We start from the raw sequence: 143,415 nt of genomic DNA on the forward strand, positions 1-143,415 counted from the left end.
CTTACCATGCAGCACCTGCTGGACTTCCCCCACAGCAACCAGTATGTACCCCCCTCCCCCACAGCAACCAGTATGTACCGCCCCTCCTCCCACAGCAACCAGTATGTACCCCCCTCCCCCACAGCAACCAGTATGTACCCCCCTCCCCCCACAGCAACCAGTATGTACCCCCCTCCTCCCATAGCAACCAGTATGTACCGCCCTCCCCCACAGCAACCAGTATGTACTGCCCCTCCTCCCACAGCAACCAGTATGTACCCCCCTCCTCCCATAGCAACCAGTAATGTACCCCCCTCCCCCCACAGCAACCAGTATGTACCCCCCTCCTCCCATAGCAACCAGTAATGTACCCCCCTCCCCCCCACAGCAACCAGTATGTACCCCCCTCCCCCACAGAAACCAGTATGTACCCCCCTCCCCCACAGAAACCAGTATGTACCCCCCTCCCCCACAGCAACCAGTATGTACCCCCCTCCCCCACAGAAACCAGTATGTACCCCCCTCCCCCACAGAAACCAGTATGTACCCCCCTCCCCCACAGCAACCAGTATGTACCGCCCTCCCCCACAGCAACCAGTATGTACCCCCCTCCCCCACAGCAACCAGTAATGTACCCCCCTCCCCCACAGCAACCAGTATGTACCCCCCTCCTCCCATAGCAACCAGTATGTACCACCCTTCCTCCCATAGCAACCAGTATGTACCGCCCTCCTCCCACAGCAACCAGTATGTACCGCCCTCCTCCCATAGCAACCAGTATGTACCCCCCTCCTCCCACAGCAACCAGTATGTACCCCCCTCCTCCCACAGCAACCAGTATGTACCGCCCTCCTCCCACAGCAACCAGTATGTACCGCCCTCCTCCCATAGCAACCAGTATGTACCGCCCTCCTCCCATAGCAACCAGTATGTACCGCCCTCCCCCACAGCAACCAGTATGTACCGCCCCTCCTCCCACAGCAACCAGTATGTACCCCCCTCCTCCCGTACCAACCAGTATGTACCCCCCTCCCCCACAGCAACCAGTATGTACCCCCCTCCCCCACAGCAACCAGTATGTACCCCCCTCCCCCACAGCAACCAGTATGTACCCCCCTCCCCCACAGCAACCAGTATGTACCCCCCTCCTCCCACAGCAACCAGTATGTACCGCCCCTCCTCCCACAGCAACCAGTATGTACCCCCCTCCCCCACAGCAACCAGTATGTACCCCCCTCCACCACAGGAACCAGTATGTACCGCCCTCCCCCACAGCAACCAGTATGTACTCCCCTCCTCCCACAGCAACCAGTATGTACCCCCCTCCTCCCACAGCAACCAGTATGTACCACCCCATCTCCCACAGCAACCAGTATGTACCCCCCTCCTCCCACAGCAACCAGTATGTACCCCCCTCCTTCCACAGCAGCCAGTACATTCTCCCGCCCCACCCTGCATGCAGTGCGCATTCCCTGCGACGCAGCACTGCAACCCTGCAGTGGGCTCCTGCCACTTTTCCCACCCTTCTTCCCAGCCCGTGGGAAACGTCGTCCCACGCATTCAAATGTGGGAACCGTTAGAGACGTTCACACGCTGATCCCTGTCAGACGAACGTAGCCGAGCTCAAAGCCATAGCCATAGCGCGTGGGTATGAAGCGCATAAATCAGCCTGTCCCCAGCGCTGGCTTGAGACCTCCAGCAGGTGGCGCCCTGCTGGGCCTGTCCTCAGCGCTGGCTGGGGACAGGCCCAGGAGGGCGCCACCTGCTGGAGGCTGAAAGCTGTCGGGAAAGTTAAGCAGCGGTCGCTTTCTTGGCCGCGATGAGAAACGCGGGACAGCTCAGCGCGGCGGCGATGCCTGTGACGAGTCGGACGAGCGGTCGGCCTTCGCGAGAACGAAACGGAAGATTGACGACCTCCTCCTTTCTCTCTTCCTCACCCTTTCCTCTGTTTGTGTTTGTCGCCCCCCTCCCTTTCCCTTTTCCGCTCACAGTGTCAAATCATGTTTCCACATCATGGACGTGTGCAGATCGCACTCCAGCACCTACGACACCATGAACCGCAATAAGACCCCCTTCATGAGACCGGTCACCTCAACCAACGCTGCAAACCTGACCGTGGCTTTCAATAAGATGGGCCCCGTGCACACTCAGGTAAGCGCTGTTCGCTCGCGCTGTTCGGTTCCAACCGTTTTGTTACCCTTCTCCGTTCCGTTCGGCTTTTTCGTTACGTTGTTCTGTTTCGTTCTACTGTTCTGCTATGGTGTTTTGTTATGCTGTTCTGTTCCTTTCGGCTGTTCCGTTACGTTGTTTTGTTAAGCTGTTCTGTTCCTTTCGGCTGTTCCGTTACACTGTTTTGTTGAGCTGTTCTGTTCCGTTCGGCTGTTCCGTTACACTATTTTGTTGAGCTGTTCCGTTCCTTTCGGCTGTTCCGTTAAGCTGTTCTGTTCCGTTCGGCTGTTCCGTTACATTATTTTGTTGAGCTGTTCTGTTCCGTTCGGCTGTTCCGTTAAGCTGTTCTGTTCCGTTCGGCTGTTCCGTTACATTATTTTGTTGAGCTGTTCTGTTCCGTTCGGCTGGTCCGTTACACTATTTTGTTGAGCTGTTCTGTTCCGTTCGGCTGTTCCGTTGAGCTGTTCTGTTCCGTTCGGCTGTTTCGTTACATTATTTTGTTGAGCTGTTCGGTTCCGTTCGGCTGTTCCGTTGAGCTGTTCTGCACCGTTCGGCTGTTCCGTTACACTGTTCTGTTAAGCTGTTGCGTTTCATTATGCTTGTTCCGTTGAAAATGATGGCAGTCTAAATTACCAGAGGGCATTATGCTGAGTGGACGATGGAAAGGAGGCCTGCTGTGTGCCTCATATAGAGGGTACGGGGGAAACACTCATTTTATCAACACCCTCTGTAACCTGGCGAGTAATCACAGAAGATGGCCGCAGTGCAGACGCCGCTCGTCTGTATGTGCAGGAAGCAGGAAGCGCGCGTATGAAAAGATGACGCGGCTCGCGGACCGGGCCGGCGTGGCATTTGGGCCGAGGTTCTGAAGTCCTGGTGCCGCCTTACCGCTTGGCCAGACGGTGCTTCGACCAAGGGCACCGCTAGACCTAAAGACAGAGATCCACACCTTCCTGAAAATCCAGTTGAAGTCTGTGTCCAGTATAACAGTGACAGCATTTTTATTACACGCCTGTCTTAACTACTGCTTGTATTTTTTCCATAGATTGCGTTGTTGCCGTTCTCGTTGTGTTAGTGTTAATCAGTTTAACCTTCAGGGTCCAAGTTGAACTATGCGGTTGTTCCCTGCACTTGGACCGGTACTTCTCTCTAGGGGTTTCGTCATACTTGTTCCTGGTTATGGTTATACACTTTGTTGTACGTCGCTCTGGATAAGAGCGTCTGCCAAATGCCTGTAATGTAATGTAATGGTTGACCGTCGCTATTTTGATACTGTTATGTTGTTATATTATACTGTTATATTCGCTACTGGTTGATACTGGTCGCTATCTGGGGGGTGGCTGACGTAACTACATTCTGTAATCACCGCCTAAATTTGCCACACTTGCTTGATACGTTTTTAGACGTGATGCAGCGAGTTTTGACCGGGGCATTCGAAAAATATTTTCGGTAAGCGTGGTCTGGCGACGCCCGTGGGTCTGACGGCGGACCCGTTTGCCCGCCGGTGACTCGCACGCCTTCGCTAGGTACCGACGCGGCCCGGCTCCCGCCCCGCGTTTCTGACGCACGCCGCGGTCACGTGACCGCGTCACGGCCCGCTTCGCGAAAGCCGTCGAGCGGGCGAGCAGCGCTAGGACGCGCCGGCTCGGTGCCGCCCCTCCCCCATAGCAACGACAGACTCATTAATTCCCTCCGCAGACTCGTTAATTCACAGTATTTTTCGACTTGACGATCGGACGGAATCTTAGTCCGATCGGTAATTTACGCGTCTTCGGGTTCTCGCGTCGATTCGGGAATTTTTTGCGAGCCGGGCTTTTAACACCGTTTTCCGGTGCCCTGAAAAGAGCGTCTAACGGTTCGGTCGTCAGCGTTACTGTTTATTGTTTCTGTCGTTTTTCGAATCGCGGTGAAGCTCTTTCATTCGCACGTGCTGTTTGAACTGAGAACCCCAGCCGTGCGTGGTTTACATAATTACTTTTTTCACAGCGTTTTCAAAGGCAGAGCGGATTTCCTTTAGTCGACTCTGCTTGTGTCATTTCTTAATGGGGAACCTTCAGGCAGCCGAAAGCCAATGGCTGCTGTTCGATAATTAGATTAGCCTGTATTGGGACAAGCGAACCCTGACCCCCCCCCCATCGCACGTGCCTTTCAGTTTGCTGATAATGTATGCCCCCGCGCCTCCCCAGAGTCTGCACTGTGTTTACAATGTCGCCACCTGCAGGGGGTTCGGGGTAGAGCAGCTGTTTTTTTTTTGTTTGTTTGTTTTCTTTTTTTTTTTGGTCAGGATACTTTAAGACTTTCCTTCCTGTTTCCCAGTGTGTTATGACACAAACGCCTCGCTGCTTCTGTTCGGCTTTCTCAGACACGCTCTCTCTCTCTGTCTCCATCGACAGGCTTTAGCCCCACCCCCTCCCTCCGTGATGCATCCTGGGATGCCGCTGCAGACAGGAAGTGCTCAGTTCGGGTGCAACGATTCCTTTCAGCAAGCGCTAATCCTCTGTCCCCCTCCCCTCCAAGGTACGGCCTCTCTGTTTTAACCATCAGGGTAACAATAGTAATAATAATGGATTGCATTCGTGTGCTGCTTTTTATGATCTCAAAGCACTTTCCGCACCGCTAACGTGTTAGCCCTCGCCAGGCCGTGCAAGGCGGCCATTTTGTGCCAGAACTGCACCGCCCGTCGCGGAGCTCAGTCAAGCAGACATGAAAAGGTCCGGTCCGTGGTTCCGTTTGTGGCTCCGTTTTCCACGGCGCCTCCTTCTGTTCCCCCCGACAGGAATCCCGCCCAACCCGAACAAGCCCGCGGGCTACCCGGTCCGGATGGACAACACTGTGCCGCTGGTGACCCAGGCTCCCGCCATACAGCCCTTACAGATCCGGACAGGGGTCATTACACAGGTGGGGCGTCAGACGCACGGACAGACCGTTAACCCTTTGAAGAGTAGGCTTTTTTTTTTTTTTTTTAGAATGTTTTTTCAAAATTTTAAAGTCAGTGTTCTAGAACTCCTTTGCTTTCAATTACCAGTAGTGATTGTGACATCATCATTGGAATGTTTAGTTAAGGACATTCTAATCACATACAGTACTTGTGGTAAGACCACAAGTACTGTATGTGATTAGAATACTCTTAACCTTAAATGGTTAAACAGGTGAAAGACAGACAGACAGACAGACAGACAGAGAGAACCCCACAGCTCATTAAACAGGTTAGTCACAGGAGAAGCTATGAGGGATGTGAGGTATGAAATTGAGCATGAGAGGTCAGCAGACAGGTAATAATTGATGGAAACAAAAAACAAGGTAGAGGTTGGTCAGTGACCATAGAGATGCAAAGCAGGTTAGAGATGAACAGTGTCCTAGCAACCCAAACTGGCATGAGATCAACATTGCCAATCGAGACGTTTCTAACAGAGATTATAGAGATTTATACATACAGTCTCTTTGTCTCAAATGTTTTTGAATTCTAAGTTCCAAATTTCTTGTTTGAGGAAAGGATTTTAGTTTGAGACAAATAATTAACATAGAGGCTTTAGACATGTCTGAGACAAATCATCATCATTGAGACTTCAGACGTGTTTGAGCCAGCCAGTAACCATAGAGACTTTAGACGTGTTTGAGCCAGCCAGTGACCATAGAGACTTTAGACAACTTTGAGCCTGTGACCATGGAGACTTTAGATGTGTTAGAGCCAAACAGTGACCATAGATGCTTTTGACATGTTTGAGGCAGTGACCATAGAGACTTTTTTGAGCCAAGCGGTGATCATGGAGACTTAATATGGATTCATAACGGAGGCTGTTAGAGATGGGCAGGCAGCCAGTGAGCATGTGCGCTAACCGCTAATGGGCCCGGGCCCTCTCCCCCCGCCGCAGACGTGGTCCAATCGGGCGCAGCAGATCCTGGTCCCGACCTGGCAGCAGGTGCAGGCGGTGCCGCCCCCGGCGACCACGCTGGCCTCCGAAACTGTGGCGGGCCCACAGAGACTGGGGGACTGGGGGTGAGTGCCAACGCCGCCGTCCGCACTCACAGCGCGCCGGACTCCCGCCCGCCCGCCCGGCCGCGTGAGCCCCGCCCCCCCGGTGACATCGTGAGCTTTGCTGGGGTGTAGCGACTGCGCGGTTCCTCTACCAATGGGAAGGCTTTGTCAGGCGCTAACCCAGTCTCAGCTGAAACATGCCTATTTAATGGTGTTCATGTACTTTTTGCCCTCTTACTGTTCTTATTATTTGCTCTTTTAATATTTTATTGCTGTTTACTTGATTTTATACAAAGTATGCCCTTGTTCTTAATTGTAGTCTTTTGAATCCACTGTTAGGCACCGTGAGCCACTTGGTTCTTAGTATGAAATGTACTCTGTGAGGTTTATTATTATTATTATTATTATTATTATTATAAAAATTAAATCAATGCATGTGGACAACAAAACGTGCTACAAAATGAGGCATGTGTCTGTGTCACTCTTTCAGTAGCGAGTGCGTGCCAGTAAGCGATAGCAATGTGTGCGTTTTCAGGAAAGTGCGGCCCCACGGCAACCATTACGGCTCCATGATGCCCCAGCCTCTCCTGACCAACCAAATGGCCGTGTCCGCCCACCAGCCAATAAGCATAGGCATCGCACACATGGTGTGGCCCCAGTCTGCCGCGGCTAACAAGAGAAACAAGCCCTGTGCGAACAGGTGAGACACCGCCTCCTCCTGCCCGTGCAGGCCACACCCCGCCTCGGGGACTTAAACGCCTGTCCCGTCCTCTTAGCCGTTAAAACTGGAGGGGGGCGGGGCTCCCGGGTGACTCATCCTGCTGGAGCTGTGACCGTGGGTTTGGCTCCGCCTTCGCTCAGGATTGGCCGGTTTCATACCGGCTGGCCTGACAGCATGGTATTGTGTTTTAGTGTTTCTTTCAGTTCTGTGTAATTTATGTGTGGGATTTCTTCCGAGAATTTCCTCGATAGAATTTCTCATTTCAAATTTGTAATAATTAGTTAAGTAATTTAGAAATCTGTAAATGCACTTTCGGTAATTTTATTTCATTTCTAAATGTCATTTTATGTAGTTAATGTAGTTATGTTTATTGAATTTTTTTGTTTGACGCCTACTTCACCTGAAGTTCCCCCTGGGAAAAATAAAGTTCTTCTATTCTATTCTGTCCTGTTCTGTCCTGTTCTGTTCTGTTTCACTCTGTGCTGTGCTGTTCTTTTCTATTCTAGTCTATTCTTTTCTGCTCTCTTCTGTTATGTTCAATTTTGTTCTATTCTATTCTGTTCTGTTTCATTCTGTGCTGTTCTGTTCTATTCTTTTCTGTTCTATTCTATTTTATTCTGTTCTAACCGGTTCTTTCGTTTCTGTCCTGCTCTATTCTTTTCTATATTATATTCTGTTCTATTTTATTCAGTTCTGTTCTATTATGTTCTATTCTATTTTATTCTATTCCGTCTTATCGTGCACAGCTGGGCTGTTTTTCTTCTAACTACCGCAAATCAAGCTCGCGCTGCGGCACCCGTGGCGTGTTCGCTGGAGCCCGACTCTCGGCCTGCGGCGGCCTGCGCGGCGCCCTTCAGAGGGGGCAGCGGGGGCCGCGAGGGTTCGGGTTGGGGCCGCGCCGTGAGCTCGGTTGGCCGCGGTTAGGAGACAAAGGGGGAAAGACCCTCCCCCTTTTTTAACTTTTTTATAACCAGATTGCTCCTGACTTGGCAGCTTTTATTTGTGGCCTGGCTGGGTTTGAACAAATTTGGGTTTCGCCGGGCGCTCGAAGCAGGCGCCCTGCCGTCGGCCGCGCCGATCGATCCGCTTTAACCCGCCCGGAGACGACTCCCGACGCGTCCGTCGTCGAGGGGCGCGTCCCCTCGTCGCCGTGGACTCCGCTCGCTAAGCCGACGCCTCTTTCTCCGTGTTCTCCCGGCAGGAGCAGCGGGTACGCGCACAACGCGAACGGCGCCCGGACCTCCGCGCGCCCGTCCCCGACGCGCCGCGGCGCCAGGAAGAGCTCCGAGGAGGAGGAGGAGGAGGTGGAGGGGGAGGACTGCCCGGGGGCGGAGCCGGCGCCGGGCGTTGGGGCGGAGCCCGAGGCGTCGAGCTGCTGCCGGGCGGGGCGGGACCCCGACCAGCCGGCCCTCTCCCACAAGCAGCAGCGGCGGCGGCGACGGCGGCGTGGGGGGAGGGGGGGGCGGCAGCAGCAGCAGCAGCAGCAGCAGCGGCCGGTGGGGCGGCAGGCGGGGGAGGCGGCGATGGCGGACTCGCCCAGCCCCATCGTGAGCGTCATCACCATCAGCAGCGACACGGACGAGGACGAGGCGGCCCAGAGGCACTCGCTGGGGGAGTGAGTATCAGAGTCGCGCGCAACACTCGCTTCCATTGGCCAGGGCCCGCCCCGTCTCTGCTCCCATTGGCCAGGGCCCACCCTGTCACCACTCCCATTGGCCAGTTCCCACCCAGTCACCACTCCCATTGGCCAGTTCCCACCCAGTCACCACTCCCATTGGCCAGTTCCCACCCAGTCACCACTCCCATTGGACAGAGCCCACCCAGCACCCGTTCCCATTGGCCAGGGCCCACCCTGTCAACTCTCCCATTGGCCAGGGCCCACCCTGTCATCGGTCCCATTGGCCAGGGCCCACCCTGTCAATGCTCCCATTGGCCAGAGCCCACCCAGCACCCGCTCCCATTGGCCAGGGCCTGTCATGCCACCACACCATAGAACACAACCCCCCCCCACCCCCCTAGTCCTCTTAAATAAGCCTCTCATTGTGCTGGCCGGGGTTTGGAACGCACAAGGCCACAATGGCTGCCTTTCCTGTCATCTCCACCATAGCCCTGTTTACAGGAAGTTCTATTTGTGTTCGAGTATTTTAATCACCGGGGGCCACATCCTGATGGTGTTTGTGGTGTTTTCTCAGGATTCATAAGTGATTTATTGCATGCAGCTTTTTGTAACCGTGCGACATACCAGTGGGATTGACCTTGTGCAGTTATAACGCAACTGAACAGGATTGGGTTTTACTGCAAATACAAAACCAGCTGAAGGGGGAGAGATGGACTTGTTCAGTACAGTAAGGTAGTGTTGCTTATTGCATATTAAATATTATAGTTCATTGTTATAGTTCTGCTCACTTTGTGTCTCTACATACCTATGACCTTTGACCATTTGACCACATGTGCAGCCCCCTGAACCCATGCAGACACACTCATGTGCATACAAACATTTCACTATTTCAGACACATTTTCCAGCCTTGCTCTAGATGCCACTAGAGCAGTGGTAACCAACCCTGTTCCTGGAGATCTACCGTCCTGTAGGTTCTCATTTTAATCCCAAGTTTGGCACACCTGATTCTACTAATTAGCAGTTCATCCAGATCTCTAGCTGTTGAATGAGGTGTGCTTTGTTAGGGTTGGAGTGGAAACCTACAGGACGATAGATCTCCAGGGACAGTGTTGGGCAGCCCTGCTCTAGCAGTTAAATGAGGTGTGACTGTATTAGGGTTGGAGTGAAAACCTACAGGACGGTAGATCTCCAGAAACAGGGTCGGGCAGCCCTGCTCTAGCTGTTGAATGAGGTGTGACTGTATTAGGGTTGGAGTGAAAACCTACAGGACGATAGATCTCCAGGAACAGGGTTGGGCAGCCCTGCTCTAGCTGTTGAATGAGGTGTGCTTTGTTAGGGTTGGAGTGATAACCTACAGGACGATAGATCTCCAGAAACAGGGTTGGGCAGCCCTGCTCTACCTCTTGAATGAAGTGTGGCTGTATTAGGGTTGGAGTGATAACCTACAGGACGATAGATCTCCAGAAACAGGGTTTGTTTCCACTGCACTAGCTGTTAAATGAGGTGTGCTTTGTTAGGGTTGGAGTGAAAACCTACAGGACGATAGATCTCCAGGAACAGGGTTGGGCAGCCCTGCTCTAGCTGTTGAATGAGGTGTGCTTTGTTAGGGTTGGAGTGATAACCTACAGGACGATAGATCTCCAGAAACAGGGTTGGGCAGCCCTGCTCTTGCTGTTGAATGAGGTGTGCTTTGTTAGGGTTGGAGTGATAACCTACAGGACGATAGATCTCCAGAAACAGGGTTTGTTTCCACTGCACTAGATGGAGGTAACAGAAAATCAGTAACGATGGCGACTGCAAATGTTTGAATGGATAGAAGTCGCCTGAACACCCCGAAAGCAGGGGTGAGGATACTTGGTCGCCCGTGGCGCCCCGGTCGAGGGTTTTGGGACGGCGTTTGACCGCGCCCCCTCTCTCTCTCTCTCTCCGGCAGGTGCAAGGGCGGCCCGGACTGCGAGGCGTGCCGGGGGGCGCTGAACATGGGGCGCGTGTGCTCCCTCAGCAGCCCCGACAGCACCCTGAGCACCAGCTCCTCCACCTCCGCCCGCTCCAGCCCCTCCCCCTGCAAGCGGCCCAACAGGTGACCGACCCGCCCCCGCGCCCGCGCCTCATCACATCACATCACGTTACAGCCATTTAGCAGACGCTCTTGTCCAGAGCGACTTACATTGCATCCAATGACACGGCTGGATATATACCGGAGCGATGCAGGTTAAGTACCTTCGCTCAAAGGTACAACGGCAGTGTCCTCCCCAGGAATCGAACCTGCGACCTTTAGGTAACAAGACCAACTCCTCAGCCATTATACTACACTGCCACCTCCTTTACTCCAGCGGAGTTTCACTTCAAATCTTCCTCGGTCAGTTCCAGTCTAGTTCCTAGTCAATTTTCACTCGGTCCTCCCAACGCTTTGGGCTTGGACAGCATCAGACCTGGGGCAAATACGTATTTGTTTTGGATTCAAATCCTTTTCTACCCTTTGCTGATCTTGTCTGTTGTATTGCAACCAATGAAATACTCTCAGAAAGTGCAATGCCCGCCTTCTGGTCATATTGACAGGCTCAGTTACGCCAGGCAAGATCAACAGAGCACAGAAAAGTATTTGAATCCGAAACAAGTGCGTAATTTGACCCAGGTGTGGACAGCGTGATGAAATCGGTCGAATCGGTGTGAATCTCTGGCCTTTTTTCCCGGAACCTTCCAGCATGACGGACGGCGAGCAGGAGAGCGGCTGCGACACGGTGGACGGCTCGCCGGCCTCGGACTCCTCCGGCCGAAGCGGCAGCCCCTTCGCGCAGAGGCGCTACATCGGCGGCGGCGGTGGCGGCTGCGGCGGCGGCGGGGGGGCGAACCAGAACCGCAAGCCCCGGGACGGGGGCCGCGGGGGTGGGGCCCCGGAGAGGCGGCCCGCCAAGCCCGCCCCGCGCGCCGCGGCAGTTCCGCCCATGCGGACGCGGAACAACAACTCCGTCTCCGTCGGCGACGAACACATGACCAACGCAGGTGACTGACGCCCGGGGAGGTCTTACAATCTAGACTGAAAACTGAACTGATTTGTTTAATATCTATAATGTAAATCCATAACACGTTGCATTGCATTACAGGCATTTAGCAGTCGCTCTTATCCAGAGCGACTTACACAACTCTTACACAGCATTTACAGGCTTTTTTATTGCTTTATGACACACGTTTCGAACAAAGCAGTAATGGACATAGGTGTCTGAGCTCCTGTTCCCTGAGCTCCTGTTCCCTGAGCTCCTGTTCCCTGTGCTCCTGTTCTCTGTGTTCTGTTCCCTGTGCTCCTGTTCTCTGAGCTCCTGTTCCCTGTGCTCCTGTTCTCTGTGTTCTGTTCCCTGTGCTCCTGTTCTCTGAGCTCCTGTTCCCTGAGCTCCTGTTCTCTGAGCTCCTGTTCCCTGAGCTCCTGTTTGCTGAGATCCTGTTCCCTGTTCTCCTGTTTGCTGAGCTCCTGTTCCCTGAGCTCCTGTTTGCTGAGCTCCTGTTCCCTAAACACCAGTTCCCTGAGCTCCTGTTCCCTGAGCTCCTGTTCCCTGAGCTCCTGTTCCCTGAGCTCCTGTTCCCTGTGCTGTCTAATGGTCTGAGTGGCGGGCGATACGTGGAGCGCTTTTTGACTGCAGACTCTGTAACGGATACGCCCCCTCGTATCTCCTTCCCCGTTCCGGCATCCACACACCCACAGTGCGCTGCTTCAGCCCCACGGCGGCTATTTTTTACGGAACCGCGGAACTTGCGCCTATAAACAAGTCCGCTTTCACTTGGCTTCAGTCGCCGTGATATTCCTGTTTCTTTGTGCTGCCGGGCTGCTCGTTTGTTGTCGGTCAGTGGAAGTTAACGCAGTGGAAGTCAGCCGATGCACTCTTGGCCGCTGGCGGTTTCCACCCGCTGGCGGTAAGCTTCTCTGCTCGAGAGGCGGCTGGGGGCCACGCCCCTAGCGGAGTGGCAGGTCGGGTCTGACCGCGCGGAGGGGGAACCTTCCGGATTCACCCCGTCCGCACGTGTGCACGGTTGACTTTAGAGCAGTGGGCTTTTATGTGAGCGTAGCTGAGCTCTGACTGTCCATCTCTCTCTCTCTCTCTCTCTCTCTCTGTCTGTCTCCCTCCCCCTCCCCTCTCTCTCTCCCCCTCTCTCTCTGTCTCCCTCCCCCTCCCCTCTCTCTCTCTGTCTCCCTCCCCCTCCCCTCTCTCTCACTCCCCCCTCTCTCTCTGTCTCCCTCCCCCTCCCCTCTCCCTCTCTCTCTCTCTCTGTCTCCCTCTCTCTCTCCCTCTCTCTCTGTCTCCCTCCCCCTCCCCTCTCTCTCTCCCCCCTCTCTCTCTGTCTCCCTCCCCCTCCCCTCCCCTCTCTCTCTGTCTCCCTCCTCCTCCCCTCTCTCTCCCCCTCTCTTTCTCTCTCTCAGACGCGACGTGTCAGTCAAAGGGACGTGGTGCGTCCGGCCGGCCCAACCGTAACTCCGCCCCCCTCCTCAACCGCCAGCAGAAGATGACGCCTGCATTCCAGCAGCAGCACCTGGGATTTGCACAGGTCGGTGGCCCCGCCCCTCCACATCCTGCCCCTACCCCTCCACGCCCCGCCCCCCACCCCATCCACACTGCACCTCTGGTGCATTTGTATTTTAATTGTGCGTGGTCCCTGCTAAACAAACAACGAACTAAACTAAGCATCCGAGTTGCGTAAGGTTTTCATTCTTGTACCGCTTTTCATCTAGTTGCGTTCTGTCCTCAGGACCCTGAAAAGTCTTACAGATTTGTCTGAATGTTGTCCAGTGTAACTGTGCACTCTGTAAATCAGGGGTCCTCAATCTTATCCAGAAAGGGCTGGCGTGGGTCCAGGCTTTCGTTCCAACCAATCGGTAGCACACCTGACTCGGCTAATCAACCACTAGAGTCTTTGCTAAGGACCTTGGGAGAAGCGCAATGTGTTACTGCTTGGTTGTAAACTGGTGTGTGTGTGGGTGCGGTTTCTGTTGTCTTTGCGTGTGTTGACTCCGCCCCTTCTCGTTGGCCCCGCCCCAGGTCCAGCACTACGGGTCCTGCCACCAGGAGTGGAACGGAAACTACGGTCACCGGCGGCAACAGGCCTTCATCCCGCCCTCCGTCCACGGGCACCCCTTCCCCCTGCCCCACGGCAGCCCCAACCACACCGCGGCGCACCCCCACCCCGCCCTGCTCCCCTACCCGCCCTCCGGGCCCCTGGTGACGGCCGCGCCCGTGGCCCAGATCCTGGCCCCGCCCTGCAGCACGCGCCCGGTCCTGCAGCCGGCCTACGGCATCTCGCACCCGGGCGGCATCATGCGCCAGGTGGCCGTGGGCATCAGCCACCGGCTGCTGCCCTCCCCGACCGTCCAGAGCCAGTTCAAGCCCCTCTTCCCGCCCCACTCCTACATCGCCTCGCCCGCCTACCCTGGCTTCCCCCTCAGCTCCGCCAAACCCAACCAGTACGCCTACATCTGAGCGCCGGGAGGGGCGGGGCCTCAGTGGTAGCTCCGCCCCCTCCACCGGGCCCAACCGCTAAGAACAACGGCAACGAGAACAAGACGGCGGTTTTGCGCGTTGGAAGCCATGGCACAAGAGAAAAGGAGGGGAGGAAAAAAGAGACTATTTTTTTGAATCATGTAGACTTCGGGTGCAATTGAAACTTTGAGCTTTAAAGAGAAGAGAGAGAGAAAGTGGAGAATGAATTAAAGAAACTCACTTTTAATGTGTTTTGCACATTTGATATACCTTCTCATTGGATCTTCTATGGTTAACTCTTCAAAACAGGTTGAAAACCGGGGGCAGAATTCTGGTTTTGTCCCCCCCTTATTTTTCTATAATGCCTTTAACTTGTGCAAGACACATCTACATTTGTAAAGCCATCCCAGTATCTAGTCGTAGGGCAACAGATGCACCTGTGTCCCCAGTGTGGCGTGTACTCGTTTCAGCTGTTTGTTTTTTTTTTCGGTGTCTTAGTTGTTTCGAGTGTCGAGTCACTTATCGGAAAAAGGTCGTTCTTCACGCTGCATGTCTTCTTGCATGGGCAAAGAAAAAAAAACATTTAGCGGAGAGATGCGTAGACGTTGCTCTTTTATCGTTCGTGTCCCGAAACTTCGCTGCGTTGTATCTCGTTCCCCACACATAGTGCCTTAAATATTTGAGGTTGTTAATGTTACTACTTGTATGTTAATGTACCGGACTGCAGCACTTGAAATGAAAAAATCTGTCGATGCATTTTGTGTATGTGTATATATTCGCGCGTATATATGCATAGATGCGATGTATCGCGTAGAGCAATGCTTATTCTTGAGTTCAGCCTATGTTCGAGAGGTAGCAGATTTCGTGCTCCTTATTAAGGACAGCATGGTTTGCTGAAGCAAATGGTTGCTGTTTGTTTTCTTGTTTTTGTTTTTCCTCCGAATGAACTAGTGTACAAAGAGCAAGAGTTGAATATTGCTTAATATTTGATAATCAATTTCTATTTAGTATACTTTTATTACTAACAGTATTTATACTGTTTAATGAAACCGCAATACAATCGAAATAGTTGTCGTTTTTGTACTTTTAATTTCCAGTTTGATTTTTATTATTTTAATTTTCCTGAGATATTTAGAAATGTGGTTGGCATGGCTTTGACTAGATAAAGACAAAAATGCAAGTAGCTTTTTGATTCCTTATGGGTTCATATTAGCCTGAGCAGACCATGCAGTATTTGATATTTAAATATGAGTATATATATATATCATAGAGTTAGACTATTTAGTGCTGAAGCTTCACACGGTGTGAGTAATTTGTGTGCAATTTTCTCATTTTATGCATGTGACAGAATTTTACTCCCCTCCCCACCCCCACTCTTACGAAAACCTTTTGTTTTGAGGCTTGTTGGCGTCGACTGCTTACGTTACACATTCCGTCAGGGAGAAAAATACGTATGCTGTGTGCGTTTTTTTCTGTGTGTTTGCTAGTGTGTGTGTAAAGTTTTTTTTTTTTTTTTTTTTTTTTGTCTACTTTCAAATGAAGTTGCTTTTGCAGCACCAAAGACTGTAATTCATTTCCTAAGCAAGGTAGCTACTCCTCTTGCATAGACCTCAAGTGTACTGTAGTCGTAGAAATGGGGAAAATTTAAATACAAAAAAAAAAAATGGTTGAGGCTATGTTTAGCTTGTGGGCGAGTAATAAGTTGTATCATTTATCTTGAATGTATCATAGATAAGCTGCTATATTCTGATTGCCACTTCAAATTGCTGTGAAATTAGGTGATTAACTTAGTTCATACTTGGCCTTCTTATTTTGGTATAGGTCTGATTGCCTGAAATAGAAGTGGGTTTTATTGGTTTTAATCATTTGCTTTCATGTTTGGAGTGTCATTGTAACTACTGTATTGCAGAATGATGTAAGTTAGTTGCATTTATCATGTTTTGGGGGTGTGTGTTTTTTTTCTTGCATCAGTATTTTATCTTCATTAACCTTTGGCTCATCGCTGCATAGCCTATACATGGATGTATTGATGTAACTTGAGTTAAGTATGTTTCATATGACATGTTAAGCTGTAGCTTGCAGGATTGATTTAACTTTTTCAGTATGACAGTTATATATTAACGGTGTTCCACGGCGACGTTATACGCTGACTGTTCGCGGGAGGAAATAATGTGCTTTTTCCCTCTTGGAAATGAAATTGCAGTGTTCAGTGGAGAAGGTCGGTGGACGACATGAATTTTGTGCTTGCAGTTTGTTTTAGATCATTTTACAAATAATGTAAACCCTTTATAAACGAAGTAGCATAGAATGTTTGTATTATCCCAGTTGTTTTCTGCTGATCCCTTTCGAGCGGGAGTCGATGTTAAAGACGGGGAAAGCGAACTCTTATGTTTTGTTTCCCTGGCCCTTTCATATCAGAGTGGGCGTTTTCATTGTGATTACCTAACCGTTCCAGCTCTTTGCGGACGACAGTGTACGCAGCACTGTTTGTGCCTTGTTTTGAGTAGCTTCACCCGAAAAAAGGCGTACACTCGTGTTGTTAAACGTCATTCCGGTGATTGGCGTACGATACTTTAACAGCCTGTTGTCAAATCAGCTTAGGAGCGTTCGTATTGGCTAGCGGTTGCTAAGGATTTATAGATGCAATATCAGGCCCTGACGCCTGTTAACAAAGCCGCTGCGTCAGAGCACGCTTTGGTCGGCATAACATTTACTCTTTCTCATCCGAATTGCACACACGGTATTTTAGTTCATCACATGGCGTCGTTCCGTTGCCAAAATATTATTGGTCATAGCTGTCGCATAGACTAGTTCTCTAAACCGGAGCACATGCCACTGTTCATATGAACGCTCTTAATGCAGTGAGTCCCCCTGTAGTCAAACAAATCAAAATCTTGGACACTAGGCTAATGCAATTGTTTTCTGCTAAGTCACCATTGTCAGAGAGATGTGTGCACAGTGCTTAACACGGCCAAGTGGGGTGTTTTGAAAGCTTTACTTTAAACACTGAATGTACACAAGTGGAAGGAACTGGTTTACGGCATATAAATTCCCTCTCGCATTTTGATCACTATGGAAACCGATTTATTTATTTATTTTATTGCCTTTGTCGCATATTCTTGAATGCTCCGAGAATGCAAGATTCAGTCGATACGTTCTGGTGGTTTCTGTATCAAACAGGATATGCAGGTATATTCGTAGACAAGACCCCGTACGCACGGGAGGGCCACGGCTACATAAATAGTATCCTGGTCCACCCATTTACCTTAGCTGAACCACCACACCCAATTGTGAACGCCCACCTAGGTACCTCTGTTCTAGTGAGATCTATGCAGACCCAACTATATGAATAGTTCTGGCTAAACTGCTGATATATATATGGTCCAAAGTTGTTGCACATTCGAAGCGCTTAATTTACTGTTTGCTAAAAAAAATACCTTCATTTGTTTCTTCATCTGAAATTTGGATTGTAAGCATTTTCTGTCATTAATATGCATGAACTTGACAATTCACGTGCTTTGTTTTCGGAGGTATATGAAATGTATTTTGGTTCGTGTGTAACTGTATTTACAAGCAAATATGCCTGCACAAAATCACCATGTTAGCCAAAACGGAATGACTGTAGATGCAATGGAATGGATGCATTTCAGGTTACACGGGCAGTTTATTCAAGTCCGTTTGAAAACTGTCTGTAAAGATTTCGCAAATCCCTTAAAACAACTTTTGGAAACTTTAATTTTTAAAGTTATTAAGTCAACCAAACACTGCAATTTTTATTTTCCCATTATTATTATTAAGGTCGCAGACGTTATTTATCTGACTGGTGTTCTTTTCGAAATGCTTATGAAGTTAATTCAGGGTCTTTGTATTATCAAATGTGCTACTGTATTAGTCCTAAGTCCTTACTTCATATGGTTACTTTTTATCTGTTTTCGCATTCTCGCCGTTTATTAATTTTCAAATCGGCTGTGTTCGTAAAAGTTAATTCACGCTGCAAGTAATGGGATCTGTTTTAGGTTACACGGCAAATAGACTTGATTGCTAAAAACTGTTACCGTTTTAATATCTGTAGATTTTGTGGCTTTTTTCTTTTAATTAATTTGCTTTTGATTTTATGCTACACTAGTTTGCCATGTAGCAATTGCACTGTGCAATATTTACAATATGAGGACTGGGAAATACATTTCTGGATGTAATGTCTCTTACCGTTTGCGATAGTATTTCTCTCTAGTTCTCAGTGATTTAAATGTGACCAAGACTCCTCTACTTTGTCACAAAAAGCGGGTTTTCTAGGTGATTATTTTGGTGAGTGTCAAAATACGAATTTATGGTGTATTATTGTCAACATTCACTTTGAATTAAAAATATCTATTGCTGCAGCAAACTAATTTTGACGGCCTTTTAATTTGGCTGTGAGTAACTACATGGACGTGAATGTGCACACTAATTTGTTTTATAACTTGAGATTATTTTGTTCATCTTTACACCACGGGCTTGTTCTTGGATCTTTGAGTTTGAAATGCACACATTTGATTTTTTCCTGAAGGGCAGAGTGAGTACTTCGCAATATTGATGCAATACTACCACCCCGTGGATGCAACTGTTCAGGGATTCAGTCATCAGTTAAGGAAAAAAAAAGTTTGCTTCTTTGACTGGGAATTGATCTCCATTCACTGAGCCAGAGCCTCTCGCAGTTGCAACATTCTACCACCAGAGGGCGAGAATTCAGCATAAGCAGTGCCTGCGCAGTTGGTGTTTGCAATAGGCTTGATTAATCATCAACACCTTAAAGGCAAGGAGGGTTCTTGGACTTCATTCCAACGTTTGCTCTTAATTATTTAATTAGCCCAATCATTTATGTGACCTGACATTTTAACTGTGTTTATTGATTAGCTGATGAATGATAGTTGAAGACTGTTTTTGTGTGCTTATATGAAACATTTAACTGGGCTAATCTAGAAGTGAACTGGCTGTGGTGTATACAATTAGCTAAATGAGCCAGGAATATATAAATGCATTATAAAGTCAAGCATTATAAAATCAATCAATTAATTAAATTGTCCACATACCATTACGAACCAAGATTGAATGTTTACAGGCTTTTTTTTTTTATTTCAAGCGGCTATCTCAATGGCATTTTAACTACGTGAAAAATGCAATTTCTGTGGGTGCCAATTGAATTCAAATTTGCAGAATGCTGCTGACTTAGAACCAAGACCAACTGACTGCAACTGTAGTCATGTTAACCGCTTTTCCCGAAAGCCACCGGCTTTTACATAACAGATTTAAGTGTTTATTCATTTACATAACAAATTTTGTTTTTTAAAAAAAAAAACAAAGCTTTATTGAACAGGACAGTGTAGCATCGGGAGCCAAAATTCTTTTTGTTTTCACTACAAAATCAAGAAGAAATCCAGATTCAAGAAATCAGGCGCGGTGAGTGTAATCAATGGCTTTAATTGAGCAGTTATTGCTGCTTAATATCAAAAGCCAGCAGGCCTTGCAGCACTCCAGGACCAGGGATGGGGACCCCAACAGGGGAGCTTAAGCTTCAGATTGCACCCTGGGGTGTCAACCATGCACTCGGTAAGCACTTCAAAGCCAGTCCAACGAGGTGTACTGGGATTGTTAATATATTATCTTATATTATATTATCTAGACCAGTGGTCTCCAACCCTGGTCCTGGAGAGCTATAGGTCTGCTGGTTTTTGTTTTCACCTTAAAATCAGCACCCAATTGAGACCCGAGACACCAGGTGAGTTGAGTTAACTGTGTAATCAACTGCTCTAATTTATTCATGAAGTGCAGAGTCACTATGAAAACCAGCAGACACTGTAGCTCTCCAGGACCAGGGTTGGAGACCACTGATCTAGACAGAAGGACCATTTATCATTCATAGACTTAATGATTAGAGATCAAAATGGAACCAAACTGCATGCTAAACGAACACGTTTAGATTTAACTTCCCCAACATGTTCAATTTCGCTACTAATAAGTACCTTTTACGAGCAAAAAGTACAAATTAATCTGGCTAGCAATACATAGGTTCCTAAAAGGTACTGCAGTGGCAAACGTTTGTACCTTTTCAAGCACTTTTTCGTACATTTTCCTTGAGAGTTTACAATCTATTTGAACCACTGATTATTGACTGAAGCAGTTCAGGATATGTACCTTACTTAAGAGTACAACGGTGGTGCACAACCTGAGAATCTACAATCTTGCGATTATATGCTCAATTGTCTATCTCTTGTGCTATACCGCCCGATTTAGTAAAGGGTGTCTGATCTTTTGGTGTTGTTAAATAAAACACGGTCTCCTATTTTGACAGTGATTTTCGTTAAACTGTGTCCTCACTAAATTGCGAACGGAACTTTTTGACAGAGATACTTGTCCACCAGGGGTCGTCGAATTCTACATTGGAAGCTGCGTCGAGTCGAGAGCTTGTTTCACTCATTTCGCAGTGAACCCGAGAGTTAGCTACGTGATTTATTTCCTAATGAAATGACGTCTCTTAATTGCAATAACACCAGAATCCCTCGGAAAGACGGAGAAGCCATCTACCACACTACCCATTTTGGTTAGCGGGCAGTTAAAAAGGAAATGAAATAACCAAGAGTCGGGCGTCATTCCCCAGAAACGGACAGTCTTTGTGCCGCAGAAATGCAGCGATGAGCGTGCGGCGCGAACCCCGTCGCAGATGTGTCCCTTAAATGTTCAATACCGCCGTTTCTGAGATACATGCAGGACAGACTGGTGGAAGGCTTCGCTCTCGGTCCAGTCACGGATTGATCAAATGTCTTTTTCACGAACGAGACTGCAGTATATCTTTTGGATACGCAAATGGCTTCTAGTTTGAGGGGTGCGCATAACAATCTCTATATTTTGGACAACAGCGAAGGGGACGGTGCTCGCGCGCTTGGCTCGCCGGAATGGATAGGTGTGGGTATCACAGGATGTTATCGGAAAAACTGGAAGACACCTGGCTTGGATGGATTCTTCACTAAGTGTCTAATATCGCTAGGAATGCTGTTCTTTCTTCTCCAGCCAGCGCTCGCGACCGAGGGTAAGAACAAAAGCGGTAGGGTATATTGCAGCTAATTTATTTGCTGAGAACGTATGACCGTTTTCATAACACCAAAAGTAATTTCTTGTTTATGCCGAAGCTATTTAGGTAAAACATTAGGCTACACCAGTGTGTTTTAGATGCCTACTTCCCGCTGCCTCACATTGTCCCCATTCTCCAGATGTGCGTAAATATCTAGCCTATCCAGGTTCCCCTTAAAGGAACTGAAAATCGATTGGTATACAGATGAACACACATATGCGCTGCAGATGGCGCGTGTGTATACATATGATAAACCAACACAGTGTTTCAGTAAGTTTTATGGGAATGATATCTAGCTTGTAGTGCTAAAATGGCTCTAGCAAACATACACCGGCGGACGTCGGACAGAAGAAAACGCTTGTGAATGTAATTGAATATCTCCAACAGAAGTTAACCGTACTGGCAGGTTTTCTTGTAAAGGTCCCTTTGTTCCAAACTGGGCCCTGAGATGTTGACACGTTAAATTCGCCTTATATTGCTTTTACTCGGTCTGGGTTTACCGCATAATGCTGACAATTAAACGCGTCCTATTGACATTTTCACCAGAATTTAAAGAACAAACGAGTAACCTGTGACATTGACCGGCCTCGACCTAAATCGGTGTTAAAGTCTATTTCTCGTGCACAGGATCGCGGTGATTTAGGTCGCGTGGGAGTCGGGAGGGTAAAGGAATAATTGAGATTCAGCACTGAGAAATGTTTGTTCCACCGGAGGCTGCTAAACGCAGAATAACCATCAGATATTGAGGTTCAGTCGGTCGCTCCGAGGAGGTGCTGAAATTATGCGTTTTAATACATCAACAAAGTTAAAAAGACAGTGCTCATGGTAGAGGTTATGATATGAGATTATTCCTCCGTTAAACAAGAGCGATGCTAACAGGTGTTGAATGGAAGTCAGCTAATGAAAACACTTCAGCGTTGAGATTATGCAACCTAATGAATACTAAACGAAGATATGTAGCGGTTGGAAATAATTTCCTTAATAATGGGGGAAATGTATTTTATCAGGCCAATAGAGACGCAGCATATGCAGGATTAATAATGCTAGCCTGTAGCACATTACACACTCCATACATACAGGCTATGGGGAACTCTTGTTGTCATGGTTGCAGCTGAAGTATTAGGCTACTCGGTTGAATCACATAGGCTAGTGTTTCTACTTCCTCATTAATTGTATGACAATGACTAGTGAACCTGCAGAGGCTATTTAATGTACTTAGTATTTATTGCAACCAAAATCCGAATGCGTTTGTTTATGCTACCTGGTGCGGGTCCATTTATAGATTGTTTCTGGAACTGTTTGGGGAAAGGTGCTTATTAAACGGGCGATGTCAGGGGTGGGGTCCGCAGGGATAAAAACAGCCCCGTGCATGTTTTAAACGTAGAGAGGCTATTGGAAGGCCACAGTGCAATAAGGTCATGAATGATACCGTGGCACGGTCTCTATGAGTTTCATAAAACCGGTGAAATGTTTAGTGACAATTACCGCGCAATCTCTTCCCCCCGCACACTTTTTTTTGTTAGATATTACCATTTTTGTCCTCAAAAGACACTGCGGAGTTTGCCCGTGGTTTTAACTATGATGTTAGCCCAGTACAGACAATATACTCCTAGCGACAGACTTTGCTTGAAGGTGCATTTTCCCGTCTGGATCTCGATGTCCTCGTTAAAGGGAACGGTACGTTCGCATTTAAATTGAGTCGGTTTGAAGATCTCTTATCCAGAGCGATGTCCAAAGCTTCCAGGTATCTATAAACCTGGGATATTTATTGTAGCACTTCAGATTAAATACCTTGCTTAAAGCTATGATATTGCCCCACTGAGAATAAACGCCACAACAATATTATGCAAAACAAACCTGTTCTCGGTTCATGACAGGGAGCGCCAGGTTAATCTTTATCACATCCGGTCTTATATGCTCGTGGCTCGTGACGACTGGCCTTTCTGTTACCTACCAATTAATTTACCAACGACGCCCCCCCCCCCCCCAACACCATCCCCCACCGCTCTCCTCTTCTCTTTCACAATTTCTTCAGCTGTAATTCGTGGAGACTGCGCTTCCTGTCCAGCCCTGCTCTGAGCGTCTCCTCCCCAGATCTCGGTGGGCAGACGCGGCTCTGACACGACAACAACGATACCCTCTCTGTGACTTCCTCCAGTCCCTGGAGCCCACGGGGCCCTGTTGCTATGGGAACACGCTGCACTTAAATATGTGTGTTTTTTCGGCAGAGAAAATGACTAGGAGCCGACGGCGTTTTGTTGTGCGGGAACGTAGCGAAAAATAAAACGGCCTACCAGCGGTTTGAACCATCATGGTTTTCCACACAATATTTCTTGAGCCACGTCTGAGCACGTCACCTGTTCGTTCGCAGTGTTGAGAACTTGAGATACATTAGCTGTACATCTGAAGGCTAGAATTCAAAGTTATTTTTTTGTAATTCCAGTCTGTGCTGCCATTACCTCACACCATGTATCTCAGCTCACGCTATTTTATTCTTATTCATGCCGGGAAAGACACTTCCTGGTCCCCATTCCCTGGTGCAATTAGTCATTTTATTTGTGGCTGCTCACCAGAGTGTAACTAAAATTCTGGATAATGTTTTGTCCTTGGATGATTGATGCTATAGTCCTCAGATGTCTGGTGTGAAGAGGCTGTTAATTTGGAACATTTGGTAATTATGATTATGCATTGCGATTTAGCCTACTGCTGGTACGCCAGATATAAACCTGCAGTATAGTGTAGATGTTGGTGGGGATGAGTCCCCAGCAATAATTTCCTTGAATCTGAAATGTTTTCTCAGTTGTTTTATCTGCACCACAAAGGGTTAAATGTGTTTCCACACCCCCTCATTGCCCCACCCACCATTGTCTATACTTGTCTATACAAAAAATAAATAATTAAGCAAATTTGATTGGTTTAGGCTTGGAACTGGCTCCCTTGGAACGTGTATTCAAAGAATACAACAGTGTGATTTCTGCAATGTGTGTGTATGTGAATGAATAGGCTGAGAGGTATGGAGGCAGCAGAAATCCCCTGAACCACACAGCACGTCCCCAGTGTAGAGAATGTGATTTGCCTGAATCCCTGCATGTGCGATTACAGCCTCCCAGGACCAAACTACACACACACAAACGGATTAATGTTCATTTCATCAGGACACCAGTCCAGTGGAGCACAGCTGAAATTAATGGGGGTGGAGGAAACTGCACAGGCCAGGGTGAGCTGACAGAGCTAACACAATGGGTGTGGGTGTGTGTGTGTGCGTGTGTGTGTGTGTGTGTGTGTGTGTTCATACACTTATGCCTGGGGGAGTGGAGGTATTGGTAGCTTGTAGAACAAAGGTTAAATGTCACCCCACTGATGTTAAAATCAAAAGTACTCCCTTGGTGCGTACACATGTAACTGGAAAAACGCTCACCATCTGTCAGGAGCCATGATATGCTGCTTGATCTTAATTGCCGCTGTTCGTTGCAGCGACTTTCTGTGTCTTTCCTGCAATTTCAGTGTGGTAAGGGAGAGTTTCAGTGTGGTAAGTGCAATTTTCAGTCTGGTAAGTGTGATTTCCAGTGTGGTAAGTGATTTTTCAGTTTGGTAAGTGTGATTTTCAGTGCGGCAAGTGTGATTTTTCAGTGTGGTAAGTGTGATTTTCAGTGCGGCAAGTGTGATTTTTCAGTGTGGTAAGTGTGATGATTTTTCTGCCTTAAGTGTGATTTTCAGTGCAATAAGCGCAGTTTTCAGTGTGTTAATTTTACACCATGGAAGAGCTGTACTAAGTGAGGAGCTACACCATAGCCCCTGGGTCCAAATGATGCCTCTGTATCAGTCCTGTCCGGAGATCCTCTCCGAAGATGAATTATGCATTCAGAACATTCGGTTGGCGGGAGCCAGCGAACTCGCACAGTTCCTCGCTCCAATCAGAGATCTTTCCCTTTCCGCCTGAGCGATTAAGCACTTGGTAGGGCTGACTGAACGGCCTTCGCGTGTCTGTCCTAGCAGAGCCACTCAACACCGCGTGTCTGTCCTAGCAGAGCCACTCAACACCGCGTGTCCGTCCTAGCAGAGCCACGCAACACCGCGTGTCCGTCCTAGCAGAGCCACTCAACACCGCGTGTCCGTCCTAGCAGAGCCACTCAACACCGCGTGTCCGTCCTAGCAGAGCCACTCAACACCGCGTGTCCGTCCTAGCAGAGCCACTCAACACCGCGTGTCTGTCCTAGCAGAGCCACTCAACACCGCGTGTCTGTCCTAGCAGAGCCACTCAATACCGCGTGTCTGTCCTAGCAGAGCCACTCAACACCGCGTGTCTGTCCTAGCAGAGCCACTCAACACCGCGTGTCCGTCCTAGCAGAGCCACTCAACACCGCGTGTCTGTCCTAGCAGAGCCACTCAACACCGCGTGTCTGTCCTAGCAGAGCCACTCAACACCGCGTGTCCGTCCTAGCAGAGCCACTCAACACCGCGTGTCCGTCCTAGCAGAGCCACTCAACACCGCGTGTCCGTCCTAGCAGAGCCACTCAACACCGCGTGTCCGTCCTAGCAGAGCCACTCAACACCGCGTGTCCGTCCTAGCAGAGCCACTCAACACCGCGTGTCCGTCCTAGCAGAGCCACTCAACACCGCGTGTCCGTCCTAGCAGAGCCACTCAACACCGCGTGTCCGTCCTAGCAGAGCCACTCAACACCGCGTGTCCGTCCTAGCAGAGCCACTCAACACCGCGTGTCCGTCCTAGCAGAGCCACTCAACACCGCGTGTCTGTCCTAGCAGAGCCACTCAACACCGCGTGTCCGTCCTAGCAGAGCCACTCAACACCGCGTGTCTGTCCTAGCAGAGCCACTCAACACCGCGTGTCTGTCCTAGCAGAGCCACTCAACACCGCGTGTCTGTCCTAGCAGAGCCACTCAACTCCGCGTGTCCGTCCTAGCAGAGCCACTCAACTCCGCGTGGGGCTCTCAGAATATATACAATATGCGTTTCCATTCAGGCACATTACGGAAAGAAAACAGAAAAGATCGTGACTTCACAGAAGATAACCTCAGCTGCGCTGTTGGTTCGAGATCGTCGGACCTGCCGCGTTTTATCCTTTTTCGTGAAATACCCCGTGACGCTGTGATGGTGAAACGGTGAATTGCAATAGATCAGTATGTGCGTTATTGATATTCCGTTTAAGATTCTTGGCGCTCCCAGGGGCGGTGGAGTCAGGTCAGCCTTCCCATCAGTCCATCCACCCCCACCCCCCCACAGAGCGGCGGTCTTCCTCCTTCTGCCTCGATCGCGGTCACGCGTCTTGCGTCCGACCGAGGCGAGCCGGCTTCCTAATTAGCCTCACGAAACCATCTGTCCTGATTACGGCGGCACGTATAGGCCCGATACAGATTGCTGGCGGTTCGTCGGGCGAGAGGGCGCGCAATCTGTGAGACGCGAGCGGGGGGGGGCGATCCCGTTCCCAGCAGCCCACGCGTCACGGTTTTCGGCGATGGACGCGTAGCGTTAGGCGTTAAGTGCTAATTAAAATCCAGTTCATGGGAGTCCATTAGTGTCAGTCGTGCTCTACCGGAGTGAAATGGTAGAATACCAACCAGTATAGATCTAACATTGAGAAGTTTATGGTCTCGTGACTACAGGGGTCCCAGGAGACGTAGTACATGCATGTATGGAGAGACTGTGCCCTTGATTCGAACATCATTTGTCCTTTATTTTCGCTCACAATGAACACCAGTCTTGAGTGTTTTGTTCTCGCCAACACAGTTCAGCAAGCTTGCCAATGTGCGCTACTGAAGATTAGCTGTCACTACTGCTGGGGTTTATTTTAAATCAGACTCGAGTGTTTTGAGGAAACTTCATTGTGATGAATAAGGAATAATAATTCAGCGCAAGTCGACTGAGGTAAACTCACACGCTCTTTTTTTGGAAAGTGGAAAACAAATCTCTGCTTCAGCCGAAATGGCAAAATGATTGACATTCTTCGGTTGTGCCTGGAATAACCGTTACACGGTTGTGTCAGTTAGTGGCTTGAGATTAACGTTGGAAACTAGGCCCAGTAACGTATCCTCTACAGGGATTACATTCGCTCCTGTTCCTTGCTGTAATTGTAAATTGTAAATGAAGATTTTGATTTTTTTGAAGAGTTGCCGAGGAAGCCTGCGGTCCTGTGACGATCCCCAGTGCATTCTGGGATAGACAAGCGTTAAGGCAATGATGAAGGCGAGACCCGTAGGCTTCCTTGTCTGCTGGTGCAGATGGTCTGTGGACCTTCCTCCCACACCCCTACAATTATTAGCATGCAAATGAGATGAAGTGTCACATGACAACATTCTTTTACATTGGTGGATGAACCGTTATAATGATTGGCTCTCTGACATACTGGTAGTGTGCAGGTATATGTCTCCGGTACATACTACTAGTGTGCAGGTATATGTTTCTGGTACATACTGCTAGTGTGCAGGCATATGTCTGTGGTACATACTCCTAGTGTGCTGGTATATGTCTCTGGTACATACTACTATTGTGCAGGTATATGTCTGTGGTACATACTGCTAGTGTGCAGGTATATGTCTGTGGTACATACTGCTAGTGTGCAGCTATATGTCTCTGGTACATACTGTTAGTCGCAGGTATATGTCTGTGGTACATACTGCTATTGTGCAGGTATATGTCTGTGGTACATACTGCTATTGCGCAGGTATATGTCTGTGGTACATACTGCTAGTGTGCAGGTGTATGTCTGTGGTACATACTGCTATTGTGCAGGTATATGTCTGTGGTACATACTGCTATTGCGCAGGTATATGTCTGTGGTACATACTGCTAGTGTGCAGGTATATGTCTGTGGTACATACTGCTAGTGTGCTGGTATCGGTCTGTGGTACATACTGCTAGTGTGCTGGTATATGTCTCTGGTACATACTACTATTGTGCAGGTGTATGTCTGTGGTACATACTGCTATTGCGCAGGTATATGTCTGTGGTACATACTGCTATTGCGCAGGTATATGTCTGTGGTACATACTGCTAGTGTGCAGGTATATGTCTGTGGTACATACTGCTAGTGTGCTGGTATCGGTCTGTGGTACATACTGCTAGTGTGCAGGTGTATGTCTGTGGTACATACTGCTATTGTGCAGGTGTATGTCTGTGGTACATACTGCTATTGCGCAGGTATATGTCTGTGGTACATACTGCTATTGCGCAGGTATATGTCTGTGGTACATACTGCTAGTGTGCAGGTATATGTCTGTGGTACATACTGCTAGTGTGCTGGTATATGTCTCTGGTACATACTACTATTGTGCAGGTATATGTCTGTGGTACATACTGCTAGTGTGCAGGTATATGTCTGTGGTGCATACTGCTAGTGTGCAGGTATCTGTCTGTGGTACATACTGCTAGTGTGCAGGTATATGTCTGTGGTACATACTGCTAGTGTGCTGGTATATGTCTCTGGTACATACTACTATTGTGCAGGTATATGTCTGTGGTACATACTGCTAGTGTGCAGGTATCTGTCTGTGGTACCTACTGCTAGTGTGCAGGTATCTGTCTCTGACTCCATACTGCTAGTGTGTAACAATGGTAGTTCTAGTCGATCAATAATTTATTTCTCATACCTTTTTAATGTGAAACTGCTACACAGTGCTCTCTCATCTTGTGTGTTACTCTCGTGTCCCGACGTCACCTTTCTTTGCAAAAAAAAAAAGAGGGAGATTAAAACGGGAAAACACAATTAGCGCCGTCTCGAATCTCTTCCTCGCCCCATCTCCGGCTGAGGGGTTGGCTGGCAAGTCGTCGGCCCGCTATTTCGCGGTGGAATTTTTTTGGTCCCGACGGCAGCGCTTCCGCTGAAAAGCGACTCCGGCGCCGTTTGTCGCTTTTTGCGAAACCCGTTTAAAAAAAAAAAAAAAAAACGGCGGGTCGGCTCACGCGCCGAACGCCTTCTCGCAGGCCCTCCCCCTTTTAAGATTCGCCGCGGCGGCAGAGTCGGTGCGAACCGTTTTTCCGAAAAGTGCGTTTGCCTGACGTCGAGGTCGGGGGGGTCGGTCGGGGCAGCGTCGAACCCGGGCCCGCTCGCCGACGCGACCGCCAACCCAAAGCCAATGGCATCACACCTTTTTTTTTTTTTTTTTACTGCAGGTGTGACTGCAGCTGCACAGAACACTAATCTAACAAAGCCCCCCCCCCCTTCAGTAACCCCCCCCCCTCCCATTACGGCTTAGCGCCAGGAGTCGGGTGGCGGTTACGCGCAGTGGTTTTGGCTCATCGGATTGTGTTAATCGCATAATAAACCCTCAGACCGAAGGCCCGGCTCGTCTGGGGCGATTAAGCCCGACTCGATTGGACGATAAACCGAATTCATTTCCTGATTGGCTCTCGTTAAGGACCGAAGTGGTGCCTGAGATTGCGCCGCTTTTCGGGGGTCCTTTCACGGCGAGCGAGAGTCCATTTTTACATTTCGCGTTACCCGGAACACCTCGCGCGGCTTGCCTCCCTCGCGCGCGCTCTGTGTATTCACCGAGACTTTTTTTTCTGGAGAAAGGAGGTGGTGATATGTTCTGCGCTGCTCAAGGCTCCGGCGGAAGTGCCTCCTCCTTGTTGTGTTGAACTTGCAACCTCCGGGTCACAATCCCGTTTCCCTAATGGCGGTTCCGCGCCGTCACCCGGTCTCGAAACGAAGACGTCAGCCGCTTCGGTCGGTCACGGCACATCAGGTCACGATGCCCTCCCCCCCCCCCCCCCCCCCCCCCCCCGTTGGTCCTAAATCCCCATTTGTCGAGGGGATAGCGGGCGACGGGGGGGGCGGAGTCCATCGCGAGCGATCGCCGTTTGTCCGATCCAATCGTTTCGGAACGCGGGACGGGCAGACGGGGGCCTGTCATCCTGGCGCTTTTCGCGATGAAACCGAGGGGCGGTGTCGACGGTGACCGGGGGGAGGGGGGAGGACCGTGTCACGAACGCGTTTCCCGAGCGGGGGACCGGAAGGGAGAGGGCGACGGCCGACGCCCGTCGGTTTCCGCGGTTTCGATCGATGGTCGTAGAGTGGCGCTGCCTCCCCGATCGCTCGCGGATTTACGGAACGTGGCTTCGCCGCCCCCCCCCCCCCCCCCAGGAAACGGGTGACGGAATGGAGAGAGATGGATCTTCGGCTCCGGGACGGGGGGGGGGAGTGACTTTGAGCGATGGTGACATTTACGCTTCTCGGAAAATTGCGGCGGGGTGGGGGGGAAAGGGGAGCGCCGATCGGCGGGGTTACGTGAGGAGCCCGCGGCGAATGTCGTCACCGCGCTGCTGGGATCGATAAAGTTTTCGCGGCCCAATACCACCGGAGCTCGGTCTGTTACACCGAGAGAGATGACCAGGCCTTTCTCTGGGGGGGGGGGGCGGCGACATAGCTCAGGAGGTAAGAGCGGTTGTCCGGCAGTCGGAGGGTTGCCGGTTCGATCCCCCGCCCTGGGGCGTGTCGAAGTGTCCCTGAGCAAGACGCCTAACCCCTAACTGCTCTGGTGAATGAGAGGCATCAGTTGTAAAGCGCTTTTGGATAAAAGCGCTATATAAATGCAGTCCATATATAAATGCAGTCCATTTACCATCTTTGTGATCGCAGTCTTCACATTTCGCACCCAACCTGTCTGAGATGGAGTCAGGAGTGACTGACATCCAGACGGCCTGCATTTGTGTCTCTGTTTTAGCTACACAGCGGACAGTTTTTATCCAAAGAAACTCACTAAAGGTGCGTTTAACATGGTTTCAAAACCAACACAGTTGGAAAATACAGGTTCGGAATGTAAGTCCTGCCCCGTATTTTGTCTACCAATCGCCTGGATTTGCTAAATTTGCACAATTCTTCAGCCAGGAGGCAGAACTAATTAGTGAAATCGGCTGGCTGAGTTCATGGTTGGAAGAAAAACATGGCAGGACTTTTACTTTCTGACCCCCTGGACTGTCCACCTCTGAAAACCACCTTTAGGGCTGAGTAAAACTTCCACTGTATTTTTCCAAATACGAGACATTTGACATTGAACATTCATGCTGCCGTATCCCCAATATCAGGAAGTCGGAGAGTAAATGTCATAAATGTCCCAAGTAATTTAAGACTTCAGTAGTCATGTGACAGGACCTGCAGTTTTACGGGAGAGCACACATTCAGCTGTTAGCTCTGTCAGCTCACCCTGGCCTGTGCAGTTTCCTCCACCCCCATTAATTTCAGCTGTGCTCCACTGGACTGGTGTCCTGATGAAATGAACATTAATCCGTTTGTGTGTGTAGTTTGGTCCTGGGAGGCTGTAATCTCACATGCAGGGATTCAGGCAAATCACATTCTCTACACTGGGGATGTGCTGTGTGGTTCAGGGGATTTCTGCTGCCTCCATACCTCTTAACCAAATCATTTACACGCACTCACATATACACAAACACACAGACTCACATACACACACATACACATACACACACGCACTCACAGGCGCACACGCACACACACACATACACAGACACACACGCACAGACACACTCGCAAATGCTCACACAGACACACACACACACAGACACACTCACACGCACACACACACACACATACACACACACACACGCGCGCACACACGTACTCATACACACACGCACACACGTACACACACACACACATGCTCATACACACACACACATACAGGCACATACATGCTCACACACACACACACTTACACACTGACACACACACACACACACACACACACAATCACACACATACACACACACCTCAGGCATGGGGGGCAGGATCAGATGGGGGCTGAGGGGGTGGTTTAGGGTGTTCGGTGACAATAAGATCCTGCACATACAGTGCACAGAATGTCCCCTTCTCACAGAGACGTTTTAATGCCTTGATAAATTACTCTTTTTGTATTCATACTCTCTTCCCTGTTAAAATAAGATTTACTATAGTTCAGGTTTTCCATCGAATTAATATTACTTCCCTAACAAAGTGGGCAGAGTAACTAATTGGATTTTTTAAATTTGGGTCATCGTAGCACTGGAGCGGTTTTTTTTTGTGTGGTGTGGACCTAACGCTCCTCTTTAAAACCACTTTCACACCACGGATAATTCCCCTCCTATTTCACTCAGTTTCCTTCGACCGCATGTACTTTCCCTGAAGGACAAGATACAGGAAAAATCGGTTCCCTCTGTGCAGAAATATCTCCCCCTTTCGTGTAACAGTCTGTGTAGCATGCCCCCCGTGTTCCCGGGGGTATTTTATTGGTCGCCCGCACCCCCCCCCTTACCCTCCACCCCCCCACCCGGGGTGAAAATCTGTGTGAAATTTCTCGCGTGAGCCCAGTTGCTGCTAAATTAACTGCGGTCTGATTGTGTCGCGAAAATGTGGAGAGGACTCCTGCGGAGGTGCTTGTTAAAGGATGGCGGCGTCCGTAAGCGCAGTTTACGTTCACTGATCTGGAGAACGGCGGGTCGGTATGTGGTGTAACGTTGGCCTTGAGCTGCGTGTGCGTTACGCCCCTTATGTCAGCACAGCGGCTTGTGAGATTCGCGGGCTGGGTGCTGCTTGTGTAGCGTCCTGTTTCAAGGACACTGCAAAGGTCAATGAAGAGAATGCAATACAGTGATCTCACACAGGCACACACACGCACACAGACACACGCATGGTCACACACAAACACACACATACACACACACACGCACATACACACACAATAAATGTCTCTTACTGGTAAATATGAATACATAATCCATTAATGGATGTGTATCTTATAATGGCAACCAAACTAAAAAGGATAAAATTAATTGTGTTAAATTACCGTAAGCCAGCACAACAAAAACCAACCCGTGTAAGCAATATTCGTCTTATGTCGGCAAAATCTTACAAATGAGAAACGCTGTAAGCTTTGTGCCACCATGTCACACGATTAGACGTCGTACAAATGAAGAGAACAGGTTAACATTGGCAGGAAGGGGCTGTGTGAACACAGGACTGCATGCTCAGCAGTCAGGTTTTACTGTACGGCAACACTCTTTTCTCATTATATATATAAAAATTATATATTTTTTTATTAATTTTTTTTCTATAAATTTAGTTCCCAACATGGCACTGCATATGTCCAATTCTCCACCTGATTTGTAATGTCCACTTATCTGCGAGGAGCCTCACTGGCGATTCCGGAGTTTGGAGTTTGGATTTCTCCTTTCTCCGCTACCACTTCACCCTGTAGGCTACAGCTCAGCTCACACAGAGTAGGGTCAGAGGAAGACCTGTTGTATGATATGCTGTCTGCGGATTCCAGAGAGCAATGAAACGCGGACCCCGACTCAATTGAACCCTCTCGTACAGGGGGTAACGCTATTGCCAATTGCACGTCACCCTACGGAGCTAACAGCAGAAGCTACTGGCACGGTCCAGATTCAATGCAAAGCATTCATGCAGCACAGCGTGAGCTAGGCTGCTTATTGAGGTTACACTCAGCAGAATGCTTGTCACAAAATGCCGCGAGACAGAGCTACACTTGCTATTGCAAATGTGCCGTCAGCCTCATCCGAGCTGATCGGAGATGAATCTAATTGGATCAAAATATGTAATGTAAAAATACACTCATGTCCAAGAGCTTCAGTATCCAAGCAACAGCTGATTCATGTATCACAGGAACATTAATTAGGATAGAAATGATAAAAGCAAAGTGTTTAATTTCAAATCAAACTGCATTTTAAATGATGTTTTGTGTTTGTCCTTTTGATACACGCGGTTAGGAAACACTGACGTATTCGGGGTGTCAAAGTAATTGTTTCCCTAAATGAAGGTTGTTTACGTGGTCGAACCTCTGGCTGATGGCTGGGTTTTTGTCCTGTCGTATGTTTGGCAAGTGATTAATGCAGTGTGGTGTACGTGGTCAGACAGAAAGCTGAACTTTCTCGAAGGTGTCTTCCTTTCAACGGTAAACTTGATGATGATGATGATGATGTCATTAGCATGTGGTTGGAACCTCAGGGTCTAGTGAAGGCTTCAGACTTCGACCATTTCGGTCCCCGTGTTCCGATCAGCGGGCGATGGGCTCCCCCTTTCTTGAATTTGGTACCTCCCATGGTTTCTTCCTATATAGCATTACATGTGACGCCCGGTGATTTTTGTTTGATGTTTGCATTAGAACATTCCATATGTATTTATAAGAGGAGACCAGATACCATTCACATGTCTTAAGTTTGTAATTCTACAAAACTGTGTTTGTCAGGATTACTCGTTCCTGATACTATGTGGTGGATAATGTTGCATATGAGAAATGCGTCGACTTATTACTAATAATATTTATTTTGAAAGATTTTGTAATATTTTAAAATATTTATTTTGAATTGTCTAATTTACTTGGGACTAAGGAAAGGGTGTCCGGTCTTATCCGTAAAGGACCGGTGTGTGTGTGGTTTTTTGTTTTAACCCAGGACTATAACGCCTAAATAGAAGACTTTAGTGGTCTGTCTTTATCAGTTAAATCGTGCTATTCTGTCTGCAACATTTTCGTAGCTAACTGTAAAACAGGGCCGAACTTGTAAAAATCAATTTAGATAAGAGGCCCTCTCCCAATTAAGACATAACAATGGCACACAGTGTCATTGATGCAAAGCACCACTCTTATGTAGCACCCCCCCCAATTTCAGCCACTTGCCTGCTAATAGCTCCCTCCTGTGTAGAGTCTTCAGCCTGTGTGTGTGTGTGAGAGTGTGAGTGAGTGAGTGTGTGCGTGTGTGTGTGTGTGTGTGTGAGTGCGTGAGTGAGAGTGTGAGTGTGTGAGTGAGTGAGAGTGTGTGTGTGTGAGTGCATGCGTGAGTGAGTGTGTGTGAGTGAGTGTGTGTGTGTGTGTGTGCGTGCATGAGTGTGTGCGTGTGAGTGAGTGTGTGCATGTGTGAGTATGTGAGTGAGTGCATGAGTGTGTGTGTGTGTGTGCGTGTGTGCGTGTGTGAGTGAGTGAGTGAGTGTGTCAGTGAATGAGTGAGTGAGTGTATGCTTGTGTGTGACAGCATGTGCATGTGTGAGTGCGTGTGTGAGTGCGTGTGTGAGTGTGAGTGTGAGTGTGAGTGTGAGTGTGAGTGTGAGTGTGAGTGTGAGTGTGAGTGTGAGTGTGAGTGTGAGTGTGAGTGTGAGTGTGAGTGTGAGTGTGAGTGTGTGTGTGTGTGTGTGTGTGTGTGTGCGTATGTATGAGTTACAAGCCAGGTCCATGAAGTGCTTCGCATCTAAAAAGGTTCATAATTTCAATGTGTAAAAGAACTGTGGCTTTTAAATAGTCACAGATTGAGCTTTCATGCAGTCTTAACATAATTATGCCATTTCAGTGATCTGGACAGTGTGCCGAAATAATTTCTGAACGTGTCTTTCTAAAGCACATCTGAATGCTGTTTTTGACAGTGTGCCTCTGTTTTAATCTGTGAGCGCGTTGAAAAACGCCTGTGCGAAATCCGAGATGTCACCGCGGTCCCTGAAATGGCAGTTTGAAACAACCTTTTTATTATGCCTCGGAAGATTAAGGGTCGGGCCCAAGACCACTTTCAGGGCTGATGTAAATGTAGAAAGACTTGTTCCTGAGATTGTGACACCCCCCCCCCCCCCCCCCGCAGAGCAGAGCTCTGGCTGTGGCCTTCATGGCTTCCTGCCAAAAAAACAGTGTGAGAATTTGCAGAACCACGGAGCGACTCCTCCCCTAACTAAACACCCCCCCCCACCCCCCCACCCCCCCAGCCCCCCTGGAACCCCCAAAAACTGTGATCAAGGCCTATAAAGAGACTTCTGCGCGTCCATCAACTGTCAGAAACAGTACACTTTCCCATGATCCTCTCCTCATCGCGCCTGTGGATTTTTAGAGCTTTACTCTGCAGGTCTGGAGACTTCCTTCGTAGATTAGTGGCTTTCCTTTGATCGTCACGGTCACCCGTTCGCCGCTAGCGATTCCGAACGGCGTGCGGAGATTGAGGAGTAGCCCCTCCCCCCATCGTCCGCCATTTTGTTTCACATTCAGAAGCCTTTTCAACATACGCCCCTCGTCGCAGTGCCTTTTCAAAGGTGGGCATCAAAGGGGTCCCCGTTTCATCTGCTTACTGCCTGTACTAATCTTACTTCAGAAGGCGCTCAAGGTTTAAGGAGTCCTAGTTCTCGTTCGATAAACATGGTCTTGAGATTCTTGCAGGCAATTCAGAAAGTCATTTAGTGCTCAGTGTTCATCAGACAGTCGTTGTATGTGTTTATGTTCAGATGTATAACGGAAGATTCTGGACGTGGATGGAGTGGACGATGGACATGGACGTTTTAATGGAATCCTCGATCCTGTGGAATCTCTCAGCAAATGGCCATGTATTAGCTCTCTCTGTCTAATGTCCTGCTTTGAGTTTGGAAATTAATGAGTCGTCTCTGGGTAGGCCGGACAAAGTTCAGAGATGACTCGCTTCTTTTTGAGGAGAGAATCAAAGAAATCTCCTTTGATATGGAGCCAGTCAAATCAAATCGACACAATTTTATTTGTATGGAAGAAAAAGAGCAAAAATCAGGGCTGGACCCCCAAACAGCAAGCACTATGAGGTAAAAATAAAAAAATAATAACTCCTCATTGGGGAGATAAAACCTCAACCGGTGGAGAGGATTAACTCCCCAATGGGAAGAAATCTCACGAGGAACCCAGCTATAGAGGGGGAGCCCATCCTCCACTGGCTGAGCTAGTGTGAAGTAGCACCAGTGTACTGATGCAGACTGTGGAATGTTTTTCAAATCACAAAATGATTAATTAATATGTTCATAAAATATCTCTCTTTGCAAAATATCATCTTCAACATCATCAGAGGAGCAAAAAAAAAAAAAAGGATTCTCCAGAGCAGAATTGCATGTACTCCTCTTCATAAAGTTTGCATGGATTAAAAAAAAAAAACATCTGCGAAACATGACTTGAGCGCATATCTTTGCTCAAATTGAGAGAGAGCGAGCCTCTTGAGGTTTTCCTCCTAGTTGTTAGTTCAGGCTCGGAGACACCGTCTGCGTTTGGGACCAGAAGTCAGCCCTTTGAACGCTCTCTTTGGAGAGTAGGTTTTTTTAGAATGTTCTTTTTTCAAAATTCCAAGTCAGCATTCTAGAACCCCGTTGCATTCAGTAACCAGTAGCGATTGTTACATCAGCGGTAGAATGTTCAGTTAAGGGCATTCTAATCGAATATTTGTGACCTCACACCTTAACGGGTTAATGGGGCTGTGATTGGCTGCGGCACTACGGGTGGCAAAGTCAAGGGCATCAAAGGTTTTCTCAGGACCTGCCTGCTGAAGAATTCTCTCTGTTTAACTAACACGCAGCGCACAGCGAGTGAAAATGAACTGCCCGTCCTGCTTTGTGGTACAAGCACAAGAGAATGTAGTTCCCTTCCTCAATAATGCCAGTAATGCTGTTAATAGTTAATGACTACTGTAGGATATATGATGCAAATCCGGGAGAGCTTGTGCACTTATCTATTGCCAAATCATTATTATTATTATTATTATTAGTAGTAGCAGTAGTGTTTTTGTTGTTGTTATTATTATTATTATTATTGATTTTATCTTAACAAATAAACATATTTTTTGTCCCTGTTTTACTCCCCCCCCCCCGTATTTGGAGTTGCATTTGCAACCCCATCCTGTCAGGAAACCTGAGATCTGAGTTCAGCTGCGCAGTCACGCAGACCTGAGACAGTGATCTGAGTGCAGCTGCGCAGTCACGCAGACCTGAGACAGCGATCTGAGTTCAGCTGCGCAGTCACGCGGACCTGAGACAGTGATCTGAGTGCAGCTGCGCAGTCACGCGGACCTGAGACAGCGATCTGAGTTCAGCAGCGCAGTCAGACTGCGCCTGATGCTGCACGTGACTGTGCTGAGAAGGCCGAACGTCACGCTGTCCTCTGATTGGGCGCTTTAAATGGTGCTGCTTGATTACACAGCTGTCATATAGACCAGCTGCTGGCTACAAGACATCGGGCAGAGATGCTAATGTGTGGCATTAAGCAGATTTTACGGCGATTTCTTGTGTTGATGCTGGCGAGAATCCCGCTTTTATGTAAATTTGCAGACGGGACTTTACCCAAAGGGTCAAAGGGCAACGATTGCAGCTATTTATTCACTCCCCGTTTTTGAGAACATTGGCTGAGCAGCTATCACAGTTCTCATTTTAATTCGTCTTTGTGTCCTAAGTGGCATAGGGAATGTTTAGCCATTAGCTGCTTGTAGTTTCCAGAGTGTGATGGAATTGGTTTGTTTTCATGACTTTTGGCGAGGGGACAAAATCCCAGGGACAAAAAGGGTCGGAATTTACAACTAAGAATCATGATGCATATCTGTGAATGATGATATTTTGCACAATCAGATAAAGTTATTACTACATTAATAAAATAAAATGGTTATCTGAAAACATGTATTTGGTTTTGAAACTTTTATGGTTGGATGCACTTTCCCCTAGGCTTTTCTCCTTCCTCTTGTTTGTTGTCACCGTTCATTTTCAATTTCAAAGTTTAACTTAAATCTCACTATATAATATGCTGTGCTGTTGTGAATATTCAAAGCATGTCAAACTGATGCCTCTGTTGCATCCACTGAACTATTTGAAAGAACTTAAATTGTTCAAAAATAGATCTTCTCGTTTTTTCATGTCAAGGATGCCATAAAATGATCTTTATCACTCAGAAGCATTTCGTTTTCTCTTAAAATCAAAGCTCTCATTGGAGAGTAGACTTGAGAAAGTCTGCCATGCCAGTTAGCCATGAATGACTGTGTTCTGGAGCCGCCTCCCATGACCCTACATGTAGAACCTTGATTGGCCAATTAGCGAGCAGCTGATTACCAGTGAGCCAATCATGGTGGGAGAGAGCTGCATGCAGAATGTTCGAGTTTCCTTGTAGAGTCAGCAAAACGGCGGAAAATGTACAGACAGCACTGAATGCATTCACCCTCTAGAACAGGGGTGCCAAACTCCAGTCTCGGGGGGCTGCAGTGTCTGCTAGTTTTCGGCGTGTTTCAGCATCGGTGATTAATGCAAGTCATCGACTGGATAGAGTCCACACACCTTGTTCTCAAGGCCTTAATTGGCTTCTGATTGAAAGGAAAGCACAAGTACCTGCCCACACTATGGGCCTCCAGGACTTTCCATCAACCCTGCTCTAGAACAAAATGGGAGCTGTCCTAGAAGGCAAATTTGCGGAGCTTACACATAAAGGCTTAAGTATAAACAGGGATATGTGGCTAGGCTCATGCGTCTGAATAGTAATATTGAATATTCCGTCTACTCCAGCTATTTTCAGCATTTATAAAGATCTCCACTAGTACTTCCCTGTTGCACCCATTAAATTATAATTACATATGTCTTTTATGGAGGGCAAAGTGTGGACAGAGCTTGACCTAAACATGTCTTTTTACCCTGGACTGTCCGATCGAAGCTTCTCTGCCTTCCGGACAGTTCCGTCTATGCACATTCGGAGCGAAAGATGGCTAGGCTCGTGTGTCTTAGGCTGGTAGCAATTCGCATACCACAAACACCGGCAATAACTGGCAAGTGGAGTAGTTGCTAGCTCTGGTTAGCTGGGGGTCATTTGGGTTGCCATCTGCAGAGTGTACAGTTTAGCCTACTTCCCTGCTTGGCAAGCTGTTTTTGCTCTTGGGTGCCAACTACTATGAGGAAAACATTTGTTCTGACAAAAGCTTTTCAGCTCTGAACATTTTCTGGACAGCTGCTCCTAGTCCAGTAAGATCTTTAATTAGAAAAGAATTTGTCAGGAGTTAAGAGACTCGCTAAAAGGAATGCTGTATGGAAACATAGTACATTTTGGCATTGGTGCTGATAGGCATGCAAACAGTGTGTCTTCCTTCGCAAAGGTTTCGCTTATCGTGGAACGCTGAATGCACAGTGTTCTAACCACTTATGCCAGCAACTGGTATCCATCTGTGAGAAGGAACAATGGACCCCCATTGGTTCGTGACAGCGGCCTGTGACGCGGTTGTGTTTTTAGCCGAGCCGTTCCTGCTAATTTTCCCCCGCGAAGCCGCGCGCCTCCTGCGACGCGCTGTCCGCCGGCCCGTGATTAGCCTGCGCGCTGTCGCGCTGCCCTCGCGTCTGACTGCGCGTTGCCTGGCAACCTTGTCGTTTGAGAGCACGTGACGGCTTTGGGAGCAGGAAGCGGGCATTGTGGTGCCAAGCAGCTTAAATGTTTTAGTATTTCAAAATTTTTTTTTTTATAAACGGTGAAAATGGCTGAAAGAATCCTCAAAACTTGGATTTGTAAAAAACAAAACAGGACAAAAATCCCCCCCCCCCCCCCTTCCCGGCACCATGTGATGGACTTTAAGGTAACATCTCCCATCTGTTCTGGCCCCCCATTGGAGGAATGAGCTTCCCACTGCAGTCAGAACAGCAGAAACCCTGCCCATCTTCCGACTGCAGTCAGAACAGCAGAAACCCTGCCCATCTTCCCACTGCAGTCAGAACAGCAGAAACCCTGCTCATCTTCCACTGCAGTCAGAACAGCAGAAACCCTGCCCATCTTCCCACTGCAGTCAGAACAGCAGAAACCCTGCCCATCTTCCCACTGCAGTCAGAACAGCAGAAACCCTGCCCATCTTCTCACTGCACTCAGAACAGCAGAAACCCTGCCCATCTTCCACTGCAGTCAGAACAGCAGAAACCCTGCCCATCTTCTCACTGCAGTCAGAACAGCAGAAACCCTGCCCATCTTCTCACTGCAGTCAGAACAGCAGAAACCCTGCCCATCTTCTCACTGCAGACAGAGCAGCAGAAACCCTGCCCATCTTCCACTGCAGACAGAGCAGCAGAAACCCTGCCCATCTTCCACTGCAGACAGAACAGCAGAAACCCTGCCCATCTTCCACTGCAGTCAGAACAGAAGAAACCCTGCCCATCCTCCATTGCAGTCAGAACAGCAGAAACCCTGCCAATCTTCCACTGCAGTCAGAACAGCAGAAACCCTGCCAATCTTCCACTGCAGTCAGAACAGCAGAAACCTTGCTCATCTTCCACTGCAGTCAGAACAGCAGAAACCCTTCCCATCTTCCCACTGTAGTCAGAACAGCAGAAACCCTGCCCATCTTCTCACTGCAGTCAGAACAGCAGAAACCCTGCCCATCTTCTCACTGCAGTCAGAACAGCAGAAACCCTGCCCATCTTCCACTGCAGTCAGAACAGCAGAAACCCTGCCCATCTTCCCACTGCAGTCAGAACAGCAGAAACCCTGCCCATCTTCCCACTGCAGTCAGAACAGCAGAAACCCTGCCCATCTTCCCACTGCAGTCAGAACAGCAGAAACTCTGCCCATCTTCCCACTGCAGTCAGAACAGCAGAAACCCTGCCCATCTTCCAGCACAGACTGAAGACTCTGCGCTTCAGATTGCACCATGGCTCCCCTGACCCCCTTCAGACGTCCTTTCTTTCTGTGGCTTTCCTTTTGGTTAATGTTACAGGCATAGCTGTGCCTGTCTGGTTGTACCTTCTTTTGTTACAACACAAATGGTTGTTTTTGATGGTTTAGATTACACTTATTGATTATAAAAGGCCCCTGTGCTTTCTTGGTGCTGCTATATTTTTGGATTCCTGAGATTAACACAGTCGTTCTACGCTACTCCATGTCGCTCTGCTATATGATTGATTGTAATGTAATACCCTTCCAGTCAGAGTGAAAATGAGCTATTTAAATTGGCACAAGAAAATGCACTTTTTGTTATGACATAATAACCAAAGTGGATCATTGTTGCATTGTTTTAATAACATAAACATGGATAGTGTGTCATGTAAAATATAATACAAAAAAATGGGTGAATAGTGAAAACAGAAGATAGTCACACACAACAGTCTGTGTTTACAGTAATATTTATTAATGTACTATACGTTGTAAAATTGTAAATTTTTGTATCAGAGGATGTGACTTAACTTATTTTTAATTGTGCTCACAAGTTGGGGGATTTAATAATAAAAGTTTTCATTCAAACATGAAACATAACTCAGACATATTGTGAGCCTTCACATTTCCTCGCATACAGTGCATGTTGTTATAGTCTTTGCTTTGTCCTACACCCCCTACAGGCCTGGAGAAACATTGCAGTGACTTTCTCTTTTGAGCAGTGACAGCGGTTGGCTGTGTCTGTTCAGTGTTTTTCTGGCTCAAGATCAGGCAAAGGTGGTATCTGAAGCAAAATGGTGCCAGGGTTATACACCAATGCATTGTCTGAATCTTCTCTGATTCCTATATGAGACATTTGGTGGAACCCAGTTAACTTTAACTTTGCCTTCGCAGGAGAGCGACATTTGTGATCCCCTATATGCAAATTAGGGTGGATGTGCAGGGGTTAAACCCCAGTCACAAATCCAAGGGTGCATGTGTAGTCTGAAACTCATTCAACTCATTTCATTCATTTAACTCATTTAACCCATTTAACTCTAGTTTTTCTTAGTTAGAATCCTTTGCCTTCTCAGAAGAGCAGAATTTGGGATGGTATTTAAACCCCAGCCACAATTGCTAGGCTGCATACAGGTTCCTTCTGGAAGGTAAACATTGTGCTATGTGCTAGATCAGCAACCAACCAGAAAACCTTGCCACAACTGAAACACAGTCAGAAGGATGGAATACAAGAATATTAAGTTTTCACCTCCATTTTGCATTTCGAAAATACACAGGGGCGACATAGCTCAGGAGGTAAGACCGATTGTCTGGCAGTCGGAGGGTTGCCGGTTCAAACCCCGCCCTGGGCATGTCGAAGTGTCCTTGAGCAAGACACCTAACCCCTAACTGCTCTGGCGAATGAGAGGCATCAATTGTAAAGCGCTTTGGATAAAAGCGCTATATAAATACAGTCCATTTACCATTTACATATTTGAACTCAGCTGAAATGTAAACGGCCATTTTGGCTCACTTTTGGGAAGGCACCTCTTGTTTCAGGTCTGATGTCTGAGCTGCAAGTCACTGGCAGGGAAAAGGAAATGGAATGAATTTGTTTTCTTCCTCCCGGGCCGAAATCGTTTTCTGGCCGCTGCTCACCTTGGCGCTGACGCGCTGGCACCACCTTTGGAGCCTCTGCCCGCCGCGCCACGCCGCCAACCTTTAGAATTTTTGAACTTTGATTAACCGCAAAGCGTCACGTCCCTCCTGCCTACACTGCCGATGCCCTTTCTAGAATGTTCCGAACGGAACTTTCTTCCTTCCTTCCCACCCCTGTGAATGTGTTGCGCCATCACCTCAGTCAGCCCTGTCACCTTCTGCTTCCTGTTCCAGGAAGAGACGTGATCTCCACGAAGGTGATAAATTGACGTTGAGCCACCTCGACAGCGTGGGAATAGCTCAGTGTTTCACGACTTGCTTTTCAGGCGGCCTTGCACTGAGCGCGCTCAGTCAGCACGCTTTGGTTCTGCTCCTGAGAGCAGAGATCCAGGCTTGTTTACTCTTATGGTAGTCCTTGTTGTATCTTGCACTTCTGTGTTATGTTCGTGGTGGAGGGACAGGAGGAAAGACGCTACTGGGGAATGTCAGCTGCACATGATGCTTCCCTCAGGTGTTCCTAGGTAGGGTTTTGTGTAATGGTCCAATTGCTGTAAATGATTGATGATGAAGAAATGTAATGTTTCCCCTGGTCTTGAATGTCCAGTCATGCTGAAGCTGCAAGGCTCATCGTCATCTCCATTGTCCGTCCAGGAGAACACACGTTGTCCTCCAAAGCATGTGATGTCACCGCCGGTCATTTTCGCACCGCGGCTGACGAGTCGGACTTGCGGAGACAGAGGGCGCTTCATGTGGGGGTGGGCACAGGGGGCCACCGGTGTGCAGTGGGACAGGCATGAGCCTGATTTGAGTTATGCTTCAGTTTTTCAGTTGGAAGAAAGGAAACCTTTAAAAGATACCAGTCTGGGGGGCCCATCCATGCACTAGAACAGTGCCTTAACAGATAGCAGACTGGGGGCCCATCCATGCACTAGAACAGTGCCATAACAGATACCAGACTGTAAGGCCTATCCACACGCTAGGACAGTGCCTCAGCCCAGCAGATGTGAAAATGAGGCCTTTGATAGGTAGACTAGAAGCTCAAAGACATAATGAAGGTCTTGGATAGAAATGATGTGTTGTCCTGAGCAAAAGTACGGTAACCTTTGACCTTGTGAGTACTCTTTCATTTCCATGGAAACAGCGTCCCTGATTTAAGTGGGAAACTCGTCTCACCCGGGCCCGAGCTTTCGAATATTAAAACCTGGCAGAGCGAAAGTCTTTATCTTAGATTTACGTGAGATTTAATGTGCATTCAGTAATTGAAAAGCAGCTTTAGTCGCCTTTGATGAAAGGATATCAGAAATCGGAGCGCGGGATGCAGGATCCCGCCGTGCTAATCCGCCAGGTTCCTCCAGGTAACGGCGTGCTAAATGTCCCCCCGAAACCGGGGGGGAAACCGCGAACGAGGCCCTCAGGAGGCCCGCGGGAATCAATCGGGGATTCTTCCCGGGCGGCGTAAATTGTATTAAAATGCTCGTATGTGAGGAAAGAGGTGTGTGGGGTGGGGGGGTGGGCGGCTCGGCGTTAAGCACACGGTGTTCCGCTCCCCGCCGTCCGCGCCGCCGCTCACCGCTCAGTCGTCCGCAGCTTCGCGCGCGCTCTCCATGGCGACGGCCCTCAGTCAGGTTTCCGGCAGCTGGCGCTGAATTAATGCGCCCGTGACTGTAGCCCTGAGCTGAGCCCTTTTTTTCTCTCGCTGATTAAAAGAAGGCTCGGAGAGAGATGCATTGTGGGTGCGCGTGTGCAGATCAGCGGGTCTCGCGGGCGGGCAGATGGAGACACAGGAAGAGAAAAACGCCGCCATGGCGTGAAACCATGGAAACGATTCCGCCGACCCTCGAATGTTTCGCACGCGCTGGGGGGGGCTGGGGGGGTGGGGGGAGTTGGTTGATACTCATTCCCCCCATCCCGGCCACCTGGACCTCTGATGGCAGCGGTCCCATCATGCTCCATTCCCGTCAATCCGTTTTATGAGCATTCAGTAAACCCCCCCCCACCCACCCACCCACCCACCCACCTCCTCCGGAACTTGACCCGCTCGCCTTTTCCGTTGGGGGTGTCCCATATGCTCACCCCCCCCTCCCCCCCTCCCCCACCTCCAGGTGGATAGCTGCAGGAAGGCTGGCCGCCGTCCGTGGGGCACAACTCCGGGCTTCTGGTCCGGCGCAGAAGGCCGCGTGCGGCGCGGAGAAGGCAGACAGGGGCGTCCCGCTTTGGGGGATTTCGGGGGCGATATATATTTTTTTTCCCGCCGGCGCACGCTGCGGAGAAAAGAACGACGGGAAACTGTCGCCAACGCCGTTCTTTGGAAGCCGGGGCGGCGAACGTGTCGCTTGGCTCGTTTCTGAGCGGGGACCGATCCGGCGCCGCTCGCCAGTTTGGCGTTCCGCAGCGGGCCTTCCGAGGAGAGCGTCTTTTTCGCGGGAAAAATAACAAAAAAAAAAAAAACCGTTCGGTGCCTCGGTAACGTCTTGCGCGTCTAAAAAAAGGAACTGCGGATACTGTTATCGCTGAGCTAACACCAGAGACTGTAAAAAAAAATGGCTAATACGCAGTCGTGCTAATCTGAGACGGTCCGGGGGTGGGGGGTGGGGGTGTGGGTGGGGGGGGGGGGGAGGGAGCAAATACCTGGCAGCCGAACGGCAGAGATATTTTTCCTCGGGCGGACTTCGCAGGAAGCCTTCCCTTGCTGTGTTCCTGTAATTGAAAAAGAGTCGCTGGGGTTTCGTTATGTAAAACAGGGGTTTTTTTGTGCCGTCGCGGGAAGCGAGCTTCGCGCTCCGCAGGAACGGAAACACGCGACGGGCTCGCGAACCGTTTTGTAGCCGATGATATAATTCCCTGACGGACGCGTCGGGAACGTCGGGAACGTCGGCCGGTACGAGCCGGGAATGGCGAAGCGCGTTCCTGTTTTGGGGCGCGGCGGCCAGCGCGTCGTCAGCTCTTTCTGCGAAACCCGTTAGACGTTCGACCCAGAAACGCGAGACGCGAAACGTTTCCCCCTTTTTCCCGTGCTGAAAGGTGACTTTGCTGCTTTCTGCAGGAGAAGAGGATTGCTGCCATGGCCGTTCCTTCTTAACTGCGGCCATTTGCTTTTTTACGGCCGCCGTGTTTTTAAGATCTGTGTGTCTTGCACTGCAAAAATAATAAATAAGTCATTTGTGATAAATAATTTGCAGTGTTTGCGTTTTAAAAAAAATGTATCTGCTTGTGTTCAGCTCTGTCTGCCATGTTTTTTTTTTTTTTGTATTAGCCAAGTATCCAAGGCCCTCTCATGGGCTTGCATGGCTTCCTGTTTGAAGCCTGCGGTGCGGGACTCTTTAAAAATGTTTTCAGCGGTTCTACACTTCATGTTTGTGTTTGCAAGTCTGTGATGCTCATGCGGAGTGACTGGAAAACACTTTCATTACTAGGCGCTACGAAACACCGTGTTTAACACTGAGGGGATTTCATGGATCAGAGTCGATTAAGAAAAGATCGGAAGGAGGATTTCTGTAATTCATTCAGAGTGGTTAAAGTAGCATTTCTCATTGTTGTTCTCTAGATATTGACTAATATCAACTCAGGTTTGAATTCTCTTGGCTTTTTTCTTCACAGCTTTTATCGGAGCAAACTGCATTTGCTAGCGGTCACGCAGGTTGGTCTGAGACAAACAGCCCTTCAGCTGATAGGGCCCAATTACACAATCTCTTAATTCAGTTTATGAAGCGCTAATCCCGTTAAGCCGCGCCTCGTTTTGGAGTGAGACGGACGGCTGTGGACGCGGCGGAGCCGCGGCTAACGCCGGTGCGGAGCCGCGGCTAGCGCCGGTGCGGAGCCGCGGCTAACGCCGGTGCGTAGCCGCGGCTAACGCCGGTGCGTAGCCGCGGCTAACGCCGGTGCGGAGCCGCGGCTAACGCCGGTGCGTAGCCGCCGCTAACGCCGGTGCGGAGCCGAGGCTAACGCCGGTGCGGAGCCCTGGATAACGCCGGTACGGAGCCGCGGCTAACGCCGGTGCGGAGCCGAGGCTAACGCCGGTGCGTAGCCGCGGCTAACACCGGTGCGTAGCCGCCGCTAACGCCGGTGCGGAGCCGAGGCTAACGCCGGTGCGGAGCTGTGGCTAACGCCGGTGCGGAGCTGTGGCTAACGCCGGTGCGGAGCCGAGGCTAACGCCGGTGCGGAGCTGTGGCTAACGCCGGTGCGGAGCTGTGGCTAACGCCGGTGCGGAGCCGAGGCTAACGCCAGTGCGGAGCTGTGGCTAACGCCGGTGCGGAGCCGAGGCTAACGCCAGTGCGGAGCTGTGGCTAACGCCGGTGCGGAGCCGTGGCTAACGCCGGTGCGGAGCTGTGGCTAACGCCGGTGCGGAGCCGAGGCTAACGCCAGTGCGGAGCTGTGGCTAACGCCGGTGCGGAGCCGAGGCTAACGCCGGTGCGGAGCTGCAGCTAACGCCGGTGCAGAGCCGAGGCTAACGCCGGTTTGGAGCTGTGGCTAACGCCGGTGCGGAACTGCGGCTAACGCCGGTGCGGAGCTGCCGCTAACGCCGGTGCGGCTCACTGCCCCGTTAACTCGACTCTCTCTCCGCTCGTTTCCAGATGACGGGAGCTACGAGTCGTCCGGGTTTTCGACTCCTCCCCAGGACCCGGCGGCCTCGGCGGCCCCCGCCCGCCCCCCTGCCGGAGCGCTGCCGGAGGGGGAGCCCTTCCCCGCCCACCGCGCGGAGCCACCGGGGGCAGCGGAGAGCACCAGGCGGCAGCCCGCCTTCTCCTCCATACTGACTATCCTGGCCAGCACTGCCAGAAGCCCTGAGACGTTAGTCCAGTCCCGCGTTTCCCCGGCGACGTCCGGCAGCGGCAACCAAACGAACCAATGGCCTTCGGAGGACGCGGGGAGAGGAGAGGACCCTTCGTCTTCAGCCCCGGACACCACCCTCACCCTCTCTTCCAGCACAGGTTTGACTCCCAGCATGCATCAGAGCCCATTTCCACCCCTGGTCCAAAGGTCCAAACCCTCAGCACCATTACTGTCTGCATTCTTCGATACTTCCTCGTCTCCAAGAGACTTTGCTTCCCAAATATTTTCACCATCATCATCATCATCATCATCATCATCATCATTGCCGTCACATTCGTCACCAGAAGCTCCACCGCCATATTCGTTGGTGGCAGCGACACCATTCCACAATCGTCTGAACTCATCCAGCTCCATCCAAAGCTCAAAACGTACAGCTCCGCCAGTTTTCGCCAAAAACAAACACTTCCAAAAGAACACTCTTTCATCACCCGTGGAGCCTCCGGTACAATCACATTTTTTTGGACCCTCTCATTTTACAAATAAATTGGCAAGTGCTGTTTCACCCACATCTGGATTTGCCCAAGATATTGTTGTCATTTCAAAACGTGCAACTCAAGGTTTTGATTCCAGATCCAAGGCCTCCCAAGACTATTTTAGCCCTTCCAAAGGCAACAAAGGATACGCTTCAATGGTGTGGTCAACAGCAAAGCAACATAGTTATTTAAAATCTGATGAAACTGCTACTTCTAATGTTACTGACAATATTATTGCAACTACCCCTCCTGCTACTGCTAATACTACACCTGCTACTACTATTGCCAATACTGCTACCCCTACTACTATTGCTACTACTAGTCCTGCTACTACTACTATTGATAATACTGCTACCCCTACTACTACAAGTACTGTTACTACTGCTATTGCTATTAATACTACTACTGCTAATGTTATGACGCCTGCTACTACTACCCCTACTACTACTGCTAATAAAGCTACTGCTAGTACCGCCACTACTACTATTGCTGATACTGCTACCCCTGATACTACTGCTGCCCCTGATACTACTGCTGCTAATACTATTACTACCCCTGCTACTACTGCTAATACTACTACTACCCCTGCTACTACTGCTGCTACTACTACTACCCCTGCTACTACTGCTGCTACTACTACTACCCCTGCTACTACTGCTGCTACTACTACTACTGCTGCTACTACTGCTACCCCTGCTAATACTACTACTACCCCTGCTACTACTACTGCTAATACTATTACTACCCCTGCTACTCCTGCTACTACTGCTGCTACTACTACTACTACTTCTGCTAATACTACTACTACTACTGCTACTGCTAATACTACTACTACCCCTGTTACTACTGCTACTACTAGTCCTGCTACTACTACTAATACTACTACTACCCCTGCTAATACTGGTGCTACTGCTATTACTGCTAATACTACTACTACCCCTGCTACTACTGCTATTGCTAGTCCTGCTACTACTACTACAATTGATAATACTTCTACCCCTAATACAAGTACTGCTACTACTACTATTGATATTACTACTGCCACTTCTACTTCCACTGCTAATACTGCGCCTGCTAATGTTATGACTACACCTGCTACTACTACCACTGCTACTGCTAGTACTGCCACTACTACTATTGCTAATACTGCTACCCCTGATACTGCTGCTGCTAATACTATTACTACCCCTGGTACTACTGCTGCTACTACTGCTACTACTACTGCTGCTACTACTGCTACTGCTGCTAATACTACTACTACCCCTGCTACTACTACTACTACTGCTAATATGACTACTACCCCTGCTACTACTGCTACTACTAGTCCTGCTACTACTACCCCTGCTACTACTGCTGCTGCTAATACTACTACTACTACCCCTGCTACTACTGCTGCTGCTAATACTACTACCCCTGCTACTAATACTACTACTACCCCTGCTACTACTGCTAATACTACTACTACTACAACTACTATTGCTAATACTGCCACCCCTGCTTCTACTGGTACTACTACTACTATTGCTAATACTGCTACTGCTAATCCTACTACATCTGCTGCTACTACTACAGCCCTTGATACTACTACTGCTACTACCACTGCTGATACTACTACTACTATTCCTGCTACTACTGCTGCTAATACTACTGCTTATGCTACCCCTGCTACTACTCAGATTCCCTTCCCAGCGTACCTTTTCACGTTATCTAGAGATTCGGCGTCGACGAGGCGGCTTTCTGCTGAGTCGCTGCCGGTACCTGAGAGCCCCGGCAGCGAGACCTTGATCGTTAAACTGACCGCGAGCAGCGATACGTCCTCCTCCCCTTTGGTGTCTGCCAGTCAGGCGCGTTCGAGAGCAGTTCCAGGGATAGTCCGGCACAGCACCAAATCAGCGCAACTCATAAACCCAACATCAGGGGATTCTTTGACTCAGGCTGCACACACTCGCGTTCTGGGATATCAGGAAGCACTGGCTGTGCTTGCCAGTTCTATACGACCTACACGGTTGCCAACAAACGTGTCTGCCAAATTACTACAAACAGCAAATAAGGCAGCAACCGGGGACTCGGCCCTCATTACACAAGCCTCTGATGAGGCCTCCGGGTGCTCCTCTGCCAGGCCAAAGGAGCTGAATGCCACCCTGTCCCGTGGTTACACGGGGGTTTCGAGTGGAGAGTATGCCTCAGTAACAGTAAGCCAGCCAGCCAGTAGGGCGAGTGGGCGGGAAGCGGCGCCGTCTATCGCTGTTCGCGCCCGCCTCGCTTCCGTCTTCCCGTCTGAGGGTTATCACACCGCGGCCGCCAATCGGGCGATTACATCACCGGCGACGCCGCCCGGGAGCGCGAAAGACGTGCGGCTGTCGAGACATCCGAGAAATATCGTCCGCTCGGTCTCCCCCGGGGACGCGGCGCGGGCGCTTGGCTCGGCGGCTGACCCTCTCGGCGCGGCGATAGCGTCGTCTGCTAAAGAGACGCCTGCGGTCGCATCGTCGGTTACCGCCGGCGGTGTGCGTGTGTCCTCTGTATTAAACACTCCCTCTTCCCAAACGGGGTTACGTTCGCCAGGCGTGGCATCGAAAGAACCGTACGCTAAATCTGCGTATGGGTTGGCGGAACATTCCGGCACCGCTTCGACAGAGGCAGCTGTCTTAGGAATGCCGAGCAGTGTTGTTACAGCTATGCCAGCAACGGAGCCCAGGCCCGCTGTTGAGGAGTCAGTGTTTCAGCCACGCCCAGATGAGAGAGAGACCTCTCTGCCTAATGTTCACAGTGTTTATCCGTCAGCAGCGGCAGGGCTGGCCTCTTCTGAGACGAGCACGGGAGGCGGTAGCGAAACCGACGTAACCTCAGTAGCAGATCTCAAAGCACAAGACAATGTCCATTCGGCCACACGGCGTCCGCCGGACAGAAGAGCAGGGTCCACACCAGGGAATGAGAACGGACACCTCCCTGCGGACGCAAACCCATACCGTTCCACCGTCGCCAGCGACATTGGCGTCACCCCTCCTTCGCAAGTGCCGGTGTCTGTTTCCAGAGCAACAGAGCCCGGCGCATACACATCTCTGTCTTCTGTGCATCAGCAGCTCGGGCATCTCGGCTTAGGAACACCTCCCCACACATCTCCTGCTCTAGAACCCAATTTTGCTTTGACCCTGCCGTCTACCTCATCGTCCGTCCAGACGCAGACCAGCTGGCCAACATCCAACCCCGTTGTGTCTTCCCAAACTATGTCTTCCCCCCCAGCACCCTCTGGTGTGACATCATATGCTTCCATATCACCTTTGCGTGTGATGGCTGCCTCCATACCTTCTGCTGTGACATCATCCACAACCTCCGTACCTTCTGCTTTGACATCATTCACAACCTCCATACCTTCTGCTGTGACATCATTCACGACCTCCATACCTTCTGCTGTGACATCATCCACAACCTCCATAGCTTCTGCTGTGACATCATTCACAACCTCCATACCTTCTGCTGTGACATCATCCACAACCTCCATAGCTTCTGCTGTGACATCATTCACAACCTCCATACCTTCTGATGTGACATCACTCACTACCTCCATACCTTCTGTTGTGACATCAACATCTGCTTCCTCGATGTCGTCTGTTCCAACTGCAACCAGTTTTGATTCTGTTGTCACAGAGGAAATAATGACAAACGACTCGTCAACAGACCCACCCTCTCTCCTGTCGGCGTCCAGAGAAGCAGGCGCTTACTCCACAAAGAATGCCACTAGTTTACCCGCCACCCGCGTGGGAAACGCTACCGTACTCGTACAGGCCGACAACTCGTCCGCACCTGTGGTATCCACGACCGTAACAAGCACCACTCAGGAGACTCTGACAAACGCCACCCTTCAGCTCACAACGGTAACCACGTCGACTGTGGCTTCAACGACGGAGGCTGCCAGGACCACCACCACCACCGCCGCCGCCGCCACCACCACGACCGCGCGGCCGACCACCGCCGCGCAGACGACGGTGACCGCGGCCGCGACGGAGGCGGCGACCGCAGGCAGGACCACCGCGGCCGCTCCCGGAACTTCGGCGAGGCCGCCGACCTCCGCCGCCAGCGCCTCCGCCCCGAGCCCCAGGGTCACTGCGCCCACGTCTGGCCTCCACGCCGCCTCCGCCACCGAGGGCGCCCCTCTGCAGTGCAACATCACCGAGAAGCTCTGGGTGAAAACAGGTAAGAACGGAGACGGCGACCTTTCGGAGTCCGGGGCGTTAATGCCATCGGCCATTAAAACTAGTCTGCTGCAGACGTGATTAATACCACGCTGTGCACAGTCCTGCATTTGAGGCCTCGAAGGCACGCGGTAGAGCATCCTGTGTTAAATCAGCTCTTGAGTGCATTTTACTCGCGAAAGAATTAATCTGATTCTCCTTCGAGCCGAATTGAACCCGGAGGATTTCTGTTGTGCGGGCGGGGGTGGGGGGGGGGGGGGGGGGCGGCTGTCTGCGTGCGCTCAGGCGCTCTCTGCCTTGTCTCCTCCCGCAGTTCTGTCCGTGCCTGCGAGGAGGAGCCGGCTCGACGGAGACGCGCTGAAACTGAACCTCCCGAGGGGCCTCACGCGGGCGCTGCAGCGGGCCTTCAACGACAGCGACGTTCACGCCAAGGTCAGCGAGCTCCCCATCGGCTGCCCGGACCGCGCTGCGCCGCGGGGGCGTAACCGGGGCGGGGAAAAAAAAAAATTCGTTTTTAGCCGCTCCCGCCCCTCCCTCTGTGGCGGCACCGCCGCCGTCCTCAGCTGGAGTTTAAACCTCGGGTTCAGATCCCTCTGACCGCAGAGCTGCGCTGCGGCTGGAGTGGCTATCCCGACCTGCGAAATGGGGGGTTAGCCGTTCCAGGTGTGATACAGTTCTGTGGTCTTCTAGAGATTTAAACACGAGGTTCAAACTCCAGCTGAGGAAACTGCGCTCGACCCTCCCGTGTCCACAGCTCATTTTGGGTGCGACGATTCTGTTGTTTTATTCTTATAACTGCTGTTGTTTCAAATGCCAGATATTGTGTGCAGACAGAAAAATGCATTGGGATGCTTTTAGTTTGAAAGCCTTCAGAATTCCTATTTAAATTTAAGCCTTGCTTTTTTTGTCCCCATAGCAATGCGCTCCTTGCTTTTGCTCAGCCCTTCCCAGGCGTTGCCGATTGTAAGGCGCGCCTTTGGCGTAGTAGTTTCGAGGGAAAGGTCAGTTCCACTCGACTGATGATTTATGAAAATTGGAGCCTTTTGAATCGAAAATGAGGGCCGCATGAAGGGGGGCGGGCGATTTCCGAACGGAACGAGAGGCGGCTCGATCTCGGCGTCGGAGACGACGCGCTGAGAGCCGCCGGCGGCTCGGCCGAGGATCGCGGCGGTCAGCGCAAGCGGGAGCCCCCCCCCGTCTCGTTTCTTACTCCGCGAAGCTGGACCTATTGATCTGAAGGTCAAACGGACCGTAAAGCCGTCGGCTGCTGTTTGAAGACCTGTGCATTCAAGATGGAGGGTGCTCCATTTCAGGTTTGGGCTGTGGAAAGGCAGTAGATCACGCAGAAAAATGGGGTGTGTTTTATTCGTTGGACAGAGGCAGTTTTCAGTGGAAATATACATATTTGTTGTATATTAAGTTATGACAATTGTCCAATCTAGGACCCCATTGAAAATGAGCCAGTTATTGCTGGCTTAATGGGTAATCCTTGCACTCAGTACTTTACAAGGAGGACTATTGTAAAAAGTGAGATGTTAAAATGAGAAACAATTTGTATTGTTTTAAGTTAGGGTATTTGTTCTATTTTTTATTTTTATATGATGAGTGCAAATAAATCAAATCAAATCAAATACAGGAATCCTTCGATTACGGTTGAGCATTTCAGTAGCTTGTCTAAAAGTGTGGGGGTTTTTTTTTCGTGAAGGAGCAGGCTGGAACGCTACATTTTAACACGCAGTAACCTTTCTAGTAGCATTATTTTTCAGGGGTGCTATTTTCACTCCCAAGAGCGAATGAAACACCATCTCTGAATGGCGCATTCATGTGGAAGGGGCGATAGCCGTCACAATAAAAGCCCCGTTGACTCCTCTCGCAACAGGACCCCTTTGTGAATCACTGCTGCTGAATCACGCTGAGTTCCTGGTCCGGCCTCTTGCTGAGATAAAAGACAGAATGAAGAAGATTTCATCAGAAATGCCGCCATTCTTCATGTAGGCCATTGTGTCGGTTTGTGCCAAATGCCAGGTGCATTAATTGGCCTTTTAACTTATTTTTAACTAGATAATATATTTTGTAATATCAGAATGGAGTTTGCTTTTGAAGCTTTATTTTTTTAAAGAAGTATTTCAATTGTATTTTGAGTGTGCATCCTACCTGTGGTTTACCTGATGATTTTCTGTCCGTTCAGTCCCATTGCTTCAGGTGAGATAAGCGAGCATAAGCCCTGATTAGATACAGTGGTTTATCGAGGGAAAGTCAGTCACCCCTCAGTAAGAGGTTGATAGAGGCTTCATCAGTCAGTCAGTCACCCCTCAGTAAGAGGTTGATAGGCTTCATCAGTCAGGCAGTCACCCCTCAGTAAGAGGTTGAGAGGCTTCATCAGTCAGTCAGTCACCCCTCAGTAAGAGGTTGAGAGGCTTCATCAGTCAGTCAGTCACCCCTCAGTAAGAGGTTGATAGGCTTCATCAGTCAGGCAGTCACCCCTCAGTAAGAGGTTGATAGGCTTCATCAGTCAGTCACCCCTCAGTAAGAGGTTGATAGGCTTCATCAGTCAGTCACCCCTCAGTAAGAGGTTGATAGGCTTCATCAGTCAGTCAGTCACCCCTCAGTAAGAGGTTGATAGAGGCTTCATCAGTCAGGCAGTCACCCCTCAGTAAGAGGTTGATAGGCTTCATCAGTCAGGCAGTCACCCCTCAGTAAGAGGTTGATAGGCTTCATCAGTCAGTCACCCCTCAGTAAGAGGTTCATAGGCTTCATCAGTCAGTCACCCCTCAGTAAGAGGTTGATAGGCTTCATCAGTCAGTCACCCCTCAGTAAGAGGTTGATAGGCTTCATCAGTCAGTCAGTCACCCCTCAGTAAGAGGTTGATAGGCTTCATCAGTCAGTCACCCCTCAGTAAGAGGTTCATAGGCTTCATCAGTCAGTCACCCCTCAGTAAGAGGTTGATAGGCTTCATCAGTCAGTCACCCCTCAGTAAGAGGTTGATAGGCTTCATCAGTCAGTCACCCCTCAGTAAGAGGTTGATAGGCTTCATCAGTCAGTCACCCCTCAGTAAGAGGTTGATAGGCTTCATCAGTCAGTCACCCCTCAGTAAGAGGTTCATAGGCTTCATCAGTCAGTCACCCCTCAGTAAGAGGTTCATAGGCTTCATCAGTCAGTCACCCCTCAGTAAGAGGTTGATAGGCTTCATCAGTCAGTCAGTCACCCCTCAGTAAGAGGTTGAGAGGCTTCATCAGTCAGGCAGTCATCGCATCCCGCCGTAACCTTTATTATCGGCCCTGTTTAAGCGCAGCACAGCCGATGACTGACACCAGCGTTCCCACAATGCAGCATTTTAGTGTGCAGAACCACAAACAGAGGCGGAACGGTTTACACATAAATTATTTACACAATAAATTATATTCTTTTGGAGGACGTGCCGTCAATGTCTCAGCAACTTCTCTGCATGTTTTGGTACGATGGGTATTCATAAATATGACTGCATCGCCTGCTGTGTGTGTGCTGAACCAGTGTTTTATGTTCATTTTTCAGTCGTTGGCCCTTATTGCATGCTTGATGTATTGTGATCTGCTTGTTCACAGACCAGTGGATTTTTTCAACCAGGCTTGCCATGTTCCACAAAATAACTTGAGTGGTGCCCTTGAGCCCTTGTTGTGCAACAGCTCTGGTCGTACTATTCTGTATGACGTCCATTTCCAAGTCCTCAAATCTGGAGTGGAAAAGGAAGTACTGGGAACGGTACGTTCCAGTGGAATACCAACTGCCCCGACTCACTTTGAATGGTTTTACAATCAAGTCTGCCTTGCTCTCATTGCACTCCTCAGAAGCGCTGTGTAGCACATCTTGGACAACACTTGAAAATCTTTTACAACCGCACCGACTAATTTGTCAACCTTCGGGAAATCGCTACCTTAAATACCGCTCGTGAGTGCCACGATGTGAGCATTACAAATTAAACGAACTGCATTTGGCCTCAAGCCTTTGAGGGTTTCATTTTTGTCAAATGCGGACTTGTTCAAAGGGCATTATTTGACGCTCTTCGTAGCCGAGCTGTAATTTACGGCATCTTGTTTGCTGCCGAAGTGGTTTTGGCACCTCAGTGTCGTTACTATTCCGGTCTGCGCTTGTTCTGAAGTGCGTAATACCGGGTCCCGAATCCATCTTTTGCGGGTGCCGTATATATATAATAAAAATGGAAAAGCTCTTACAGCTAGTCCAGGCGTGGTAAACAATGTTTGTGTAACAGCCCTGAGTGACCCCGGCGAAGAGATTAATGTGCGCGTGGGAGTAGCACATCAGACAGGGAGAGAGCAGGAGCGCACCTAAGGGATTCGGACACGCGGCTCTAGCTGCGAGACAGAGAGGTAAGATTAGAGTCAACCCTCATCTTGTCTTCATATTATGCATGCGCCCGGTGTCCACTGGGCCAACAATGACCCCTTGAGATACAGCCTCTTCATTGAATCGTAAACCCTAAATCGGTATTTTTCATGTTGAAACAACCTGTCACTTATCAGTAAATCGGCGAATAATCGTTTTCCAACTTCACAGACCAGTGAGACAATTTCTTCAGTATGCACCACTCGTTTTTGCTACAAAACACACATCAAAATTGATTTTTTGCTGTAATAGGTATGTGGCCTCCTGAGCCAGTCTCTTTTTTCACTTCGTTCAACAGATGTGGCACTTAACTTTGATTATGATTTCTGATTTCATAACTGCATGGTTAAAAAGAGACTCATAAGACAATTTTTAAACCCTGACAGTGCACCACTTTTAATAACAATATAAAAAGGGGCAATTCTTAACTTTTTCTAACGGTAGGGTAACTCCTGGAAAAGTAATTAAATTTCATTCTGAAAAAAAAATTACATTTTGGGGGTTGTCACTGCTTGTTAAACTCAGAACAGGGTCATTTTTGACCGCGAGGAGAACGGCGGGGGGTTAAAGGTCTCCTGCTAGCAGAACTAATCACACTAATTGCCTCATCAGGGATTATCTCACAGTCTGTAGCGGATGTTCACGCGCTGGCTCGCGTCTCTGCTACACACGAAACGGTACAGAACAGCTCGAGGACAGGCGAGTAGAATACGAAATCGTTTGGGCATGAATGTGAGCGTATGTCTCTCTTAGTAGATTTAGCTCTCTGCGTGCTTTCTAAATCCACTTCTATTCAGTTCTTTAAAAAATAAATAATCCCCTGGCTGTTATCCGCAGATAGAGTTTATTTTCCACAAAGCCTCTGTATAAGATTTGACACTGTTATCCCGTTTCGGCGGCGCGGATAAGAAAGCATCTTGAGAAAAACGGACCCCAGCTGCTGACAGCTGACCGGGTACAAAGGCGCTGATTCCACGCTGAGCGACCGGGACTCGGCGACCTGTTAGGCAGTCAGTGGCAGCGCGCGAGTTCTGCCCCCGAGGCAAACCCGCCGAGAACATCTCGCGGACGACGCGGCGCGAGCGTCCGGGAGAGCAGAACGTTTTGACAGGAGCAGAAAAGAGCCCTGTCATCTCGGCTGGGTTATGCGCAACAAGCAGCTGCGCGAAATCTGGGCTGAGGGTGTCGGCTTTGGTTGTGCTGCTGGCTGTTAAGCGCCAAAAAATCCAGCCGCGTGAAGGAACAATATGTACTAATGCATTCTAACTGACTGGTATAGGAGGGTGTTTTGTTTATTTTTTACGGATATCGTTTTGGATTTTAATGGATGGGAATGCTACCATAATATGACAAATTGCTGCAGAATGAGTTTCATTATTATTATTATTTATTTATTTATTTTTGCAAATGAGATTGATATTGATTGTCTGTCGGCTGCTTTTCATCGTTGTGAGCGTGACCTCGTGAAACGCCGCCGCGCTGGTCTTACCGCCATGGTAAATGGTAAATGGACTGCATTTATATAGCGCTTTTATCCAAAGCGCTTTACAATTGATGCCTCTCATTCGCCAGAGCAGTTAGGGGTTAGGTGTCTTGCTCAAGGACACTTCGACACGCCCAGGGCGGGGTTTGAACCGGCAACCCTCCGACTGCCAGACAATCGGTCTTACCTCCTGAGCTATGCCGCCCCCGCCATCGTAACCCCCCTGCCCTCTCCTCCCCTCACCTTCCCTTCCAGGTGCAGAGCCTGACCAGCGACTCCAACGTGACCGTGGGCTACTACGTGGTGAGCAGCAGTGCCGTTTACGTGCCCTCTGCGGTAGTGGAGGCCCTCGGAGCCTACGGCGTGGACAATCTCTCGGCCGACATCCGACAGTTCGCGCCGACGGTTCAGTCCGTCTCCGTGGCCGTGGCCCCCTGGGTGTCCAGCCCTGCCGCCTCCCTGCAGCTCAAAACCGGTGAGGCCCCCCCTGCCCCCTGTGTGCCGCCACCTCCGCCATATGCCAACCTGGCAATGCAAAGGACAAAGAGCAGGGTTGTAAAAAAAAAAAGACAAAAAAACCCTTTGAAGAGTAGGGTTTTTGGAATGTTTCTTCAAAATTCTTAGCCAGTGTTCTAGAACTCCGTTGCTTTCAGTTGTTACATCTGCATTAGAATGTTAAGTACATTATAATAACGTATTTGCAATCTTACACCTTAAAGGGTTAATACAGCTAGCTGCCAAAGTGATGATTTTGTCGGAACACTGACCTTTGCAAGTCCAATGTCCTTAAATTTTCCTCTTTTATTAGTTTCGTTGTTTTTTGTTTTTTTGGGGGGGGGGGGGGTGCAGTATGTGTGAGAAAGCTACCTGCCCTTTGCTTTGACAGGTTGATGTCTGGCCGTAGTGATGTAATTAAAAGGTTATTGGAATTGAATTCAGTATAATGGCCGACGCCGCGTAACAAATGGAATATTAATAGAAAATACATTACAGCCCGGAGAGTCCAGTAAAGGATTTTTTTTTGAATGCGTTTCCACAGCAACCACAGTCTGATGTAAAGATTTTCTGATTTGCAGTCACAATGTCTGTTTAAACATTTACAATTTATCATTCCGGGCTGACAGGTTCGGAAATATAATGTAATTAAGTTTCCAATGTGTGCACTGAAAGTCCCTCAGTTCTAGCGACTGTGCCGGTCTGTTGTGTTGCTTTTCTGGGCTTGGACCTCATTTGTGCGAGTCCAGGAGAGGGCGTAATCTATTGCGTGATTTAGTACGCAATTAGAATCTCTCTTTAAGTTGATGCTTCTTGTTTATTGACTAATTTCCCGGTGACAGATTAGAGCAGTAAGAAGAAGAATTACGACCGCGTTTAAAATACCAATAAGAAGTCGAGCGTGCGTTGTGCGAGTAAACTTGGCTCAGCAGGGACGTCCACGCTAAAAATTTCTCATGCATTACTGTTCAAATCTTTTTCTTCTTTTTTTTTGGCGCGGTTTGAACAATGAATTTTTTAAAAACGTTTTTTTTTTTTTAATGGGTAGGTGACTTGTTATGTGACTGGTTAGGAGTTAATGCACGTGTCTTAACTACTGCTTGTATTTTAGCATAGACTGCTGTTCTCGTTTGTGTTAGTGTCAACCAGTCCAAGTTGCACTATGCGGTTGTTCCCTGCACTTGGAACGGTACTTCTCTCTAGGGTTTTCGACATACTTGTTCCTGGTTATGGTTATACACTTTTGTTGTACGTCGCTCTGGATAAGAGCGTCTGCCAAATGCCTGCAATGTCATGTAATGTTAATGGGGAGCTAGCCAGCTGTGTCACCTGGAAGTGGAGTTAAGTTAAGAAGGAGGGATAAAATGTGTGACGAATGGAATCCAAAACAGAGGTTCTAAAGCTGGGGTCTACAAAAGACGATCCGGGGGTTGAAAAATATTTTCCCTTCCCTTCCCTGAATATTTTGCTTCTTTTTCCATATTTCTTATAAGACGTATTCGTATTTGAGACTCTCGGGGGGAAATAAACAGTCTTTTACACATCTTCAGTATTATTAATGGCATTTGCTTTCATTGTGTATTCATATTCTGATAAATCCATGTTTGATATATTTCCATAATGCGCAAACACATTTTAGAGATACACACGTTTACAGTTATTGCAGTTATGCTCTCCCTTATACCACCGCTCTCTCCTACCACAAGCAAGTCCTCCTGTACAAACATCCTCCCATAGGAAGCCATTGTGTTTCTACCAGACTGTATTGGCTCCTCGCTACCCAGCATCCACCAGCTGTCTGAACAGATCAAATGTTTGCAAATGGCTTATTTAAGCCTCAATATATTGCCAGTGCCAAACAAAATAAATAAGGGAAAATGGCAACCAGCCCACGCATACATCTATCACGGACGGAAAAGAAATAAACGTGCATTACCGAAACTTCTCAAAGGGAGTTCTGATATGTGAGAGATAAGTTGCTTAACTTGAACCAAAAGAATAAGCATCTTCAAAGGCATTCCAATACGGGGAAAGGCTTGTTTATGTGCCTCTCTACAGTTATCGACAAAGTTTTTAAAGAAGAGGTTATAAATTTCCCAATTGACTTGTGAGTAGACAAGAAGTTGAGATGTTTTACTCTGTATAGTTTACTGGCCACACAGGTGTGTTTTTTTTTTTTTGGGGGGGGGGGGGGGATGCTGGCACAACAATACGAGTATATTTATGTAATGTTAACATATCATGAACTACACCGTCAAAAAGTAATGAAGCTTTTGTTGTTAAATTGTGAATCATCATTATTTACGCATGTAAGTGGTTTTTCTCCCACCCTCATTAAATTTCCAGCTTTAGCTTTAACCGGGCTTTAGCCGGTGTGTGTTAATGCTAACGTTAATGCTAACGTGCTGCAGCCTGTCGGTCGGTGTTTGTCAGTCGCTAAACGTTTCTTTGGAAGTGGTCGTTCTCACACAGATTTCCCTTTCAGGGGGTTTTAAATGGGACAGTTTGGAAACCCTTGAAACAAAGTATTACGTAGTGCACTGGTTCTAAAATTATTTAAATATTGAGAACCATTTTAGAAATTTAGTGCCTTTTGGGGACTCGTCAAATACACATATTAGCATAGCCTAGTGCACTACGTACCCATTCCAGGACTCGCCTCATAGTACACTAAAATGGTTTAAGAACAAACACTGTCGTGGTCTTTGAATGAGGGATTGGGGCAGCTGTGAGGCAGTGTACTGTAGCGTAGCAGCTGTGTTTAGTCTAACCTGGTTCTTGGGGGCGGGATGGGGTGGGGGTGTTGTGCTCAGTCCTCAGGTTTGTGTCCCCGGGGGACAACGTTAAAACCTGCAGCTTCGTGCAGAGGATGGAGAAGAGGCTGGAGGACGCGTTCGCTGAGGCCGAGGCCAAGGCCCTCAGCTCCGACAGCGGGCTCTCCGTTCAGGTGCGTCCGTCAAAGCCGCCGCGGTCGACGGGCCGGGGGACCGCAACGCGGACTTCCTTAATTACGCCGAGACATCGTTCTCGCGTAGACCTCCAGGAAGGAAAGGCTTGCGCAACCAGCAAAGAACAAGAGACTTTCGTCCTCGCCACCAATTTCGATCAACAGCATTTCATTTATGTAGCGCATTTCACTAAGAATTTATAACAACAGCGCTTCTCAGTTTACCCACGGCTGAAGTCCACACAAAGAAAGCCAGAGGCAGAACTCCCAGGGTTGCGTGTGAGGAAGAAACCTTGGGAGGGAATCAGCAGTGCTGGCCGCTGGCATAAAGACTCTGTGGAGATGTTTAGGGTCACAACCATCCCTAGGCCACACAATTCCAGTCATTTTTCTTTATGTTGGAGCACTCTGGGGCCATGATAATATTCTGGTTCAAGGCCTCCAGAACCCTAGGGCTGGCTCTGGGATCCAGACACCTCCCCCCGTCCTCCTTTGGTTGGCTCAGGGTGTGGGTTTATAGAGACGGGACGTGGCCAGGAGACACGGTCAGGTCAGTTATTGGTCCCTCTGATTGGTTCAGGACTGGACGCATGAAGCATCCAGAGGTGGTGGTCCTGGGGTGGGGTGGGGCGAGTTGGTGGCATGGAGTGGAGAACGAGAGGAGTAAATTGGGAAACGGAAAGTTTAACCTTCACCGCTCTTGTTCTTTTGGGTTGTGTAAAGTCCTTTTCTTTTTGGAAGTCTCGTTGACCGTCATCTGGCACTTTTCTGCCTTGCATTGTTCAAATGTGCGGTAGTTGTGGCTGTTTTTCGATCACATTGAGCTGTCCCCTCCATTTTGTTCACCAAACAGCATTACCTTCTGCGGCTAACGTTGTCGGCCTCAGCTCACCGCAGTCCTGTCCGGTTGAGGTTTGCTGTGGAAGCTGATGCGTCTCCACGCTTGCTGATGTCACTGCCTCTCTCTCTCTCTGTCAGATTCTGAGCTCTTTCAAGTCGCCGGGTTCCCCGTCGGTGTCCCTGACCTACGTGGTGCGTAACGGGAGTGCCGCCTTGAACGGCACCGTCTCCAGCAACCTCCTGAACCGACTCACCACCGAGCTGGTGGGCTACTTCCTCTTTTTCCCCCCTCTCGTCATCGCTGAGCGTAAGTGCAGCAATGCATCGTGGGAACTGTAGTTTTCACCCTTCCCCGGGTTATAATGGGGTTCAAGATCTGTCACTTCGTGCACAGGTACGAGTACTAATGGCCGAGCTTTGGCGTCTAAATCCCCAAAATATGTGGTGACACAGTATAGAATGGATTTCATGTATTATTCACTTTTACAGGTTTACACAATGAGTGTAGCGCCCCTTCTTGATCAAAAAGCAGCGTCTCCTCACAATGAAAAAAATAAGAAATGACAGGATGAAGTCAACCACTGCACAGCTGTAGTCTTGTATTTCATTTAAGAGGGAGAGTGGTCCTACTTTGGGATCCAGAGGCTACATGCAGAACTTAGTAGGCCTTAGTAGGCCTGTCACGGGACATGAGTGCTACCCGCCCCCCTACTGCGGCCTACACCCGGGCCACCGCTGATCCAAACCGCCCAATCGGGAGATAAACATTTCCCACCGCCATGCGAGGGACACGGCAGTTTTAGTCCATGTGTCCAGGCTGCAGGAAGGAGAGCCCTGCTTTCTCTCTCGCTTGTTTATGAGGAAACTAAACTGTGTTTCTTTGTGCCAGTTTCACTTTTCCCCGTCGGGCTATTTTGAAAGGAACCGGGCTGTAAAAATAGCTACCTGCTTGTCCTCCTGTTGCTCGCCGGATGCCAGCGTTCACAGAACAACGCTTCTTGGTTTTGTTGGCGGCGGATGGTTTGCGTATCAAAGCCAATTAACGGAGTAAATAATTAACAGTGACGGAAGCGGGTGGGGGATGTAGGGGGATGTGGGGGGGTGGTGAGGTGGGGTGAGGCTGTTCCAGAAGCGGAGTCCAAGAATTTCATGGCACAGTTCAAACAGTTGGAGATGTTCACCGGGTGAAACTCTTAAATATATCCATTATTTAATTAATAAAAAAAAAAAAAACATTTGTAAAGTTGGAAGACTGCTGTTTATCCTGTTCTTTGTCTTGCCCCTGGGTGTGTTCGGTTTTGTTTTTTCGGATTCATATTTACAGATATTCATTTGCACCAAGCCGTTTTTATCTTCTCTTCAAAACTAATTTTCCTCATAGGATCCGTGTGAAATAATCATTCCGGAAGCATTGTTCGGAAACGGCTCGCACGCGGGCTGTGTTTCTAGCAAAGAAGTTCTTGAGCTGGGGGGGGGGGGAGGAAGTTGAGGGTTTTGTTTCTTGCTAATGAGACCGAAAGGAAGTGCTTTCTGTTTGACGCAATGTTGTTGTTTTTTCGTTCGAGCGGTAGAACTGTGAAACGGCAAGCACTTAAAAGTTCACTGCCAGCGAGTCGCAATGAGTCTCCTATCTGTCTAGGCCTCCTCTCACACAGTGCATACTTAACAGTGCACTTCATTCTGCAGCCTGCTCTTACTCCCTCAGTTGCTCTTCTTTAGGTGCCAGCGGTGTCCTATGAGAGGTGGGGAGTGGGGGGGGATTAGGACGATTTTATGGGCCCCCATGGCCCCCCATGGACCACCCCAAAAATATTAAAATATTAAGAATGTAGGATTAATGACATTCTACTCATCGCTTACTGAAATTGAAGTTGTGAGAATATTTGATTTTTGATGTACCCACAAAGCTAACGGTTTCTTTTTCGTTTTCTTGGGCTGGCTAGGGGTGGCGGGGCCCAGCGCGAGATGCTTTCATTGGGCCCGAAATCCATGGCGGCTCCCCTTGCTTGGGGGCAGAAAATGTGTAGCCAGACTTCATAGCGAGTGCCTGGTTTGCGCACAGTAAAATGTTCAGCGTTTAGTCGACCTTCATCGTGTGGCTAGACTCATATGTACCGTTAGCGCGGAATTAACACTGGACCATAATACTGCGCAGGGGAAACAATCGCCTCTGTGACACGCCTTTCCTACTCCTTTCATTCCAGCCTTGGAATACCACAACCTCAACACCTCAGCCGCGACCAGAGGGTACTGGGTGATCACAGGTAGGCGACGGATCGATTGTTTAATTAGCCCGTTAGCTAGCTGGGAGCGAGTGCTCGAGCGCGCGGGGCAGCCACGCCCCAGCTCAGGGCAGAGTCCCTGGGAGCCGGTGTGCGAGGTGGCGTGCTTCTCCGGCTCCTTCAAAGGCCGAATTCTCTGGTACGGTAGCTCCTCCGGAGCGATGGAGTCGGGTTCCGGCTCTGGGGTCCTCTGTACAGGGAGTGCTTATCTCCAGGATCGCAGTCCTCCCCGCCTTTTCCCCCGAACGGATGGAAGACCAAGGTCACCCCAGATGTGAGGGAATGCATTAATGCAGTGAAAGATGCATAATCTTACCTCTTGTGCCTGTTCCTCTCTCCCTCTCTTTTCTCCTCTCTCTTGCTATCTCTTCTTTCATCTCTCCTTTCTTTCTCCCTTTCTTCCCCCTCTCTTAATCCCCCTTTCTCTATCTTTCCCTCTTAATCTCTTTCCCTTTCTCTCTCTCTCTCTCTTAATCTCTTTTGGTGTCCTCTCTTTCACTCCCTCTTTTTCTCTTCTCTCCCCTGCCTCTCTTTTTCGCCTCCCTCTCTCTCTCTTTCCTCTCCGCTTCCCCCTCTTTCTCTTCTTCCTCTCTTTTTCTCCCTCTCCCTCTTTCTCTCTCTCGGTCCTCCTCTCCCTTCTTCTCGCTCTTTCTCTCTCTTGCTCCTCCTCTCCCTCTCTCTTGTTATCCCTCTCCTTCTCTTCCTCTCTTTGCTCCTCTCCCCCTCTTTCTCTCCTTCCCTCCTTCTCACCTCCTCTCTCTCTCCCCCTCCCTCCCTCCCTCCCTCCCCCTCTCTGCTCTGTGCCCTGGCCACTCGGTCTCTCTGCAGTGATACAGGACGTGGATAACTCCTCTCTGGAGGGGAGCTATCAGAGCTTTTCCAGTTTAATGGAGCAGCGTCTGGCTGAGCTCTTCATGGTCGCCCACCAGGAGGGGCGGCGGTTCAGGAGGGCCGCCACGGTCGGGAGCTACACCGTCCAGGTAAGAGGGGTCGTGCCGCCCGCCCCCACGCACCCGCCACGCCAGTACACAGCCTCAGGTGAGCCCTGGTAATACTGGGGGCACCCCCCTAAAACCACTGGGGTGCCTTTATCCAGGGTCTCTCTCCAAGGGAGCGCCCGGTTACCAGTGCCAGTCCTCACTGCTTTCACTGAACCAGTTCTGACCGCAGGGTCTGCTGGTTTTTCTTTTTACTTGGGACTGAATTGATCAATTAAAGCAGGTGATTACACAGTTAACTCACCTCACCTGGTTTCTTTGGTCTAAGGCAGTGGTCTCCAACCCTGGTCCTGGAGAGCTACAGGGTCTGCTGGTTTTCATAGTGACTCTGCACTTCATGGATCAATTAGAGCAGTTGATTACCCAGTTAACTCAACTCACCTGGTGTCTTGGGTCTCAATTGGGTGCTGATTTTATGGTGAAAACAAAAAACCAGCAGACCCTGTAGCTCTCCAGGACCAGGGTTGGAGACCACTGGTCTAAGGGGTTGTTGTATTTAAGCTGAAAATAAAAACCAGCAGACCCTGTGGCTCCACAGGACCAGAGCTGGCCAGCCCTGATCTACAGAGTGATGGGTGACCTTCGATGAACCATCGAAAGGCCAGGATTAGGCAATCCATTGTTAAGCGTTTGGTACACATTTTCAGTCATCTAAATTGAGCGTATGCACACCTTTCAATCCCTAAATGTTTGTAAAAACCTTGAAATGACCTTGGGGTGCTGCTACTGAACTCTATATTGGTAAATCGTTAAATGGGTAGCTCCATCCATCATAATATTTCAATCTCATTTGACATTTCCACAATACTGGCCTCTAAAAATGCTTATCTGCAGTATCGACCACTTAGAATGAATAGAAATGAGAAGTAAAGTACTGTGTTGCTCTTGTTGTTGTGTTTGGGTAATTTTAAGCTAGCTAATGAGCTGGATTCTGTCTGTGTAGATGGTCAGCATCAGACGTGTCCCTGGTCCCAAGAGCCCAGCCGAAATGACCTACTACGTCCAGCTGAACGGCGTCCCCTTCTCCGGGACGTCCGCCGCCAAGACCCTCACCACGGTGGACTCCCAGACCATGGCCCTCACCCTAGGATATTTCGTCCAGGTTCAAGCCGAACGTAGGTCCTTTGTCTCCTCAACCGCCTCGTGCAGTTCGCATTCATTTTGTCTAAACTAGGTTATGGGATCTCTTTCTGGATTTGGCGCCTAGTCCTGCTCTTAATGATTTAATTAACCCAATCTTTTTTGTAATTGATATTTCGGTCGCATTTCTTGATAGGTTCATGAATGACGTGTGTCCCAGAATAAAACATCTTATTGTGGTCTAATCTGTAGTTAAAGCAGTCTAAGTGTATTCAGCTAATTAGCTCATCAGGCCAGTGTAATTGCTGAGAGCGAAAACCTGCATACACACAGAGCCCGCAAGAGTGGAATTTAACTACCTTGGTCATAAGTTTGGATGGGAAAGTTAAATAGTTTTGCCACAAACAGCTGCCAGGGGAGACGTGTTACAACCTGGTCTCATGCCTGAGTGGATTTAAGGGTTGTAGGTAATGTCTCCTAATGTTTTCCTAACACTTATAAGATCTACGTAATTCCTCCGTAAGAACTATGGAATGCATTCATATATATATATATATATATATATATATATCGTTTGCATAAACTTATGTAAACTAATGGATAATTTCAGTGGGTGTGTGATGTCACCATCTACATTGTATATATAAAATATCAAGGTGCTCTGATTTGATATGATATAGGATTGTAAAGATGTCATGTATTTGAGATGCATGGTGATGTAGTGCACCCTCTTTGCCTTGTGTTTCTGAATGTTTATGTAGCATGTGAATGTAGTTTATGTGAATGTGCTCTGCAGGTATTTTGTTGCATTTTGTCTATGTCAATTGGTATGACTGTTTATGTAGTTCCTATGAATATGTTTTTGCATTGTTACCAATTTCCCATTGTGGATCCTTCAAAACAAAGCTGCAGTATTATCTCGAATTGTAATTGCATCCTAATCGAAACACTACTGATTCCAGTTGTGGTTTCATATGTATTGTTCAGTGGTTTGATCTTGAGTGTTTCACGAGTTCAGACATGGTTGTACCAGCACCGCCTCTGTGGTAGAGGAGCGGCAGGTTGATCAAGCCTGGGGCCCGCAAACAAAGTGTGGTCCCCAGTCAGGCCCTCATTTGCAGGACCCCCAACCTGCTTTCGACTCCCGGCCCCAACATCTTGCTCCCCTGACCACTTTCATCCATACAGCAGGGGGCGGGGGCCACCTGGCCCAATCCAAAACACGGCCCCTTTTACGACTCCCCAGTGGACGCTGGCGACCCACTGGGCTAAGGGCAAAACGCCTCGCATATGGGGTCAAGCCCAAATGCTCGCAGTCTTGGCAAAACTGGATAACCCTGACCCTAACCCTAACACAAAAGCAGTATGCCTAACCAAAATACAGAAGGGCTAACCCAAAAGTAGATTGCTTAACCGAAATGCACACAATCTATCCCAGAAGCACGTAGTCTACCCCAGATGCACATAGTCTGACCCAAACGCAGATCGTCTTGCCCAAATGCAGGTAGCCTACTACGAAAGTGGATAGCCTTGGGAAAAACTCAAAAGGTCTACCCCGAAAAAGAGAGCCTAGCTAAAAAGCCCGAAGGTCTAGCCCAAAATAAGATAGCCAAGCTAAAGAGCAGAAGGTCTATCCCAAAATAAGATAGCCAAGCTAAAGAGCAGAAGGTCTATCCCAAAATAAGATAGCCAAGCTAAAGAGCAGAAGGTACCTGAGCAGAAACAAAAGGGATGTAGAGTCTCTGCTGCCATGGAGACACGGTGCTGTTTCAGCTGCAGTCTTCCTCTCCTGTTGAGTTGAAATCGCCCAGTGCACGCAAATGGTAAATGGACTGCATTTATATAGCGCTTTTATCCAAAGCGCTTTACAATTGATGCCTCTCATTCGCCAGAGCAGTTAGGGGTTAGGTGTCTTGCTCAAGGACACTTCGACATGCCCAGGGTGGAGTTTGAACCGGCAACCCTCCGACTGCCAGACAATCGGTCTTACCTCCTGAGCTATGTCGCCCCCTATGTCGCCCCATAGCGCATTTGGTGTAAGTGTCTTGGAGCGTTAGCGCGTAGACCACTGTAGAGCGTTTTAAACGTTGGCGGATAGTCAGCATGAGCCGTGTCTCCTCCCCCCCGACAGCGGTGGTGAAGGACCCGCCCAGCAACCTGTGGATCATCGCCGCCGTGCTGGTGCCCATCGGCGTGGTAACGGTCGCCATCATCATCATCGCCGCCGTTCTGTGCAGGAGGAACAAGGGCGACTTCAAGACCGACGCCTTGGGGAACATCAACTCCCGCGCCAAGGTAAGACAAAATCTCCGCCCAAGAACAGCCACCCCCAACCCCACCCCACCCCACCCAGTCTGTGGACATTGGCTAACAGTCCCTGCCAGAGCACACTGTCTGTCTCTGTCGCTTTTACAGGCACCTTAACATTCGAGCCTCTAAGGCTCTGCTCCAGTCTATTTATGTCATGGAAAGACAGTCCATTGTCACTCTGAACAGTGTTAGTTTGTTCGTATGTATTTGCGTCATGTGACTTTAATTGTTTCCCCATTTAGACCGCGTATCGGAGGGAGGCCAGTTATTACCACCAGGTACTGACTGATTGAATTGCTTATGAATGATGGATTGATGTGGTTCTGGTTAGGGTGGCGCACGTGCACCGTGCTAACGGTATCCGGGAACCGTCAACGGATTTATTTCGGGTCCTAATTATCAACAGGGCTCTAAGCTCAGGTGAGAAAAGATCAAAGCTGAAGGTGCTAACGTCTGTTTCTCTCTGAGAAGTTTTATCGGAAAATTTGCGTTCGTGGAAGCACGATTTACCAGTGGAGCAGCAGTGTCAGAAATACTTCTTGTTGTTGGGCCTGCACAGAACTCGATTGGCCAGAACTACCGAGGTGGGCATTCATAATTTGGTGTGGTGGTTCAGCCAAGGTAAATGGGTGTACCAGGATGCTATTTAGTTGGCCATGGCCCAGCCAGTCCAACCCATGCCTAGGCTATTGAGGGATAACTATTATTTGAGAGCACTTTCATCACTGAGTGTAGAGGATCAGTATACTCTTAAGAATATTTTGGTTTTGCTAGGTTATAAGGAACATCATGAAAGATACGTGAAATAAAAAAACAAACGCAATTGAATGCTCCTATAATATTAATGTCTGATGCAGTGATTGTAATGTGCAGCGATGCTCTAAGAACACATTAGGGGTTATTCATACAAGTTAGCAGCGGTGGCAAATTTTTTTCATTGTCTTTGTCTTGCTTTACAGTCAGGCCAGTTAATGCGTCCTCGATGCATCGTAGGAGAATAAGAAACCAATAATGCTCTAATACCTTTATGAGTAGCTGAAAACTATTGTCGCGTGGATTTGCGAGACTCTAAAAATCCTGCCGGTGACTTGTATGCATAACCAAGATTTCATATTAGCGTTGAACTTGACACCAAGCTGCTGTTTTATCCCATTGAGCCCATCAACCATTGAGCACTGCACATTTGTTTTTGTTGTAGTGAAAGGGGCATGTCATGCTTAGTAGGCACAAGGTCAGACATGTTCTGAAGCACAGAGGAAAATAGGTTAGCGGGACTGCGCCTGACGGGGAAATTGGGCGGTATTAGGACAGTGTAATCATTTCCTTCTGTGTGTTGTAGACGTCAGTGTACTGAGCACTGGGTGTACATAGAGTACATGTAACTGCCAAAATGACGGAAACAGCAACGATAGTATCTCACTCTGTAAAGTTCTTGACGGGGTGTTTTTTATTAAATTGCCCACTCATGCCCTAGATTCATATTCAGTCAGGAGAACTCACATATTCAGATTAAATATTGAAATGAATACATTAATATGTAAGTACATTTTTTTGGTATGGCACTGAATGGATCTGCTTCAGGTACTACAGTGCATGCACCAGTGTGCACTATGCTATCTAACAGGAAGCCTGATCTGCCCTATTAAGCAGGTGGAATACCAGAACCCCCCCCCCCCCCAGGACCTAGATGCAAACAACAGTTGGTAGCTGGGGTGGAGGAGGGTGATGCGGACTCACTTGCCTGTTTCACCCTGCGTCTCCAACCAACGCGTGGACATCATGGTCGAGGTGTATGTGCTTTCGACCGTGGTTGCCTCTGGTTTATGAGGTCTTTCCTTCACGCTTCCATGGCGACATCACCTTAGTCATTGAGCCTTGTGAAACATCGGCAGGTTCAGCAGTCTTAGTCACTGAAGCTCCTGCTGGACATGTCCCAACAACCACCCACTTTTTCAAAGACACTGGGATGTCTCTTTCTAGCTGTGGTAGCCAAAATAATGTCCAACTGGGGGCCTGCCCATACCCTGAGCATGCTGGAATGTTAATTACTTACTTCATCAGCTCAGGGACCACAACTGTGTGTGGAAGCACCTGCTTTCAGTGTACTTTCTGCTTCTCTGTTACGCTCCTTTGCTTTCCTGTCCATTGTGTCCTGGGTTATGACAGCTCGGGTTGACCTTTGGGATGTAACACCCTAGTTTACCACAGTATTCCCTGGTGGAACTTCCAGGTAGCAGACTAAGATGGAATCTAGATGGCAACAGCTTCTCCTCCAGCTGGATAGCATCTGGAATTTGGTGATGGTCTGTTGCACAGTGGTCTTGGAAGCATGGTTGCTGTCTCAAGTTGCCAGCTTGACCAACTCCAAACCAGCTGCACCAGTGTAAAATCAGGCTGGCACCAAGCTGGAATTTCCTTTATTTTGGCAGTTACATCTATGTCCGTGTGTAACCAAAGGATTTTGCAGACCACATTCTTTTGGGTTCAGTATATCAGTAAGGGGGAAAACATAGCTTATATCTCAGTTCCACGTTCTCCCAGTTGAAGGTGCACTCGTGGGCATAGACCGACTCCTAGTTTGCGGCGCTTTGGTAATAAAATTTTTTTTTTTTTTTAAATCATCTTGCTTGACATTTTGTGCCTGCATGCTTTTTTTATGTCTTGCAGCTGTTTGTCTGTGAATGTGGTGTGAAATGTTTTTTTGTTTTTTTATGTTAGAGCCGCGTTTAATGTGTCACGCTTTTCGGTGCATGTGCGCAGATTGCGGTGCGAGTGTGTCTGTGGGCCTGCGGAGCGTGCACGTGTGTCGTTTTTCCGTGACTGGCATGCGGATTTCAGCATTTAAACTGATTATTTCATTCAAATGCACAGATGCCGTATGAATTTATACGAGCCCTCGTCTCACGTGACTTCCAAGGCGACATGTAGGATTTCTTTGATCTAAACCGATACTGATTGCATTCAGACCACCTTCGATACAGTGTATATCCTACCCATCTCTTCAGCGTTCTGCTGAATTTATGAATTCTCTCAGTAAGTTAATTATCCTGCAAAAATTCAATTTTCGGAGATTCGGTTATTCTTGTGTAGTTTATATAACGTGCTAGAATTTTCCTAGAGGATGCACCCCAGGGTCCAGATGCACGCTGGGTAATGGATTGGTCTCCTTAACATGTTCAATATGAATAACAAGCAGACCAAAGGCCATTAGGGAGAGAGGACTACAGTAACTACCAGTGTGTTGCATATGATTATCGAACTGAGGTAGAGTCCTACATCAGTGGATTCTGTCTGCAAGTGTATCAGCAGATCGCCTGTCAGTGTCTGTCTTCCCTCCACTCCCTCTGTCTGTCTGTCTGTCTATCGTCCCTCCCCTCCCTCTGTCTGCCTCTGTCTATCTTCCATCCAGTCCCCCTGTCTGTCTGTCTATCTTCCCGCCCCTCCCCCTGTCTGTCTGTCTGTCTATCATCCCACCCCTCCCTCTGTCTGTCTGTCTATCTTCCCTCCACTCCCCCTGTCTGTCTGTCTGTCTCTGTCTATCTTCCCTCCAGTGCTCCTGTCTGTCTGTCTGTCTGTCTATCTTCCCTCCACTCCCCCGTCTGTCTGTCTGTCTCTGTCTGTCTATCTTCCCTCCACTGCTCCTGTCTGTCTGTCTGTCTATCTTCACTCCCCTCCCCCTGTCTGTGTCTCTTTGCCTGTCTGTCTGTCTTCTCTCCTCTCCCCCTGTCTGTCTGTCTTCTCTCCTCTCCCCCGTCTGTCTGTCTTCTCTCCACTCACCCTGTCTGTCTGTCTTCCCTCCTCTCCCCCTTGTCTGTCTGTCTGTCTGTCTATCTTTGCTCTATTCGCCCTGTCTCTGTCTATCTTGCTAAGCATCAGTGCATCAGTTTGTTTGGACTGGGATTAGGCTGAGCAAACACAGAGAACATGCGGGATCTCCAGCCAAAGTGAATAAGAAATTCCCATGGGGTTATACTCAGGAGATATACACAGGGGTCATACTCAGGAGATATACTCAGGGGTCATACTGAGGAGATTTACACTGGGCTCATACTCAGGGGTCATATTCAGGAGATATACACAGGGGTCATACTCAGGCGTCACACTCAGGAGATATAAACAGGGGTCATACTCAGGAGATATACTCAGGGGTCATACTCAGGAGAGATATTCAGGGGTCGTACTCAGGAGATATACTCAGGGGTCATATTCAGGAGATATACTCAAGGGTCATACTCAGGAGATATATTCAGGGGTCACACTCAGGAGATATACTCAGGGGTCATACTCAGGAGAGATATTCAGGGGTCGTACTCAGGAGATATACTCAGGGGTCACACTCAGGAGATATACTCAGGGGTCATACTCAGGAGATATACTCAGGGGTCACACTCAGGAGAGATATTCAGGGGTCATACTCAGGAGAGATACTCAGGGGTCACACTCAGGAGAGATATTCAGGGGTTGTACTCAGGAGATATACTCAGGGGTCATACTCAGGAGAGATATTCAGGGGTCATACTCAGGAGATATACTCAGGGGTCATACTCAGGAGAGATATTCAGGGGTCGTACTCAGGAGATATACTGAGGGGTCATACTCAGGGGAGATATTCAGGGGTCATACTCAGGAGAGATATTCAGGGCTCATACTCAGGAGAGATATTCAGGGGTCATATGCAGGAGATACACAGCGGGAGGAGATACTCCACACTCAGGCGGCATCCGGGCACACAGGCATCATTTTTATTTCGGTGACCGGCCCGGATCACGGCATCAACCTCACCGAACGGAATACCGAGCAGCCCGCCGCCGGGAGGGGAGGGGCGGGAGGGGCGAGACGCATCCGGATACGCAGCGGAATTCTAACCGCCACCCCGCAACCGCGCTGCCTTCGCCCTGAGAATTCTAAGCGCGGCGGGAAAAGGTGGCGCCCCATTTGGAGGTCGGTCTATCCTTTTGCCGGACTAAATTTCAGAGCGGGAATGAACATTTTTGCGGTCGCGGCCGAACACTACATGAGTCCTAATCCAGGACTACATCACTGCAATGACGAGGGGATGTAGCAGGAAAGTCTATGTATTGATTTCCCATCCCCCCCCCCCCACCAACTTTCCCGCCAACCAACTCTGCTCCGAAGCAGCGCCCGCGTGTGACTGACGGTTAACGGCGCCGGACAGAGCTCTTGAATCATTTAGACGGTGTGCTTTCAGCCTCCTGGGGCCCACGTGTTAGAAATACAAGCTCACAGGCGGCTGCTTTGCGGGGAAAAGAAAACTGAAGGACTGCTTTGAAGCCCTTCTAGAAGGGTCTTTCTGTTGCTATGAAGCCCTGCTAGAAGGGTCTTTCTGTTGCTATGAAGCCCTGCTAGAAGGGCATTTCTGTTGCTATGAAGCCCTGCTAGAAGGGTCTTTCTGTTGCTATGAAGCCCTGCTATAAGGGTCTTTCTGTTGCTATGAAGCCCTTCTAGAAGGGTCTTTCTGTTGCTATGAAGCCCTGCTAGAAGGGTCTTTCTGTTGCTATGAAGCCCTGCTAGAAGGGTCTTTCTGTTGCTATGAAGCCCTGCTAGAAGGGTCCATTCAGAATCTTTTTGTTTACAACACGCGCTGCAGTGCATCACATTTACTCCACACCTCCCAGGAATTATCGATTAAGCGCAAACTTTGCAACAGTGACCCACTGCTGCTTCAGAGAGCCCAGAATGGCGTTTTATTTGCTAATAGCCCGGCGGCAACCATTCATTTGGCAGAAGTCCTCCTCCATTACTTGTCGGTTCTTAGAAAGCTGGTGGTGAAGGATAACGATCTGTGGTTCTTGTGGCGATCCACAGCCTGTGCAAGGGTTTGACTACGCCAAACAGCACCTTGGCCAGCAGGGCGGCGACGAGGAGGCCCTCCCCGTCACCCAGGAGACGATGATACTGCCCCTCCCCATCCGGGACGCCCCCCTGACGCAGGACAGGGGGATATACCAGGACGGGAGCACATCCAAAAAGATACTGTCCGGCGAGATCCGCAAGAGGTGAGAGTTTCTACGGGGAACCGACCCGATCATGCGTATGACTGAAGGGGGGGACTTGGGTCAGGGAATTTACTGATTCTGCTAGCAGCCCAGCTGAGACGTGTCATTTCTCAGCGCTAGGTCAGTGGCCCACAGGCACAATCCTGATTACTTCAGTCAAGCACAGACATAAAAAACGCTTCTCATTCCAACGGGTTACTTAACAGCCAGGTACCCTTCCAGCAAGCCGGGACTGCTGACGTCAGCGGCGAAGGCCAGGCACTCTGGAAAATTCCAACCACTTTCTCATTAAGATTCTGTGTGTTAGAGTGATGGCAAAGGGGAGGGGCCGACACCTGAGATTTGGCTGAGGTGGCGGGTGGGCGGGGCATAGAATCGAGACCCCGGACTGAGACGGAACTCGAAAAGCCGTTCCTACTTAGTGTGGCGTCACAGACAATCTGTGCTTTCTGAGGGGGGTACGAAGGCTCAATCTCAGGAAGTGACGCACTTGCGTGTTTTACCTACAGATGATTCAAGAATCCTGGTTGTATTAACAAATGCTGGACATTTTATAGTTTATTTCTCATGGTCCTGGGTCAGATGTCTCACAGTAGATATTTATCCATTATTCATGTGTTATTTTTCTACCTGGCACTGGTTTATGTTGTAGTGAAGAAGAGGGTCCCTTTTCATTTCATGTCTACAGCATCTTAACAAATTCCTCAGATTAACTGACACCTTTTGCTTATTTTTAACTTTTACTTATTGTTATACTTTTTCCCTCATTCTTATTTCGACCAGCATCATTTGGCAGTGCCAAGGCTGATTTGAATATTGCACCATGTTGATGTCTACATTTTATTCTGCTGTTTACATATTTTAGTCTAGTTCATTGTGCTGCTACTGTACTGTTGAATCCCACACTGAAGAATTTCACTCACCTTTATGATTGTGTTAGTTGTGAAGTGACAATTAACTTGACCTTGAACTAACGTAAAATGGTAAGCATATAACTGGCTTGTAATAAGCCAGAACTGTCCATCTGGACTAATGGTGTGACATTATGGGTAAAGTAAAGCAGAAAGCTAAAAGGCGCTGAAATTGGCCAAAGTGTAGTGGGAAGAGAGATGAAATGTTTGAGCATAATGGATTAGGCCAGGAGTTGCTGGTGTGTGAAGACTGATTGTGTTTAAGCAATTGGGGCCTTTGCTTTGCTTTGAAAAACTTCTCCAGTGACCATGAAGCCAAGGATTTATTTTCTCCCACCTTGAGAACTTCCTCAATACAGCCTCACCTCTGCACCCTTCTTATTTTGTCTGCCTTGTCTTATTTTGACTAGTTTGTGTTGACTTTCCCAGTAACATTATCCATCACACTTCCTTATTCCAGAGTTCTTTATCACTCTATCACTTTGCACTGTAGTCTATTCCAGTGTGGGTAAGAACCTTGTACGTCAATACAAATATAGGATTCCACCCTGTGAACCCCAGGCCTAGAATTCAGTCTTTTAATCTGCAACATCACAACATCAGCATAGGATTGTAGGCCAACTGAGTAAACTTTCTCCGAGTGCGGTATGTCTTCGTTTTTTCTTGTTGTTTGAAACTCTTGTGCGGCTGTACACAAAATGAATTATTTATGGGGGAAAAAAGATCTCCTCATCAGTTTGGAAGAATGAAGTTTGAGGACTGAAAGGTAATTAGTCTTTGTCAACAGCAGCAGGATAGGAAAACATCCCAGAATAGTTTACATCCGTAGACGTGGCAACAGATTTGTCCCATTGTTTTGCTACACAAGAACACAATTTTGCCACAAGAGTTTTGCCTTAAAAACTTTTTTACAACCACAAACAATAAATGATCTTGTCCTATTATTATTGATCAAGGTAAAAAAAAAGATTAGAGACATGTAAATACATTTAGCTGCACAAAAACTACACGTCCCAGAGGAAAATAGCCTTCTAAGAAACAACTCTATTGCTCATTATTATTGTGGGTAAGGATGGGAATTTGTCCGAACTAATGGAGTGAAACTGATCTCCTTGGTTACTAAACAAATAGCTTATCGGTATTTCTGCCGGCTCAAAGATCACCCTTTCCTCGGAGACAAGAGCCCATAAACGTGCTAATTGAACAATCGAGAAATAAATTAACGTGCCTCAAAATGCTCGATTTTTAATTGCCTGCCACGAAACTGCCTCCACGCCAGTTCCTGGAGGATCGCCGTCGAATGCCAGTCAGCGCCTTATAGACCGCGATAATGAACGTGTCAGTTTTCCCGGCCTTCGTTAGCCTTCCGTTGGCGCTGTCGCGATTGTCTGTTAAATCCTCCCTGAGACGCGGCCAAAATTTTTTGAAATTACTTTTATTTCTTTAGACGATATACAAGTGCAGGGCCGCCGCCATGGGGGGGGGGGCAATTGCCAGGTACTGGTTTGTGTGTGGGGGGGGGGGGGGGGGGGGGCAGTGGTCTGTGAATGGTACCATTGCCCTGGATGGGGGGAATATTTTCAAAAATATTCTTTATTTTTTATTGAATGTCCATTGTAGTGTAGGTTTCAGCGTAGTAGAATTTATGTATATGGGGCTTTTAATTTAAGACCAGAGACTTGTGTCCCCTACAGGGGACAAACATGAGTAACCGGGTCTCAGGAGGATATAGGCATACTGTAATAGCACTGAATAAAGATTCACCTCAAATTTACTCTGGAGTTGCCGGTTCGACTCTATTATTATGACAGGTGAGCAAGCCTTCGATAGTGCACTTTGCAGTGTTGTATTCAAGACTGCCTAAAGCAAGACCAACTGAAGTCCAGAGCTAACTGAGTCTGAGGAAAGTCTGAGATCAGGGCAAAATCAAGACCAAGACCAAAGAAGTGCGAGTCCATGCAAGACCATGACTGGAAATCTAAGATAATGCAACGATTAAGAGAACTAAAAATATACTGTGTTCAGATATTTCAAAAGAAAATATGGATTCTTAAGAATTCAAAATTCAAAATGATTTAGGGAATTACTATAAAACAGATGGCAACTGGAAATCAATCCAGCTTTGGCCTGGCAGCTGGTGTTGCACTTTTTTCCCCATTTTAAATTAATTGGTTAATATGTTTTATGATACAAGTTTGTATTCATTGGTTGATGTTGTATGGGCACTACCTAGTATGACAGAGCATATTATCCCAGAGATTTTTGGGACTGATTATTTTTATACATTTTTTTTTGCCATTTTCTCCCCAATTTAGTCGTTATATGTGTATCACGTGTGTATCACGATCCTGGTCGATGCACAATCCTGTTGGACTGGGGAGGGTGTAGACTGACACGTCTCCTCCTCCGCTATATGTGGAGTCGCCAGCCGCTTCTTTTCACCTGACAGCGAGGAGAGCGTAACGTGCGCGGAGGTTCACGCTATCTCTCCCTGCTGAACAGGCGAACCAACCAACCAGTAGGAGTCGCTAATGCAACGATCAGGACTCACCGGCTTCCCACCCGCGAACACTGCCAATTGTGTTCGTAGGAACGTCTGACCAAGCCGGAGGTACCGCTGCCGGGGATTGAACCCGGGTCTCTGCGGTGGTAGGCGAGCGCTTATACCTCTACACTACCCAGACGGCCCGGGACTGATTTTTTAAAGATCTTCGAGGTCTCGGGAAAAAAAAACGAGTCTGATGTCCAAGTCCGAGTCTAGACCCAATAAAAACACACAGAAGACCGAGACAAGACGTTCTGCCTCGAGACCGATCTTGGATGGCACAGATGTTGCTCTTTGTTTACAGAAGCCGCGTGTGCCAAGGTCGCTCGTTCCTCACTATTACGTTGATGCAGTCCCTTCAAGCTCGCGAGTTTGATCATTTAAAAAAAAAAAAAAAACCTAAGAGGTGAGGATTACAATTGTGAAAACAATCGGCAAAAAACGTACGGTAGCGGCAGGCCGGTGTTTGCCTCGATTGTTGGCCGGGGACGTGTTTAGCACCTGTGGCTGGTTCGCGCTGTGGATGTGGATGGCGGTTGCGCGCGAGCTGGTTGCAGCTGGGGGATACAGCGGCGGGGGACGGCGGTCCCGCAGTCTCGCTAAAGATGCCCTCGTCTCGCCGTCAGGTCCTCGCATTTCGAACAAACCGTAAAAAGCTGAGGATGGGGCTACAGACGTCGTTTGGATCCGTCGGTTGAGGGGATGCAGCGCGTCCTTCTGCTCGACTGACCAATTTACGTTCGCTTTTCTCGAACCCCTTACCGGTAATCGCTCTTGTACGTACGCTTATGAAGATTTTATTTGCGTGCCGTCCGTCCAGCGTGCTCATAATAAAACACGTCCGTTGAAGCAGATTTGCTGTCGAACTTACTGCGTGATGTCGGAGAGAAGTATGCGTGTCCATGTGACTTCTATAAGGAACTTAACTACTTAACTACTACTTGTATTTTTTTCCATAGACTGCGTTGTTGCCGTTCTCGTTGTGTTAGTGTTAATCAGTTTAACCTTCAGGGTCCAAGTTGAACTATGCGGTTGTTCCCTGCACTTGGACTGGTACTTCTCTCTAGGGGTTTTCGTCATACTTGTTCCTGGTTATGGTTATACATTTTTGTTGTAAGTCGCTCTGGATAAGAGCGTCTGCCAAATGCCTGTAGTGTGATAATGTAATGTAACTGTATGTGCGAACGCGTGCTAATTTAGCCGTTCCCATTAGAGAGTCTTTGTGATAAGCCAGTGCAGCGCTATGCTGAATGCTGCGAGCGACCGCCTTGTTAGCTGTGCGCGTGGAAGCGCTTTCCGCGCAGGCGCCGCTGTCGGCGCGGGTGAGGAAACCGCGGCAACAAGGGCCCCGGTGACGTCACCGGGCCTGCCGGGGGTGGGGGCGCGTATCCGCGGAACTCACCGCCGCTCTTGTTGCTATGGTTACTCGCAGCAGGTTGCCTAGCGAGGACGGCTCCGTCATCAGCAACGAATCAGGGAAGCTCAACTCCGGCAGGGGATCGCTGGTGCAGAAGGTCCCGCCGCCGCTGAAGATGACAAAGGAGGAGGCGCGCAAGAGGACCGGTGAGAATTTCGGCGACCGGTGGACCCCTCCCCTCCCCTCGCCTCATAAAACCCCTCCCCTCCCCTCCCCTACCCCCGCAAGAGGCTGTGGGCTGCACAGCTTGGGTCATCGTGACCTATCCCTGCTTGTGAGCAGCAGTTTGCCCCTCCCACTTCCCCAAACGTATGTATGGCAAGTGCTGCAGTTCACCCCAAATGACACATTCAAATTGAAGGTCGCCATGGAAGCAGACCAGCTGTGTGCTGACTTAGTTCCCTTGTGAAGTAGAAAGATCCAGTATATTAGCTTTAGATTTGTCATTCTTTGTGACTTTTGAAGGTTGTTCTAATAATAAGTTCAGTGTAACCTCGTGAAGGGTACTGATGATATCAATACTGCGATATTCTGTGCTGTTTCACATTTATGAAATGTGGAAACTTAATTGAAATGTATTGGAATTCAAACTTAAAAACATGTTGAATAATAATAACATTGAAATATTTAGAAAAATATTCTGGCCAGTACTTTGGTCTCAGTAGTATGTATCCGAGTATAACCAAGGGAAATAAAAGTCAAAATGGCATGCACTGGAAATATATTTGGGGTGCTTCCATGCATTCCAATGTTTCATTAAATTTATCGCTGTATAAATTTCAGTATCTGTGAATATATTTGTGTGGCTTAAGGTTTGGCTCTCTGTGCCTTTTCATAGCCGGGAAGCTGCCCATTCAGCAGGGAAGGGAGACAGGGCCTCATGAATATGCATGAGGCAGACTCTGCACTAATGTGGTGGAGCGTGTCCCCGGGGGCCTCCAGTCTGGGGCGCGAGGTGCTTTTAGGTGGCAGGCCCGCACTGCCCCCCCCACACCCTGCCCCGGCTCCCCCCTCACCCCGAGACAGACAGCCTCCTCGCGCTTCTCTCTCACGCAGAACTTTGTGGGGTGTTTTTTTGGTTTCACCACACATGACATGTTTTCGCATTTATTTTTCATGTATTCAGTTTAGAAAGGAAAGACGGGAGCCCGCACTCTTAATGAATAGATATAGATTATGAATGTCTTTCCTTTCTATGATTATCTATGAGAAGCCAACGCACCATTCATTTGTTATATAGCCTAGTTTGTTAAAAAACTTCTTTGAGCGCATGGGTTGGTAATTCTTTTAATTTTTTTTATTTTTTCATGTATTCAGTTTAGAAATAGAAATTAAATCGGTAAGATTTTTAGTCCATATACTTGTCCAAACTTAATCCAGACCCTCTTTAGACAGTGTTCCTCTTATATTGTTTTCAGACTTCTTGATTGTGCTGTTTTTACATTACATTTATTTATCAGACGCTTTTATCCAAAGCGACGTACAAAGAGTTTTTAACACTAAACACTGTAAATGAAGCTTCAGTTTGGTCTTTATTTACCTTTTGATGCACGTACTGTAGTGTTTCAATTAGCTTTCTTAAGTAGAGGCGTAGTAGTGTTCCAATAAATCACCTTTAGTCATTTGACTGCTTCTCCATTACATCTTTCATTCAGGATCGTTATATTTCTCTGAGATACAGTTACTGAGACCAGGGCTGTGTTGTCACACAGAAATGAGGAGAAAAGGCTTTGTCCTTCCCCACCAGTGTCATCTACGCTCCGCAATGCTTTTAGCGTACGATTAGCTGTGATAGAGTGCTTCCAGCTCCACACAAGGTACATGGTCTCAACTTCCATACGAACTGAGCTGAATTAACTTTGACATTTTTGTGTGCGCGGCTGGACCCTGGTAGAATGAGCCAGGCCTGCTGCGTCGCTTGTAGTTTCTCTGTGGTGCAGGCAGAGGGCGCCAGTCTTAACCTTTGACGGAAGGTCTCGGTTTTTTTTTCGGCAGACCCCTACGACACGTCGTCCGGCTCCCTGCAGCTCATCTCCATCAAGCCCATGGCGGCCCCGCCCAGCTACTCGCACCCCGCCTCCTCCGACCGCAGCCAGGACTCCGCCATCCTCAACGGAGAGGTGCGCTCTGGGAAATCGGCCCCGTCCTCAACCTCGCGTTTCGTTCCGTCGAACTCAAACCTTTGAAACGAACTCTTGACTCGCGAGTGAACGCGAGCGTTAAAGTTTGTCTTTGCGAACTCGGTTCGTCGAGTTCGTTTTAGGGATCGTTGGACTCGCCAAATTACAGGAATAAAAATAACAGTTCTCGCTTTTAATTGTTGGTCCAATTTAAGGCCGATGTTGATCGAATCCCAGCCAGTGTGCATGGTGTGTCTGGTGACAAAGTGACTGTATTGTTTCTATCAGCAATCTGTATCACTGCCTGTTGTTGTAAGGAGCATGTTAAAGGAAAGATTCAGAGGAGTTGAATCTGTATATTATTCTTACTGTGATAGTCATCTATGCCCAAAATAGCTTTATTTAAGGTTAGAGATTGAACCTTTTCAGAATTCTGTTATGCTTGGCAAAACCAGTCTTGACATTCAAATAGCTACAATTCCCAATAAATGTTTCAGCACCATCTCAAAGGTGTCATAGGTAATGACTTTGCAGTGAAGTATGGGAGCTTGAGGCAAGAGAAACATGGAACTGGTTGCCTACATTGTCCTTCTAGATAAAGTGATAGAAGATGAAAGAACCAACTGCTTATATTAATCATACAAACTTAGCTAACCCCTATATAAAACAATCTACTCATATGGGTCAGTCGCTTTTAACCCTTTGAGGTGTAGGAACACAAGTGCGTATGTGATTAGAATGTTCGCGACCGAACATTCTAATGCTGATGTAACAATCACTACTAGGTAATCGAAAGCGATGGAGTTCTAGAACACTTAGAGTTAAAAATATTTTTTGAAAAGCCCACTCTTCAAAGGGATAAGGAATCAGGGGTCATAATGGGCATGCCCTGAGGTGTCGCAGATGGGGATTTGGAGCCGACGTGCGGGGTGCGGGGTGCGGTTCGGTTCCGGGCGTCTGAAACTCTGCTCCCGGCTCCCCGCAGGTGAGCATGGCCCTGAAGCAGAAGTCCGACATCGAGCACTACAGGAACAAGCTGCGGCTGAAAGCCAAGCGCAAGGGCTACTACGACTTCCCCGCCGTGGACGGCGGGGGCGGCGGCGGCGGCGGCGGCGGCGGCGGCAAGTCCTACGCCCTGCGGCAGATGCACGGGCACCACAGCGTCCAGCTGGACATCGGCAGGACCCCGGATCCCGAGGAGGAGCGCGCGTCCACCTACGTCAAGTCCAGGAGGAGGTGAGGAGCGCGGCGTGGCGGAGGTGCCTCCGACGTGACGCCCCTGTGCCGAGCGCGCGATGTAACAGCCTCAGAAACGCGCGCGCGCTCTCTGAGTGATGTAAGCGTAGTTCTGATGTGATGCACACACGGCCTTTGCGGCGTCGGTGTCATTTTGGCGTAACGTGCGTACATCCTCAGCGTCGCCGGTGTGAATTTCGGTTCTGGGGAAAGTCCACAGTTGCTGACGTGAACGGTTTGACAGCGGTGAGGAACCCCAGGAAGTGGGTGAATTTCTCTAAATTTTGTCTAAACTGGCTGGGCGTTTTATATTCGCTGCCTGGCTGTTTGCAGTAAGCCGCTGCCCTCTGCCAACTGCAGTAGTGCTTTCAGCGGTCCGCAAAAAAAATGAAAGCAAAATGGCTGCTTTTGTCAGCTTGGCACTCATCTGGACAAACGTGCAATAATTACCACAATTTAATCATATTATTATCACATTATGTCATTCTCAGAATTATATTGTAGACACTAGGGCACACTGCAGCCTGTCCTGTAGACTGTAGAATGTTCTAGACCCCCCCCCCCCCAACTCCTTCCCGACACAATGTCTGGATAGATTTGAGTCAGATCGCACCACCGCTGTCGTTTCTCGCTCTCCCATAGCAACAAGCAGTCTCGCGCGCGAGCGGGCTCTTTGTTCAGGTAAGGCTTTCGCCGTCAGCTTTGTGTTGGCGGGAGGGCTCGGTTTCTAAATAAACCGTCTCTCTTTTTCTCCGAGCCGTTTTCCCCTGTTTTTTTTTCTTTTCTTTTTTTGTCTCTCCTCCGCGTGATCGTTTCTTAATTTTTCCTTAAAGGGAAAAAAAAAACACGCTGCTTCAAAAAAAAGCGCTGTTGCCTTATAACCTCCTTCTTTTTTGCGAAGGAGCCGCAACTGCGCCGACTATAAGTCCGGCGGCCTGTCCTCCCCGTTGGCCTTAACGAGACGGTCGTTTTGAGCGGGGGCGGCGCGCGCAGGATCGGATTTGTTTTGTCGGGCCGGTCCTGTCGTTCCTCTCTTTATAGTTTTGTCGCGCGTTAGAAGACGTTCTGTGGAGACTTAGCCCTCGCAGCTCGGGGGGGGGCGGGGGGGGGGGGGGGGGGGAGTCTTCCCCTCGCTCCCAGCCGGGTCGCACGCGGCGAGAACAGACGCACGCGAAAGCTGAGGAAGGGTGTTTTCATCTTCTCTCCCTGCAGTCCACCGCGGGTCCCTCCAGGGTTTTTTTTTTTATGATCGCACGTTCGCGGCTCGTTCCTCTTGGTTTACCGCGGCGGGCTTGGGAGGAGCGGGAAACGGCGGCGTGGAAAACAGGAAGCCGGCTGCGGGACGGGCGGGAACATGGCGGGGGTGGGGTGGTGGGGTGGGGGGGTGGGGAGGGGGATACCGACGCAAACTCACCAAGCTTCTTCTCTGAACGTCTGCTCTCTGTCTTCTGCACAAGCACTGCCGCGCACTACAATGGGGGGTTTGTTTCCCAGGCGACCGTAACCAGGGCGATCTTCTCTGATAGGGCTGTCCTGGTTTTATTGCCCCTCTGCTGCCCACTTCGTGGCTTATTTAGAGATTCCGTGCGCCATTGCGATTCTGGAGCTGCTTCTCTGGAGCAGAGAAGAAGGGGAACAAGTTAAATATACAGCAGTGGCAACCTACCCTGTTCCTGGAGATCTACCCTCCTGCAGGCTTTCATTTCAACCCTAATTTGGCACACCTGAGTCTACTAATTAGCAGCTCAACATGATCTCTAGCTGTTGAATGAGGTGTGGCTTTGTTAGGGCTGGAGTGAAAGCCTACAGGATGGCAGATCTCCAGGAACAGGTCTGGGAACCACTGATTTTCAGGATTCAGCTCTGCACAGGATCAGGTGAAGTACGAGATGATGATGATGATGATGATGGTGGGTATGATGAAGCGGCGATGATGGTGACTTTAACCCCCGAAATTGACGTTACGGTGATGAAGAAGATGATGATATTAATAGCAAGGATATTAATAGCAATGGTGATGATCATGGTGACCTGACTATCACGGTCTTGACATTATGTTGAGGACAGTGACGATGATGGTGATGACTATGATGGCAGTGATGATTATGGTGATGTCAGTTATGACGATGACTTGATCGCCTGGACTTCATGTTATGGTGTGGACAATGGCGGAGATGGTTATGACAACGCTGACGACGATGTTGACGATGGTGATAATGATGGCAGTTATTGAGATGATGATGAAGACTGCTTGATTTGTACACTCACAGTTGGGGTGATGATGATGATGATGATAGGAATGATGATGATGATGATGAAGACTGCTTGATTGCAGACTCACAGTTGGGGTGATGATGATGGTGATAGTAATGATTGAGGTGATGATGATGATGGTGATGATGATGGTGATGATGATGATGCTGATGAAGACTGCTCGATTGCAGACACTAGCAAATGGGGTGATGATGGTGATAGTAATGATTGAGGTGATGATGATGAAGACTGCTCGATTGCAGACGCAGATGGAGTGATGATGGTGATAGTAATGATTGAGGTGATGATGATTATTGTGATGATGATGATGAAGACTGCTTGATTGCAGACACTCACAGATGGAGTGATGATGGTGATAGTAATGATTGAGGTGTTGATGATGATTGTGATGATGGTGATGATGATGATGAAGACTGCTCGATTGCAGACACTCGCAGATGGGGTGATGATGGTGATAGTAATGATTGAGGTGTTGATGATGGTGATGATGATGATGGTGATGAAGACTGCTCGATTGCAGACACTCGCAGATGGGCGCCCCGGCGTATCGGAGCCGGCAGTCGCTGAGCAGCCCGGGTCCGAACGCCACGGAGATGGACCTGCTGGTGATGAGGGAGCGGAGCCGGAGGGGCGTGCGGAACAGCGGCTACGACGTGAGTCCCAAACCCCCCTACCTCCCCCCCGTACCCGCCAGCGCGTCGTTTCATCTGAAAAGGTCAAAGGTCACCTGGGGGGCCAGCGCCGGGCAGGCTTGCTTCCGCTTGCACACTGCAGAGCTGCCGTTTAATCACCTGCAGCTCAAGCAGGGATGCGCTGAAGGCACGAGCGTGAATTATTGAAATCTGAATATTCATTTGGGGTTGTTAAAAATGTATCATGCTTTTTGGTGCATTTTTGCCTCTGGAAAAACAGCCAAAATTCTGTTCTTGTAATTCATTATGACAGCCTGATGGCCTGCCGTGTGGGGGGTGGGGGGGCGGGGGTGGGGCAGGAGGGTAAATCGGTGGGGTAGTTTTACCGAAGAGGGGCAGGTTTTGGCTTCTGACACTGGCAGCGGCGCGAGCCGAGCCCCCGCGCGGCGGGTGTGGCGGTCGAAGCGGCGGCCTTGCGGTTGGGGCGGCGGCGGCAGCTGGCGGAAGGGATGAGCACCGGCGTGGACTGTGGCCCGGGGGTGAGATCGCTGCGGATCCTCGTCTCCCACTGCCGGTGCGGCGGGGGGGACTGATTAATGTGGCGCACTGCGCTCCGCCTCCAGGGGCTCCCCTCTTCTCACACAGGAGGAAGAGCGCCAACAGCTCTTAGCAATTTATCATGGAGAGAGAGAGAGGGAGGGGGAGAGGGGGAGAGAGGGAGGGAGAGAGGGGGAGAGAGGGAGGGAGGGAGGGAGAGAGAGGGAGGGAGAGAGGGAGGGTGAGGGGGAGAGGGAGAGAGAGGGGGAGGGAAGGAGAGAGGGAGAGAGAGAGAGGGAGGTAGAGTCAGGAAAGGAGAGAGGGAGAGGCAGGGATGGAGAGAGGAGGAAGGAGGGAGGATGTGAGACAGAAAGATGAACAGAGAGGTGAGAGAGGGAAAGGGGGGATGAGAAATGCTGAGTGAGTGATCAAAGAGCAAGAGAGAGAAAGAGAGTGAGTGTAAAACCAAGAGTGGGGACACCATAGACTCACTTCTCCTCTCCTTCAGCAGTTTGCTGCAGTGCTTTTATTACTTCTCTCTCATTTTCTGGATCGTTCTCCTGAGCACTTAATCCGGGGCAACCGACAAATAAGCAAAAACTCAGGCGCAAAACTGTCTCCCCCAGTATTAAACCAGAGGAGACCCGGCCGCGCCCTCCACCAATCAGATCCGCCTCCTCCTGCTGAGGTCACGGGATCGGAGTCTCGCTCTCCGCCGTGAAGGGGCGCTCCGATCGCCCCGCCCGGGGCGCTGCCCGGCAGAACGACTGTAAATCACGGCAGTCCCGAAGCAGAGGGCTCCAGGTGTCATGGTGGGCGAAAGCACTTGGTTTATGGGATACGGGCCCCCCCAAGGGTTGGCCGTAAAAACGCGCCCGTGAAACCCATCAGCTCGCCCCGTCCCGAAATGGCTCTGTGGTGAACCCGGATCATTGGCAACCGAACCGTTTAACGCCAGGGCGCTTGGGGCGATTCTCGCCTCTTAAAGGGTCGGCTCACAAGCTGTACAAACTGCTTTTACTGCGGTTACTCGAAGTGCATCCTCTTGCTGTTGACCATGAGCCTTCGACATTGTCCCTCAACCTCTGTATTGTTGTGAAGCCGGCAGATCACCAGAAACTCCGGTAAATATCTAAAGTATCTTTCAATGCACAATGTAAATCACACGTGAAAATAAATCACCCAAAAAGTGTACTATGCCTTTAGTGGCACCACCGTGTATATTGGGGCTACTGAACTCCGGCTCCTGCGTGCTGCGGTGTCTGCAGGTATTTGCATTTTCATTGAAAAGGATCTACAATATAGCAAAATGTGCGTGTGCGTGTGTTTGGGTATGTGTATATGTGTGTGTGTGTGTGTGCATGTGTTTGGGTATGTGTATATGCGTGTGTGTGTGTGCATGTGTTTGGGTATGTGTATATGCGTGTGTGCATGTGCGTGTGTGTGTGAGCTCACGTTTGGGTATGTGTATATGCATGTGTGCATGTGCGTGTGTGTGTGAGCTTGTGTTTGGGTATGTGTATATGTGTGTGTGTGTGTGTGCATGTGTTTGGGTATGTGTATATGCGTGTGTGCATGTGCGTGTGCGTGTGCATGTGTTTGGGTATGTGTATATGCGTGTGTGCATGTGCGTGTGTGTGAGCTCGTGTTTGGGTATGTGTATATGCATGTGTGCATGTGCGTGTGTGTGTGAGCTTGTGTTTGGGTATGTGTATATGTGTGTGTGTGTGTGCATGTGTTTGGGTATGTGTATATGCGTGTGTGCATGTGCGTGTGTGTGAGCTCATGTTTGGGTATGTGTATATGCATGTGTGCATGTGTGTGTGTGTGTGAGCTTGTGTTTGGGTATGTGTATATGTGTGTGTGCATGTGCGTGTGTGTGTGAGCTTGTGTGCCTGGACGTGTGTGTCAGACGGAGGCAGAGCTGATTGAGGAGACTGACATGGATAGGCCTCATGAGCACCGGAGGCTATGGCAACGGCAGTGGAGAATGGCAGGTCAAAGGTCACTCGGGACACGTCCGGACCGGAGTGTCTTCAGCCACGCAGCTTGCCCGTTTCACTGAACAAACGGACGCGGTTGCTTCCCAAACAGTAGCCTGCCTGTTTGCGTATGATGCAGGATGCTTTTTGTGCAGATGCAATGTAGCTGAGCAAGCGCGTGCTCATTCTGCACTGAACTCCTGGTCTCATGCGAACATCGTGCTAATGTTAGCACGTTAGCACTCACGTAACAGAAAGCGTTTGAAACCAATTCAAGCGAATCGCAGAGCGAGAGAACACATCCTCTGACTGTTTGTTTCGGAGGAACAATGTGTGAAAGTGTGTGCCCTTTTGAACCGATCGTTATTATACCCTTGTATATTACAGTGGTTCCAGAAGTGTGCGCTGATAATTCAGTTTTGGTTTTCTCCCAACAATGAAACAAAGCTGTTTTCTCAGTGCCAGCAGGTAGACGTTGAAGTAATGATGTATGACAACACAATAATTTCCATTGGAGACGCGGCTACACCATGCTCCTGGCCAGCCTGCTGTCGTACCTTGCGTTCGCTGATGTTTTGTTGACCCCGTTTCTTGCTGAAGCAAACCTGAAGCATTGCTGGCCTACCGCTAAGGCAGGTTGGTGTTAATGCCACCACGGACCACTGTCCCGGGGGTGCTTAGTCTAACCACCAGGTGGGAAAATTCTCGTTGTAACCTTCGAGCAAAACCATTTAACTTCAACCACTGTGTGGTTGACTTTATGAACAGATTGTGGAATGTGTGAAAAAAGGGGAAAAAAAGAATATGCCCTGTAAGACTTCTTGGATACGTGCGTCTGCTAAGCAAATAAATGAGAATAACGTAAAGTCGGACTCATTTTGTGTCTTAATAGAGGTTTTTGAAAGACTGTCTCACGTGTGAATCACCTTCGCCCTCTGGCTGTTGTGGTGAAGCTATGGTTCAGTTGGATTTTAACTGGATGGGCTAAGTTGTGTTGAATGATGTCTTTGTGTGTTTGCTTGTGCACCTTTAGGCCTTTAGATTCGCTCAGCTCCCTGAAATGACCATGGGATCACCACCTCCGCCTATACCCCCCAGAACAGGACCCCCTCTCGTGACCTCTCTGAGACGGTAGGACCTCCTCTGATTCACTGTCCCCAGTGAATTTGGTGCTTCCATGAAGTCCCAACACAAACAGAAACTCACCATGATGTTCCCAAAGTAATATGAATCTTTTTTTGTCTGAACTGATGATGTGTTATATGTCTTAGCATTTAGCTTAAACATGAAGATCAGTGGCCTTCATTTGTTTGTTTTGTTCTTCCGGTGCCTTGCGTATTTTGCAGCGCTCCGCTTTGCTTTTTTACGTGGGTTGCTGCTGCCACCCGGTGGCTGCAGGTGTGTAATGCAATGCTGGAGACTTGTGATTTTCCCCTTCCCCAGCTCCTCCTCTGACATTGGGCCCAAGTCCAGGACCTCTGAGTGTTCTGTCCCTGAGATGTCGAGCACGCTCGACAGCGACCCCTATGGGCCGCTCAGCAGAGTGCCCCTCCCAGCCATCACTGCTGATCAGTCCCTGTCACACTACTCAGGTAAGAGTTTGCCCCTGTGTGAGCAGTCTTACCCACCCCCTTCCAGACAGCATTAAGACTAGGGTCTCCTTCCAGTCGCTTATTTTACCTACATGCATCCATTGCTCGCATCCTTTGCTTGTTTCCTTAGCTCCAACTAAGGGGAACACAAGCAAAAAATGCGAGGAAAGGACATCAGGACTAGGGAATTAAGGAAACATGTTTTTGGCAAATTGAACATCCTTGTTCAGTCAAGCGTCAGTTTGAAGCCACGTCAGTTACAGACATGGCAGATGGGAAGAGGTGGATCCACAGGTTGATCATTTCCACATTGCGTGTTCCAAAAGGATACTTCCACAAAGGATGCACTCGTGTATCCTCACTGAAGCATCCTGCGGGTGCCACCTGGCGCCTCACTCCTCCAAGGAGCATTCAATGTATCGGAATGTTCTTAAAGATGGCGGACCTTGATTGATTTCTGGGTCTGCCTATGTCCGAGTAGACCAGGACGGATAAAATAAGCGTTTGGAAGGAGCCCTAGGAGTCCAGGTCTGGTAGCGTTTCTCCCATTCCCAGACAATGACTCATGATGACATCAGCTTTTCATGAGTGTTGCAGGACAAGGTGGGTGTGTGGGTTCTTTAGCCAATCAATGGCCTGAATTATTCGCTTGTGTTGAAACACACCGTGAACCAGCAGCCCTCCAGGACTGGAGTTTGACAGCCCTGGGCTAAATGCTAATCGGGAGGCGATGGGGAATGTATCAAAGCAAATATTAATTGTGGTTGGGCAGATGATTGCCCAGGTTGCTATTATAGCCCAAAGGGCTGCGTCTTGTGTGTTTCAAGCCAAAAAGCACACAATCTGACCTGAGAAAGACACAGTGATGTTGAAACACTGACTGCTACCTCCACCCAGTTCCATTAAACTACAAGTATTTGCAGTGTTGCCCTGTAAACAGGCTTTCTAAGGTTTTCCCAGGTTTAGTGTTTTTGATGGTTCTCCGGAAAGTACGTGTTTTAGATGGGTTACCTATAAGCATGGGACTCATACACATTTTTAATGAGTGAGTGTGGTCCACACTGAGGGAGACCAGATGGGAGGCTGAGGGAAAGGTAGCTGATTGGCTGGTCACGTTGTCGATCTGCGCAGGAAACCCAATCACGGCAGTGTACGCCATACCAGCCAGCCGGGCCGGCTACACGGGCTACTTCGCCCCAACGCCGCCCTCCTCGTACCGCAGTCCGTCCTGGATGTCTTACCCGCCCGAGCCGGAGGACCTCACCCAGCAGTGGACCGACCTCGTAAGACCGCGCCCCAATTCTGCATGCGCTCACTTTTCAAACTGTTTTCTTTAAATGACAAGGTGGGGGGGCGGACCATTCCTTCAAAACGGGCCACCTTGCCCCGCCCCCCCTTTGACCTGTCCTCTGCTCTTGGCCTCCTTGTTTGATTGGAATGTTCTTTTCCTGTTTGTTTGCTTGTTTCAACCAAATGCCTTCATGCAGTGTCTTTTTGCAGAACCAGTGTCATTTAGAAACCATTTGCTGAACTGAATTTATCGGTGGCGTTGAGTGGACACAGCAAAACACCAGGGTAGTTGAGCACATTTCTTAAATGACCATAATGCCTTTCTTTCTTTCTTTCTTTCTTTTTTGAGTCTGTTATTTGTAACTGTTAGCAAATCACTCACATCTCATACTCGGATGAAAAATAAGCCATTGCAAAAGCTCCAAGCTTTTTGTTTGACTTTAGACTCCATTTTCTGATCGTGAAATGATTTCTTTTTATTTATTTTTCGTTTATTGTGAATTCTGTTGTGTGTAAAAGTATTTATCATTCATTTTTGTGTATGAAATACCAGTGTGAGAAAAAAAAAAAACAGTTACCCCAAATATGAGATGATACAATAATTATTATAGTGGTTAAAGAAAGCATATGTGTTTGTGTAGTAATTTATCTTTGGCTATTCAGTAGTGACGCTTGCATCAATGTCTCCAATCAATGTTGTAGGTACCCCTGCCGGGGTACACAGAGGCTTTCCCACACCCTCGATACCCCCAGAGCAGCCCGGTCAGGCTGGGGTCGTCTGCACGCGGTGTCCCGGACCCGCCCCCCACGCCCTTCACCGCGGCCTCTCGACAGAGCCCGACGGACCCCGCGGACGCCCCCCGGCGCCTCCCTCGCCAGCATCTCCACCGTCGTCCTGGTCAAAGCCATCCGCGAGGAGGTGGCCAAGCTGGCCAAGAAGCAGACGGACATGTTCGAGTTCCAGGTCTAGCGCCCCCGGGGACCCGGAGGCCGAATGACATGTATTTCTAACATACTCTTGAGTCGAGGCCAGGACTCCAAGTGGGACAAAAGCCACAAACTTTTTTTTTTTTTTTTTTTGAAGTTCTTCACTGAAAATTTATCTGTCCTCTTTTTGTCGTTCTTGGAAAAAAGATGACTGGGTGGGGGTTTCTTTACACTTTTACTTATTTTAAGAGAGGCAGATGTTCATCACAAGCGATCTTGGTTTCTGAGTGTGTTTTGTTGTCGTCCTGTAACACTGTAGATTTCTTGTTGAGAAGCTCAATCTGACAAACTGTGTTTCTTTTGATTTTGCCGGTTAATCAAAGGCAAGAGTCCTGTAAAGGCAAAAGCATAAGCAAAATCTGAATAAGAATACACAGGAAAATTATATGGGTAAGATACATTACCCGTGCTTTTTTAACCTGAGCATATTCATTTAGAAACACCCCGGCGTTTTGAATTTTGCCGAGTGGTTGTTAAAAACAAAAAAAAAAACAAACAAGAAAACAAACAAAAAAAAAAAACAGAAAAAGGCACACATTATGCATCAGCTGTTTAAACTAGACTTTGTACATTATTTGTAAATTACAAAAAAATGAAAAGACCAAAAATTTTGATGATTAAAAAGAGTATAATTAATGTACAGTAGAGTGTATGAGAAATTAAGACATGGACATGCACCTGAATGAAAGGTATTGTTGATTATCCAGAAGATGCAGTGTTGAAGCCCACATTGTTGATTTTAACTGATTATGTTGACCTCCACAGTATGAAAAATACTATGAACTATGCAATGATTAGAGTGGTCTCACTCTACGTTGCTTTGTTTCATCTGGTCTGCTGCATGAGAAAAGTGTCAGACTTGCTACACAGTATACCGCATCTGTCTTGTGCGTCATTAAATAAGATCAATCCATTTGAAATAGTTTCTCGATTAGAGAACGGATTTCAGATGCACGCGGAGGGGGATGGGCTTCTGTGAGAAAATAAACAACCACTGGCAAAGTGTTTGGTGAATGTATCAAGCATTCACAAATCAGACCTGTGAGAGCCGGTGAGTTGGTGTGTTGTGTTCAACTGTCCAGCCATTCAAATCAAATGTCCAACTGTTTCCTGGATTTCGTTAAATATTCCAAGACTTTTTTTGTCCGGAAACACACAAATTGAGTTTTAATTGCATATGCGTGTTACGTGACATGCGCGACATAAACTGCTAGTAAAACTTCAAAAAATAACAGCTCTCGGTGAAAACTCCCTGTCATTGTTCGTGCTGGAAATTCCTCCTGTTCCACTGACAGCTTCGATTGTTATTGATCGCAAAACAAATGGTATGAAGAAGCTACTGGTGCTGAATGTCTGATGTTGCTGGAAACGACTTCGCTACGAAAGCTCATTTGTTGTTAGTCTAATGGTATCTATCACAGTAATATTATATGGTTTCTTTGGGCTGTTGCCGTTTCCGCCTGGCGCGCACATACACGTACACGCACACGCAATTTACAGTACGTGTACATCCGAGTGCGCAGGAGGAATGTGATTAAAGTTACCGTGGACGACTGAATTCAATCTCATTCCAACAGTCCGCTACATTTATGATGTAGGTGATTTATGATGTAGGTTATTTCTATGTAAATGCAGTGCGGCTTTATTTTGTGTGTTTAACGTTCAGCTGATTCAGGTGACTGAAGGTATTTGATGTGCTAACACAAGCTTTAGTAGATGCTTGGTAGCAATGAAAATCTAGAGTCTAGTAGGACCAGGATGCATATTTTTGGTTCTGGTTGTGAAGCAGAAAACAGAAACCTAAGACTCAAATTCCAAATTGTTCTCTCTTTGTAAATTTATTTGGTGTGTTGCAGCTGGATGAAAGACTATGGGGAAAATAAATCACAACTAAAATGCTGAAAATTTTAAATGTAGTTTTCTCCTGCTACCAAGTTTTCTGATGTATTGCTTTGTCTGATTTTTGTTATACATTTATCAAAGTTATGTCAAATTGTCATTATTACATTTATGAATATACTATGTGCATTATTACATTTATGAATAAACTATGTGCAGATAAACATTTCATTTGACAGATGAGTAAAAGAGGAATATTTTTTAAACCAAACTCTAGTTTGGACTGAAATTTCAGAAATTGAATTATTGCCAGCATTCATAATTTCTCATGTCACTCTGCTACTGTGAAGTGATTTGTTTCAAATTGTGAGATACAATTGCAGTTATTTTTTAAATATGGAATCCCTGACAAAAAAGTGTACTCCTATATTCATCTGGTTATAAAAATATTAAACCATGCCTCTGTGTGCATCATGCTATGGAGTGCTGTCTGTCCTTAAATACCTATTGGCACGTATTTTAGAAATTATTTTTTTGATGCATGCAGCCCTGGGCAAAAAAAGGGTTTTCACAAAAGCTTTTGACAAAAAGACTTTTGTACGTGTGGTATTTTTGACAGTCTGAAACATCCATAGTTCAAGCATTAAGGTTGACAGCGAATACGTCATAAGAAATTGTGAATGTCCTTCGTAGCATATTGTTTTCATGTAAGTGATTGTACTCTTGTTTGTACGTCAGCCAGCTGAAATGCACTTTATCTTCGATTCATAATTATTTAGGTTGACAGTCAGACCAGGTGGACTGTATCATTGTACAGAGTGTCTTACTATACTGATCATGGGAGTTGGAGTTTGGGGGACAGTGTCTTGTATTCTGAAACAAACTGGTGGGAAATTGTCTGAGAGAGCACACCACTGGACATGCATTATCAATGCAAAGGTGAAATAATAATTTCACAATATGAAATATTTATATAAGACCACAGCTGCTTGCATCAGTGCAATTTACATATCAGTCTCTATGATCAAGTTACCATGTCTGTAAAATACATAAGCATTCTGTATACCTTACACATTTGCCAGAACCCCTCCATTATAGAAACGAAATGTATTCTTTGTTTGGGATTCAGATTACATCTTCTCTTAGGACCCGTCATGGCAAATGGACCGTTTGTGTGGCTGTTCCTGGTCACGGTTTCCCATCGGACATTTCCTTTGATCTGTCAGTTTAAATTATTTCCACTGATTTAAATTGTTTTTTTTTGGGGGGGGGAACCGTATTAAGATACTTGAGACATCCAGGTTAAACGTTAGCTTTAAAGCCTGGGCTTTTCATCCTCGACTACAACGTCTCACAAGGAAGAACTAGATCTAATATGTAGCCTGTTGTGAAAAACTGAGTCATCAAGAGTACTGTACTTATAAACCAGCCAAAGTGTGCCACTGGTTCCTGAGTTATGTTACCTTTTCATTCAATTTTGTTTTTATTCTCTATTAACTTTTAAAAATCACTTTCATTCTCAGTACATCGTTCACACACTGACCATATGAAAATGAATACTCTACCCAGACTAATTATAAACTAGTGTATATATGAAAAGTATTATCTAATTGAAATCAAGTGTTACAAAACATGTTGGTGGCTTCCAGGTTTTGTTTGCTGATTGATTGAAATCTTGGTTAATGACATACATTTGCCACCCTAATGATGGTTGACGCTATCTGCATATGTATAGTAAAAAGAAAAGTCTTCTATTTGGTAATAAATGTGGACAGACTTAATTTGTATAAAGGAACACCTTATTCTAGTGTTGGGTTATAATTACATTTATGATGTCATTTAAAATCCAGATTACATTTGGTTTGAATCAATAATAATTGAGCCCAATAAAAGTGTTCACATAAGTTGATGTGATGACTCATTTGTTTGTTGAATGCCCTATTGCATATCTAAGAACAGATTAAGATAGAGCAGAACTCTAGATATGGCAAAAACATGCATTTCTGAAGAAAGTTTAATTAGGCCTACTTTTTAAATAACATGTAGTTCGGCTAACAAAATGCATGCATTATATACAGATAATCTATGTGTGAACGTCCTTTGGAGAGACCCCAAGATCATATCTGGGTCTAGTAGTTTAGAGCCCGCCCTCTGTTAAGATACTGGAACAATGCCACTTTTGGTATTCAACACCGCGGGTCTTTGAGTCCACGCACAGAACGTGCAACTTCAGATAGATGGAGATTATTAAGTCTCGTGTTATGACAGGCAGCCATATATCAGAAAGGGTTTTTATGGTAAAAGCTCTGTGACCTCATGTCTTTCGTTTTCGAAATAAAGTTCAATTTAATATAATTTTACTAAACTGAGAACCATGACAACCGTTCGGCGGTCGTGATTGTGAAAGCTTAAATGTTAGGTACACGGGGTTCAGTTGTCAATAGCAACCGAAGGAGAGAAACACTCGAAGTAAAATATTTTCACTTTATATATATATATACGATATATATATATAGTTGTTTCCTCTGATCTTCCTGGTTAGAGGAAATTTGACTGCAGCTTGATGCGCCTTTTCACTTCTTTTTCAAAGCTTCACTGTTGTCGCGCCTTAATATTACACGCTGAGACAATCTGCAGAGAGAAATAATTTTGTTCAGCTCAACATTTAAGGCTAACTTCAGGAATCAGGAATAATTTCACTTCTATTAACGTTAACACGATTGCATCATAAATTGTTTTCTTTTAACTGAGCAGATTTATTCCGTTGCTGTAAATTAATTACTTTACTAAGAATCAAGTTCTTAAAATTTTTTTTTTTTTTTTTTACCGGAAACACAACAGATTGGCTATGGGTCTAAATAACATTGCTAGCCCGCGAGTATGCCTAATTACCAATTAATGTTCACTGCTAATAATGACAACACCAGGTGCTAATTACATCATCTGCCGTCAAAGCCTCTCCCATCAGAGTAAGTAACTCAATCTCCTTCAGTCGGATGCCCAGTTCACATATGTCGTCCCCTTCGCTCCAGGAGACCGTGGGCCCGATCGTTGGGCAGTAGAATTCCAAGGGCTGGTATTTAGCCACCGTTAAGATGCCTGTGTTGGGCCAAGCATCCTCGTCCGCATTGATCTTAGGATCTACACGCCCGTGTCTGGACAGCATCATGGTCCAGATATCCTCGCTGGCCGGGGACGGGTCGTACAAGGAGGGGAAATACGCTAATTTTTTAGCACTCATTGCGCTGTGAATGTTGTTCTGATAGTGGGATTCATGTTTTTATTTGAAAAAGAATTGTAGGCTACTTAGAGATTTTAGAACACCACAAGGGCGCAGCACGAGATCGCATTATCCAACTCGATTTTCTGATGATTGGGCCTATTATATTTTGGTGGACTAGAAATACACGATTTAGCCTCGTAGGCTGGCTGCATGCTATTGCATTACGTTAAAACGCACTCTCTCTTACCAGTAAGAAAAAGCTTAAAAAGGGCATGTCTTAAGTTTCATAACTAAAAAGTAGCCTAGCGTTATATTGTAACCCTTCAAATAAGTGACACACAATTCTGTCTCCAGCGCATATTTACTTAGCCTAATTGTTTCAGTATGAGATGTCACAATAAAGAGAAACGGAACAACAACAAGAAGAAAAAACTTATCGTATCAATACTAATGAGTATAGAGCACACATGGATACAGACGCTATAGGTAGTTAGCTGGATACCTTCTTGGAAACCAGTGATGTCCTCTGCGCCAGAGTTTCAAACAGGCTTCCGCTCGCTGGGGACATCTCCCTGCCATGTGGCAAGGGAGAGAGTTACCAAGACACCATAACTCTTACAGACTGTCAGCTCTGCGGGAACGGTAAGAAATGCATATAATGTTAGCAAAATAGTTTTTTAAACACGTTGTTGAGCTATGATATTTGCATTACAATAAACATCGCAGGACAGCCTGGGATGCTACTGCTAATCAAACCTAAGGCAAATTAACCCTGTAGACAATAATAATTGAACAGCTGTCCTAAAATGTAGGCTACATATCAGGCAGACTAAGGCTTGACTTGCTGCTGTAAAAACTTGTCATTTATTCTGTCTCAATGCCTATGTTATATGGTCGATCTTCACAAGTAACGGTAAGCAAGCCTATTTTATCCTATAGGATGCGTGGCTTCTAGCACAAGTTAAGACTGCCTCTGGTTTCACGAGGACGCTGCTTCGTTTCCATGGAAACGGGAAAGCAAGGAAAATGCTGAAGGTTCTTGTTTTGTGTCTGCTGAACTCCAGTGTTCCTATACCGTGTACAAAGCAGGGTAAACTCCCCGTTCTGCTTCCTTCTCTTTTGGACTGATGTTGAATTGATGTAAAATAGCTTTAGTGAGTTCTGACAGTATACAGTTCACTTACAGCCGACAGATAGCATACAGCTTACTTAGTCTCAGTGTTAGCTGAGTTAACATCACAGGTTCAACAAAGTAAATACTGATTTAACAGCTTTTATGTTAGAGGTGAATGCACATGCATAGAACAGGTTATTATTCATCCTTTATTTGAAGTTTGAATCTTCTGGCAACTCTATATTTGAATAATAAATGGGTCAATGAATATATGTAGACACTAGGAAATAAATAAGGCTATTAGGTACTTACAAAATTAGATGTTAAATTTTCTGAATTCTGTGTTTACAGGGCTTTGGTCCAAATTAAGAGGTGTTCTCTTGGACAACAGTAGTGACATTTATCAAACAAAGAATGTATCCTTCACATACTGCCTGTGTAATCACAAGGATGTCTGCAAAATGGATGCTTCACAGGTAGGCGTGAAGTTGCCTTATCCTTTATCTTTAAAATCACACTGACGCATGCAGCATGTCTACACAGTATTGATATATCAAACTATAACAGGCTGACAACTCGTGGCATTTTAATAGGCTTTGCGATGTGTTGCAGGAGCGCCAAACTTTGTAGATGATTCTGCATGGCCAGAATTGAAAGTACATCCTGTTCTGTCTCTATATCCGTGAGAACTGTAGGTTTTCTGGTTGTCAATAAAATTCAATTTATTATCATATCTTTCAGCAAATTAATTTTAGACCACTGTGCCCCTGCTGGCGATATGACCATAATCAATCTTGGCCATATTTCCAGCTTCAGGAAGCAAATAAAGGTACTGTATTGATGTCTGTCGTGTTAGACTTTGCAAGTGGAAATGTATGGTACTCTTTATAGTACACTTAGTGGCCATTTTATTAGGTACACCTATCTAGTACTGGGTAGGACACGCTTTTGCCTCCAGATCATTATGAATTCTTCGCGGCTTGGATTCAATCAAATGCTGAAAACATTCCTTGGGGATTTTTGGCCCATTTTGATTCGACAGCATCACACAATTCCTGCAGATTCTTCGGCCATGCGTGCATGATGCAAACCTGCTGTTTCATCACATCCCAAAGGTGCACAATTGGATTGAGATCTGGGGACTGTGCAGGCCATTGGAGTAAACTGCAGTCACGGTCATGTTTGTGAAATCAGCTTGAGATGATGCATGGTTTGTGATATGGTGCACATTATCCTGCTGGAAGTACCCATTTGAAAAAGGGTAGACTGGCCATAAAGGGATGCACATGGTAAGCAGTGATGTTTAGGTATACAATGGCATTCAAATGATGCCCAGTTCATATTAATGGGCCTGGGGACTAATCTGTGCCAGATTACACACACCACCACCAGCCTAAACCATTGATAGGATGGGTCCATGGATTCATGCTGTGTATGCCAAATTCTGACCTTACCTTCTGCATGTTGCTGCAGAAATTAAGATATTTCAGGCCAGGCAACATTTTTCCAGTCTTCACGTCCAGTTCTGGTGATCACGTGCTCACTGTAGCCTCATCTTCCTGTTCTTAGCTGACAGGAGTGGAACCTGGGGTAGTCTTCTGCTACTGTAGGCCGACCTGCTTCAAGGTTGAACATGCTATGTGTTCAGAGATGGCCTTCTGCACAACACTATTGTAAACAGTTGTTATCTCAGCATTTGTGGCCTTTCTGATTTCTGGAACGAGGCTGCGCATTCTCCTGACCTCTCTCATTTAACAAGGTGTTTTTGCTGACAGAATCGGTGCTCACTGGATATCTTTTACTTAGTCTATCCTTCTCTGTATACTCTAGAAACTACAGTGTGTGATAACTCCAGCTGTTTCTGAGATGCTGGAACCACCATGTCTGGCACCAGCAATCATACCACAGTCAAAATAGATCACACAACTTGCCCATTCTAATGTTTGGTAAAACAATAAATAAACCTCTTCACCATGTCTGAATGTTTTGTATGTTGAGTTACAGCCACACGATTCGCTGGTTGGACGAGCAGGCTGTTTGTGTTGACGAGTAGGTGTATCTAATCAAGTGGCCACTAGGTGTATATTCAGAGTGCAGTAGGTAATTGCGATTAAACATGGTGATTAACACTGGAGAGAACTGCAGCTAGTCGTCTGCAAAGTTAATTTGGTTCATTGTTCACACCAGATAACGCTGAATCAAAGGGTGTGATTACGGTGCACTTTTACCCATGTGACACGAGGAAGGCCGCTTCGCGCGGCCTCACAGTCACTCCGCTGCAGCAAGTTAGCGGCTGTCCTCGGACACGCTTCCACGTTCTACGGGGCCTCTCGCTGGTAAGTCCGCTCGGTTTTCAGTAGAGTGGATCGCTTCCCTGCTAAAAAAAAAAAGTTTAAAAAAAATGAATTATTTATGGCCGCCCTTTTAGAGGGAGGGGAGGGGAGGGTCGGGTCATTTAAGTGCAGATCAGGATACAGTTCCTCGGGCAAAATGAAATAGAAAGTTCATACACTGTTTCTGAACAGCAGTGCAGTGCTCGGTTAGCGACTGCTAATGAGAGACTTCCAATTCCCCGTCCCGACGCTTAGTGTTTACCCTCGTAGAAGACTATTCGTAACGTTTGTCCCCGTGGGCAGACTTTATAATTAACACTGTGACACAACAACTGCGATGCCTTTACTTCATTTTAATGCCGATATTTCAGTTAATGTTTTATGAAGCGCGGAGCAATGGCAGTAAATGGTGTAATGGCTTGTTTGACCTTTCAAATGCGGTCTGAAATTGTTTTTCGACAGAGGGAAACACAACGGCTGTGCACATGGACTGAGAGGAGGCTGACGACTTGGCAATTAGTTCCTAAAAAAGGTCAAGCGGAAACACTAGAGAATTTTTGTAGTTACTCAGTAGTAGTTGCAGTGGTTTAAATATATATTTTCTAATATGCCATTTCAAGCAAGTCTTGATTTAGACTTATTCTCTGTGTATCAGTTAGTAAGAATCCACACAGTAAAGTCATCAGTGTTAAATGCACTACAGCCAGAGTGGACTCGTATAAACTCTGTTTAGAACTAACACTGGACATTTTACTGTGCAGGATTATGTTTCAAAATGTTAAATTATCTATATCCTTCTGAGGCCCAGCAGAAAACATGTGTCTTGACAATGTTACAGTGAAAATATTTTTAAAGATATCATTTATTTAATTTTTTATTGAATGTCATTTGTAGTGTACACGGTGAAATGTTCAGTGTTCAATCAACTCTTAAAGTACATATGATCTCTTGGCCTCCTATGTACACTGTGAGACTTATCACCGGATATTTTACTGTCTAACCTATTCAGCATAGTAGAATATATGGTTGTTCGGATTAAGACTGGAGACTCATGTCCCCTACAAAAAACAAAAACTGAATTTCTGGGTCTCAGGAGGATATAACACATGTAGTATTGTGTAATGCTTATTTGAGACTGCATTAAACAGAGTTCGGGGAATTGGGAATTGATTTTTTCCCCCTCTGCTATTTGCTCAAGATGATGCCAGGAAGAGTGGAGGAAGAAGATTTCGCAGAGATGTTCCCACTCCCCTCTCACCGCCGATGACTCTAGCCACAAGCACTCAGAGCTGGACGGGCACTTCAAGCAGTACGCTGGCCTCGAGTGATGTCACAATGTCACTGTCAACATTCTACCAATCAGACTCAGCTACAGGCGGAGCCAGCTTCACTCAGGACTCCGTAGTGAAATTAATGTCCATATATGGAACTCCCGTTAGTGTGGAAAGGTCCTCTGCCTTCCATTTGTCAACTGATCTTGCAATCACAGAAGATTATAACCGGCAGCTTTCGGATGCACTTCAAAAGACACCACTGACAGAGGAGTCCCACCAGACCTCTCCAACGCCATCATTCCAGCATGCCGGCAGCTATGGACTTAGTAGCGAAACGTACGCTAATTCTGACTCAGAAATTCCCTGGAATAAGTTGTACGGTGATAGCGAAATGTCTTTGAACGTTTCCCTTGCAACCTCTGATGCTAGCTTTATTGATGATGTGGCGAGTGTTGAACCGACGGCGTTTAAAGAGAGCCTAGATTACTGGCATCAGACATCATTTCAGGTTGCGAGCCCTACTAGTAGGATGACATCGTTACGGGTCTCTGATGGAATGACGGTCAGCCCCTCTCCGTCAGATGAAGAAATGAGACAGGCTTCTGGGAGAATGTCTCTAAATATCTTAAACGGTCCCAGTGATTTGTCAGATCTCAGCCCCACGTTCCGAGAGAGCATCGTTGGGTCGGCAGGTTCTGAAGCAATGGAAACCGGTGACACGTTGATTCTGCAGTCTTCGACCGGAGGCCTGCCTCACTCTGCTCCTGCTGCTGGCGCCGGTGCTTCTGATGAGTCCTTTGAGCCCAGTGCCCCCGCTACAGCCGAACAGTTCCCCCCGTCCTCTGTGCATACAGTGCCGCACCATCAGCCGTATGAATCATCTCCAAGCGACTGGAGTTCTTCAGTCTACAGTGCCGGTACATCAGAAGCATCGGATCCCTCATTAACAAATACACTTGAGGCTCCTTCCTCTGTGCAGCCCACCCCAGCGCTTGAAGACTCTAAATTACCAGTTGAATCTAGTGACTCAGTGACACCAGGCGATTCGGATTCATTTGAATACACAGTTCTATTTCCCTCAGTTTACTCCCCTAGTCTGTACGAGTACATTGGAAGTCATTGGCCCCTCGGAACCTATAGTGACCACATCATAGATGTTTCAGCACATACTCCTGTGTTAGTCAGTTCCAAGGGGGTTGGATTAAATGAACCTTTGACCTCCTCACAAGAAAGCATATGGCTCGATTCATCCACAAAGTATCAGCTGAGCACTTCACCTGGACTGGAGACCCTGTCAGAGTTTTCCACAGCGAGTTCTTTGCGTGATAGTCAAGGAGTTACGACGGAACAGTACCCTCCAGACAGCTTGCAGCCCGCGTCGTTTTCTGGACTTAGCGGCTCTCAGTACCCCGTTTCTGTCTCCTCGGCAGAGAATGTGATGTCCAGTGTACTTGGACCAGTAATGGAAACCAGAGTGAGCCTAAGCGACAGCGAGATTGTTATTGACGGGCTCCAGACTGAGGCATTATCTCCAACAGCCACAACTCGTTTGGCGGTCGTGACGGGATCGATTTTTGATTCAGCGGGTAATGGACTCTACACGGAGCTCGAGAGCGCGGGCCCCGGTTCTCCCCGCGCGTCCTCCGACGCGCCATCATCCGCCGCCCTTTCCGAGGGTCCTCTCATTCGTAGCCAGTCGGAGGCGCCGTCTGTTTCCCATTATTACGGCGAAGGCTTGGAGAGCTCTTCAAATATTGACTTCCGCTATTCCGCGTCCCCCCTCCCTTCCCCGCTGAGCAGGCCTGGCTCTGCGTCGTCCGGCTCTGACGACGGCAAGGTCGAAGTCAAGGAGACCGTTTTGCAGACGGGGGGCTTTTTTTCTTCTGCCTCTCTGAAAGAAACGCCGATTTTCAGTTTGGAAAGTTTCGGGGCGGGAGCTCTCGAAACTCTCTCAGTGTCGCATGAAAATGTGGACGGGGCAACTTTAGAAAAATCTGCTTCTTTGTCCTTGCCAGTAGAATCTGCTGAGACATCTGTGTTTACATCCCTCAAAGATTTATATCAATCTCAGAGTGTAACCGTCTCAACTGAAATGCTCGAGGACACTGCAGGATTTGACAGACAACCGGATAACACTGTTTTTGCATCAATATCATCTGTCAGTGTTCAGCAAACTTCGCAGCCTGATTATTCTAGTCGCGTGGACCCTGAAAGCTCAGGGCAATTTTTTTGGGACACTCAAAGTGTGAGTCACCTTATTCAACCAGTACACGGGTCGTCCATGCATTTTAGTACAGAAGGACACGAATATACGCTCCATCCTTCTTTTGGTGTTAGTTCCGTCTTGCATCACATCACCAACACATTTAAAACGGTACCTGTAGAACTCGTACGATCAACTGCCTCTGTGACAGAAATGATCGATTTGGAAACGCGCACCTCGGCACAAATATCAGAAAAGACGTTTCTGCTTGAAGGAACAGAGCAATTGTCTAAAAGTGAAATTGAATCGCTTATCTCCTTGTCATCAGCAGAAAAGCCATATTCAGAAGGCGTGACCCCCTCTTCATCGATTCTGGCATTACATCCGTCTTATCTGATGACATCGGTCACCCTTTCGTCGTCTGTCTCTGATGCCCTGCTGAGTTCAGCGAGCAGCGCAGACGGCGCGTCCGTAGGGGACGCCTCGGATCTCTTATCGCCCGGCTTTTCCACTTCCTCGTTTCCCGGCTCGTCGTGCGTAGGGGTGAACTCTGACACCCTCTGTGCGGCGTCTGTCTGGCTGTCGGCCGGCAGTTCCGCCCCCTCCTCGCCAGCAGGGGCCAGTGCCGAACCTCGTTCCTCTTCGGCCTCTCGGTTCAGCCTCTCCCCCACCATTGTCGGGACGTCTGCGGGATTTGAGACAGATTTGCCGGAAGGGATATCTACGGTAACGTCCGTCCATTTTGGCTCGTACGGGCCGAGGACCGACATCTGGCCCACAACCTCATTCGGTCCCCCTGCTCCGCCCCTCAGCGTGGAGCCCACTCAGATTTACAGAGGCACGTCGGTGCCCTCCTCTCCCCCATCCCAGAGCAGGACTTTACTGGCTCCCGTGACTGGGCTGACAGCAGCCATCACTCCGTCTCTGGTTCTCCCCTCTGTGACAAAAACAATCCCCTCGTTTGCGGCAGAGTCCACCGTGGGAATACCGGCCGCGTCCTCGTCGCTTTCGCCCGTCTCCTCGCCCCTCCCCCTGACACGGTTCACACCGCCATTGCAGTCATCGTCTGCTACAACCACCAGCTCCTCCATGACAGGAAAATACTATTATTCTTTCAGTATTCCAGCCACTAAGGTACCGTCAATAAATACCGAGCCGGGACCTACATCTCAGCCAATTACTGCGCCACAACTTACATCTCAGCCAATTACACAGCTGCGGCCACCTTTGAGTACCAGCGTGCTGGCGAGTGCCCCATCTCTCTCTCTGGCTAATAGCACTGTGTTAAATGTGATTGGCTCCTACTCAACATTGCCACTCCTCTCTCTGGCCTCATACCCAACCACCATACCAACGCCTCTTCTCCCCACCTCCAAGGCCTCAGGCCTGGTAACGAGCGTGACCTCGTCGTTAAACGCGGCGACGTCGCCGTCGTCCTCAACGCCGGTGGCCTCCCCCTCTCCTGTCAGCACGCCCAGGAGCCAGGGAGCGGAGACGAGCGGCTGGACGCCGGCGTCGCAGGCCGTCTCCCCGCCCGGCCCGGTCCGGCCCAACGGCACCTCGGCGCCCACCCCCGCCGCCCCCGCCATCCTGCAGGAGCATCTGCTGGAGATCGCCCTGCAGGTCAATGGCACCGTCGACGTCTTCGCCGAGGGGTTCCGTACCGCGGTGGCCGACGGGCTCCTGCTCACCTTCCTGCAGGCGTCCCGGCTGAACCAGACCAGAGCGAGGAGAGCTGCCGACCCCCTCATCACGGTATGTACATCATCCAGACCCCCCGCCCCCTCGGTCAACGGCTATTTATGTTGCCTAACGGAAGGAACATCCTTACGGCACCTTGTCAGCTTCTCAGTCAGGGACAGGCCAGGATTTGGCGGATAGAGGTGTGAAATCCCTCCCTGAGTGCATGTACCTGCAGGATTTAGAGGGCAGTGATGCAGAATCTGTATCTGAGCGCATGTACCTGCAGGATTTAGAGGGCAGTGATGCAGAATCTGCATCTGAGTGCATGTACCTGCAGGATTTAGAGGGCAGTGATGCAGAATCTGCATCTGAGCGCATGTACCTGCAGGATTTCGAGGGCAGTGATGCAGAACCTGCATCTGAGCGCATGTACCTGCAGGATTTAGAGGGCAGTGATGCAGAATCTGTATCTGAGTGCATGTACCTGCAGGATTTTGAGGGCAGTGATGCAGAATCTGTATCTGAGCGCATGTACCTGCAGGATTTCGAGGGCAGTGATGCAGAATCTGCATCTGAGCGCATGTACCTGCAGGATTTAGAGGGCAGTGATGCAGAATCTGTATCTGAGCGCATGTACCTGCAGGATTTAGAGGGCAGTGATGCAGAATCTGTATCTGAGCGCATGTACCTGCAGGATTTAGAGGGCAGTGATGCAGAATCTGTATCTGAGCGCATGTACCTGCAGGATTTAGAGGGCAGTGATGCAGAATCTGCATCTGAGCGCATGTACCTGCAGGATTTAGAGGGCAGTGATGCAGAATCTGTATCTGAGCGCATGTACCTGCAGGATTTCGAGGGCAGCGATGCAGAACCTGCATCTGAGCGCATGTACCTGCAGGATTTTGAGGGCAGTGATGCAGAATCTGCATCCGAGCGCATGTACCTGCAGGATTTGGCGGCCACGACCAGCCGGAAGTAGCCAAGAGACGTGTCTGCCCAGGTACCAGAGCTCCCAGGTACCAGAGCTCTGTACGCTCCGCCTGGCCCCTGGCGTGAGACCGCCGCCACCGAGCAAAGTGAACTCTGCCCGCACTCTGATCTCCTCTCTTCCCCCGGGTGATTGGTCCCAATCACCGACCAGCGTTCAGTGGCGTCTTAAAAGAGCCGGTCGCTGCGTTCGGGTGGGATGTTAGGGGATGGCGGAGTGGAGGAGGGAGGAAAGGGGGAATCTGATTACATTACAGGCATTTACACAACTTTTCACGCAGCATTTACGCTGCATCCATTTATACAGCTGGATGTATACTGAAGCAATGCAGGTTAAGTGCCCGGGAATCGAACCTATGACCTTTCAGTTACAAGCCCAGTTCCTTACCCACTATGCTACACTGCCGCCCCTGGCGTGGCTTGAAAAATAAGTGCGCTCCGCTGTTATTTAGGATTACTCAGGGCTGCTCTCTCTCTCTCTCTCTCTCGTTCTCTCACTCTTACTTCAGGTGGAGATCTACTCGGTCAGCAGGACCGCCGGCGACAGCGTCCTCGTGCAGTTTGTCGTACTCCAGGACGGAAAGCCCATGAGCGCGGCGGACGTTTTAACGATTCTTAATAGGCTTCCAGACCTCCTGGGCACCCTGAATGACAACCTGCCTTTCCCGGTATTTTTTAAAATTTCTACATGTGTACGATATCCTCCTGAGACCCGGCAATTAATCCCTGTCCCCTGTAGGGGATGAGAGTCTCTGGTCTTAATCTGGAGAGCAATATATTCTACTGAAACAAGGGCCATTCAATAAAAATAAAATAATGTTCTTGCGTCCAGCGTTTTCAACATTGTTTTGTCATCCAAGATACCCGCGTTATATCAAAAAATATCAAATATACTGTATGTATTTTTCCAGGTCCCAGGAGGATAAGTGTGTGTGTGTGTGTGTGTACGTGTGCTTGTTTGTGTTTGGTGTCTGTGGTGTCTGTGTGTGTCTGTGGTGTTTGTGTGTGTCTGTGTGTACGTGTGCTTGTTTGTGTTTGGTGTCTGTGGTGTCTGTGTGTGTCTGTGGTGTTTGTGTGTGTCTGTGTGTACGTGTGCTTGTTTGTGTTTGGTGTCTGTGGTGTTTGTGTGTGTCTGTGTGTGTCTGTGTGTACGTGTGCTTGTTTGTGTTTGGTGTCTGTGGTGTTTGTGTGTGTCTGTGTGTACGTGTGCTTGTTTGTGTTTGGTGTCTGTGGTGTTTGTGTGTGTCTGTGTGTGCGTGTGCTTGTTTGTGTTTGGTGTCTGTGGTGTTTGTGTGTGTGTCTGTGTGTACGTGTGCTTGTTTGTGTTTGGCGTCTGTGGTTTTGTGTGTGTCTGTGTGTGCGCACCTCAATCCTGAGCCGCCATTCCGGCTCTTTAGCTGCGGTTTCCGGCTCAGCGCTGCGCTTTGTGTGGAATAGCGAAGCTGCGGTTTCCAGCTCAGTGCTGAACGGGCTCCTCCGCAGGTGACCCGGGTTCCGTCGGCGGTGGCGGCGTCCCCGCTGGCTCAGTTCGCCGGCTGGCTGGCGGCGGTGGTGGTGCTGGCCGCCGTCTGCGTGCTCCTGGCCGCCCTCCTCGGCGTCTTCGCGAAGAAGTCCCAGGCGAGAGGGAGAGAGGCGCAAAGCGTCCAGAAGAGGGCGCTCACCCCGTTCAAAAAGGTGAGGCCGATCGGGATTCGCTAATCCGCGATGCACGCCCTCTGGTGCAAAGCATTGATTGGTGCAATTATCTGAAACTGTACGCATAGAAAAGGTGCGCATGCAGTGCCGTAATTTTAATTTCAAAGGTGGGGGGGACACAGGGGTGTTGTGATTACGGGTGGTTGCGGGGCGGGGGGGCGGGGGGGGGCAATGGTGGGGTTGATGGTCCTCCCCCAGAAAAATTTTGCTATTAAGGAAGCCGGTCCTGCATTTCACTGGCTTCTGAGAGGCTGGGTGACTAGATTAGAACAGGTGAATTAAGATATAGGCTACTTTATATCTTACACCAGCCACATATTTGTTAAGCCAAACCTTCACCTTTTCTTCCTTATCTGACCCTTCTGTTAAAATTACGCCTGTGTGTGTGAGCACGTAAGAAGAGGTGAGAGTGTATGTCTTGCATAAGTCCAGATGGCAGATCACGTTGAAGCAAGCAGCGCCCTGTCACATGACAGAGGCCTTTGAGCACAATTGTAAGAACACCAGTAAGGAGCGAGTTGCTGCTGGGTTCTGGTTATCCCTTTATTGAATGTTCTGGAAGGGTAACGGAGGAGACCGCTGGATTGCCTTTCTCGTACCATGTCCTCCTGAGACCCCGCAGAAAAGTTTCGGTATTTAAATTTTTTTTGACATAACAAAAGTGTCTTGGACAACAAAAACATACTGCAGTAGAAATATTTATAACAAATGTTATTCGTTTTATTTTTATTGAATGTCCCTCACTTTCGGGCATAAGAGAATATACAGTTGAGGCCAAAGGTTAACATAAACCCAGGCTAAACATATTCAAACTCAGGAGTTGTGAAAAACTGAGTTTGAATATGTTTAGCCTGGGTTTATGTAAACTTTTGTATGGTAACATTTCATGTTACCATACATTTCTTTTGGCAAGTCAATTAGGGCATCTACTTTGTTCGCGTCAGAGGTCATTTTAAAACAATCGATAGGCGACAGTTGACTGTCTCTTTAAACAGCCTGGAAGATTGCAGAAATCGATGTAATGGCTTTTTAGAAGCTTCTGATTGGCCGATTCTTCATAATTAGGAGTTAATTGGGAGTTAATTGGCACCTGTGGCTGTATTTAAGGGGCAATGAAATTGCTGGAGGTTATTGAAGCTTTTAATGATGTTTCTAATGCTTGAAACAGTGATATACTGTATATGCAGTTCCGCTGGAACACTTGCGTGGGCCATAGATTGGTCGATTCAGAAGTACGGGGAACGAGGTAATGACGCGATCTGCGATCTGCCCGTGTTTGTTCGCCAAGCGCGTGAGGCAGCTGCAACCCTCAGCTCGACCGAACGCCCTGACCTGCGTCAAGTCACGCTCCCGTTTCTCCAACAATATTCAAATGACGTCACATGACCGGGTGCAAGCGTAAATGTGGATTTAACAACGCGTACTTTACACCCGTCTATTTAATTTCCATATATGAGCTCATCCATTCAAAGTGGAAATGGGGGAAGTGTCTGGATGCCCTGTGGGAAAACTGCAATTGCGCTCTTGAGGAAGTTGCTTAGTAGGTGTAAGACCACAAATACGTGATCAGCATTGTTCCATTAAGAACATTCTAATGTCACAATTGCTACAGGTAACTGAAAGCAAAGGAGTTCTCGATCACTGACTCTCACCTACTCTTCAGAGGGTTAACCTTAAAACGCTTTCGTAAGTATCCAGCTGCATGAATGTACTGTATGTAAAAAAAAAAAAAAAAAAAACAATTAAAAAAAACACGAGGTGTAGAAGTTTTATGGCTGAGAAAGTCTGCTAAAGCGTATATTCAATGCAACGTCGCTCCCAAAACACCCCTGTCCTCTATGCAGAACACAAGTCCCCCGTAGTCTCCTTTTGAGGTTTTATGGCGCTTTGCCGATCGAGCGAAACGAGGGAGCGTAAGGTTTCGGTCAAGGTGAGGCCGCGGCGTGCCCTCGTTTGTCCTGACGCGGTCTACACCGGGCTGGACCGGAGGACCGCGCTGACCGAGCGTGTCGTGGCGGAAAAAGAGAAAAAGAGAAATCGTCCGGCGATAAAATTCAATGGAGTTTTTTTTTTCCTGGATGTTAAACCCTGAAGGTGCTGGTGCACTCTGTTATTATTTCACGGGGACCGTAGCGCGGCAGCGCGTTGTGAAAAGAACACAAGAACACAAAAGTGTAGGCTACGTAAGTGTGGCTGTGCGATCACGTAGCCTGTTCTTTAGACCAGTGGTCTCCAACCCTGGTCCTGGAGAGCTACAGGGGTCTGCTGGTTTTTGTTTTCACCTGAAAATCAGCACCCAGTTGAGACCCACAAGACACCAGGTGAGTTGTGTTAACTGTGTAATCAACTGCTCCGATTGATCCATGAAGTGCAGAGTCACTATGAAAACCAGCAGACCCTGTAGCTCTCCAGGACCAGGGTTGGAGACCACTGCTTTAGAATCATGCGGAAGTTATTTTATTTTATTTTTTTTTGCTTCGGGCTTATTTTACTTATTTATACTCTTAAAATACTCTTTGGAATTTGTGGAGTAAATCAGAGGAGTGACAAGAATGTGAACGACGAACGACAGATTTGGGCAGCCGGGGTGGATTCGTCGGCAGCCGCCCGAGCGTAACCGCGGCAGCCACGGGGCGGATTTAGGCGGGTTATCCCGGCCTAAACTCGTAGGCGTCGGCGATGTACGTTTCCGTAAAGCCCGGCGCGCTCGACCGAATCCGACGGGGACGCCTAGCTGGCGGTTCCCCGGCGAAGGCGAAGGCCGGCGGGGGGGGGGGGGGGGGGGGGGGGGAGTCTGTGGAGCGCGAGAGAGGGCTCGCGGGGGTCTGCGCAGGCGACGGATCCGCGCGTCCCCCTCCGAACCCCCCGTTTCTCCCACCGGCGGGATGCCTGCTGTGGCTCGGATCGGCGTGTGAGCTGCTCTGGGTCCGCGTGGCCATGGCCGCTCGCCACCCCGCCCCCCCTACCACCCCCCCCTCCCCCCCGGAGCAGTCCTCAGCGCACAGCACCGTTACCTCAAGTATAGTCTTCCCGCCACATTGGAAGTGAATATATCAATGTATAAAACTTGTAAGATTATACAAATATCCCCCATTACTCACTAATATTATGCTCTAATGGGTTAATTGTGGCTAATGAAAGTGAAATTTCTTCTGTGAGTTCTGCCTTTCAGAAATCTTCGGGCTGCATTCATCCAAATTAGATAATCGCTCCGAAATTGGCTCTAATTGTGGCGAAAGAGCAGATGATGCACGAACGAACTACGTCAGTAGGCTTCGTACCATTAGCATGAAAGCGACGCGTGCTTATTAGCCACGTTCTCATCGGCGATCTTTTGGGTTGGCCGAAATAGCACAGCGGGGCAAGGGTTCGGCACCCCCTGGCTACGGCGTCCTGACGCGGCCCCGTGCTAGCTCTGTCTTACCCGCACAGCAGCGCTAGCATTTTATGTAAATGGTAAATATATAGCGCTTTTATCCAAAGCACTTTACAATCGATGCCTCTCATTCGCCAGAGCAGTTAGGGGTTAGGTGTCTTGCTCAAGGGACACTTCGACACGCCCCAGGGCGGGGTTTGAACCGGCAACCCTCCGACTGCCAGACAATTGGTCTTACCTCCTGAGCTATGTTGCCCTTATGTCGCAGACACTGTCATACTTCGGCACGCAGTGTGATTGACAGTTTTCAAATATAAACAAATGGTGAGGAGTCTGGTGTCTAGTTAGCACAGAGACCACATAACATGCCGCGCAGGCCTTTGCCAAAGCCTTAAAAGCCTAACACATTACATTACATTACAGGAATTTAGCAGACGCTATTATCCAGAGCGACTTTTACACAGCATTTTACATTGTATCCATTTATACAGCTGGATATATACTGAAGCAATGCAGGTTAAGTACCTTGCTCAAGGGTAACAACGGCAGTGTCCTTACCCGGGAATCGAACCTGCGACCTTTCGGTTACGAGCCCAGTTCCTTACCCACTGTGCTACACTCCGTCCGCAGTCCTCACACATCCCCCCTCGTGCGTTCTCCTCGGCGCGGAGAATCGGCTAGACCGCGGGTTAACTGCGCAACGAGGCCTACGCAGAAACGAGCGCGCAAGTCCGGGGAAAAAGACGGCGCGTTTAGCGTTAGCGGAGCAGCGAGACGCTGTCCTGCACGCGCGCGGAGGCAGCGTCGGACCGGCCTTTTCTCCCCGGTCTGCGTTCCGATAAGAGGACGCCTTTGTTGTGATAACGAACGCAGCTGCGTTGTTGTTGTCCGCCTCGGCGTCTGGCGCGTCCCGGGGGGCTGCCGATGCGAGAGAGCTCTCAGTAAGCCTTTTTACGCTGACCCGCTCCTGCCCTGTCGTTAACGTTGAGCTGTGTCAAACGCACCGCTCGCAATGCTATCTGCCGTTCGCAGTCCATTAACGCCTCTGTACATTCCACACCACATTAATCACTAATGAACATTACATTTACATTACATTCATTTGGCAGACCCTTTTATCCAAAGCGACGTACAAAAGTGCATTTTCATGATCGTAGACAACTGCTGAACACGGGTTCAGTAAGGTACAATTACTTATTTTGAAGCCTTTACCTTTCTATGAAATGCTCGGACGTAATTAATACAAAAGTTCAAAGGAGATCTAACGCTGGAAAAAAAAAGCTTTAATTGAAGAAAAAAATGTATGAAGTGTCATGCTGTGGACTTCATCAGAGCATCGTCATGAGCCCCTGTTATATCATGGAAGCTACCGGCTAGAGGCTTTATATTTCTATCTGAAATAAAGTAGCTTTCTAGTAAGGTGTCGCGCAACTTATTTTATGCAATTATTTGAAGCAGCTCCTGAAGTGTACTTTGTTCAAGCGCTAATTATGGGGCGTAGAATAGAAGACCAAATGAAATCATGAAAATTGGTGTCAGTGCCTCTTTGCGGCAGTATTTCTGCTATAATCGCAGCCAGAAATTGCCCGGTAAATTTGGCAGGGTCTCTGGGTGTGCGGGATGGGGTGGGTGTGGTAAATTGGGCAGGGTCTCTGGGTGTGCGGGATGGGGTGGGTGTGGTAAATTGGGCAGGGTCTCTGAGTGTGTGGGATGGGGTGGGTGTGATAGATTGGGCAGGGTCTCTGAGTGTGCGGGATGGGGTGGGTGTGGTAAATTGGGTAGGGTCTCTGAGTGTGCGGGATGGGGTGGGTGTGATAAATTGGGCAGGGTCTCTGGGTGTGCGGGATGGGGTGGGTGTGATAGATTGGACACAGTCTTTGAGTGTGCGGGATGGGGTGGGTGTGATAAATTGGGCAGGGTCTCTGAGTGTGCGGGATGGGGTGGGTGTGATAAATTGGGCAGGGTCTCTGAGTGTGCGGGATGGGGTGGGTGTGATAAATTGGGCAGGGTCTCTGAGTGTGCGGGATGGGGTGCGTGTGATAAATTGGGCAGGGTCTCTGAGTGTGCGGGATGGGGTGCGTGTGATAAATTGGGCAGGGTCTCTGAGTGTGTGGGATGAGGTGGGTGTGATAAATTGGGTAGGGTCTCTGAGTGTGTGGGATGGGGTGGGTGTGATAAATTGGGCAGGGTCTCTGAGTGTGCAGGATGGGGTGGGTGTGATAAATTGGGCAGGGTCTCTGAGTGTGTGGGATGGGGTGGGTGTGATAAATTGGGCAGGGTCTCTGAGTGTGTGGGATGGGGTGGGTGTGGAAAATTGGGCAGGGTCTCTGAGTGTGTGGGATGGGGTGGGTGTGATAAATTGGGCAGGGTCTCTGAGTGTGTGGGATGAGGTGGGTGTGATAAATTGGGCAGGGTCTCTGAGTGTGCGGGATGGGGTGGGTGTGATAAATTGGGTAAGGGTCTCTGAGTGTGCGGGATGGGGTGGGTGTGATAAATTGGGTAGGGTCTCTGAGTGTGCGGGATGGGGTGGGTGTGATAAATTGGGTAAGGGTCTCTGAGTGTGCGGGATGGGGTATTGGCTGTTGACAGTGTAGGATTATAATTAGCATCGTTGGCCCTCACTCTGCTCCTCAGCCCCACCCCTCCCAGCCCCGCCCTGCCTCACCACGTACTCTCTCTCTCTCTCTCTCTCTCTCTCTCTCTCTCAGGGCCGCCTGCACATGTCCGTGGAGCCCGCCAGCGAGGCCGGGCCCTGGGACACTGAGGAGGGAGGGGCCTGGGAGGAAGGGCCGAGCGTGGCCACGCCCGCCGCAGGCCCCGCCCCCCGCAGTCCCGAGTGGGCCGCCGCCCCCTCGCCGCCTCGCGAAACCCCGCCCAGAGGAAAGAGGTACGCTCACCTTCGCCCTTGCGAAACCTCGCCGTCGTGCCTTCCCCTGTCAGAAAAGTCCCTTTAAGCCGGGCCGCTGTACCGCATTAATGAGTGTGATATACGCGCGGGCAGGCGGGCGGGGGGGGGCACCTTGTTCCGGCAGAATTAATTACCTTTCGTCTCCTTCCGAGGGCCCCCGTTGTCAAAGCCTTATCTGCTAATGGGAATTTGTGAATGTAATTGCCGGGTTGGATGTAGCTGGCAGTGCCTCGGCCTTTATTGTAATGAAGTAAGCGTGTACCGGGAGAGTCGGGGGGAAATGCCAGTCAGGCAGCCCGTGGCAAACTTAGATAAGCAGGGTAGGACTCTGAGCTCGAGAAAGGGCCGGGCCTGCGGGCTGGCGTTCTGCTGCCGAAGGCGGCCATTTTGTTTGACGGCGATGCGGATCAGACCACGTCTGCTCCTTGCGGCGGGAGCGGAAGAGACGCGGCTATGCGCCGCGCTCCGACCCACAACCCGCGACCCTTGGAGTCCCTCTTACCCCTTTAAGGCAGGGGTGTCAAACTCCAGCCCTGGAGGGCCACAGTGTCTGCAGGTATTTGTGGTTTCCTTTTAATCCGCAGGTAATTAAGCCTTTGAGTACAAGGTGCGTGAACTTTTCAACCAATCAATGACTTGAATTACTGACTTGCGCTGAAACACACCAAAAACCAGCAGACACTGCGGCCCTCCAGGACTGGAGTTTGACACCCCTGCTTTAAGGTGTGAGATCACAAAAAATGTGATTAGAACATTATAATGCTGATGTAACAATCACTACTGTGACATGGGGCGACATGGCTGAGGAGGTAAGAGCGATTGTCTGGCAGTCGGAGGGTTGCCGGTTCAAACCCCGGCCTGGGCGTGTCGAAGTGTCCTTGAGCAAGACACCTGACACCTAACCCCTAACTGCTCTGGCGAATGAGAGGCATCAATTGTAAAGCGCTTTGGATAAAAGCGCTATATAAATGCAGTCCATTTACCATTACCATTTACTGGCAACTGACGACAATGGAGTTCTACAACACTGACTTAGAATTTCGAAAAACATTCCAAAGAAACCTACTCTTTAAAGGGTTAATTAGCTGCCCTAAGCGCCTGCTTATGGCAGCCTAGTAGGCCCTTGTTCCAGGCAACAGATAAACTCAGTTAAAAGACACAGCGTTCCAGTCTAAAGACGTGTCAGGTGTTCCACCTTCAAGTCTTTCACAAGTGACTCAGTCTGTGACTAATGCTGCTTTGCTGTTTGTTCTTTTTTCTGATTGTATCCGGGCCTTAAAATATGGTATCTGAATATCTCCTCAAAGCTCTCACTGTCCAGCGACGTCAACTGAAGTAATCAGGACAAAAGGTCATTCCCAGCGTGCTAAATCAAAAGCACTTTAGTCGGTAACTCAACAGGCACGCGCAAGCCGCTAGTCTGAAATTACCCGCACTTGAACAAATCGGCGGCCATTTACCTGTGGGCGGCATCTTTTTGGATATGTGGCTCGCGACGTGGGAGGTAATCAGCAATCAGCGTCAAAAAAGCGGTTGAGTTCTCGTTCCCGTTCGTTTGGCGAGATTCCTTCCAAGAACGCGGTGTTTCACAGAGACGATGGCAGTCACGTTTTCTTTCAGCGTCTCTCTCTCTCCTACGACGTGCCACTTATCTGGGACGTAACTGAAGCCGAAGACGCCATTGTAATGCGATCAGAACAGAAAGAGGTAATTTATGACTGCAGTGCCGACGTTTTTAAAAAAATATTTTTTTACTTACTATTTTATTAAATGCAAATTAGCAAAGTGGAAAAAAAGAAGTTGGGGTTAGAAAACGCAGGCAAACTTAGGCCTGTATTTAACCAACATTTGTCCTTAACTTTGCGTAATGAGAAAAGGGAAGTGCTATACTTCACCGACTCAGTTTGGCGAGTACGTTTTAGAGATCGCTCAACAAAATTTCTTGCTTTTAACCCTTCAAGGCATAAGACCGCAAATATGTGATTCGAATGTTTTTAATTGAATATTCTAAACGGGAATGTAACAATCTCTACTGGTAACTCAAAGCAATTGAGTTCTAAACTGACTTAAAATTTTGAAGAAAAAAAAAAAAAACATTTCAAAAACCTACTCTTCCCAAGGGCTTAATTGGTTTTTCAGTTAAGGACAAAATGTTGATTGAATACGGGCCTTAATCTGTCGGGGCTCTATCAGCACAGCAGCAGCAATAGAGCTGTGTGTACGGTTCCCTGCTAAAGCGTCTATGATGCTGCTGTAGCAGCAACTACAGCTGTGGGGATGGAGAACCTGCTTTCCCCAAAAGAGTGAGAACAGCCGAACCAACCTCTTGCTTTTCTCCGACTGTCTCGTTTCGACACCCAACTTATCTCAAGAGCTCGTTCCCTCGTCTTCGGTTCCGTTTTTGTTCTTGCCTTAGTAGGCTATAGCTTCTGTTTCCTAGAAACTCATTTCACTTTTTATGACGTTTCGGGACAGCGGCCGCTCCTGCGTATTGAAATCACAACGGTAGGCTACATCGTTACAAAACAAAAGCAGGAACAGGGAAAATGACATTTTTGCATATAAACCGTGCGCAGTAAGGTTCAGGGACCACGTTGTTTGCGTTTGGAAGAAAGCCGGGAGCGTGTTCTATTAGCCTACTGATACAAAACAACGAACCGAAGGACTTCCTTCCTGTTGCACGAAGTCTGTCAAATGGCTCCTTATTAAATTAAGTTTAATTGCAAGGCTTGTTTGTGCTCGATTTACTTCTGTACTGTTCTTTGTGCTCTGTAGTTTCCTTAACATTAGAAGCATTATTGGCGGATTAGTCTGTTTCCTAAGTGGCTGTGCAACAGTTCCCAGCCTCGTTCCTGAATCACTCTTTATGGTAAATAATGGCATGGCATTCGGGTTTTTAGCAAGATGTGAAAGTTCATCGTATTTTATATTGTCGTATCATTATGTTCATGTGGTTATTTCTCGCTTGTTGAGGGCGAGGTTGATCTTTACCAAGCAGCTAGCGTCACGCACTTCGGCGTATTATTTCACAAATAGCCGCCGCTACCGTCACCTTGTACCGTCCAATCTACCCGCCGACCGGATAACGAGGCACGCGGAACTTCACTGCGAGGGTGTAAAAGGTAAAAGTCCTTTCTACACCAGGGCCCGCTTTCACGAAGCAGGATTACTGAGATAGGTGGATAACTGCACTGAGTAAAAAGCAAGAACCCTCCCAAATCTATAACAGAAGCTATTCCGTGCTTTACTCGAAACACCCCCCCCGCTTTGTGAAATACCCCGTGGTTTGCAGAAAATGACGAGGAGCCTTCCGGAGACCGTGTTCCTGAAAGCTGTCGTTGCCTCGTACCGCCAGTAGGTGGAGCTGTACGTCAGCGGCTGCACCGCGCACACGCTGCTCGTCCTCAGAGGCTGGATGCGAGAGAGAAACTGCCAGACTCTGGGAAGGTGGGGATCCGGTCCAGAACTGCTACATTAAATGTCATTGTTTTTTTTGTTGTTGTTTTTTTTTTAGCATTAAGCGAGAGCAAGAGTCTCTTCTGTTTGCGATTCCCGCCCGTTGCCATCGTTCACCTGGGCCTTCGAAAATCCGGCCTGGCCAAGGCGTTGTTTAGTCCCTGGAGAGCCCCCCCCCCCCCCCAGTGGGTGCACAGAGAACAGTAGAGGCCTGTTTCTCCTCCTTTTTCTTCTGTTCATCCGTGGCAATGGGGGGGGGGTGTCGTGCCCGCTGAGTTCTGCTGTGTTGTGTGCCCCCCCCCCCCCCCCCCCCCCCCCCTCTGTGCAGGCTGTTTAAGCTGTGGAGAAAGGGGATTTAAACAGGGCGCTTTGAGTCCATTGAAACACCCCCCCCCCCCCGCTGACACGCCTGTCACCCCCCTGTTGGAGGTGTGCCCCGCGGCCGGCCCACACACAGGGATATCTCCCTCTCCCTCACTCTCTCTGCCTCTTTCTCTCTCTCTCTCTCTCTTCATCTGCCTCTTTATTCCTCTGCTTCTCCCTCTCTTCCTCTGTTTCTCTCTCTCTCTCTGACTCTTCCTCTGCCTCTCCATTTCTTTACCTGCCTCTCTCTCTGCCTCTATCGCTTCCTCGCTCTCTGCCTGTTCCTTCCTCTCCCTCTCTGCCTCTCTCTGCCTCTCTCTTCATCTGCATCTCCCGCTGTCTCCCTCTATCTGCCTGTCTCTTCCTCTCCCTCTCTGCCTCTCTCTTCATCTACGCCTCCCGCTGTCTCCCTCTCTCTGCCTGTCTCTTCCTCTCCCTCGCAGCCCCTATCTCTTCATCTACGTTTCCCGCTCTCTCTCCTCTCCGCCTGTTTCTTCCTCTCCCTCGCAGCCCCTATCTCTTCATCTGCATCTCCCTTCCTCTCCCTCTCTCTCTCTCTCCATCTGCCTCTCTCCTGCTCAATTCCAGCCATACTTTATTGGCACGTCAAGAGAGATTCTAAATTTACCAAAGCAATGTAGCATTGATAATGGTGATGAACGGAAGAGCACGGTAATGCTCACTATGTATGTTACAATCACTATGAGCAAATATAAAAAGGTAGAAAAAAGATTACACAGAAATGCACAGAAAACATGCAAGCGTGTGGATGATACAAAAGCAATTGAGTAGTTCATATGTTTTCTCTCAGTTTATGTAATTTATAACTAATTGTGCAACTAGGTTTGTTGCATTTGTTTGTTCCCCAAATAATGTTTTTTTTTAACATTTGTGTATCTGATGGAATAGAAAAGGGGAATTCTAACAGTCAGCTTTGGTAGACATAGTTTTTGAACCTCTCTCTCTCTCACACACACACACACACACACTCAAATTGAAATTAATAGGCTATATTGGAATGACCACACGTCAGCATACTATTGCTGTTTACAAAGAATATAATAATAAATTCACTCTCTGCCTCTCACTGCTCTGTGTCTCTTGGTCTGTCACAAATTCAGTTCACATACACATTATGGTAGCTTTATTGGTAGAAAATGATTAATATGGCCAAAGCCTGTGTAACTCAATGCCAATATTAATACTGATGGATAACAACGCGTGTATAATAATACTGAAGTAGTGTACATTCATAGCAACAGAAAACGTCTTTATGCAGTTCTTTATAATTTGAGCAATGTGGAGATATATTGTCGTGTAACCTATGTCTCTCAGTGTTTATCTTCCGCTCTCTCCATCACTCACTCGCCCCCATCCCTCCATCAGACACGTCCTCTCTCACTTCCTCTCTCACTCCCCGTTCCTCGACATCTCACTCCCACTCCATCTCTCGCCCCCTCTCCCTCGCTTTCTCATTCTCTCGCTCCCCCCCTCTCTTTTCTTCATTTCTCCATATATCTGTCTCCCGCTACGCCTCTGTCTCTCCATTTGTCTATCTCTCTCTCTCTCTCTCTCTCTCACTCCCTCCCTCCCTTTCCCTCCGCAGTTCCCACACACCTCGGCATGACTGCCCCTAACCCCCCCCAACCCCCCCAAACCCCCCCCCCCCCCGGGCCGTGTTGTTCTACCAGCCCTGCCGCTCTGGGCTATTTCTGTCCCTTCTGTGTGCCCCCCCCCCCCCCCCCCCCCCCCCCCCCCCCCCCCCCCCCCCCCCCCCCCCCCCCCCCCCCCCGACAGCCCTCCCTCCCACCACAGAGCTGTCAGAGAATTCTTCCCAAATGTCAGGCAGTGAACAGGACGGCCCGCCCTCCTCCTCCTCCTCCTCCTCGCTTCAGGACCCCGGGCTCCTGCGTTCCGGAAGGCTCGGGCTCTCCTTGTCAAACCGCTTATCGCACCATTTGAGTAGCGCTGCTATGGCAACGCGAGCCCCGCGCTCGCCCATTGATTTAAATGGCGGCGCTGCGCTAGCCCGAGCCCTAGCGTGCGGCTCATGGATTCGAATGATGTTTTTTTTGCGGCGTGTTAGCGTGCGCTAACTCAGGCTGGCGTTAAAGCAGCGCGAGCCTTTGTGGAAAGGACGCCGCTGCGCTATTGTGAGCCTTTTGAGCGTGGCCTGTTATTTAAACGTGGCCGGGGTGATTTATAAATCTGTTAAACGGGGACTCTTAACGACGGTTTCGCGTGTAGTCCACACGCCGGGCGCACGGCTGCGGCTCTGACCGCGTGCTGGGGGGGCTGGGGGGGTTGGGGGGGGGGGGTGGGGTGAACGAATCGCGACGCCGTCCAGCCGCCCCTCCCACCTGACGGCCCTTCTGCAAGCTCTTATAAAGTCAGGCCACGGCAGCGGCGTTGCCAGATTTGAAAACGGTAAAAACCGCCCAAAAGCCGTTTCCCTCCCCTGCGCAATGGCATATAAAAAGTATCCCGACTGGGTGGGAATCTGCCCAATCTGGCAACACACTGGGCCACAGCCGTCTCATCCAGGCGTGCTTCGCCTCGCAAGTTCCCTCCAGGTCGCTCTCTGTTTGTTTGCTCCTGTTTGGTGCACACCGCTCCCCCCCCCCCCAACCCCCCTCCCAACCCCTCCTCCCTCCTCCTTTGGTGCATTTTGAGTTTCGCTCCTCGCTAGGCTCTCCACCGACAGGAGTTCAATCAGCTTCACAGACGTGTTTTTCATTAGTCTGGGTAAATAAAGGGAGGTAATGGAAGCAAGGAATCACGGGGAAAAGTAATCAAAGGACCAGCAGACCACCCCCTCCTCCCCTCCCCCCGGCCCCGACGCTACCCGCTGGCGGAAAGAGCTACTCCTACTCAAAATTTAACCGCTCCGGCCGTCTTGTGCCAGATCTCCTCGGTGACGCAGCGTATCCCGTCTTCTTTAATGCAGACGGCGTTCGGCGAGGCGAAGCGGCCCGAGGAGCTAAGCTAGTACGAACGCCGCGACGACGTCGAGCGAGAGAACGCGGCATTGAAGAGCGAGCAGCCGCGAGTAGAAACGGAAGAAGGAAGAAAGAAAAACTCCGCTCGCGACGAGGGATTTGGTATCCCCGTCGAACCCGTCCGGATTGTTCGTGGGGGGCGTGGCCTAATTACGTCGCTCCTCTTTGACGTTTACGAATCCCGGTCGAACGCGGAGTCCGCCCCGGGCTGCGCGGCGTCTCGAAGTCGGGCGCTGCCGCAGCCCGGCGTCGCAATCACGTCACCGTGTGACGGGGACACTGTGCTGTAGGAGGTGCCGTCTTTCTGATGAGACGTTAAAACCGAGGTCCTGACTCTCTGTGGTCATTAAAGATCCCGTGGCACTTATCGCTAAGAGTTAGGGGGTTCTCCCCGGTGTCCTGGCCAAAATCCCAGATCTGGCTCTCGCAAAAACTTGCCACTAAAAAATCATCCCCAGATTTAATTGGCTAAATAAATGTCTCTCTCCCTCTCCCACCTTCGCTAATGTGTGGCGAGCGTTCTGGCGCAAAATGGCTGCCACGCATCGCCCAGGTGGGTGCTACACGTCGGTGGTGGGTGAGGTGAGTTCCCCATTACTGTAAAAGCACTTTGAGCATTTGGAAAAAAGTGCCATATGAATGTAATTAATGATGGCTCCTGCCCTCGTTAAGGGAAATGATGGCGGTAATGCGCAATGAGCCGCGCGTTCACGGACGCTAGGTGGTTCCCATCGTAGCTGAGCGACACGCACGCAGGGGTGAGTCTAGCGAAGATAGGTGACTTAGGTGTATTAACTGTCTTAACTACTGCTTGCATTTTTTCCATAAACTGCGTTGTTGCCGTTCTCGTTTGTGTTAGCGTTAATCAGTTTAACCTTCAGGGTCCAAGTTGAACTATGCGGTTGTTCCCTGCACTTGGAACGGTACTTCTCTCTAAGGGTTTTCGTCATACTTGTTCCTGGTTATGGTTATACACTTTTGTTGTAAGTCGCTCTGGATAAGAGCGTCTGCCAAATGCCTGTAGTGTAATGTAATGTAAAGGTTTCCGATCCAGCTCTCTGCGACCGCGGGATTTTCGCCGCTGTTCTCAGATCAGTCCAGACGCCGAGAACGTAAAGCGAAGTCTCGGTTTCGCGGGGGGCGAGGCTTCGCCTTGAAGCGAAGGACGTTGCCGCGGTAGGCCGCGGTACGCGCGGGTTTCTGGTTGCTTAACAGCAGCGCGGCGTACAGCGAGAACGTATTCGGACCACAGGGAGCCGAGCGTCGAATGAGAAGGTGAACGTTTTCGAGCCACGACGCGAGCGGCAGCTTCGTTTATGGGAAACCGCTTTTCAATCTCGGAACTCGGTGGCGTTTCATACATACAGCAAAATGTTATTATTTAAAAAAAGAAATATATTTTAAATTAACGGTTGGTCTACATTTAGCATGGCAGTCTAACTGTCTGCGTGTAGGCTAAGGCCGACGGGAACGAATTTAAGATTGCCTAAAAAAAAACCCCTGGGCCGCGATAAAGCAGTCCCCTGCCGCTGCGAACCCCCCCTTTTCTTGCTGACGGCTCGGGTAACGAGACCGACACCGTCTTGCGCACCCGCTGCGTCCCGAAAAGCCCCGCCCCGAAGACGCCGCGTACAGTAGCAAGAGGCTCGTTCACACATCAACTATTAATGCCCCCAGTGTGCCCCCAGTGTGCCCCCAGTGTGCCCCCAGTGTACTCGCCTGTGTACTCGCCTGTGTACTCCCTGTGTCTCCCCTGTGTCTCCCCTTACCCTCAATGACTATAACATTATTGTAGTAAATGACCCTCCTTATTGCTTCCTTCAGGCTTGTGCGAAGGGGGAGGGGGGAGGGGTGGCGGGGCGGGGTAGTTCCCTGTGCCCGAGCACCCGCCCCCCCCCCCTTGCCCCCCCCCCCCCCCAAGTGCTCGACATTTGACTCGAAAGAAAAAAAACACATCGCGTCGTTACTGTTCGCTCTCTTCTGTAATTTTACCGCCCGCGTTCAATCGAGAAACGGGGGGGGGGGAGGGGGGGGAGCCAGTGCGCTTTTCTCGCCGCGACCCTTTCTTCTCACTCCGCCCGTCAAAAAATAGGGTCTCCGCGCGGGCGGCCGCGGCCTCGTTACCGCCGTGCTGTTTTTAGCCCCGTGTAACACGCATCAAGCTGAAAATGTTTGTGCTTTTTTAAATTTTTTTTTCTCGACGAAAAAAATTCACCCAGTCAGCTTCTATCTTCTTTTTTTTTTTTTTTAAGCGGCTCCAGGTCCGAGGGGGGGGGTCTGAATTTTTGCTGACGGGAGCACGCGGGGACGGTGTACGGGGGGGTGTAAATTCGGTTTAGCGGGTAATAGGCCAATTAGGAAGAGTGAGGGGGGAGAAAACATCATGTTCCGGTAGAAGAAAATTGCCGTTGTTCTTCCGGCACCCGTTTTCAGTCCACCCCACCGCCCTTGGAGCGGTGAGCGTAAGGGACTGTGGCCTGATATCGTTATTTCAGGTTGGGGGCAGGGGGGCGGGGGCGGGGCCCAACTGTCTTTTCCGAGCCGCCGCCTTCCTCTTCCGCTTGAAGCCGAGAGGGCTGGCGAAGGAGAGCGCTAGTTAGGACTCGCCGAGACTCGGCCGGCTCCCCCGCAGTCAGGACTCGCTGAGAGGCGCGGAGTGGACCCCCGAGTTCCTCTAATTGAATTATTAAAGCTCCTGTTGCAGATTTAAGGGCTTCCTGGTCTGGTCGCCGGTTAGCTGTAGGCTAACCCGACCCGAGCTCAAATGGTAGGTCGTTTGCTAGCCGCCCGGGCCGAGAGGTTACACGCGCGCTCTGCCGCTTTCCTGCTGTCGTGGCGCCTCCCGCCGCTCGTCCTCGCTCGCTGGCGAGTTCTCTCCATCGGCGGTCGCGGGAGGCGGACTCAGCAGGGTGCCCCCCCCCAATCTCTCTCCCTCTCTCCTTCTCCTCCTCTTCCTCTCTCTCTCTCCCTCTCCCCCTCTCCCTCCCTCCCCCTCTCTCTCCCTCTCTCTTCCTCCCTCTCTCTCCCCTCTCCCTCTTCCTCCCCCCTCCCTCCCTCTCTCTCTCTCTCTCTCTCTCTCACCCTCCCTCCCTCCCTCTCTCCCGCAGGTCCGGAGCCTCTCCAGGCTGATTAGCGTGGGACTCAGAGCGCCGTATTTCCTGAAGGCGCTCCTCCTCAGTAATCGCCCTACCGTGATACCGCCCAGCCAGTGGCGTTTTTTTCTTCCTCCCCCCCAGCCCCCCCCCGCGGGTGTCTCCCACGCCCGCGAGCTGAAACCCGGCTCCCTATTTTTCGTCATGGAAACGCTCAGAAGCCTCTCCCTTCCCTTCCCGCCCCCAGGGGGGCCGGAGTCAGACCGGCACTGTCAGGATCTCTAAATGTATTTCATTTTATTTTTTAAAAGAGCTAGCTCCTCTAGTTCTGGTGATCAGTTTCAGAAAGTCAGAAGTAGAGTTGTCGTCCGGTCTCGTCAGAGAAACTTTGACACCCCCCCCCTTCCCCTTCACTCCCCACCCCAATTCAGAAATCGCAGTTCTGGAATTCATTCTCTGAACATTTTAATTGGGCATTTTGAAACGGGATTAAAAGTGGAATGGAACCCAGCTCTGATTCACGGTCCCTTAATTTACGCCCGCGATTCATTCCCCTTATTTCCGACGCATCCCAGCTTCCGTACATTCGCTCGGCTCTAGAGGAACATTCTGGAACGCGTCTATTTCCAGTGCCGCGATAGATGGTTTGTAGCTATTGCAGTAATAATTGCCTTAACAAATAGAGTTTAAACTGTATAGGAAAACATCACCAGAACCCTGTGTTATCGGCAGTGGTGAGCTGAATTGTGTGAGGAATTGACTACTCCAAATTCAGCTTAGGTTTAAAATATCTTATGTTTCGATTGCAAAGGATCGAGACATTCACAGTTTTCGGTTCGTTTCAAGTTCAAAGAATTCGAATGCGAATTCAAAAATGTAAAATCCTCTTCGTTCCGAGGCGTTTTTCGCCGCCGTTAAATCTGCTCCCCCTTCCTCGTGTAAAAGGTAAAACGAAATAGCCCGTGGTGGGGTTTATGGGCTTTTATCGTGTTTAATTGGCCTTAATTTTATTCGTGCCGCCAGTTTGCACGCGCGCCCCACGCTCGCGGGCGGTTCTCGTCGGTCTAATTTCAGCAGTCTCTGAAAATGATCTCCGTCGGTTTTAAAAATTTTAAAAATATAAACACTCCGAGCGGATCTCTCCTGCCACTTTTTAATGGGGACGCACTGAGCGGGATGCGCCGATGTGTCACCCCCCCCGTCCGCTGTGCGCTCCTCTGCTTTCCCGCCTCTTTGCCCGCCCCGCCGCTAGAGGCCTGCCTGGCTCTGCCGCAGCAACACAAACCACCAGTCACTCACTCACTCACTCACTCACTCGCACACTCACGCACACTCACGCACACTCACGCACACTCACGCACACTCACGCACACACACTCACTCACTCACTCACTCACACTCACACTCACACTCACTCACACACTCACATTCACTCACTCACTCACTCACTCACTCACTCACTCACTCACTCACTCACACACTCACATTCACTCACTCACTCACTCACACACTCACACTCACTCACTCACTCACTCACTCACACTCACTCACACACTCACTCACTCTCTCCCTCTAATAGAACTGCACATCATCAGGCATTATGCTGCTCTCCCTCTCTCACTCTCTCTGTCTGTCTGTCAGTCAGGTCTCTCTCCCCTTCTTTCCCCCTCTCTCTCACTTGCTGTCTCTCTTGCTCCCTCCCTCCCTCTCTCTCCCCTTCCCTCCCCCTCTCTCTCTCCCCCTCCCTCTCTCCCTCCCTCTCTCTCTCTCTCTCCCTCCCTCCCCCCCTCTCCCTCCCCCCCCTCTCTCTCTCTCTCTGTACACTGCGCTGCCACACACAGTGTAAGGGTTGAGGAGCTCCGCTCTGTCCTAGACGCCGAGCCGCGGGCGGCTTTGTGTTCGTGCAGCCGGCGTTAATGACCGGCTCGGGGCCGGAGAGTCTGTCCTCCTGGGTGGACGTGTCTAATCAGGGGCCGGAGCTTCAGTCCGGGCTGCTGCTGCTGCTGACACGAGTAAATACACTCTGGAAAGTGTAATGTTTGTAAGAGCGTAATGTACTCTATGGTTATAAGAGCATAATGTACTCTATGGTTGTAAGAGCGTAATGCACTCTATGGTTATAAGAGTATAATGTACTCTATGGTTTAAGAGTGTAACGTGCTTTGTAGTTGTTAAATGATGAATTTTGTGGAGTGTGCTCATTCACTGAGTACGCTCTTCTCTTGAGATATTTTTGATGGGGTATAGGAATGTGACGAGCACGCGGGCGCCTCTCATTGGCCGACAGAGCCGGCGCTGGCGCGCAGTGGGCGTGGACAGTGGCAACGTGCCCTCGAGACGCCGTCGCTGCCTTAGTGAGGCTCGCCCGTTAACGGGGCGCCAGCCGCTCGGCCTGCGGGGGGGGGGGGGGGACGTCGGCGTTAAGCCGGCAAACGGCGGCTAATTGGAGTGCCCGGCGGCGGCACCACCGCCACGCGCCTCCGCCGTCTGTCTCTGTACGCGCCCCCCCCCCCCCCCCCCCCCCCCCCCCGCCAGCCGCGGACAGAACGGGCTTCAGAAGCGTTTTTTAGAAAACCGGGACGGGGAACCCTGAGAAAGCGGTCATCTCGGTAGCAAAACAAATGAGTCACCCTGCCCACCGCGGGCGAGAGACCGACAGAGCGTGTTGGACGGGTAGGCAGGTAACGCGCAGGTGGATGCCCCGCTGCGGCCCACAGACACAGAGATTTTCTTCAGGTGTGTCGTGATTTATGCCCGCCTGGGTGGCGGTAGAGCCAGGTGCCAGGTGTCATGGTCTGTGATGCACCAGGGCCGTCACTACCACTGAGGAGACCGAGGTCGTGTCGTCTGTGTTTTGTTCCGTGTCCATTTCCGAAGCCTATATTTTATTTTGTTCTTTGAAGTGAGAACATCAGGGATGGTAGTGTATAATGGCAAGGGAGCTGGTCTTGTTGCCTAAAGGTCGCAGGTTCGATTCCTGGGGAGGACACTGCCGTTGTACCCTTGAGCAAGGTACTTAACCTGCCTTGCTTCAGTATATATCCAGCTGTATTAATGGATGCTATGTAAATGCTGTGTATTCAGTTGTGTAAGGTGCTCTGGGTAAGAGTGTCAGCCTGTAATGCGATGCAAAATTGCAGCGCACTTCAGTATCTTCTCAAATTTAAGCCTAATCTTGAGGCGTCTGTAGGTTGTTTACTCTGCAAAGGCGTCCTCGAAAGTGAACAAATTGAAGGGGGGGAAAAAAAAAACAAACCCTTGCCATTTATTACATTTTTAGTAATTAGTCATTTCGCGGTGTGACAGATGTACGTGACAGTTTTTTTATTTGTAGCGAGAAGCAAAGATACGTTGTTTACAGTAGATTCTGCTGCACTGTAATTTATGCAGATTAGTTAAAGAACAGACAGAGGAAAACTCGTCCGACGGCTGGAAATCATACACAAAGTAATTAAACCCCGGCTTCGCAGATCCCTTTTAATTGTTGATCTTTTTTTTCCTTTTTTTTGCGCTCTCTGACTGAGCGATGGAATGTCTGGAGGGAAGAAGGCAAAGCACACAGTAATAAACTGTGTTTGCGAGGCTCTGTTTCACTTGGCTCAGCCGTTCGGGCTAATGATAATCCTTCCGGAACACTTGGCGGGCTGTCTTTCTAGAAAGATCTCTGTAGCCTCTCATGATTAAACAAAAAAGGGGGTGGGGGGGTGGGTGGGTGGGAAAGGGGGTGTTTATCTAGAAAATACAGAGAAAAATAGTGTTTGGCTTCACTTGTAATACGGTGTGAGTTTTGAGTGGGTAACATTCCAGAAGTTTCCGCAGTTTGTCAGCGGCTCTTAGCTCCATAAGCACTCTGCACACAGGGTTACAGCACCTTAGCTCCATAAGCACTCCGCACACAGGGTTACAGCATCTTAGCTCCATAAGCACTCCGCACACAGGGTTACAGCATCTTAGCTCCATAAGCACTCCGCACACAGGGTTACAGCATCTCAGCTCCATAAGCACTCCGCACACAGGGTTACAGCATCTTAGCTCCATAAGCACTCCGCACACAGGGTTACAGCATCTTAGCTCCATAAGCACTCCGCACACAGGGTTACAGCACCTTAGCTCCATAAGCACTCCGCACACAGGGTTACAGCATCTTAGCTCCATAAGCACTCTGCACACAGGGTTACAGCACCGCCACAGCCGCCGTAAACCAGTCATGGCATTAGCGACTTTGCATGTGCAGTAGCTTTTTTTATTTTTATTTTTTTTTACTATCAACTAAAGCCGATTGGCTTTCCTCTGAAAAACAGCAGTTCGGGGGGCCGTGTCTTGATTTGCCAGATTAGGTTTGTGGCAGTAGCAACTTTTCATTTCTGCACGTTTTTTTTTCCTTCATCTGAGGATACACTCGCAATTCCATAAAGTTCACTTGTACTTTTACGTCATTTTTTTCCTTTAAGGTGTCTCTCGATGCTTAGAAAACTCCTGCAACGGTGGTTTTCTTTTTTGTATCTGCCCATTCTGGACACAGATGAGTGCTTCGCCACAGTGACTTGTCGTTTATTGGTTTTGAACATTCTTACATGTTAAAAACGTGATCAACTCGAAAGTCCTCGTACAAAAACATGAAATTCAGAAAATAGCGAAACCATGGTAACGGTTCAAATCAATTCATAAATGTCAAAGACAAAATGAAGATCTAAACCTGTGCCGGGTTCGTCAGTTAATGGTGGATGTGTCCTCGGGGTCCCTCTAGGGGGTGGACTAAATGCTTAGTCCTTTCCAATGATCCACCCCCCCCCCCCCATTTCTCTCTCGGCACGTTTTTGTTCTTTCTGAGGTAAATGGTAAATGGACAGCATTTATATAGCGCTTTTATCCAAAGCGCTTTACGATTGATGCCTCTCATTCACCCATTCACTCACACACCAATGGTGAAAGGCTGCCATGCAAGGTACCAATCAACTGGTCCACCACGGCGCCGCCCTGGAGGAGATTCGCCGCAGTAGCGCGCTAAACATTTTTAGCCTGCGTTTCCTGCATTGCAGCCATTATCACGGGCCGGGCTGTTCTCGGGTTCCCTAGCCCCCCCGCTCTCTCAGCTCCAGGGTTTCCTGCGCTAGCAGTGTAACCTAACGCTCGGCTAATGGAGTCGGTGCAGACAGTGACAAACGCTAAATAAGTGAGAGGGAAAAGCGTTAATGTAGCCTGTGCTTCGTGCCTGTTAGCTAAACCGTATTAGCTTATTAGATTAGCATCGTACCGACAAAGTGAGGGGGTGCCGTGCGAAGCTAACGAGAGGCGCCGCTGTGATTGGACCGTGTCTCCAGTGTGGGTTGTTATGTCGTGGCGTATTGGTCAGGAGTCCGCTGTGCTTAAGGTACCAGTGCTTCGATTGGTCAGTGGTCTCAGTGGCCAACGTGAACTCCCGCCTCATAACCTTTTTGTCTCTCTCAGCCCAACACGGCTTCTGTGACCTGGCCCGACTGACTGAACTTTGACTGAGCTGCCTTGGGAACTTAGCCATGGATCATTACATTACATTACAGGCATTTAGCAGACACTGTTATCCAGACCGACTTACACAACTTTTTACACAGCATTTTACATTGTATCCATTTATACCGCTGGATATATATACTGAAGCAATTTCGGTTAAGTACCTTGCTCAAGGGTACAACGGCAGTGTCCTTACCCGGGAATCGAACCCTCGACCTTTCGGTTACAAGCCCAGTTCCTTACCCACTGTGCTACACTTGCTTGACTGGGTGAGCAGTTTTACTTATCTAATAGCTGGTTTTACATTCCTGCGTAGGCAGAGATTAGTTATTGCTGAACCCTGCTTTGAGCACATACTTTGGGCCCATATACTGCCTTGGCTGTAGGGGTCTCCTTTTAATGACATCAGAACCTGTGCTGTGTGAACTTGGGCAGCTGCAGGGGCCAATAGGGAGGCAGCAAACTCTGCTCATTAGTCCTAACTATAGTCCTAACCATGTAATCATCTAGTCTATAAAAATGAGTCACGCCATGCATTCTCAATCTTACACGCACGATGGCTCAATTAGTTTAATTCATGGCTTTCGTTCTCTTCCTTTCACGGGAAGGAGAAGCGGAGGGCTGCTGACATTCTTACAGAATTTCTAGAACTTTTCAAATGCGCACGAATCGAGCGCTGTGCCTGTTTCAGTGTCAAATCAAATCAAATTTTATTTGTATAGCGTATTTTACAACAGTTGTCACAATAATAACGCTTTACAGACAACCCTGGCCTAAACCCCCACAGGAGCAAGCCTAAGGCAACAGTGGCAAGGAAAAAAACTCCCTGTGGCAGATGGGGAGAAACCTCGGAAGGAACCAGGCTCAAGGGGGAAACCCATCCTCCTCTGGTCGGCTCAGGGTGCCGACTGGTGACCAGCATGTCAGCCAGTTTATGCACAAGATATGATATGTGATGTGGCTCAGATGATGGGTGGGGCCGGGTGGCAGTGTACATCCATCCATTGTCTGTACCCTCTTATTTCTGGTCAGGGGTCCCGGGGGTTGCTGGTGCTGGGTGCTATCCCAGCGTGCATTGGGCGAGAGGCAGGAATACACCCTGGACAGGCCGCCAATCTATCGCAGGACACACACACACACACACACACACCATTCCCTCACACACTCGTACGGAGGAGACTCCAATTAGCCTAACCTGCGTGTGTTTGGACTGTGGGACCGGAGTACCCGGAGGAAACCCACACAGACACGGGGAGAACATGCAAACTCCACACAGAAAGGCCCAAGCTGGGATTCAAACCCAGGACCTTCTTGCCGTGAGGCGACAGCGCTACATATTTGTACATAGTAGTACACAGTAAAATTCCCAGTGTTAATTCAACTCTTAACAGATGACATTTGGTTTCACTCTGAAACGTGAGACCAGACATTATCTATTAGGAGCTGAATCAACACTGGGCATTTTACTGTGCACATGTAGCAACTGTGCAGGCAATGCAAGGGAATACGTAGCAGCTATGTGATGTACCGAAGAGACTCAGCGCTCTTCAGTAGTTGCATATAGTGATGCGTAAAAATAGAAAATGTCTGTTTTAGACACCTCCTTAAAGTGTAAGTATTAATAGGCCACATTCTCAGACCCATCATTCTCGCATTTATGAAAAATTCACTCGAAGGACAGGGAAGAGAGAGTGTGCCTTCATCATGTGATCGTGAAAAGAGAAAGAACAAAAAGATCCTTCTCGGCAGTGTGCGACAGCAAGGAGTGCATGTCTGTTGACTTACTATTATTATTATTATTCATTTTTTTATGAAACACGTTTGTACTCTGCCAACTGAATCTGCGGAACATCTTGTTTCGTACGTTTGCGGCACATATCTTTATTGCGGTCGACAAAGTCGCGCTCTGTGCATTTAGCTACCGACTTATTATTATTCATTTTTTTATGAAACACATTTGTACTCAGCCGGCTGAATCTGTGGAACATCTTGTTTCGTTTGTACGTTGTACGTTTGCGGCAGTTATCTTTATCGCGGTCGATAAAGTCGCGCTCTCCGCGCGTTTACCTACCGAACCGCGGCGGCGTCACCGCTTCGAGGGGGCGGGCGTACCTCCCTTTTTTTTATTTATTTATTTATTTATTTTTTATTTTTTATATAAACACCGCGCACCTGTCCGTCTATTTAGATGTCAGTCCTTTGTCGTCGTCATGGCGACCGGCCCTTCCTAAGGACGACCGTCGCCCGCCCGTGCACCACCACCTCCTGAGAGCGACGGGCCCAGGACGGGGACTATATTTGTGCAACGCGCGCTTCTCATAACCGGTGCGTGTCATTGTCAATCTGCGGGCTCTGGAGTCAGCTCGGGCTGCTCATTGGCCGAAGCGACACGGACGGGAGAATTTTTTTTAAACTCCCACGGTCTGGAATCTATTAGGAATTCCCGGCCGCCTGGAGTATCTGAACGGTTAGGTTTTTCTGTTTTTTTTTTTTTTTTTTTTTTTTTTTGCGTGGCCATTTTGTGCAGAAGAAGGAGGATAATTGCTGGGTTGTGCAACTGGGAGGCTGAAGAACCGATTCGAGACTGTCTGGGCTGTCAACCTGAATTTCGTTTATCCTCCAGGAGTCCCTGTAGGCACCCCCTGAATTTGGCAGTCATCTGCCAATAAGCAAGGACATTTGAATTTATATTGTATCTATTTAAATGTATTTATTTGTATTCATCATCTCAGCTCAAACTTGCATAGGCTATGATATATTCCGTGATATGTTTTTCACTATCGGTATTTTTGGCTGTGTCGTACAAAAAAAGCTCTAAAATCCACCCCCTGAATATCACAAATACAGGAATCTAAACAAATATCTGAATATAACGAATGAATATATGAATGCAAATGAATTTAGCTCAAAGGCAGCTCAGAACCCCCTCCGTGCACCCCCTGGACCGAGCTGTGAAATTATCTATGCGGTAGCAGAGGGCACCATATGAATCTGCTGAACGACTAGAGAAAAGCATTTCTGCTTTCGAGATACTGCTGCTGACCTGTGTGTAACATGTAAAGCAGGTCATGTAGAAAAGCCTCTGCGGGCCTTCTCTCTGGAATGCATCGCGTTTATCTTTCGATGTCAACGGAGAACGCTCGCACGGTCGTACCCGATTGTCCTCGGCTTGTCAGGACTCGTGGGGGGTACGGACCCAAAAGCAGAGGGACAAAACTCACAACTCCAAAATGGGAGGGGAACAAAAGACTTTACTAACAAAAAGGCAAACAAGCAGGGAACAGAAAAGGCCACGATGGGCAAAAACACAAACTCAAAAAATATCTAATAAAACAGAAAACACGGGCAGGGCAGAACACAGGCAGGCAGAGTACGCGGGCAGGTACATATGGTCAGAACAAAGATAAGTAGGAAACAAACACAAGTCGGTAACAAACACAAGGAACCAGCACCCGAGTCAAGGGGACAAAGAACTTAAATAGACAGGGGGTAACAAGACACAGGTGAACTCAAAAAACAATCAAACCAGAAAAGGAGGGGATAACAAGACACAGGTGGGAAATATGATAGAATGACAAGACAACAATAAGACAATTAACAGGGGGGAGCAGGACACAAAACAGAAGTGCCGCCATCTGGCGGCCCAACAAGGGAAACACAGAACCATGACACGGCTGACCCGTTCGGTCGGCCGAATGCGGGTCGCGGGTTCGAGAGCCGGGGTCCACAGCGGCAGAACGTTTCACTGTTAGCGGTTTTTTTTGTTTGTTGTTGTTGTTCCAGTACAGGTCTCCAGGAACAGTGAGCTTTTCCTTGAGTTTTTTGTTTGTTTGTTTTGTTACCTGGCTGCAGGAGATCATACAACACTGCTGGCTGCACCGTGGAGGGTTCATTGTAAAATTTTGCCTGAATTTCTCCCTGAATATTTAATGGACGTTAAATTGGCACTTGGTTATTCTCATGAGTTGGATTTACCACAAGGTTTCAGCAGGTAGCTACAGCTACAGTTAGGGGAAAAAATGCTAGACTGTACTGGTGCTGACGTTCAGTTTCATAGTATTAAAGCTGGGATTCAGTCAACTTTGACTGACAGTTAAAAGCAAGAATTCTATTTTGCCTTCACAAACACAGTTTGGTGAGTTCAGAGATCACCGAAACTAACTTGCCAAACTGAGTTTGTGAGGAGCAATGCTACGGTTCACTTTTTTAAGTCGAGCTTACGGACAAATGTTGATTGAACACAGGCCTGTGAATAAATTGCCACGTTTCTTGTTTTGAACGATGTTTTGTCTGCTTGTTTTGTCTGCTTTTTTCATGGCTGTTTCCTTTTTTTTTTTTAGATTGGCAGGAGAAATACGCAGCTGCGGCTGTTTTAGACTGTTTTGTTAGAGTGAAAAGTGAGCGTTTCTAATTCGATTTCCTACCTGCCCAGCCACCTGCACGGGGTTGGTTGCTTCAGCACACACACACACACACACAGGTCCACTCGTAGCGTCGCCCACGTAGCGTAAATATAGCTTAATTAATTAGCTGCGTGTTTTGTAGCATCGAGTCGTGAAAGCCTTCTTTCAAGGTCATTTCCCTTAGGGGGACAGGAAAAGCTCAATATCTAATGATGAGAAAGTACGCTTATAAAAACTTCACGACTGCGTGCCATTTGAAGGAGACTTGTAGACTTGTGATGTAAATGCAGCCCTACGTGATTTCACAAGGTTCTAGGTACACCCACCATTTTCTATTTGGAATACGGTTCATATTATTTAATGTAATGCTCATATACTGTCGGCCATTCCTCAGGTAGTCGAGGAGCGTTTCGATTCCGCGAGGTCTTTTTGTTTCGTCAGTTATGACCAGAGGTGGGTAACCCGGCTTCAAAGAGTAAAAAGACCGACCATGTATTTGCGCCACCAACATGCACTAAACCAGCTGATTACAATCATTAGTTCTCCTCCCATGGTGAAGAGTTATGCTAATTAGAATCCGCTGGTTTAGTGCATGGTGGTGGAGCAAATACATGGTCAGTCTTTTTACTCTTTGAAGCCGGGTTACCCACCTCTGGTTGGTACTGACCCCCCACCCTCAACGCTTGCAGCCAAAATCATCTTCTCCCCCCCCCCCCCCCCGGAGGAGCCTTATTATTGCATTCTCCAGCAGAGAATGGTGGGGGATGGGGAGGGTTTGGGGAGGGGGGGGGGGGGGGGGGTTGAGAGGGACGGGGGGGGGGGGGAGGGAGAACAAACGGGAGAAGGGGAGGGGGAAGGTGCAGTAAAATGTCTAGTGTTAATTCAACTCTAACAGATAACATTTGGTCCCAATTGGTGTTGTGTCGAATCAACACTGGACATTTTACTGCGTAGCAGGGCAGAAGGGGTAGAAACAATGGGGAAGGGGTGGGGTCACCTCTGGTTATGACACCCTCGCACCAACACCAGCTAATACATTACATTACATTACAGGCATTTAGCAGACGCTCTTATCCAGAGCGACTTACACAACTTTTTACATAGCACTTTACATTGTATCAATTTATACAGCTGGATATATATACTGAAGCAATTTCGGTTAAGTACCTTGCTCAAGGGTAACAACGGCAGTGTCCTTACCCGAAAATCGAACCGGCGACCTTTCGGTTACGAGCCCGGTTCCTTACCCGCTGTGCCACACTGCGGCCCGTGACCGTGCTCACCTTTGGCGGTACGGCGCCTTTGACCCCAGATGCCAGCAGTAGCTGAAGGCGATCTACTCCATTAAGGAGACTCTGAGAGGGGTTTTTCCTTTTGTTCGCATTTTTCCGAAGTTGAGGTGTGGAGGAGGTGCGTTTTTTTTGTTTTGGGGACAAAACAATTTCCCAAATGTACCCTGAAAGTACAATAATGTTCTATTTGGGTACTAATCAGTGCCTTTTACCAGCAAAAAAAGGTATTAATGACTGATGGTATTGCTGGCTTAGGGGTACAGTGCATTTTATCTATAGGGTACCACCCCAATGACAAGTATATGTACCTTTATAGGCACTATTCATACCTTTTGTTTTCTGAGAGATTATAGACTTACAGAAAAAATATAATATAAAATATAAAAAATATATTTATAAAAATATAGTTGATTATGTCTCTAAACAGGCGGTTCGGACCGCTTCTCCGCTTCTGAAATGACCCTGCCGCCCTTGACGTGACTTTCAGAAAGCGCTCTTTCGCCTGTTCTCCAGTACGTATGTACACACAGCGCGCCCTCTGCACCGGGGGGTGGGATCCTGTGCAGGGCGAGGACGCTCGTGAATGAGCCCCACGTCGGTTCAAAACCAACTTTGAGAAATCGATTCAGAGCCGAAGATACCTTACCTTTTTCTCCGTACCTTAAGCCGATTTAATAATTCATTTTCCGGAATGATCTCGGTTTGACGAGCGCTGAACCCAAGCCCGCCCGAGCGGCGCGAGGCCTTTTAGGACGTTTGAGCACGTATCGGGGGCTGACATTTGCTCGTTATCGGGGGATTTCCGGCAGCCAGGCCGTCAATCAGGCGGTTACACAAGGCAAATTTGCAGAAGCTCGTCTGTCCAGCGAGGCTCCCCCGGAGCTAATGGGGAACGCGAAATTAAAAGCAAACAAACGTTAGCTAGGCTTCCCGCTAATTAAAATGTCGATGTGATTTTTTTGTTTTTTTTGTTTTTGAGACCGCATGGAAAATGGAAATTTTTTTTTTTAAAAATGATTTGATGGGGTTTGTCTGCAGTGCGATTGGTCGGTTCGAGGGCGATGAAGGGGGAGGAGCAATCGGGGCTTCGTTCGTCGCGTGCAGCCGAGCCGAGGCGTCGGCCCCACGCGGTTTGGGCAGCCGCACGTTCACATCAGCAGGCCCGGGGAGGGAGGGAGGGAGGGAGAGACGGGGAAAGAGAGAGAGATCTGAGAACTGGAGGCTCCTCTGGCTCCGCCTCCTCGCACTGGGATGGCTGTTAACGTGCGATTTAAACCTGCATCTCAGCGCCAAGGGAGATGGGGGGGCGGGGGGGAGGCATGGGGGATAATTGGGCTATTTGTTTTGGGCCGCGTAGCCACGTTCGACTCCAGGAACAGCGAAGAACACCAGGTCGTCGTCAGAGAAAAGCATGAGTTCAGCTAACGCATCTCGAATTCAGACGTCCTGTTTTTAAAGAAGGTGTGGGTTGTCTCGTTTGTGGTTGCGTTTCGTATAATAATATAAATGCTGTGTTATAAATCCTGCATTATTCATGTGGTGTTATGAACACGCTGTTATTAATGCACCGTAACTAATACACCATTATTAATTCAGCATTATTAATGTGCTGATATTAATGTGCTGTTATGGCAATGTTTTCAATGCAGTTATTAATAATGGTGTCATTTAAGTGGTGTTAGTAATGTGGTCTTACGCAGTGTTATTAATATGGTCTTATTGCTGTGGTGTTAGTAATATGGTGTTATTAATGCAGTCATATTAATATGGTGTTATTACTGTGGTGTTAGGAATGTGATGTTATTAATATGTCATTATTAATAAGCGGTAATTAACACAGTGTTATTAAGGCAGTTTCATGGACACAGTTTTATTAACGCGTCATTGAAGTGAATGAAGGTGTCACGCTGTAAAGGCTTTCTTATCCCTGAACACACACACACACACACACACACACACACACTCTTATAGCTGCTTTTCGCGGCAGTGATGTCATCACCACAGCAAACAGTGCCGGCGTCGGGCTCGGTGGAATTAGGAGCACGACTGAGGGGGGTGGGGGGGGTGAGGTGGGTGGGGGCGATGGTGTCTTTTTTTTATCGCAGAGCCTTTCAGTGGAATCTGCATTTAGAAATGAAACAAATACCAGGCCTGAGAAGTGTTAACAAAAGTCTGTGACATTTGTTTGAATAATCGTGCTCTGCGGTTTTACGCTAGAAGGGGTGTACAGTACTGGCACACGTTATGAAAGCGTGCTTAACAAGAAGTTTAGCGCTCTTAAAACCTATCTGTGCCCTTTCGTTTGTTGTTGTTTCCTGGGGCCATTTTCGTCTGCAAAACTGTATTTGAAACAGTTGACCATCTTATGAAAGTTCAAACAGCAGGATACATTAAACTGCTCAATTTTGTAGGTGTGGACTAATGCATACGGGGAGGTTGAGTGATTATTACCTGTTTAACACGAATGCTAATTATTTCTTCTTTTTTGTTTCATGTCGATATTACATTTTACACTTATGATGCCAAAAACAGAGGAATTCTTGCAGAATATTGCATTAATCGTCAATAAAACCGTTAACGAATGCAGTTATTTCATAATTTATTTCAGCGCTGTATTTCTGATAACCGTTGGTCGTTTACATGGGATGTGAACTTGTAAAACAGTGAAAACGTATTACCTGGGCTACGCGTATTTTTAGATTGGTTATTTTAATAATAGTTTGGGAAGGCTGGTCCTCCTGGTGCGACCCACGTCTCTGACTAGGCTAGCGTGCGTACCGCTGACACTGCGCTCTCCCAGCATGCCCCTCTCTCTCATCTCACCCCCCCCCCCCCCCCCCCCTTGAGGGCCACCGTCATGCCATCTCCGCGGCGACTGGCAGCAGCCGGCATTTCCCAGACCAGGCCGTAGAGGAACTGAGACGGCAGTAGCACAGTGGGTAAGGAACTGGGCTTGTAACCGAAAGGTCGCAGGTTCGATTCCTGGGTAAGGACACTGCCGTTGTACTCTTGAGCAAGGTACTTAACCGAAATTGCTTCAATATGTATCCAGCTGTATAAATGGATACAATGTAAAATGCTATGTAAAAAGTTGTGTAAGTCGCTCTGGATAAGAGCGTCTGCTAAATGCCTGTAATGAAATGTAATGTAATGTAGCACGCAGGGCAGCTCCGGCCCGAATATTTATGTGAACGTTTTTTTAAAACTTCCAGGTCGCGGGTAAAATTCTGAAATTTTGGGACTCTTGGGATTTTCAGCATCACAGGCCAAAAAACTTCTTGGGAGTAAAAACTTCCTTCTTCTAAAACTCTTGGCCATCTGTGGAGATATAACTGGTGTCCAGAGGGTTTTAAAATAGAAAATTTATTTGGTTCAGGGTCTGGCTGAAGGTGCTGGGGGTGATGGGGTGGGGGTGGTGCAGTGGCCATATTGTGGTTAGGTTATAAAACTTTGGGTTACAATGCATCATTTATTTTCTTTTTCCATGATCTATCCATTTTCAATTTTAGAATGTGTTTTTTTTTTTCTTTTTCTTTTTTCTAAAACCGCAAACGTGCTCAACCTTGGCTTGTGACCGTTTCACATTCTCTGGCTTGTAAATGTGGATGAAGCGGTGTTGTCCTTTCGAAGTTCAGACTAACCGAATCGTTTGTCAACCCTGGGGGGGTGGTTGGTTGGGGGCCAGATGAAAGATAGCCATCAAGACGAATACTGAAAATGCTATCTGGCGGAATGTTTTCGTTATTTTACATCGTAAACTCTCCAGTGTTAATTTAACTCTGACAGTGTTCATTCAAATCATAACAGATAACATTTGGTCCCACATTCTAGAGTGGAACCAAATGTTAAGAGTTGAATTAACACTGTTAAAGTTGACATTTTACTCTGTAGGAAGATTTTGGAGTTCCCAAGAGATACTCGGGAAAGTTTGAGCGACCAGGCTGAGGTGCTACTTTAAAAAATGTTAACGCATATGGGTAGAGTAAATGGTAAATGGACTGCATTTATATAGCGCTTTTATCCAAAGCGCTTTACAATTGATGCCTCTCATTCGCCAGAGCAGATAGGAGTTAGGGGTTAGGTGTCTTGCTCAAGGACACTTTGACATGCCCAGGGCGGGGTTTGAACCGGCAACCCTCCGACTACCAGACAATCGGTCTTACCTCCTGAGCTATGTCGAGTGAAAGGCCGATACATTCTCATAAGCCAACGCGTATCGTTAAAAACAGGCCGCCCACTGTCTGGTATTGGATTCAGGCCATACTAGCATTGATAGCACGTGATTGGCTCAGTTGCCACCCAGGGATGGGAGCACGATTGCGGCTCAGCGTTGATTGGGTGTTTGATCTACACTCTCATGACCAAGCAGGTTACGGTCCTAAACACTGGTTATACATATATGCCCTAAGGATGCGGCAATGAATTTTTGGTCCAGAGTAGGGGACATAAATCTCGGGTCTTAATGTGAAGAACAATATAGTCTGCTATGCTGAAGCAGTACACTGGGACATTTTCAATGAAAATAAATGAATAAAATTGATAATGTTTTTGAAAACATTTTCGGTGCAACATGTTTTTTGTCATCCAAGACGCTTGTATTTGATCAAAAAAAAAATTTGATACTTAACCTTTCATTCCTCCTCAGAAAGATAGATGATCAGGCTCTCCAAAACGGGTCATGCAGGGGGAGAAAGCATCATTGTAAAAAGATCTGTCAGTCACCCACCACAGCCTTCACCAAAGATCACATTGCATTATGGGCACTGTTGACTGCTCTGCTGTTGAGGATGAGGTGCCTGTGAAACGGAATTTGTCCATGTCTGTGACCTTTCCGCCGGTCTCCGCTGACCCGCCGGTAAAGGAACTCGAGAAGGCCGGTTTTCCTGCGGCCCCTCCGGGGTTCCTTCTCCGTGTGCGACCTCGGGGCCCCCGACAGGTCCACGGAAAAAGGAAAGGTCTGAAGGTCATTTCTGTCTCGCCTTGTCTTCCGCTGAAGGCCAAGCGTCGCGAACGTCGCTGTTCGGGTCGGCCGTACTGCGTTCTACAGCCAAAGTTTCGCTGTGTGTTCCACGGTTAATTTTTTTACCCAACGGGAATCCGTGCTGTTGAGGGGAGTGTGCTTCTCTATGTGTAATGTTGAGGGGAGTGTGCTTCTCTGTGTGTGCTGTTGAAGGGAGTGTGCTTCTCTGTGTTTGCTGTTGAAGGGAGTGTGCTTCTCTGTGTGCTGTTGAGGGGAGTGTGCTTCTCTGTGTGTGCTGTTGAGGGGAGTGTGCTTCTCTGTGTGTGCTGTTGAGGGGAGTGTGCTTCTCTGTGTGTGCTGTTGAGGGGAGTGTGCTTCTCTGTGTGTGCTGTTGAGGGGAGTGTGCTTCTCTGTGTGTGCTGTTGAGGGGAGTGTGCTTCTCTGTGTGCTGTTGAGGGGAGTGTGCTTCTCTGTGTGCTGTTGAGGGGAGAGTGCTTCTCTCAGCGTGCTGTTGAGGGGAGTGTGCTTCTCTCAGCGTGCTGTTGAGGGGAGTGTGCTTCTCTGTGTGTGCTGTTGAGGGGAGTGTGCTTCTCTGTGTGCTGTTGAGGGGAGTGTGCTTCTCTGTGTGCTGTTGAGGGGAGAGGGCTTCTCTGTGTGCTGTTGAGGGGAGTGTGCTTCTCTGTGTGCTGTTGAGGGGAGAGTGCTTCTCTGTGTGCTGTTGAGGGGAGAGTGCTTCTCTCAGCGTGCTGTTGAGGGGAGAGTGCTTCTCTCAGCGTGCTGTTGAGGGGAGAGTGCTTCTCTCAGCGTGCTGTTGAGGGGAGTGTGCTTCTCTGTGTGCTGTTGAGGGGAGAGTGCTTCTCTGTGTGCTGTTGAGGGGAGAGTGCTTCTCTGTGTGCTGTTGAGGGGAGTGTGCTTCTCTGTGTGCTGTAGAGGGGAGTGTGCTTCTCTCTGCGTGCTGTTGAGGAGAGTGTGCTTCTCTCTGTGCTGTTGAAGGGAGTGTGCTTCTCTGCTGTAGAGGGGAGTGTGCTTCTCTGCTGTTGAGGGGAGTGTGCTTCTCTCTGCATGCTGTTGAGGGGAGTGTGCTTCTCTGTGTGTGCTGTTGAGGGGAGTGTGCTTCTCTCTGTGTGCTGTTGAAGGGAGTGTGCTTCTCTCTGCATGCTGTTGAGGGGAGTGTGCTTCTCTGTGTGTGCTGTTGAGGGGAGTGTGCTTCTCTCTGTGTGCTGTTGAGGGGAGTGTGCTTCTCTGCGTGCTGTTGAGGGGAGTGTGCTTCTCTGTGTGCCGTCGAAGGGAGTGTGCTTCTCTCTGCGTGCTGTTGAGGAGAGTGTGCTTCTCTGTGTGTGCTGTTGAAGGGAGTGTGCCTCTCTGTGTGTGCTGTTGAGGGGAGTGTGCTTCTCTCTGTGTGCTGTAGAGGGGAGTGTGCTTCTCTCTGCGCTGTTGAGGGGAGTGTGCTTCTCTCTGCGTGCTGCTGAGGGGAGTGTTCTTTATGTGTAATGTTGAGGGGAGTGTGCTTCTCTCTGCGCTGTTGAGGAGAGTGTGCTTCTCTATGCGTGCTGTTGAGGAGAGTGTGCTTCTCTATGCGTGCTGTTGAGGGGAGTGTGCTTCTCTCTGTGCTGTTGAGGGGAGTGTGCTTCTCTCTGCATGCTGTTGAGGAGAGTGTGCTTCTCTCTGCATGCTGTTGAGGAGAGTGTGCTTCTCTCTGCATGCTGTTGAGGGGAGTGTGCTTCTCTCTGCATGCTGTTGAGGGGAGTGTGCTTCTCTATGTGTGCTGTTGAGGGGAGTGTGCTTCTCTGTGTGTGCTGTTGAGGGGAGTGTGCTTCTCTG

The 143,415-nt window shown here is 48.7% G+C and overlaps 2 protein-coding genes across 6 annotated transcripts in view; both read left to right on the forward strand.

The window, feature by feature from the left end:
• Positions 1-14,070, forward strand: part of LOC118215406 (homeodomain-interacting protein kinase 3-like) — a 54,946-nt gene extending 40,876 nt beyond the window's left edge. Inside the window, exons 6-16 of the mRNA XM_035396167.1 lie at positions 1-41; positions 1,971-2,130; positions 4,542-4,665; positions 4,925-5,046; positions 6,021-6,145; positions 6,660-6,824; positions 8,047-8,460; positions 10,398-10,544; positions 11,169-11,467; positions 12,876-13,000; positions 13,492-14,070. The exon at positions 1-41 is cut by the window's left edge and continues 144 nt beyond it. Coding sequence (XP_035252058.1) covers positions 1-41; positions 1,971-2,130; positions 4,542-4,665; positions 4,925-5,046; positions 6,021-6,145; positions 6,660-6,824; positions 8,047-8,460; positions 10,398-10,544; positions 11,169-11,467; positions 12,876-13,000; positions 13,492-13,929 — 2,160 coding nt within the window. The 3' untranslated portion in view covers positions 13,930-14,070. The remainder of the gene's footprint in view (positions 42-1,970; positions 2,131-4,541; positions 4,666-4,924; positions 5,047-6,020; positions 6,146-6,659; positions 6,825-8,046; positions 8,461-10,397; positions 10,545-11,168; positions 11,468-12,875; positions 13,001-13,491) is intronic.
• A 6,262-nt stretch (positions 14,071-20,332) lies between these two features.
• Positions 20,333-96,652, forward strand: LOC118215405 (UPF0606 protein KIAA1549L-like). Of its 5 annotated transcripts, none has more exons than XM_035396165.1 (21): positions 20,333-20,992; positions 47,625-47,981; positions 52,005-52,550; positions 52,863-52,981; positions 58,668-58,887; positions 61,721-61,854; positions 62,833-63,001; positions 64,899-64,958; positions 65,805-65,956; positions 66,918-67,089; positions 69,186-69,349; positions 69,607-69,642; positions 75,191-75,381; positions 80,270-80,400; positions 82,250-82,374; positions 83,360-83,610; positions 86,405-86,537; positions 90,069-90,166; positions 90,479-90,627; positions 91,759-91,910; positions 92,620-96,652. In XM_035396165.1, exons 1-21 carry the CDS (start codon positions 20,770-20,772, stop codon positions 92,926-92,928), a joined length of 3,891 nt encoding a protein of 1,296 aa, XP_035252056.1. In that variant the 5' UTR covers positions 20,333-20,769; the 3' UTR covers positions 92,929-96,652. The 5 variants fall into 5 exon arrangements, with proteins under 5 accessions (XP_035252056.1, XP_035252057.1, XP_035252052.1 ...); XM_035396166.1 differs by having other exon boundaries at positions 52,035-52,550; XM_035396163.1 differs by lacking the exons at positions 20,333-20,992; positions 47,625-47,981 and adding an exon at positions 92,128-92,202 and having other exon boundaries at positions 49,931-52,550; positions 92,620-92,757.
• Positions 96,653-143,415: the final 46,763 nt, after the last annotated feature.

This window comes from Anguilla anguilla, chromosome 16 (genome assembly GCF_013347855.1).
Source record: "Anguilla anguilla isolate fAngAng1 chromosome 16, fAngAng1.pri, whole genome shotgun sequence".
Classification (NCBI taxonomy): Eukaryota; Metazoa; Chordata; class Actinopteri; order Anguilliformes; family Anguillidae; genus Anguilla; species Anguilla anguilla.

Bases quoted from the DNA above. Each gene is read 5' to 3' on its own strand.
- LOC118215405 (XM_035396161.1), top strand. From the start codon at position 51,011: ATGCCGAGCAGTGTTGTTACAGCTATGCCAGCAACGGAGCCCAGGCCC. The intron at 65,957-66,917 runs GTAAGAGGGGTC...CTGTCTGTGTAG, and splicing joins TCGGGAGCTACACCGTCCAG to ATGGTCAGCATCAGACGTGT. The intron at 82,375-83,359 runs GTGCGCTCTGGG...GGCTCCCCGCAG, and splicing joins CCGCCATCCTCAACGGAGAG to GTGAGCATGGCCCTGAAGCA.